Raw genomic sequence first — 144,179 nt, 5'->3', positions numbered from 1 at the left:
CTTTAAACCATCCATCTTAGCTTCTACATAGTTCCTTAAACCATCCATCTTAGATTCTGTTTCTTTTTGTGCAAGTGACACTTGTTGCACTTGTTCTTGTAATTTTGATATATCATATAGCATTTCTTCTTCTTCTTCATGAGTCATGCTAGAGCTTTCAGGTTCCTTACTAGGTGTTTGCATTTTCTTTCCTCGGGGCATTAGTTGCCGATAATAATGCTCTATTATGCCCTTTGAATTCCTTCAAAATAAATTTTCAAACCAAGCTTAAGCAAAAATTTAAGAAAATCTACACACCTTTTTTCACTTTGTAGGAGCTCGATATTGCCTCTGATGTATCTCTGTACTTTCCGATCATCTAGTTCTGAATTTGTGACCTGCAGTAGCCCTTTGTGTCCTCTTTCCAATGCCACAAGTCTGACCCAAATTGGATTCTCCAAGGAAGAGTTATGTGAAATCTCCCACAGTGACTTGATTATAGACTAGTTCAGTAGAGCGAACTTGTATGACATGCCTCGAGTCACTGTTTCGACCTTTGGATCTGAAAAATGCATACAAGAAACCAAAGTCCGTCCTCTTTCTGTACCTTCTTACGAAATTTAAATCCGATCCCCAGAGAGAAAGTTATGACGATTTTTCCCAGGTCACCTGTTTGGAATGTAATTCAGGAGTCTGCAAAAATACCAACTTCCTCAGATCATATCTCCATAAATATAGCGCGAAAAGCTATGAACTTCGGACCCAAGGTTTAGCGCAATTTCTTCTCAAATGGGTTTTTTTTGCAACTTCTGAAACATCGCAGAAAAAAAGTTATAGTGAAAATGCCACGATGACCTGTTTGGAGCAGCGAAACCCTAGAATCCAAAGCTCTGATACCAAATGTTATGAAACCAGCTCAAGAAAAGATAGAAAAGATAGATCAACGCCTTAGAATTCAGCCTCTTCGAGGGGGAAACCTCCTTTACATTACATAAATGAACAATTCTTGGATGATTCAAATGACAAAACCTCCTTTCTATATATAGGAGTCTAAGGAGTCACAATATAATCCAGCCAACCTAACAATAATAATATAAAGCCACAAAAATAACAATAGAGGGATTCTATGGGGCACAGTAATAACAATATGGGGGCAATAGGGGCATAACAATATTAATAAGGGGTATAATTACAATAGTAATGGGGTAATCACTAGTATTATAGGGACCCAACAGATACCCTACACATCCTCAAATAGCATCGGATGCCAGATGATTACCCAATCATTCCATTCTTTCTTCCCAGGTGAAGACAAGAATGTTGTGTCTATCTCTCCCTCTTAACTAGGGAGGATATGTCCATTCCTATAAAGGAATGTACCCAAGTTCCCTCTGACTAGGAACTTTCCCAAGCTCCCTCTCAATTAGGGACTTGGTAGAGCTCCCTCGTAACTAGGGACTCTCTTTTTCATCAACAGCTTCTTCTTCATGGGTCCTTCAACTGCTTGATCAATTTCCTTGATGTCATGAAATTTAGTCGAGCTTCTTCCTTGTAGGGAATTAGCCATCGATCACTTTCCTTAGTTCTTCATGTCATTCTTTTATTCATGTAAAGTGGCCTTCTTGATATGTATCTGGAACCTTCGTCATATGGCTACTTCTTCCTTATCATGTTTCTTTTAGGAATTTCCATCCTACACATGAAAGATAGTTGTACTTGTACTTACATCTCTTGTGCCAATAGCCCTGCACAAACTCATCCAGTTATTATTCAAGAAATCAAAACATAACATTAAATCAAATTGTACCTTTCGATATGGATTTCATCATGACATCTTTCTGTAGGTATCAACATCCTACATACATGTTCACATGTCTCCCAAAGATATCCATAGTCAAGGGTCTCCATCTTTTTCAGACTTCCTTCAGAGTCTTCATATCTTTCTGGGAGATTCCCTAGTCAAATATTCTTGGTCTTTTGGATGTTGATCGCCTTCATCAAGGTTGCATATGTCATGATCTATTCCTTCCTCACACATTCCATTCCCAGGAGCTTTCAATCAAAGTTTCTTAATTGTAGTCAACTTACTCATACTTCATATGAGGACATATTATGTTGATTTCATCCAGTGTGACCTTTATGCCTTCCCGCATCCTTTTAGAGGAGGAGATCCTTTTTCTCTTGATCATGCTTCTTAAGATAGAAGTAATGATCCATGTTACCTGCAACCATACGACATGACATTATAATGTTAAATACAAGCATACATACCTCATTTTACCTTTAGGTCATTTAGGCTTCTTCCAGAAGCTTCCTTGATTGAAAAGATATTCAATCCTTCATCTACTTCATCATACCATTATCCCATGAATTCCATAAGTTGGAGTTCCTAATGAAACACCTGCTTCCTCTCTAGATTAGTGAACCCTCTGATGAGGATTCCTTCAGAGAATCTTGAGGATCTTGTATATCCCCATTTGGAAGACGTTTCCCTTTTGTATGATGAGCCTTTTCCCAGATGACTTCATCATTTTCTTCAATGTCCAATGAGGTTCCCAAGAGTTGTATCCTTCATATTTGTCTACCATGGATTTTGTCCTCCATGATTCCCATGGTGATGTCACGAGCTCTCATTTCTAATGCTTCCATGATGCCATGATGCATATTATTATCATGGTCATATCTGTAACTAAGACTTAGGAGCTTATGATAGGACCCTTTTGTGAGGGATACCATCTCAATTATAGTAGAGATCTATTACTCCCTCTTTCCTTTGTCCCTTTCTTCAACTTCCTCCATTTTTCTAGTGATATGAGCTTTCTTTTCATAATATTTCCATAGCATTGTTCTGTCCATTTTGAGGACCCTTTCCTTTCCTTTCTGCACACATTTGAGTCCTTCAACCTTCAACAATTTTTCCATCAACTTGTCTTTCTCTCTCTATCATAGAGACCACAAATTGTCGACTAAGGTAACCTTCTTTTTCATGGACATTTGTTACCTTGTTTATTAGTTAGAACAATGATGATTATATTCTTATCATCTCTCCCATATCTCTCAATTGAGATCTTATGAATATATTCCTTCATTCTTTGATACCTTCAATCAAATCTAAGTGATATGACCTTCTTCACTACATCATCATTTCATATATCTCTTTTATGTCTCCTCTACTATTACATAGGGATGAGAGGCCCTTTGTCTGATTTTATAAAAATCCTATGAATCCCTTGATCCTTTTCCATCCATTCAAACAATGCTCGACCTTCAGAGACTTTTCCATAGACATCAATGACTTCTCTTTTCTATGAGTACTATGACAATCCTCTTTATTCCATGCAAGGACCTTTGATGACCCATCCAATCTATAGATATACTTGCAATCATGAAGTCATTTTACCAAATTCATTAATGATAATACTTACTTGACATGTGAAGATAAAAACTTCACCTTGAACATGTTGAAGATGCATTGATGCTTCCTCCGGGTGATCTTCGAGTTGATGTGATTTTATTATAGATCCTTGCTTGAGTTGAACAACTGAAATCATTTTTCAAAGATCTCTTTTGAGACCCTCTTGCACTATCCAGCACCAAGCACAAAAAATGCTCCAGACTATAAGTTATTGAGACCACTGTGGTATAACAGAGATTGTAGTGACACCAAATTTGTGGCTAGCATTGTGGTTATTTCAAGACTGGATAGAGAGACTGAATTAGCACCAAAAACTGCCTTCTCTTCTTTTGACTGTGATTACTTAATCATATTGTGGCACTGAGATGTCAATAGCATAGCACCATCACTGTGGGTAGTATGAGACTATAAAATCATCTTCAAATAAGGATCCAAATCAGTCTTAATATAGGACTAACTTGTCTTGTTGTTGTAGGTTGTTTTCTTGATTATATAGACAAAAGCCATTGTTGTTGTAGATTGATCCTTTAATTTTGATATAGGTTTTGAAACACAAAACCCTTCAACTTTCTTTGATGCCCTTCTTGAAATATTGAATGTATATTTTCTTCCCATCCTTTGACTTCGGCACCTTAGCTCTGAAACCATGTCGAATAATCTAGGGAAATGTAGGTTAATGAGATTCTTGTAGTCATGATAACTAGTTGTGAAGTGATTTTAATTTTTCTTATTAGCATAATTCTTCACATGTTATAATTAGAGTGTGTCTTCTTAATTCATCAAATAGTTACCAAAACAAAAGGGACAAGGACACAAGATGTTGGCTTCCTTCCAGGGCCAAAACCTCTCACTCTTTGTGAGGAAAACCTGCACAAAATTCTTCTTATAGATATTCCAATTGACGAATACCAAGACCATGACCCTTGACCTATTAGGCCACTCCGAGACCAAGACACCAATCCTCTTCTTTGTCACTGCTAAGTTCATCATCATCAATGTTGCTTCACCGAGGTAATCATTATTTCATTACAGTTGCATCATTGTTTTACCTTATTCTAGATCATTTTTGCACTCTCACTGAGATCATCACCATGTCAACGAGCTCTCTATACTGAGATATGTATGTACATACCGAGATCTTCATTATGACCTTGTCTTCATTAAGATTATGACAGAGATCATGGTTGCCACTATGCTGAGATCATGACTGTGTCTAGTATGTTGAGATTGTATTATGCCAAGACTGTGACTATGCCAACAATGTATAATAGAGAGAAGTTTTCTTGTGACTGTGACTGTGTCTTGAGGAGAAGCTGAGGTGCATGAGGATGTGGAAAGGGGAGTGTATAGACCCCTTCCTTACCAGGTTTCAAGAGTTTCCTTGCAGCTTCTCTCTGTTATAAATTGTTGCTACTCCCTCTGCCTCTGACAATCTTCAATCTAGAAAATTTAGTTTCTCTGTCGACTCTCAAAGAAATAAATTTCCTTGAAAACTAACCCTCCTGGCCAAGGATCTGCACTGCCCTTGAGGGTTTTGAACTGCTGCCTCTACAGAAATTTGAATTGCCTCCTTCCTTCTGCGTTGAGCTCTCTAACTTCTAAATGCACTCTGATACAATGTGAAAATTTGAAAACCCCTGAATCCTACTGCAGCAACTGATGATATTTCTTCTATTTATTAAATTACTCTAAACAAATTACTTGCAGTTTTCTATGGAAAATATCGAAATACATACACTGTAGCCTTCACAAAATAAATACTGCGAAAGAAAAAAAAATAACGTTGAAAATTCGAAAACCCCTGAATCCTATTGCAGCAACTGATGATATTTCGTCTATTTATTAAATTACTCTAAACAAATTACTTGCAGTTTCCTATGGAAAATATTGAAATACATACATTGTAGCCTTCACAAAATAAATATTGTGAAAGAAAAAAAAATAACGATGAATAATATATGCACACACATATATACACAGTTAATTTTGGACTAAAGTCCCCGAAAAACCCAACTTGGGAAAATCAGAACAACAATTGAGGGTTTGGTTATTATGTAGTATTAAATATGAGTAAAAATTTATGGAAGCTCAAATCTAGCTTTCCATAAAGAGAAAATGATTGATAAACGTCTAGTGAGAAAAATCTCACTTCCACCGGTGATCCGACACTGACCTTAGCTCAACATGAGTTTCTCCTATCTGCCTCTGCATCACCCTACGCAGATCTACGTCACCCACCTCAGACCAACATCTATCTCACTCTGCTAATCAGTTGCTTCTATGGAAACTTGATCTTCTGGCCTCCGAGCTCCCACTCTAGCTCCTGCCTCTGGATCTCGACTTCTCCTCAGCAAATACGGATCTCCCTCTGAAGCTCTGTGTTTCCTCTCTGCACTGCGTTAGCCTCTCTGTGGAGTATGTTGTCTCTCTGCTACACTCATCGGACAGGAAAAAATTCCTTTTGGCCTTACTATCCTTGCCCCTCTCTCACTGCTTTGAAACTTTTGAATCAGCTCCGACAACACACAGCTTCTACTCTAGAGTTCGATTTCCCAACAATATTGAATTCCTTTCTCCTCACCAAGCATGTTCTCCAACCCCCGTTGAATTTCTTCTTATAATATCTCGTTGTGACTTCAATGGCCAAGATTAAAACATAAATGATGGCTAAGATTAACAAGAAATTGATCCATGTCTTCTTCTAGAAGATTCTCACCATGAATTAATTAATACCCTTTAATTAACCAGATTTCCTTAGTTTAGACTTAGGGAAAAATTTAAAAAAGTTAATTATTTTAATTTAGTCGTCTCTAAATGGAATTTCCAGAAACGATTTTTGGATTTTGGAGAATACATGTATTCTAGCCTCTCCACAAAATGGTGGGTAACAAGAAGCATGTGTCTCGCTGAGAATTCCACCTTGTATGGGATTCATGGAATGATGGTATAGTTCTTTCAATCAAGGAATTTGTTGAAGGAAGTATTGATGACCAAAAGGAAGAGATGAGGTATGTATTCTTGTATTTGATAAAATTGAGTCATGTCATATAGTTGCATATAGCATGGATAAATGCTCCACCTCATGAGCATGATCAAGAGAAAGGGATATCCTCCTTTGGAAGGATGCATAAACGCATGGTTCACCTATTGATTAGATGAAATCAACATAATAAGTCCTCATATGGAATATGAGGGGGTTGATAAAAATGAAGGAACTATGAATGTTAGTTCCTGAGAAGCAATATCTTAAGAAAGTAAGGAGAGATCGTGAAAGATGCAACTATTTTCACATAGAAAAGGAAATCAACATCTGATAACTAGACAAAATGATCGTGACATCTCCATGAAAAAGGTATGAAGACTCCAAAAAAGTATGGAAAGGAAGATAACCCTTTACATTTAATATATTTTTGGAGATGCATCAATATGAATGCAAGATGTTGATACAACAAGCAGATGTCATGATATAAGACCATCACAAAGGTAATTTTATATTCATTTTTCATTTTTGAACAATATCTGGATGGGATAATGCATGGCTACCAAAGGAAGAGTTGTAGATGTCATCTACAACTGATACTCATGTGGTGAGATGATAAAATCCTGAAGAAAACATGATGTGGAGAAGGTATTTGTATGAAGGAAAGCCAGATATGGATTAGTGAATCACTGTTCGATAAAAGAAAGGATGACATGACTGACATGATTCATGAATGAAAGTAATGGATGGTTTATGCCCTACGAATAAGTCCCAAAAATATGTAGGATCCATAACAAATAAGAAATTCATGACATCGAAAGAGGGAGTCCTACAAGCAGTTGGTTGTCCCATGATCTCCGCCTAGAGACTTGTTGGAAGCTAGTCCCTGGTTAAGGGGAAGCTTGGTCAAGTCCTTGGTTAAGAGGGAGCTTGGGTACATTCCTTTAATAGTAATGGGTACATTCCTTCATGGGAATGGGTATATCCTCCTTGGTTGAAAGGGAGAGATAGACACATCATTCTTGTCTTCACTTGGGAAGAAAGAATGGAGGATTGGGTAAGCATCTGGCATCTCATACTCTTTGAGTATGTGGTAGGGCATCCAAGATAAGAGTAGTCGTAGAGGACCATATTCTTTGAGGGCTGGGAATCCAAGATAAGAATATTCCTGGTGGAACATACTCTGAGAGAACTCGGGTGGGGTATGTTCCGAGAGAGACAATGATGATGGTGTTTATAAATCATTGGGCTTGCCAACATTGTTCTCTGATATTATGGAGAGATAGAGTCGTTAGTCAAGGCCTTTCTATGTGACAATGTTGGATGATATGATGCTAAACAGATGGGTTTCCAATTCGACTCTTCTTATGAGAATTCTTTAGATTGATAATTTCCAAGTACCCTGTATGGATTATGAATACCTCCCTGATTAAGAGGAAGCGTTGAAATATGTAACTAGGCTCAGTCTTCATAATGACATGTGTAATCATGAGTTTATATAATTAATGTAATGAGAAAAATAAATTTATTATTATTGATCTAGAGACATGGGTTTCATGCTCAAGGAAAATTTATTTTTAGGTCAAGCTCCCATTGTGAGCTCTTAGGTTTGGTCATTGAGTCATCAAGTCATTAAAAGTCATTGTCATGTATGAAAGACCCTTGTGGGCATGTTACACATTGTAAGAAAAATATTTAAGTCAAAAAGAATGAGTCAAACAAACCCTCCAAGACCTTGTCAATGTGCTACATACAAGTTGGCCTATCATAAGGACATGTCAGCCCAAAGATGATGTCAATTCGGCCTTAATGCATGGAAGAGAAGCCTATATAAAGGACTCAGCCTCACTCTAGGTCATCATTCATTCAAGCAAGCGAAGAAGGAAAAGAAGTGTGAGTTAGAAGCCTCTTGGATAAGCGAAGAAGTGAAGCAAGAAGACCGAGATATTTGGATCTGTTTTGGGCTTGAACATCTCATACATGAAAGAAATATTAGGGCTCTCTCTACTACAGGAAGACCGAATATTCCAGTGACCATAACAATCCAGTCTAGGGTGGAAAAGCAGTCATCTTAAAGGCCAAGTTGTTTAAAAGGAAGTCTCTCACCAAGAGAAGAAGAAAGGAGGATGATTTCTCCATGATCTTGGTCACACGTACAATCTAGGGTTTCTATAGTTAGGTCAAATTACAGTCAATAATTTTCAAGCTTGGAAAAGAGGGCAAAAGAGAAGTTGTTGCTACTAGAAGGCTAGTTTGACTGAGGTTGACTTTTTGGAAGAAAGGCACATCAAGGAAAGGCATTGACTTGGTCTTGGAGGGGTGTTTTGGTGAAGGTTATTGGTCTTAGAATTCATCAATTGAAGATTATATAAGAAGAATAATTTGGTGGGTTTTTCCTCTCAAGTTTTGGAGAGGTTTTGGTCCTAGTTGATAGCATATATCCTGTGTTCTTTGTCTCGTTGTTTATTATGTTTTGGTAGTTGTTTGATGAAGAGAACACACTAATAATCAAGCTAAAGAACAATATAATCAAGAGAAGTAAAAAGTATTCAAAAGTAGTCATCAAGTAAGAGAAATCACCTACTATTGTTTCCCCTAGATTTCTCAACATCCTACGCTACATCAGTCCACTCAAATGCACCTTTCTTAGACAGATTGATGAGGGGTGTTGCCAGCTGTGAAAACCACTTCACAAAATTCTTGTAATAGGTGCAAATTCCCAAAAATACATCTAGCTCGGTCACACTCCTGGGTGTAGGCATATCCAGTATGGTCCTGATCTTCTCCTAGTGCACTCGCACCCCATCCTCCCCAACCACATGGCCAAGGTACAACATCTTTGTTAGTCCAAACTCACAATTGGACACCTTGGCATATAACTACTGTTCCTTAAGAATATGAAGAACCTCCTCCAAATGCCTTAAGTTCTCCTCCTAAGCCCTGCTATAGATCGAAATCTCATCAAAGAACACCAGCACCAACCTGCGAAGCTTCTTGCGGAACACACGGTTCATGCAAGACTGGAAAGTAGTTGGGGCATTAGTTAGCCCAAAGGGCATCACCAAGAACTTGAAATGCCTATAATGGAAAAAAAAATATATGTCTTTGGGATGTTCTGCTCCCAAACTCTGACCTTGTGGTAACCCGAGCACAAATCAATCTTATAGAAGTATTTAGCTCCTCTAAGCTCATCCATCAGCTCATTTATGCGTGAGATCGGGTACTGATTCTTCAACATCTTCTTATTCAAGGCCCGATAGTCAATACGCATGTGAAGGGTCACATCCTTCTTCTTCACCGATATAACTGAAAAATTGAAGGGGCTCGATCTGGGCCTGATGTGTCCCAAGGCCAATAGCTCATGTATGGCACACTCAATCTCATCCCGATAAGCCTTGGGATGTCAGTATGGAGTGGTGATCATGTTAATTTTTGAAAATGCAATCAAATTCCACCTTGGACAGATTAAATGACTGAGATAATGATTGCATTAGATTCCTCTTTTCGAGAGGACCAAAATTGACCTAAACATCACCGAATTTGGTCAAGTAGAAGTTGAGTTATGAATTATTTTATTCATATATGTATTATGGAATGGGTCAGCCCTAACCACGTGTAACTTCTTGGGTCAGCCTTAACCCCAAGTGGACCCACAAGAAATCCTATAAATATAAGAGACCTCAAACTCATTTAGACACATTCAATCAAGTTATCTTCTCTTCTCTTTTGTCTTAGTCCACACAGGTTCGACGGAAGGAGGTTGTGCAAGGGTTCAAAATCACAGACGTAAGGTTCGCTCTAAGTCAGGGTTTTCTGGTTTCTAGATGATGGCATAGAACATGAAATTTTAGTCCCTGGACGTTGGCACATAGTGGTCATGACAGTGTCCAGAGAGCCTTGGACACTGGCACAGAGTCTTGTGGGAGCATCCAAGGCTTCAGTAACAGATCTGGAGGTGTCAGTCCCTGGATGTCGGCACAGTGTGGTCCTGAGAGCGTCCAGGCTGTCCCAGACGCATGCACAGTAACTTCAAGGGAGCGACCAAGGGTTTTTTAGTATATATGATGAGTTGGTCCCTAGATGCATGCACAGAATAGTATGGGAGCGTCCGAGATGCCGCAGTCGTTGGCACACAGTTCTCAAACAGAATCCAAGGTTGCTATAGACGCTCGCACATCTCCTCCTCCTTGCAGCTCAAAGATGAGATTTTAGTGTTCTGATGATTCCTCTCATTGTTCAACAGCGTTCGGAACAGTGATAGAAGTATGCGGAAATTGACTTTAGTTTGTGACAGAACATTATAGACATCAGTATGAGGGTTTTAATTTCAAGCATGATTAGATCTGTTTCATGATATCATATATATTTTGTTGCATAGATAAAGTTATGGATCATTGTACTCCCTTTTGCTACATCATTTGATGATGATCTAAGAAGAATAAGATTTGAAAGGTTTTTCCCCATAGTGGGTTTTGCCCTAGTCTTGGACCAATCCTGGTGTCTCTATGTGTTTGCATGCTTTTCTTATATTATTCCTTTTATGTTCTGTTACATTGATGATGATGATGTTGTTGTTATTTCTATATAATTGCATATGTTTATGCCTAATGGTCTGGATATTAATAATGTAATGATGATATGGGGTGAACTTAATGTATTAATGATGAAATGTAATTATCAAAGCAAAGAACAATGTAGCCCTATGGAAAATTAACATGGAATCAGAGCTGGGCTAAAGAAAAGACATGGAGATCACCCTACCTTTGATGGAAGCAAGAAGAGGATGGTGGAGACCTAAAAGAATTATAGGGTTTGAAGAAAACCATAAGAAAAATGATCATTAGGGTTTGATGGATTCTATGAGGTTAGGGTTGGAGAGAAACCCCTGGTTTATGGAAATGATATGAGATATGAAACCTAGTATGGTCAATGTTAAGATGCTCAAGCACTTGTGGGAGATTTTATGAAGCCCTAGATGGGATAATCCCTAGCGAACCTAGTTGGATACTTGAAGGAAACATTGGTATGTGGACCATGGACATTGATGGATCTTGAAGATTGGTTCAAGAAGGATAGGATCACCTCTCATTGAAGATAAGTATTTCTTGACTTATGATGCTTCTTACTTGTTAGACTTATAGATCTGATGATTATGTCTATTGCTTGTACTTCTTGCATATGTATTTGATTATATGGATGTTTCTAACCTCCTTGATGAAATTTGATGACTAGATCCTTCTTGAGTATATTTTGAGATGTACATTTGGAAAGAGATAAAAAGGTACTTGACGAAAAGACGACAAAAGTGCTTCGATGGGACTATGTCTAATGAGAAGGTGCACATGTATTTGAATACCACAAGGTATGCATGATATGTTGTGTTTCGGCTATTGACTCGATAAGCCCTAAGGTATGATGAGAATGTCTCTCTTTTTTATGGCTCATACATGCATATGAAAGCGACTAGGATCTATGTTTCCTATGATGAAATGATGCACCTGGTATTGGACATTTTGATCTTCTTGAATTCTATAAGGCTATCTAATGTTGATACATTGATACATTTGATGTTTGGCTAACATCGATGATCTATCTATTGAATATATTGATCCTAGAAATAAGGCTAACACCTTGATTCTAGTAATTGATACTCTTGATATTTGTCGTGATATATTTCATATAGAAGGATATCTCATTGGCTCCAATACATGAGTCTGTTGATAATGCTTGTGATAAGCTTGATAAAGCATATGGAAAGAGAGGTTGACACTCTTGTTGTTTTGGTAAAGTTTTATTGAATGACCTAACTTGATCTTATTGGTCATGAGGAGCATGGTAACCTTGATGTGAGAAGAATAAGTGTAAGATCGACAAGTAGATCTCTTACTAACTATGGTCATGTCTTGACAGCATATGGTTAAATTGAAGGTCCTAACTTGATGGAGTGACTTGATAGAAAGTGATATTGTGTTCATAATCTTTGAGATATGATGTTGCATCTATCTGTTGCTTTGACTCTAACCTTTGATGAAATATTGATGTCATGATGTTGATAGCCATGATAGATATATGTTTATGATCTAACAGATCTGATGTTGCTTGACTCTAGTAGAGACGGGTTGATGACATAAATGAAGATGAATGATGTAGATCCAAATTCAGAGGAAGAATCTCTTCTCAAGACTCTTACTCATATTCCGATTTGCATTCTATGTTGCTGAAGCATGATTTATGTGCAACAAACAGTATTGATCTGCAGAAGAGTCTCAGATCTGAAGCCCATACAAAAATTAGGGTTTATGCTCCAGACGCAATCATAGATCTGGGAGATCTCGTCCCTAGACGAATGAGTGCTAAGGCATAGACAATGTCTAGGCAACTAAATTCGCTCCCATGCTAACCTGAAGGGAGCGTCCAGGGGTTTGATTGTTGTTGACCATCATCCGAAGTTGTCAGAACTCTGAAGAAAGATGTTTTTGACATATCCTGCCACTGTAATCTAATTTTTGAAAGTTGTTGGGTTAAATTGTTGATCACATTAAAATGAAGTATTGTGCATCAAATAGTCACCTAGAAGATGTCAGTCCCACAGATGTGTGGCAGATAATCGTAAGATTTGGAAAGCAGGAAAATGTTGAATTATTTCCATATCACGAACATACATATTGAACTTGTGTTTGCAGGTGACTGGGAAATACATATAGATATTTCACTATGTTTGTACTACAAGAGGTTGGCATGATTTGGCATATTGATATAGATGAATAGTGTTTTATCATGATGCTTTATAATAACTTTGAATTGATGAGTGACATATGCTTTGACTATAGATCTCTCTTCGATAGCAAATTTGGATTTGACCTGATATCTAATGATCTGATTTGACGATTATTGATTTGTCTTGATATCGATGCGATGTGGGCATGAAGACTTATGTATTCGGAAAATTATTTTGTATTGGCCTCTTTTCTCCTAGCACAATGGTTGAGGTAATGATAGTTGTGATTCAACATGAAAATGGAACCTGCATGAATCATCCTTGGTGTATGCATTTGCACTTAGTGAAAAAAATGACTTGTATTATGATTATGAGAATAACTTGATGAAGTATCAGATTTATATTGCATGGTTGAATACAACTTGTTGGCATGATAATAAATGAATTCATGACTTAATATGAGCTTTCCCTGTCTCCTGGTTGAAAGTATTGATACTGTGATAATGATGACTTTGATAATGGTCATGATCTGACTTCGAAACTCTGATAAGATGACTTTGTTGATATGATGATACAAAAATGATTTATGTAAGGTTGATTATGATGGTTTAGCAAGCCATTATGCTTAGAGCATTGCAATCCAAATATGTCTATATTTGACAGTTATCCAATGAAGTCAGGATGATGAGTTCCTAATATTGATTATGGTTTTGATTTTATATCTTGATGATCTACTCTTGACAAGTGATGAGCCTCTGAAGATCTAAATCAAACGAAAATGGCTTCTGAAGCTCGAAATGATGTATCATGGCATGATGAATCGATATCTGGAATTTGGGAAAGAAATTCCATATTGCAAACCTATTGGAAAATGTTTTTGAATAATGAAAATGCAAACCCTTGGATACTACAATTTGAAGTTCAAAGATGTTATTGAACTTGACATGGCTTCCGACAATTGTTTATGCTCCATTTTGAACATCCATCTGTATATATGATGTGCATAGAACCTGAATAATTCAAGATTGAGCTGCTTCACTCACTTAGAGTTTCCACCGAACATGCTTTGAAATATCTACATGAGGTGTTCTATTTTGAGAATGAGATATTTCTTCTATGATATGTGTATGCATAGATATATTACTGATATTTAAGATTATTATTGATAAGAACATTTGGATGTTGCTTTAGTATGAGATTTTCCATGATATCTTGGATGAGAGATCCATAGTATGATTTAGGATGAGTACGATGTTGCTAGCATGACTAGTTGTGAGGCAGAATGAAGAAGCTTCGTAGAGAGTTGTCTGAGCATGATCTAGATATGAAATGGATACATTGTGATGATATAGAATCCCATATCCACATATATATATATATAGTTGGGACCGATATACTCTCATATATTTAGACAATGCAATTGATCGAAACATGCTTAGGTTTTTGGTTAGCATCTCCTTGAGAGGAAGGATGATTATGGTATCCTTTTTTTATTTATATGTTTATTTATGATTTGGAATGATATCTGATTTTATGTTCTGTATGAACAGGAAAAATTTGCTATTGAGACAAGTTGATACCAGATATGAGTATGATGATAGCAGTGTTGATCGAGGACACTAAGCCAACTCTTCCCCACTGTTTGAGCTCCCAGGATGAGGAATTGAGGGAGAAGGGCTCCTGAGGTTGACAGAACTCTGGAAAATAGGGCACAACCTCTATCTATTACCCATAGGGTTGAGGGTACTACTCCCCTGACTGGTCTTTGCAGAGTATACCCCAATTGGCATCATACCCATAAGCAGGCCATCTTGTCGAGAATACCACTCCTCGTTTTGCCAACGAGTTGAGAGTGTACTTGGGGTGTACAATCCAATTCGATTATGATGTAGGTGTTCTACCACATGACTATTCAGGATCATCAATGGGAAGATCAATAGGCAATAGGATTAGGTTGAGAGTTACTCCCCTTTTGAGGTTTCGGGTTGAGGGTAAGCTCCCCGATGAAAATCCAGGGTCGAGGTTGCACTCCCCTGTGTGATGAGTTATCCTATTTCTCAGTATGGGTGGAAGCTATTGCTCCCCAATGTGGTTCCAAGTTGAGATGTGCTCCATGATGATATGCTCTCTGATGGTGATTGATGATGATCCGAGTAGTAGCCCATTGGCATAGATTCCAGGTAGAAGCCTAATGGATAGAGGGTGTTATCTTGAGCTCCCCTCCAATAACAAATTCTTCTTCTTCTAGGTCTGAGAATGTTCAGCATACGAGCAGGAACAATCAAGAGATAAGCAGGAATAAGCAAAGGATAGATCGAGATGTACAATGATGAATTCTGATGATGGACATGGCACGTTTACTACATGAAATAGATGATCCATGATGATACGTGGTGACACTTGAAGATTCCATAATGGCATATTGATAGATGGACAGATATTGGCAGGTGGAATTCTCCCTAGTTGAGAGGGAGTGTTAATTTTTTCAATTACGGTCAAATTCAAACTTGGATAGCTTAAATGGCTGAGATAATGATTTCATTAGATTCCTCTTTTCTAGAGGACCAAAATCGACCTAAATATCACCCAATTTGGTCAAGCATAAGTTGAGTTATGAATTATTTTATTCATACATGTATTATGGAATGGGTTGGCCCTAACCACATGTGTAACTGTTTGGGTCAGCCTTAACCCCAAGTGGACCCTCAGGAAAGCCTATAAATAGAAGAGAACTCAAGCTCATTTGGACACATTCGATAAAGATATCTTCTCTTCTCTTTTGTCTTAGTTCACATAGGTTCGACGGAAGGAGTTCGCGTAAGGGTCTGAAATCACAGGCGTAAGGTTCACTCTGAGTTAGGGTTTTCTAGTTTCTGGACACTAGCACAGAACAAGACATTTTAGCCCCTGGATGCTGGCACACAGTGGTCATGACAGAGTCTAGAGAGGTTTTGGACGCTGGCATAGAGGCTTATGGGAGCGTCCAGGGCTTCAGAAGAAGATCTGGATGTGTCGGTCCCTAGACGTTGGCACAGTGTGGTCTTGAGAGCATCCCGGGAGCACGCACAGTAACTTCAAGGGAGCAACCAAGCGTTTTTTAGTAGATCTGATTAGTTGGTCCCTGGATGCATGCACATAATGGTATGGGAGCGTTCGGGTTGCCACAATCGCTGGCATGCAGTTCTTAGAGAGCGTCCAAGGTTGCTATAGATGCTCGCACAACTCCTCCTCCCTGCGTCTGAAGCTCAAAGATGAGATTTCAGTATTTTGATGATTTTGTCCAGTGTTCAGCAGTGTTCGCATAGTGATAGCAGTATACAGTAGTTGAGTTCAATTTGTGATATCACATTAGAGCCCTACCTCATCAAGTGGGGGTGGTGCACCTCCTCCTCCACTACCTCCAATGGTCTACAACTCACCGCCTCCTACATCATCCTTTTGCTCTACATCATCCTCTGGCTCGTTGTCAGAAAATGCCTCTATATAATGGGCCTTGCCCTTAGTACACCTATCCCTGGGTTCCCATGGCTCCTAGCAAGTGAATCACAGCTTCCTCCTATGAAGGTCTCTCATGGTCTCATCATCCAGCTTCCCACACCCCTAAACATCTCTCTACAGTGGGGTTCTAGTGTCTTTAGCCCTCCATGGGAAAGGAGCTCATGGTGGAACTGTTGCCCTAGTCCTAGGAATTGCATCTTGCAAATCCTATGTGTGATTCACTGCCTCTTATAGAGTAGTGGGCTTGCTTGCCCTCATTATCCCACGTAAGGGTTAAACCAAACCCTCCATAAATTTGTAAACCCTCCTAGCCTCTGATAAATTTGGCACCATCACAGACACCCTCAATAACTCTACTATGTAATGCTCAAGGTTTCATGTCTGCTTGAGTTGGGTCATCTCTCTGAAGTGTGCCGCTAGATCCCTCCTGTCAAAACGTTCCATAACCCTCCGTGTGAAGTACTCGTAAGAGGTCACGTTGGCATGCCCTAGTGTGGCCAACCCATGGAACCACTAATTGTGTGCCTCCCCCTCCAAGTGAAAGGTAGTCATTTTAATGGCTCCCACCTTTGTCATCTGGGTAAGTTGAAAATATGTATCTAACTTCTCCACCCACGCTCTAGTCGTGCACTTGGATGAGTCATCAAATGTGAGGAGATACATCTTCCCAATGTTACGTTGTTATTCTGAGTTTTGTGTGCCTGAACCTCTTACACCCTTGCCCTTCTCATTATGTTTGAGCTGGCAGAAGTCTTGGAAACTCAATGTAGCTCGAAACTCCTCCCCCGTTGACTGCCATTCCTAGAATACTCTCCCATGGGAATCTCATCTTTCCCAGACTACTCACCAGCTCCTTAAGGTAAGAACATGGGAAATGTGGTTCTGGTTGGCCCACTGAAATTGTGTGGGTGAGTCAAAGGAGAATGGTGGTCCTACTGATGGGAAGCCCCTAAGGTCTCCACGAAAAAGAAATTTGGGTGGACACTCTCGTCATAGTTCTGCCACTTAATCTCCTCCAGCATTTCTTTCTGCCCCGTTGCTAGGTCATTCAAAGCCTTCAAGAGGTTATTGAGTGTTGCATCTTCTTTGCTCATTGGTTCCACCATGCTTGTTTCCACTACCTCCTATTCTGGGGTCTCATAATCAAGTGTGATCTCCAACTCCCTCTCTCGACTTTTGTATTTATGCCTCTTGTAGGTAATGTTATGTTTTTCTTCTGTGGTCATAGAAGATTTTCGCCACAGTTGAGCCAAGACCGTTGCTCTGATACCACTATAATATTCCTACTAGGAAATTAATAGTGATAATCAAGCAAAATCACAATATGCAACACAAAATCCAAACATGCAATTAGACAACCACAAATTTCCCAAAATCTACGCCAAGCTGAGCCATTTTATTATCAAATCAAGGAGAGTACAATATATGTATGGAGTATGTGCACCTGTGCTTGCTAAAGCAAGCTACACAAGTCACGGGTGAGAAAAATGGGTTGCCTGGACGCTAAGAAGTACTTCTCCTTCAACCCCTACACTAGCCCAGAAATTTTGTTGCTGCTAGTTGGAAAGGCACTGGGGTTTGACCCCTCTAGAATGCTCAGAAAATTTTGTAAAATTGGTTGTAGGCTCTCCTCATAAAACCCACAAAGACCCAGAAAGGGTTGGGTCTCGTTCCAACCTCCAAGGAAAGCCACAAATAATGTGATTCCCTCCTCCAACTATCTATTTGCACCACCTGTGAATCTACTACCAAAAGGGCCTCCAAAATACTGAGAAATCCCTCCAAATTTCCCCTTATGACTCTTGGAAATTCTCAGCCTCAAGCACTCGATCAAGCCTCCCACAACAACTTCGCTCCTCAAGGGACTATGCAGGCCAAGCCAATCCACCTCTGCGCATGCCTAGAAAAAGAGAAATTTGACCTGAGAAAAGGCCACCAAGTTAGCACTCCAAACCACTGCAAATCTGCTATAAAACACCATGGAAGTGTGCTCCTTAAAACTTGGTACCAGGTTTGCATTGAAGATATTTCTCGCCAAGAGTGTGTGTGCCAATCTGCACCCATTCTGCTTTGAGAATGGCTCGAATTCCACTGTAAAATCTCCCAAAACAGCTCCAAAGTGTAGTAATAACTCCCCTAGGGTGACACTCAAAGTCCATCAAAGATGGAGGTGAGATCTCCCCTTGGAAATCTCGTGTACTCAACAATACTATGTAGACTTGGCTCAACATCTCAAGCATACAATAGAGTTCAATTGTCAAATAATCAAAAAAACCCAAAATGATGCATTCTCCTATTATTTATCATTGAGCTCCTTCTCTCTCCATGTGGGTCCCATACATCGACCCCCCTCTTGTCTCTCTCTCCCCACAAGTGTGTGTTTCTCCAAGGGGTGTGTATTCCTCTTTGGGTGGCCCCCGCGATCCACTATGATTTCGATTTGTCTACCTATTTCCTATATTGGAGCCTCCCTTAGCGCAAAATTGCAAAGTGGGGTCCTCCTAACCCACTTTTCCTAAGTCGATCATAGAAAAACTCAAAATTGTGCAAAATCTTAGAAAAATTGCTAAGTAGGAACATCACAGTGTAAAACATAGGAGATCTCCAAAACCCATAAATCATTTCTGGAAATTCCACCTAGAGATAGCTCAATTAAATTAATTGACCATCATTTAAATTTTCCCTGAGTCTAACTTAGGAAAACTAGTTAATTAATAGGAATTAATTTAGAAAGGTGAGAATTCTCTAGAAACTCACAGGGATCAACTTACAGATGATTTCAGCCATCAAATAAGATTTAATCTTGGTCATTGAATTCTGAACTGGAGATTATAAGAGGAGGTCGGTGGGGTTGATGGAGAACACACTTGGAGAGCGAATTCCTTGACAGAGGTTGACTTTCCCAGTTGCAGTGATTTAGTAGAAAGAACTTCGAGCCAAAGAGGGGACACAGAGACAGTGAATCCGGAGGAGCATTTTCAGTTCCGGAGAGGCAAAAGCAAGTGACAAAAGTATTCCACCTGAGGCTGCGTAGTGTCTACGCGGAAGCTTCAGCAAAGCAGATCGATTTAGCTGGAGAGGAAGTCGATTCAGCTTCCAGAGGTCGAGAAAGTCTTCTAGGGTCCGGAGAGTCACTTCCAACAATAGAGATAGGTAGGACGGCCTAATCAGAGGCAGAACAGAGCCACATGTGTGAGGGTTTGCAGAGCATTGGCATAGAAGGGCATGTGTTACAAATATAATTTATATAAAATAAAATAAATACAATTAAATGTAAATGATAAATAATCAAAGTAATGATTATTTTAATAGTCATTCGTTAAATGAAAAGGCGTGTCTAAAAGACATGCCTAGAAGCACTTGCTTAGGTATATAACTAGGCCTCATTGTAACATTCAATCATCTGTTGTACAATTCATCTTATTAATAAAATATTATCTACAATACATTTGTGTATTTTACATTTAAGCACAAACAACTCTAAGTTGTGTCGCTATATATATAAACTCTAACAAATAACTTATTATAAAGTTCTTTATATAAACAATTATATTTTATCTTTATTAAATTATAAAGTTATACTATAAAAAAAGTATAAAGTTACTTTAATAATAATAATAATTACAAAATAATAAATAATAAATCGAGAGTGTATTGGATAAAGCCAATAGTACCGCTTATATATGTTGGAATGACGTGGACAAGGTGAAAAAAAAAATCATCAATTAAGCTTTGAGGACAAAGCTTTCAGAAGAGAAGAGTAATGTTACAAATATAATTTATATAAAATAAAATAAATAGAAATAAATGTAAATAATAAATAATCAAAGTGATGATTATTTTAATAGTCCTTAGTTAAATGAAAATGTGTGTCTAAAAGACATGCCCAAAATCACATGCTTAGATATATAAGCGGGCCTCGTAGTAACATTCAATCATCCCATGTACAATTAATCTTATTAATAAAATAATATCTACAATACATTTGTGTATTTTACATTTAAGCACAAAAAACTCTAAGTTTTGTCGCTACATCCTACGCAAGCTTTGGACAGCGAGTTTCTAAGGCAGCTTGTTGTGGGATTGTATAAGAGAGAGGGTAATTTTGCTTAGTTGATTTTTATCAGTATTTCTCTCATATTGGATTGCTAGTTTCAGCATCCAAATTGTACTGATAATTTCACTGCTGCATAATAATAAAGCCCTTAGTTGTTGCACCGGTTTTCCCACATTTGGTTTTTCTAGGGATAATTGCCCAAAAATAATTGTCATTTTTATGTGTGTGTGTAGCATATTTCTCAGTTTCCAGTATTTTATTTCTGCAGGTTTTTTATGGTGAAAATTTGCAATGTGATTTATTTGATATTTTTCGTAGAAGATAAACTGGATAATTAATTTACAGTTAGAAGAATAAATTTTCAGTTGCTACAATTAGACTTGTAAATTTCACATGGTATCAGAGCACAATTAATAGACAGGAGGCTCAGAGATGAAGAGGGAGAATTTTATGACTCAGAGGGAGTAGCAGCACAAATTTCCCAAGGGTTGCGCAGTGCCTAACCAAGTAGTGTGAATTGTTGGACAAGGGGTCGAATTTCCAGTTCCAAAGTGTAGGAAGGGTCAATTTGTCTAGGAAGTGATTTCAGCAGGGAGTAGATGAGCAGTGTAGCATTTTCGCAAAGCAGGTTTCTTGTCTACACGCAGTAACTTTTTGTAGTAGTTTGGAATAGTAGAATCAGTGTTGGGTGGAAGAGAAATCGCACACACAAAGGAAGCTTCTCTCAAAGGGTTTCTAGTTTCAGAAAACCAAAATTTCTAGTTGTAGCAGTCAGTAGAAACAAGCATATTTTCTCACTCCATGAAGGAGTGTGAGTAGCAGTGCTAGCAGTGGAGTAGGTGAAAGAGGGAAATTTCCATCCCAGGTCGAGTTTTTGAAGTAATGGCTCCAACAAGACTCCGAGATCAAAACAAATTAGAGGGTGCATCAAACTATTGCATTTGGAAGGCCTGGATGGTATTCCTGCTAGATGAGTATGATCTGAAGATGTGTGTAAAAAGAATTGAAGTTGTACCTACAAATGTTGATCAGTTAGCAAATTACAATAAGGAAATGGCCAAGGTGAAAGCAATTGATTCTCGATGGTGTTCGAGATCATATCGTCTCACACATTGCGACCGAGAATACAGCCAAGGAAATGTGGGATGCTATTTTCTCACTATATCAAAATCCTTTCAAGCAGCAGAAGATGTTACTGGAGGTAAAGTAAAGGAATGTTTGAATGCAAAAGGGTGAAGGCATCAATCTGTATCTCACCAGAATTCAAGATATTTGGGATGAGCTTCCAGTCATAGGAGAATCGTCCCAAGCTACATAACTTGTGCATTTGGCCCTAAATAGTGTCACCAAGGAATGGGAGACCTTCGTCAGGGCATTCTAGGACAAGATCAATTGCCTAAGTGGGACCAGATGTGGGCAGATCTCACACAAGAGGAGATGAGGCAAGCTCTAATAAAGAGCTCCATCAGCGGCGGTAGCAGCAAAGGATCGACGGGTGTGAAGGAGGAAGAAAATGTGGCCCTTGCATCAATAGGGACATCAAAAGGGAAAACAAAAGGTCTCAGTCACGGAAAAGGCTTGCAGGGAGAGAAGAAAAATAAGATGGATCTGTTAAAGATAAAGTGCTTCAGGTGTGGTGAGTTCGGTCACTATAGTATTCAGTGTCCTCATAGGAAGAAGGAAAAGAAGGAGAAGTAGGAGCAAGCAGTAGCTTCGACAAAGATAAATCAATTGTCTTCTAGGTTGGAGGAACAATTTGCCTTTTATGCAGTTATATCTCTAGGAGAAAGGTGGGGAGACATCGAGTTATAGACTCCAGAGTTGTGCAGAGCTAGGCAGGGTCCATAGAGGAGTAGCAGTTGCAATCTACTCCTCACATGGATCATTATCCTTGCTACAGGGGCCCACATCATTCAGTAACAAGAGGATCAGTGTCCGTAGATATAGTCAGTTCCAAAGTGATTGTTGCAAACTAGTTGCACTGAGATGCTGAGGAGCACAAAATAGTGTTGATAGCAATGCAACAGGCACAATGCAAAGTCAACAACAACGTATATTTCCTAGTGGATAGTGCAGAGGCTAGTAGTAGTCAGAGACTCAGGAGACAGTTGCAGCACAAAGACAAAGTTGATTCAGATACTTCTTAGTTGAAGTAGTTGTAGCAGCAGCAATAATGAGAGGGAGTGTTAGTTGGGTTGCAGTGCAGATGCAAAGTTGGCAACAGTACAAGATCTACAGTGCAGTGTTAGCAATAGCACAGATGCAACATGTTTCAGCTACAATAGGTTGCAGATGAATCAGAATTAGCTTAGTAGTTGATGGACATTGGCAAGCAGCTACAGTGGTCAGACATCAGCAACATGTATGGGAGGATGATGTAGAGATGCAGTGTTGTAGCAATGCAGCACTAGAGAACACCTTCCTTGCTAAGAGGGAGTGTTAGTTTTTGTAGCATCAGATGGTGATCTAGTCTCAAACTTTTTAGAGAGGCTGAAACATAAGAGATCTCCAAAAGCCATAAATCGTTTTTGAAAATTCCACCTAGAGATAGCTCAATTAAATTAATTGACCATCATTTAAATTTTTCCTAAGTCTAACTTAGGAAAATTGGTTAATTAATAAGAATTAATTGAGAAAGGTGAGAATTCACTAGAAACTCACATGGATCAACTTAGAGATGATCTCAACAAGGTGAGAATTCACTAGAAACTCACATGGAGAGACTTAGAGATGATCTCATCCATCGATTAAGATTTAATCTTGGTCGTTGAAGTCTCAACTGGAGATTATATGAGGAGGTCGATGGGGTTGGAGGAGAATACACTTGGAGAGCGAATTCCTTAGCGGAGGCTAACTTTCCCAGCTGTAGTGATTCAATAGAGAGAACTTCGAGCCAAAGAGGGGGCGCTGAAATAGTGAGTTTGGAGGAGGATTTCGAGTTTCGGAGAGGCAGTGGCAAGTGACAAAATTTTTCCACTTGAGGTTGTGCAGGGTCTGCACAGAAGCTTCAATAGAGCATATCAATTTAGTTAGAGATGAAGTTGATTCAACATTCAAAGGTCGGGAAAGTCTTCTAGAGATTTGGAGAGTCACTTCCAACAGCAGAGACATGCATGACGACTATCAAAGGTAGAACATAGCCACACATGTGAGGTCCTATGCAACATTTGCGCAAAAGGCCCTGCACAAGGTTTGCACGTCAGCTTCTGAAGCAGCTCGTTGCAGGATTGGACAAGAGAGAGAGTAATTTCCCTCAGTTGATGTTTGCTAGCATTTCTCTTAGATCAGATTACTAATTTCAACATCCAAATTGTACTCATAATTTCATTATCGCATAATAATGAAACCCTTAGTTGTTGCACCAATTTTCCCACATTATGTTTTTCCAAGAGCAATTGTCCCAAAATAATTGTCATTTTTATGTGTGCACTACCATATTTCTTAGTTTCCAACATTTTATTTCCGCGGAATTTTTTATGGTGAAAAATTGCAGTGTGATTTATTCGAGACTTGTAAATTTTCACAGTTTCGGCATAGATGTCACAAATTTTTGGATTAAACACTAGTTGCTTAATATTTTTATGGATTTTCGAGATAAATGGGCTTTTGGTAGGGCTTCTAGGATAATATCATGTAGACTCGCTAATGACATATTTTCAATATGTAGTTTATTCAAATCAAGATATTCACGAACAAGATCTGGAATTCTTCCAATTATAGATGCAAGATAGTGCCTTAGATATGCAACATTGTCTAGGTTAGGAATCTAGTAAAAAAGATTCTGCATTGTGCAATAAAATTCTGGAAGTTGTTCTATGTTGCACAATCATTGACACATATATAGCTAAGCAAAATGATCTATTAGTGGAGTCATCAAACCATAAAATTCTTTGGATAAGGCTTTAGATAGTTCTATAAGCCTCTCCGACTCCACTATACCAATTTTATCATCATGTTTCAATCTATCCCGCCACATTTTGACAACTCTTGTAGAAGCCCATGTGATTCTTAAGGCAAATTCTTTCCAGGAAACATGATTTTTGTATTGGGCCTTCTTTGTTAAAGCCTGTGCATTCAATTTTTTAATAATCATAAGAACCTCATCCTTTGATTTGCAATTTAGATTAATCATTGGCGCAGCATCGTAGCTTTCTTTGCTCCAAACAGGATAATTTTATGTATTCAAAGGATCAAAAGAAACTTTCTTTTAATCATATCCATTTTTGCCAAGCAGACTCAAAGGGTTCTTAGCCTTTATCTTGACCAGAGGTTCTTGGAATTTTAATATCAAAATTTTCAAAGCCATTATGCTCTCTTTTCCTTGAAGATTCACCTTCCTCATGCTTCACTCCAAACTCCGGATAATGGAGTTTGAAAGTTTGTCTTTCAAATTCCGAAAAATCTATAGGAGAACTAGGCTTAAACAATGTAAAAAGGGATTTCTTGAGATTTGTAAGAGCTTCCAAAATAATTTCCAAATTTCCATTTATATCTTTTGATACCTTTTCTTGTTGACTATTGATAGCAAGAATTAAAGGATGGAATTATGTTGAATGCTCTTTTATTTTGATGACATCTTGAGACATATCATCAATATTTTGCATTAAGCAAATAGACTGATAATTATTATAATTTTGAAGCTTGCTCAAATCAGATGGCTCACTATCTTATGGTCTTCTATAATGCAAGCAATCAAATTTTGACAACCCACGTACACAACGTAGAAAGTAGAAAATGTGGCTAAGGTATCAAAAATATATGTTCGTCTAAAGGTTGACATGTTTATCATTAAAATACAATGATAACACTATAAGTTAAGAGAGCTTACTAATTATTTTATTTATATGACGAGTGCTAGAGTTCATCATAGATTTGACTTAAAGCAGTAATAATAATGTATGATTATAATAAACCATGGTTGGTTCAATTAAACACTAGGATAAAAAGAAACATAAGGAAAATAGTAAGAAATGCTATAACATAGGTAAATTTTAAGATTGTCACTTAAATCATATAATGCAACTATATCGAATTAACATGGATTTTTAATAAGAATTTTGATGGGAAATTTTATGGTTTTAAGAAAGATGTTGATTTATAAAATGAAATCAATATTTCATTACATAATTTGTATTAGAAAATTTTAAATTGTATTGCATCTAGAGATGTATTTTCCAGCAAAGTTAAGATGTGTCTCACTTAAAATAAATAAATATTCTCTAAATAGAAAAGCAATGCCAGCCATAATAAAAAGCAAAAATGAATATGCATATTTATTTAGTTTTAATTAAAAGTATTATAAAACATCAATAATCTCAATCTCCTAGATTTGTTGTTGATCACATCAACCAACTTTAAAAAGAGATAGAGTAATTAAAAATATATATAAAGAAAAGGTGTAAGATGTTTAAACCTTTTACTTTTCAAAAATATTTCAACTCAAGATTTAAATAAACTACTTGAATATCTAAGTGAACTAATTTAAGTTGATATGAAATTCATATATATTTGGAAAAAAAATATTAAATAAAATATTCAATGTCTAAAGAAAAACAGTAATTGAATTACAAAATAAAATTAAAAAATATCAAGTATTTCATAATGAGTATAATAAGAGGAGGATGTGTCATTCATTCAATTCTTAATATAAAATTAAGATGTGCCATTTCAAAAGATTTATAATAATAAAAAATTTCAATGTGGATCATCAATAAAATATTTTAATATGCAAGATTAAGTAATATTCACATATACATGAAATATATTAATAAAAAAAAACCATTTTAACCTGGACAATGTAGTCCATAGATAAAATGTCTCAATACACATGCTATATAAACTATTTTAATGACAATTATGTATATATATATAATTGAAAAAAAATATGTTTTTATAGTTAGTAGTCTATTTTTCATTTTGTTCTTTTTTTTAGGTATATTTTTTTGTCAATTTTCCCTAAAACTCCACAAAGGTTTTTTCAACTTACATATTTATGTTATTTACTCTATATAACATTCAAAAATACATCTTAAACAATGAAAAATTATATATATAGAGAGAGAAAAAAAAAAGAGACTCGACACCTGTAAAGATTTAATCCTCTTAATACATGCTAAATATGAGCTTAAGATAGATCTACACTGATTGTACATATTGTAAAATTATGTAACGATTTCTTGAAAATAAAATGTAATATTACATATATATTGCTTAAAATATTAAAATAAAGTCATAATTAAAAAAAATTACAATACTAAAAATAAAACATACAATGAATACATTAAACATAGATATATCCTGAAAACCTATGGTCAAAAAACACTAGAAGAAAATATTGAGCCTACTTTGCTTTTTTTCTTTTTAAATAAAAAATACAAAATACAAAACAAAAAATTGTCTCAAAGAACAAACATGATAGCTGCGAAAAGTTGCAATAGCTTTTTTTTTTTTTTTCCTTTCCTTCCTTTCCTATTCATAGTTTTTAACATGTCTCAAGAAATTTTGCATACCCGAACTCTTAATTTTGCCTCAATAACCATCTGGAAATTTTGCATACGCGAACTCTTAATTAAAATTAAGGTTTTGGGTGATTGAGAATTTTATTGAAAATCCACACATGATTAAATCTACAAGTTTGATTAATGCATAACAGACCTTACAAGTTGACGTTTCATTATGAACTAACCAAGTAAGATCTTTCAAAATGTACTTTTCTAAAAATTGGCTTTTCAATTAGGACCAAAGGGATGACCAAGACCTAACTATGTTGACCATTGGGTTTTCAATTAGGACCAAAGGGATGACCAAGACCTAACTATGTTGACCAGGACACGAGAGCTATGCTAGGATTTGAAAATATGTGAGAAAGAATTTGGACTGCTTTTCACCATATGTAAGTGTCGTTTGAATGAGGTGGAAAGGTTGAACAACCACCAATTGATTAGAAGCACATGGTGCTGGATGACGCTGAGCTTGGTGTTTAAATGGTACGAATAGGCTCTTTAAAGCAACCTTTAGATATGGAGAGTAGCAGCCAAGGCTCCATAAAGGTAAGATGGATGATTACTAGGAGAGAGCATTATATTTTCAATTTAATTTGATTTTAACATGTCAAGAATTGTCTACGGGGTCTGGGTTTTGGATAAAGTTTTCTGGGTTTTGGATAAAGTTTTTGCATAGACGATGATTGGGTGTTATGTTAAGGATTTTTTTTAAATGTGAATCACTGGTTCAATTCCCTGTTCCAATCCGGGAACAATCTGGGGTGATATAAGTGATATATTAAACATGATAAAGATATAGTCCAAAAAAACCTCAGATACAAATGATACAAATGATACAAACTCAGATGGAAATTGATCGATGTATGTTCTCAAGAAAAGCTTCTGAAAATTGGATGGTCTCGTGAGCTATAGAATTCTGCATAGTTCCTAAACTAAGGCACTGAATATTGCCACTCTCAAACACCAGTGCACCTTAAGCTGCATGCCGACGTCTTAAACAGTCATTGGAGAACTTCTCCAGAAGTAATTGTCACTACACAGATTGATTAGATAATGCATACCCAGAGTCGATAATAAATATAACTTCAGACGTTTGCCAGGAACCAAATGAACGCAACGTGAGAAATTCTTCTTATGCAGCCAGTGGAAATGGTAGTTCCCATGAATAAGTAATGCATGTACAAAACCTCGCTAGTTAAAGGACCCGAAAATGCCGTTCTATAAACTTTTCAGCAGAGAAGGGGTACTTCATCCTAATAAACCCCATCAAACATTTTCTATATGAAAAATCTGTCCATTGTCCGTCCTTTCTTCTAATAAACAAGCAACGGCTGGAATTATATTTTGGGTGCCTGCCCACCTGTAAACAGAAATATTATAAAAATATTACAAGCTAATCACCTTCAATGTCTCTACATTACCTTTGAAGAGTGTCTTATTTTACTATTAAACTGCGAGGAAAACAAAAAAATGAAACATATTTGAAATTCATAACCGTTTTCTTTTACTCAATCCAGCATATAGGATTAAATGCACGGTAAATAGGTGCTCGAATGACCTAATTACAAACGTATTTATCAAGCTTTTAATATTGGACACCATTATGCCTATGAAATGAAACCGTATAACAAAGACGGCAAAAGAACATGAATCCAGAGAAAGAGGTAGCCATATCCTCTGCTATACTAAAAGTATGGACATAATCCACACTGAAGGAAGCACCATAGTCCTGCGACTAAAGCATATTTCTGCATGCTTCAAGAAATTTTGAGATCTCAGTTATAAGGAATGACTTCAGCCTTTTGTGGTCTAAATCATTCCAATGAAGAAAAATCTTCATATTTGTCTAGGAAATTCCCTTTAAGGTCCCAATTTAGTAATATGGTCATCATTCATGGCCTAAAACATTAAAAACACATCGTAGCAGAAATAAGAAGAATTTAACATGAAATAAGAAAGCTAAAATATAGAACCTTAAATCTCCTTTTGTAACTTCCATGTTAACTGTTGGATACCAGCAGCCAAAAGTCCTCTGCAAGCATGAAAAGCCTTGAATTCCCACCCCCTAAAGCCCCAAATCGGTATACCAAAATGTTCGAATTTCTTTTATGTATCTACCCCTGATCTTGAGATGCTTCGTCCCAATGGAATTAAGACATAACAGTAAATAAAGTTATCTTATTGCAGTAGAATATTGAAGCGATGTGCTTATGATGGTAACATGTTTGTCCAATTGCCACTGGTTTACTGATGCTGGGGATTAAATTGGCTCGAACTGCATGTTTACCAAGTGATTTTGGGTTTGCTGTGTGTAACATTTTTTCCCTAATGCATTTAGCATACACCTTTCATGAGGGAGCTAAAACGGACGATGTTGCGACAAGAGGAAGAGGCGCCAATATATACACAAACTGCAAAATGCACTAATAAACGATTGACGAATAAATTGAAAAAAATATGAAAGAGACTGGTCCATTCAAAGGAGAGGAAGATATAAATCAATAGATCAGAGTTAAGAAAAGGACAACATAATAAAGAGATACAGAAAATAAGTGTGAGAAATAATGAAAATGAGAATAGAAGGGAAATTTAAAACATATGCAGAGAAGACCAAGGAAATTATCCTTAAAAAACACTAGAAATAATAAAAAGTTAGAATACGGTGGGTACCTGCTAATGAAAGAACGTGAGCCAAAATAAAAACACAAAGAAATGGGAAAGGCGAAGACTAGGGACAAAATTATTCTAAAAATATATAAATATAAACAATAATAAGCAAATAAATCAGACAACAGGATGATCACAATGGGGAATGACACAGAGAGGTGTTAATATTTGTAACTTTGTAGCATCACGCAGGTACTTTTGCATAGGTCTTGTCTAGATGTGTAGAAGTCGCCTAATTGACCTTTAACCATAGCAATTATCGCATAGGTCTTGTCTAGATGTGTAGAAGTCGCCTAATTGACTTTTAACCATAGCAATTATTTTAATTAAAAGAATTATCAAAGTAATTTTTTTCCAAGAAAAGATGAGTTAATCTAGTGAAATGTAAAGGTTATTTACACTAATGAATTAAATGAATTTTTACCGTTGATCTCAAGTGATGTTGAAATACAATCTCAACCATCAATCACTATGGAGAATAAGGTTGTGGATTCGGTCAATAACTCAAACTTATGAAAGGAATAATAGACTAAGGAAGAAGACACATCTTTGAGCACATGACACGTTGAGAGTGACATCTCAGGGATTGAGTGAAGGACTTTCATCCAAGTGTTCAGGATTAAAGGAAGAGTGTAAGGGGATGCAAGGGAGGGATCTAGACCATCCAGCAAATCGAAGGATAGGTCAAGGGTTTGATCAGCTGGATCATTTCTAGGTTTATTGTTGTATTTGTCTTTTTACTCGAAGGGCCATTATCCCAAGAAAGGAGCCCTTGTATGCTGCAAATTATCAATGTTAATGAAATAATAGATATTGAAGGGTAGAAATCTTGTCTGCATGTGTATGAGATGGGTGTTTTAATTTGCTTCCATTGTTATCCATACTTTATATGTTAAAATCTCATTCATGTTTATTATTTAGCAGATCTGCATCTGGTAGGAAATAACTAACCAAGTTGTTGGGGTTAGAAAATTAACATGGTGTCAGAGCTCAGCCTCTAAGAAACCAATCTCTGAAGAATTACAAAAAGGAGCCAGATTTGATAGTAGGCAGAGACACACAGACTTCAAGGCCATACAAGCAGAGTTGTATGTGGTCAAGTGAGGGAGCAGCCGCTAAATGAGACCGGACATGCAAGTTACAACAGATGAGGTCAATTGTACACGGGCCAGCCGTCAGCAAGACGTTGGGGCATTCACCATACACAGGAAAATGATAGTCAAACAAGATGACAACACGTAGATGTGGTAGGAGAAAAAGTTAAAATAAATTCAATAATAAAAAAGGAACCATCTGTAGAGCCACTAGCTAACAATTAGAAAAAGTACGTAGAGACAAGGCAGTGGAGTGTGACAAACAAGGCCGCCAAAGGAAAGAGACAGCCACCACAAGAAAAAAGGGCCACTGATAGCCGCTGCAGGGTTCTTGAGCCAACAACCGGGCCGTCGCAGACTCGCAAAAGGTCAAAACAACCACCAAGATAGCATGTTGCAAAGGGGTAGATCATGGGGTGTTTGCAAGATTAAGCCACTAGCAAAGGAGGTGTCATGGGTTCACACAGGAAACAAACATTTGATCCACTATGTTGTCGCTCAAATTGTACAGGCACTATGACAACAACTCAGGTCAGGGGATGTCACTCTGATCCCCGACATCTTTGTTCTAGTTGTCTCCCAACCGCAGGTTATGGGGGATAGTCCCTATGGAAATGTGAAGATAAAAGACAACTTGGCAACCAACAAGTCCGAGAGACACGATTGAATGGCCTAGCTACTCGGTTAATTTTAGCAAGACTTAAAGATTCAATTAGACCTGAATGTGAGACCAATGCCTTATGGAGTAAACTTCTTGCTTGTTATTAATTAGATGCCAAGTAACTGGATGAACAATCGTTGCCTAGATGTTTCACTAACCTAGATGAAGTGCAAGTCCTACAAGCTAGGTGAAATGCAAAATCTTAGTTGATTTTAAGTTAGATACCTATTCTAAATGTAAAATTTCTCTTAATTGTTTTGGAACTAGTCTCTCAAGTAGGTTGTAGGATGGAAGCCAACGGGAAGCAAGCAAGGGCTTGATTAACAATAACTCCCCATGTGTTCCAACCAATGTTGCGAAAATCGCGATCGGGATTAAATCGGCGAGGGTCTGAAATCGGAAAAAAAAAATCCTAAAAATCGGGATAAATCGGTAAAAATCAGCAAAATTTTAAAAAAAATACAAAAATCAAGATTTTTTTAAAAAATCGCGATTTTTCAAAATGAAAAAATCACTGGTTTAATTGGCCGATTTAATCATTTCAGCGAAAAAAATTGCAATTTTCGCAACACTGGTTCCAACCACTTGATGCCTCTGGCACTGCAGAGACTGTGGCTCTGACGATTGTAATATCACCAGGTTAACCACTAAAGAGGTGCTAAACCCCTAAAGGTAAATTGAAAAAAGGTGGCCCTAAATGTCTATCAACCAAGCTTATGCTTGAAGGTAAGTTATTAATGCAAATAGACTTAGAATGCAATGCAAGATGGATTGAGTGATTCTTAAGGTAAGATTGGTTAAATGTTTTTTAAGTACTTAGTTATGATTTGACTCCAAGTTATATCAACAAGTACTTATCAATAAGATACAATCTTAACCACAAGAAAGTGCCAAACATGAACAAGAGATCCTTTCAAGTACTCAAGATAAAATTATCCTCCACAAGATATTAACCAATACCAATGATAGCAATTAAGGGAACTTAGAGCACTTGTCCACTTAACAATTAACCAATGATTTTCAATACAAGATGCCAGTAACAATTACTCAAGATGTTCCAATGATGATTCCTTGAAACAATTAGAAACCTTTCAAGATATTTAGACAAGGTAAATGCCAATATGCCAAGGATTCAAAACAACCACAAACCAATGATGGCAAAAGAGAAAAAGAGCTATTATCCAATGATTCCTTTTGAGATTAGCAATGTTCTTTAGACAATTAGATGCTCAACACAATAATGCCAATTAGATTTCTCAATGCCAATAACTTAAGGGAACAAGTAGATCAAGATGCCCAAAGAAACTTGAACCATTCAACACAATGTGATTTGAGATTAGAGTGCTTTAGTGAGTGAATTTATTAGATGTGATTCAACCAACTCACAACAACAAATGTGTTAGATTCCAAATGCTAGCAACCTTCTTCACAATAACTCATAAAATCATGAAAACAAGTAACAATTATTATCAAGAGTGTAAGCAAGGAAATTACTTATGTTACTTATGTCCCCATGTTTCCCAAATGAGCAACAAGTGAATGTTATGATATCAGTAGCATTACTTATTATTATCCTTATGCCAAGTGTGTCAACAATCCCAGGTTACTTGCTTCCTTGAAAATACTCTAAATGAAGAATTAGACCATGAAAGGACAATTATATCACTATTACGATCAGTTTTCAGCAAGTATATGAGAGTCAATTATTTTTCATGAATTAAGCCAAATTATGAGTGTCCAATTGATGCAGTAAATTCCTTAATATCATAGGCAATTCATGTATGATTATTATGGCACTTAAATGAAAGTTTTCACCACTGCTAAGAGAGATAGGACTGTTGTAGATAAATAGTGAGATGAGTAAAGGTTAGAGGGACAAACCAAAGGCCCTAGGCCTTGGAGAAATTGTCAAACTTGTCCACACTTTTTCCAAGATTTGGATCACCTGCAAACACCACAATTTGCGCCAAATACCTCTGCAAAACACACCAATATTCAGTCCTAAAATCGAATTTTTACCACAGAGACAAAATGAGGGGAAAATAGTGAAGATGAAAGAGAGACAAACCCTAAAAGGCTAGACGTTAGGGATGCCAAGGCCAAGAGGGGTCACGGCCAAAGGCAACAGGCGTAATAGGCATGTCGTTAGGCAAGGGAAGGCCCACAAGGACTACGGCCTAAGGGAAAAGGCCTTGGAGGCCTGCCACAAGCCCTTAACAATTGCGGCTTGGGAGAAGAGGGAGAAAAGGAGAGCGGGAGGAGAAGGAAGAGGGAGCCGAGGGCAGACGGAGGGATAAGGAGGGAGGCCGAGGAGGAAAAGGGTTGAGCAGAGGGGAGGAAAGGCCTTTTCAGGCTTGTGACAAAGGAGAAGAGGAGAGGCCAAGGGCCTTAGGCCTTACAACTAGGCCTAAAAAGGCCAAAAAATGCCATGGAAAGGGTCACAAGGGCAGGTCGAGGCCTTTAGACGCATGCGCTAGCCTTGGGAGGCTAGAAAAGCCTGACGCAAAGGCCCTAAGGGGGACGCTGGGCCTAGAGGCCCTAAAAATTTTCAAACCCTCGCCAAAATTTGAATTTGCTTAGATCTTCAACTTCACTGCAAAATTCTTCAATAGCTAGCCCTGAAAAAATTCTAGAGACTAGATCTTACCATCAAGGGCCTAGATCTAGCTCAAAACCCCAGCAGATCTCTTTGAATCACTTGGATCTAACCTGCACAAATGAAAATACAAGTGCCCAAAACCCCAAACCCCAGCTACAAACAACGATTAGAAAAATAAAATAAAATTTATTTACAAAAATTATTTTGCAACAAATAATTTACAAATTATACAAATGTACAAATGCTTTAAAGAGTTTTGAAAAATAATTTTTTTTAAATAAAATTTTGACAATGGTTAGATGTATTTCAAAAGATAGATATTCAACCACAGCCTTAGTGAAGTAAGAAAATCACATAAAATATTCAAGATCCAAACAAGGTCATCCCGTGCCCACAGTATATGAACTTGGATCCCAAGAGCCGAGGAACCTGCAAACTCTATATATTTTCTTAAGAAAAAATCGTTAGAACATAAATGAATCGGATCACCTAAGGTAAGTCTAAAACTTACCAATAGAATGTTCCTATCATCTACAAATGAAATAATGATACCATACCTAGTATAGGAAAGCACATACCTAACACAGATCAATGAGACAAAGACACCATGAACTATACCCCAAAGTCTTTTATTATGAGATTCAAACGCTCCCAGCAGAATAGTGGCTTCACACCAGCGTTTACAAAATTATATATGCTCAAAGATCATCATGATCAAATAGAAGCAAGATGTCTTCTATTTATAGAGAAATTCCTCCAAATGGAAAATAACAGCTAGTTGGCTTGATCCCCATCAAAATAATCTCGAGCGTTCATAAATCATTGATCAACTTTTAATCTCGGCCAACGAAAATACTTATTTTTGAGAAATTTTCGAATTTCTCATAAAACCATTTTTTATTAATTCAAAAATAATTATTTTGAACTAATTTCCTCACAAATTTGACTTCGACTTAACCACCAAGGTCCAAAGATCCAAATTTTCTTGAAATTTTCAATATTTCCTTTGTGGGGGACCTCCAAAAATTATCTTCTTCTAGACCCACGAATTTTTCCACTTAGAAAAAACTATTTCTCTAACATTTTAATTTTGACTCTAAATTAATTAACTTTCTGACTTAGGATTTAATTTTATTTTGGCCAGAAAAAAATAATTAATTGACTCATGAGGGGATTAAATATGTTTTCCACCCTCAAATATTTTAGTCATAATGTGTAAGTATGAGGGACCATGCACTAAAATATTTTTTACGTAAGAATTTACAAATTCAACCCTCAAAGGGGGATACCGATTCTTTATAGACCCTCATAAAACATACCCAAATTTGCGACACAATATGATTTAGTAGACCAAATGATTTGTAATAAATTAATTTAGCCAATTAGCTTAAATTATTCTCAAATCACTTTTATAATAGACTCGACTAAAACACTAGGATTCACCTAAGACTTTGTTAATAAATTCCACCCTAGCTTTGGGGTGAGGCTGGAGGGAAAAACGCTGTCGATTATTCGTGTTTAGAAACACAGATAATCAATGAGACGAAAAACCTCCTAGGATGAAATTCATCGCCAAAATAATAGGCTTACGTAGGTTGTTACATAAATACACAGTCTTACTAGCATCATTTACATTACAAACTTGCATAATGGGTTTACAATGACATAAGAATTGTTGATTGATGATTCTGAACTTTGAAAAGATTCCTTCGAGCTTTCAGATCCCGCTTCCTTGGAATGTTGAAAAAATGGGTGCAACATTTGGCTCCATATGGGGACACGTTGCTTCAATGAAGCAATGTGAGGATCCATAATCTTGTATCCAAGAAAACGGAAGTCCATCAAATAGAGATCCATTTAAAAATCGAAATCATCATGCATACATAGAATATCTACTAGAATAGAAAAAATATAATCTAACAAACTGAAATGAAAGAACATATAACTTAAATGCGTGAAATAAAACTAGCTAATAATATAAATAAAGAGGAGTAGGGTTAGAGATACTATACAAAAGATTCCCAATGGCATCAGATGTTATCTCTGTGGCACAAACTAAAACATTTTCTCGTTGATAGGTAGATTAATAAGTTGCTTATCAGATGTCCCTCGTTGAAACTTGACCCTATTTGGCTAACGAAGCGTGTGATCGTTGTGGTGCATATCTTTGTCAATTTGAAACCTTCTTTTTTTTGCTCAAAAGATAGGATGGCAGAGGAGACGAGGAAAAGTTATAAACTGGTTGAATGAATGTTGCCTCATACAGCGATGGATGATCCTATGGTACAACTTCTTCGCCATTTTCCAGTTTCTTTGGAACTTCGACATGGTATCTTCTTTCTACTTCCCTGTATAACCTAACCATACCACCTGTTGCTGCAGGAATAGTGGCATAAGATAAATCCATCTGAATACATCCCCCTAGATCAGCTGCAAACTTTCGTGAGAGGAACATCCTCCATACATCTGGTACATCAATGATAGCTATGTCCATGGTGATGATTTTGTATAGATAATTAGCTAAGGAAACCTGTAAGTCTTTGACCACACCAAGGACTTAAATAATTTTTGAATTCGTAGAACAAATGTTGTGATAAGGCCAAGAAATCCTTAGGTTCAATTGATCGATAACCTTCTTAGTCATAACATTTCTTGAAGCACCAGAATCCGGCATACAATTATGAAGCAAATGGTCATTAATATCCAAGGTCAGGAAGAGAGGTTGATGATCCTCATTAGTCATGTAGCAATTTAGATCCTTTAACTTGATTTCTTCGTCTTTAGAGTATGTGTCAATATTTTCCTATGGAGCAATGCCTAAAGCTTTGAAGAATGAAGCTCTTTGTGACAATATCTTCAAAAGTTCCAAGACTGGGACTGACATCTTAATACTATTAATCCATGCCGCCCAATCAACTTTTAAACCCAGCTTGTATCTTTCGGATGCAACTTGTTTATTCTGACTTTGTTCTTTACCTTTCCTTTGATAAGTATAACCCTTACTTCTAGCAATTTCCAAAATTTGTTCCTGAGATGGCTTTTCACCGTATGCCTGATGATGGAATCCTTTTCGTCACTGAAGTTATTAATAGCAAAGGATGAAGAAATCATGTCTACACAGTGACTTTCCTTAGAAGCATCTTGACTCACATTATTTATCTATTGACTTTTTCCCTCTTCTAAGATTTTTCTAGCAAAAGCACATGCACATTCTTCATGGAAACTTTCGCAATGTCTGCAAAAAGGGATAGGTTGATCAACAACATTAGCAGACTCAAGTGGGGTAGGAGGCCTTTGATCATTAGGAGAGTTCCTCCTTGGCCAAGGATTGTTGTTGCCTCTGTTATTATTATTATTTCTAGGTTGCACATTCTGCACTTGATTTCTTTCCATTTGAATCATCCTAGACTACATGTCACTTATTTGTTGTAGAGCCTTGAAATTTTTAACAAGATATAGCTATCCCAAATATAAGAATTTATCAATTCGCAGTTGAGTGCATACATGATGTTAAGTACCTACCTGGCTGAAGATGCTTCTGATTTGCTCTAGTTCCCACTCCCGTTACCAAAAGACCAAAAACCTCCCAGCCAAGCTAGGTACAGTCTCAGTACCCAGCCCCAAAATACTTCAAATTCGAAGTATTTTGGCCCCCGTGCCCAAAAGTCTCAAGAACAACTGCTCAAGCTCCATTAATCTCTGTATCTTCCTCTTATTAGTTCCTCCTCTGCCTCCCTCTGTCTCCCCGAATCCCCCTTTCTACAATACCCTTCCTCCTTTTATGCCCTCAGAAACTCCTCCACTGCTTCCCCTTTCTTTATTAGTTTTAATTTGATAAGTTCATAAGTTGTAGAGTCGGTCACCGCCTTCTCCCTTTCCAATTTGCTGACCATGCACTCTTATTTATACAATATCTCCTTTATCATAATGTTAGGTTTCACTTTTGTTTAAATCGAATTATTTTCATAGTATTATGGTTTTATATATTCTTCTCTTTATTACATTCACTATTTAATATATATATATATATATATATATATACACTTTCCTTTGATTTTATAGAATATGTTGTTTCTTTTGTAGAATAATATGTATATTATAACTCTTTTGTACATAATACTTTTGTGTATAGTTCCTTTGTATGTAGTAGGGTACATACTTCCTTTGTTGTGAGTTCACTATACTGCATTTATCTTTAATTTTATATAGTAGAACTATATATGTGTATTATGGTGGTAATATGTATATCATATACCCTACTATATTCTTATAAGTTAGGTATTCATTTCAATAGTTAATTCATTATATACTAGTGCAGTGCAAGGGATGCATGCATATGTAGCTATCATATGCATGTCTCGTGTGCATGCTAATATCTCTATGTCCCTATTAATTTAAGATGGGTCCTTACATACACCCCTCTTTTAGAAAACTTCGTCCCCAAGTTAGGGTATATAAAGTATTAGTTATTATTTATCGATAAATATAATCATGTAAGGGTTATGTTTTATAATTGGATTTTCGTTTAATGTGAGAACACTTTAAAATTTATATTTTGGAAACTTATAGTTTTTTTTTTTTTTTTACAACTTCAATATTCATGCTTTGTCCTAGCCGGGTGCCCAAGCTATTCTAAAATCATCCTATCCTTCCTAATCTCTTCCGCTCCCATCCCATCCTTCCTCTACTGGAGTATGCCATGGCTTCAGCTATACTGATCCGTGTCGACTACATTGACTTGATTTCTCAGTAGGCATCCGGCAGTCATCATCACACATCTAGGGGAGCGTGGCTCGCACAATCCTCCCATGACTCTAGGCTTTGGAGGATAAACGGTGAGTAACACCTCCACCCCTCCCTGTAGGACCAGAGTTATCACCCTATCATGGAATCTTATTGAGCCTCAATTGTACTTAAAACTTTTGTCATCATGTGGTCATTTTGGTAACGATGTTATCTGCAACATAAACACTTGTCCATACATTATCAAATAAACAATTTCAGTATAATTCATACATGTTATCTACAATATAACATACTTGGCCATATTCAGCTCATGTCATTAGCTTTCATATTAACCTGTAATTATTCTTTTATTTCTAGCTCATTAATCATATCCATATGCATCAATGAGACAAATTTAAAAATATCTTAATTCATAACATAATTCATAATTTAGATTTTATAGCAAGTTTCATGTTGGTATTTATATCCTAACAATGCTAATTAAATTAAGGCTATAGAGCATTTGAAAAACGAATCCATCCAAGCAAAATATACAAATACAAGAGACTAATAATAATTAAAAGAATAATATCAAAATAATCAAGAAAGTACTTATCTCTAGAGAATATGTCAACTCCCTTTCGTTCAACTCATCAAGGAGTTAATCTCGTCCATATTATCATCATCAGGAAGTCCACATCATCAAGGAATTCACAACATCAAGGAGTCCATATCATCGACAAGAAATCCTTATCGACCTTGTCCACATCATTCAAAAATACAAGATACTTATCTTTTGAGCTCCTTCTTAATCTTTAGATTTCTTGCATCCAACCATCAAAATGTCAAATCTTCTAGGAGCTAGGGTTTCTTTTTAAGCGGAAGCAATTAATTCCTAAGCCCTATGCTTTTATATCCAACCCCTAGAGTTTGCAAATTGATAATTCTTCAAGATTGGTCTAGAGTGTACCAACTCTAGACATTCATTCTTGTATCCAACAGTCCTAGGGATTTTTTTTGAACCATTGGGTTTTACTTATCAAACCCTTGCTAGGGTTTTCAAAACAATCCAAGACTTTCAGTCTTTTAATATCTCAAATAGGAATAGATGGCATCAATGATCTTTGATCTTTATTCTGAGGGGATATGGCCCTTTTTGTAATAGTAGTGACTTCAAACCATTTTTTTATTTTTTTTTAGAAGACATGACTTCACAAATTCCACAACAACAGATGATAGTTTCAACATTCAGTTTTACACAACTATGTGAAGGCTTCTCATTTTAAGATATATACCAGACTTCCAACTTTGACCATTTCTCAATGTCTTTTAAAGACTTTATGGTTATGTGTCTCAGACTTGTAGCTAGCTTACTGTGGCAGACTTAAACATCTTGCAACTTTTGTCCTTCCATAGAAATAACACAGGGACTTGGCCTTTCTCTTCATTGAAGTCGAGATTCTTGACAGTGATGTTCTTCTTTCAGAATAGGTCATTTATTATTCACTTACATCTCAAACCTTGAGGATTATTCATATTTGTGTCTACAATAACATATAGAAGTCTTTCATTAAGATCTAAGATTATCAAGGATTAATACAACCTCAATGTTTATCAAATCTGTGGAACCTCAATGTTCATCAAATCTGTGGACCAATCCTTCCTCCACAATAGAGTCTTGACATCAGATATACCTTTGAGAGAATTCAGTTCCCATATTTGGTTCAATCTTAGTATTGACCATCCATAGTTCTTCAAATATCTTTACAGCTCGAAACATAAGCCTCTTCCTCATTCCATTGGTCGGCTCCTTGCAGTGCATCCAGAAGATTTAGTAGATATATCAATCCATGACATAATATCTCTCAAAGTTCTCAAAGAATGATTAGGTTCTTTACTGAGTCTTGATCATGAGAGTGTAGCTCAAAGATGGCTCATATCTTGACTTCATAACATAGATATGAAGGCAATTTTTGAACTTCAGAGAAATTTAAATAACAAAGTCTCATTCATAACAGCTTCAATCCTCAGTTTCCTTTGTATAGAAACAAGTTTCCTTCTTCTCATCAATGTCACAGAGGTATGGAGGCAAAGCCAACACTAGAAATACAAGCCTCAAATGGTATGCCTTCTTCTTTGTATGATGATATGCAGAAATAAAGTGACCTTAATTCCTTTGTTGTCATCAAAAACTTCACTTACTTCGTATTATAAACTCAGATGAGTATGCCTTAGTCCTTCTCCCATGCTCGGTCTTCACATCAGAGGACTAACAGTAATGACTACTAGACAAGTGATAAATCTCAGCTTCCACAGACCTGATCAAGCTCGGAATAGAGGTTTCAGACTAGGCAACTAGGTCTCGTCCTAGGTTCTTCCTCTATTAAGCAAAGATTTAAAGGTTGTCCTCTATTTTAGAACAGGTAAAATACGATTTGATCAAATGCTTTCAGAGATTTAACTGTGTCTTGCACACCAGCTCGGCCATTTCTTGCGTAATGAATCACCAATGAAAGACTGTTTCCTTTCTTGAATATCCTTCCAATATTCCCAGGACCATTTCTATTACCAACATTATCCAATTCCAAATTCAGTTTCCCAGCTTGTAGCCTAACAGGGATAATCACTGATGCACCATGCTGCAAAGGAAGAGCTGACTATTTCATACCCAATAGAAATTACGTTTTCCCGTTGCTTCCCAAAAAGTGAAATATTTGCCTCCACCACAAGAACAGCATTTGCAAGACTTATCTGGATATCCCAGATCTCTCCTTTATATAACATTATTGATCCATCTCCTCCAACCACATAAGGAATCAAGAGTGGCAATTATGGCACTACCGATATATTTGGATTGGGAACGTTTCTTAACTTGGGTAATTCAAAACTTCGAAAAGGATCAACCAAGACAAGACCTTGTCCTACTCCAAGTAAAATATCATCAACATCTCTAAAAGATGTTCAGTTATTACACTAAAACAATGAACAATGCATCCTTCAACTGTCTATGGACCAACAGAGGTGGAAATCCCAGACAATGATATTATTTGGGATGTATTGGGTAGAAGAGTCACACTCATAGGAAATGCCTCAAAATTCTCAGAATTAACAGAAAGATATATGCTTTCAATTGACAACTCAAATGTGCATGGGTTTGCTAGCTCCACTAATACTTGAATAGGTTCGTCGGCTATCAAGATAATTTCCAGCTTCTTGTCATCACTAGTATCTCCTTTGCTAAATCCTTTCACTACAATAGTTGAGGTTGAAATTGGAGGATACTCTTCACAAGCTTGACCTCTTTTTCTGACCAAGGCTATTTAATTGCTAACTTGGTTTTGGGACCTCTGTTCACTTTATGTAAACCTTCTTCCCACAATTTTTTTTAATGCGTAGAATACCAGCCTGACAATGCTGACCTAAACTGTACTGCTATACTGGCCATGTAATTTGCCAGAAGAGTGAATATTTTTCTGAAAGTTCTGTCAACATGTCACTGCATTGGAGTTTGTGTTGAAATGTGGTTTTCTTAAAGATGACAGTAATTGTATTGCATAAGAAGTTTTATTTTTATTTTTTGTTGAGAATCATGAGAATCAAATAGAAAAATGAAAAAATACAAGTTCGTACAATAAAATGCAATGAATCCTATCATTTGTGCATATTACAAACTGAATATATCACATGTTTGTGAAAAATTCACGTGTTATTTATGTTGGGACGAATTCCTACAAATGATAAATCAATACAGTGTAATTATCCAACTAATATTTTTTTTTGAATTCAAATGTAACCTTATCTTAACAGACTTAATAGATCCGAGAGTTTGAACATAGCTCTGATACCAAAATGTAGAGCCCTGAAATTTTTAACAAGATATAACTATCCCAAATATAAGAATTTATCAATTTGCAGTTGAGTACTGACCTGATGTTAAGTACCTACCTCGCTGAAGATGCTTCTGATTTGCTCCAGTTCCTACTCCCATTACCAAAAGACCAAAAACCTCCCAGCCAAGCTAGGTACAGTCTCAGTGCCCAGCACCAAAATACTTCAAATTCGAAGTATTTTGGCCCCCATGCCCAAAAGTCTCAAGAACAACTGCTCAAGCTCCATTAATCTCTGTATCTTCCTCTTATTAGTTCCTCCTTTGCCTCCCTCTGTCTCCCCGAATCCCCCTTTCTACAATAACCTTCCTCCTTTTATGCCCTCAGAAACTCCTCCATCGCTTCCCCTTTCGTTTTTTGTTTTAATTTGATAAGTTCATAAGTTGTAGAGTCGGTCATTGCCTTCTCCCTTTCCAATTGCTAACCATGCACTCTTATTTATACAATATCTCCTTTATCATAATGTTAGGTTTCACTTTTGTTTAAATCGATTTTCATAGTATTACGGTTTTATATATTCTTCTCTTTATTACAAACACTATTTAATATATATATATACTTTCCTTTGATTTTATAGAATATGTTGTTTCTTTTGTAGAATAATATGTATATTATAACTCTTTTGTACATAATACTTTTGTGTATAGTTCCTTTGTATGTAGTAGGGTACATACTTCCTTTGTTGTGAGTTCACTATACTACATTTATCTTTAATTTTATATAGTACAATTATATATGTGTATTATGGTGGTAATACGTATATCATATACCCTACTATATTCTTATAAGTTAGGTATTCATTTCAATAGTTAATTAGTTATATACTAGTGCAGTGCAGGCGATGCATGCATATGTAGCTATCATATGCATGTCTCGTGTGCATGCTAATATCTCTATGTCCCTATTAATTTAAAATGGGTCCTTACATTTGTCTAGCATTCTCAATTCTCATTTCTTTAATTATTTGAGTTAATTCTTTGATTGAGTCACGCTCTTCTTCCTTAATTCCTTTTCCTTTACTCTTGACTAGACCTCTTTCAAAACCACGAATCTCTGACTTACCCAAAACTTTCTTATCCTTTTCTAATTCTTTAGCAAAATTATGAGCAGTGGCTAAAGTAACAGGCTTGGCATGTCTTATCTCATATTGAATGTCAACATTGAAGGCTTCAAGATATTGTTCTAATACTATTTTATTAGGAGGCTTGTAGTCTTGAGTCATATCCTTTAAAAGACCATTAAATCTTTGATTAAACTCCTCAACTGTTTCATTTTCTCTTTTCTTAATGGAATTAAGCTCTTTGACCAAATATTTTCCTTCTCTTTTGTCCCCAAATTTATCTTTGAATGCATCAATGAGGGCTTGCAAAGAATCAAAAGAATTATCCGGCTTGTCCTGAAACCAATCCAATGCGGCTTCTTCCAATTAAAGGACAAAAAATTTCATTCCAACATCTTCATGATTGCATAAGCATATCTTTGTATAAAAGTTTTGAATTTTTTTATGTGATCGATAACATTGACTGCATTGTTCCCATGGAAAGTCAAAAGCTTGTGCATGGTAGAACCCTCTGGAAGATCATGAGGATACCCTTGAATGTTGGCAAAGCTGCGAGGACTGAAGTAATCAGCCATGAAGTATTGATTTATAGGATTAGGGAATAGCAAATGGATATTAGGGAGAGCTTCCTGTCCGAGAAATATTAAATGCTTTCTAGAAAATAATTTGTTTAACCGAGCTCTTAGAACCTTTTTAGGATTGAGAGCAAGGTTAACCAAGCTATCAAGATTCCTTCTAGAGTAAGCTCTTGTGAATGGATGAATAAGAGGAGTCGCCACCCAAACAAGAAACCAACCAAAATGTCCAGGTGCTAAAGGTGCGGATAGAAGAGATGAAAAGACTAGTGAGAAAACAAAGGATAAGGTATGAAAAGATGAAGAATGATGAAAGATGAAAAGATGAAGAATGATGAAAGATGAAAAGATTTAGAAATTGTCATTGAGGTGCCGAGAATAAGGTATCCCCGGCAACGGAGCCACAAAATGTTGTGGCGTTGGCGAGATTGTGAAAATTTGGTTAATCCCAAATCTTATTATAGCAACTAATATTATTTCTTCTATTTGTTAATTTAATTAAGCAAATTACTTGTTGTGTGCTACGGAAAATATTGAAACAAATACACTGCAACCTTCACAAAACAAATATTGTGAAGAAATAAAAAAGATGGAAGAAATAGATGCACAAACACAAAATACACCATTATTTTTTGACTAAGTCCCCGGAAAAACCCAACACGGGAAAACCGGTGTAACAGTTGAGGGTTTTAATATTATGCAGTAGTAAATCTGAGTACAAGACTATGGATGCTCAAATCTAGCAATCCATATAGAGAAATGAATGACAATAAATCTAGTGAGAAAAATCTCAATCCCACAGGCGATCTGACACTAACCTTGGCTCAAGTTGAGCTACTCTTTGCTGCATCTACGCAATCATCACTAGGTCAGCGTATGCAGTATTGTGTCCCACAACTCGGAACTGCTTTCCCTCTCGCTATCTGATCAGCTGCTATCTGGAAGATGGATCCTCCTGGCCTCTAAACTCTCTCTCTGGCTTCTGGCACTGAATCACTGCTTCTCCCCAGCAAAATACAGAATCCCCTCTGGAGCATCGTGTTGCCTCTGTGTGGCTCTGCACTGCCTCTCTGTGGCACTTATTGCCTCTCTGCACCGCACTCACCGGAACTGGAAAACTTTCTCCGACCTTACTATCACTGCTTTGAGCTCACTAGCTCTCTCTCAGGCAACTCAACACTGCTACACTGGAAATCAATCTGCCAGTGAAATCGAACTGTTGATGTGTGTTCTCCAAGCCCCATCAAGTTTCTTCTTATAATCTCTAGTTGAGACATCAACAACCATGATTAAAACTTAGTTGATGGCTAAGATTAACTAGAACTCGATCCAAGTCTTTTTCTAGAAGATTTTCACCATGACTTAAATAATACCCTTTAATTAACCATATTTCCTAAGTTTAGACTTAGGAAATATTAAAAAACTGATTAATTATTTTAATTATGTCGTCTCTAGGTGGAGTTTCCAGAAACGATTTATGGGTTTTGGAGAATACATGAATTCTAGCCTCTCCACAAAATTTTGTGGCTAGAACACCTCTGATGCTACAAAAGCTAACACTCCCTCTTAGCGAGGAATGTGGTCTAGCGCTGCAACCTACTAAAGCAACACCCTATCTCTGCATCACCTCCTGTCAGGTTGTCGATGTCTTACTGTTGCTGCCCACTCACTACTACTCAACTCTTATATACGTTGCATCTGTGTTGTTGTTGGCCCTACTGAACTGCATCCGCACTGCAACTCCCTCTCCATCTGTTGTTGCTGCAACTGCAACAATTGAAAATCATCCAAAATATTGAATCAACTATGATCAGTGTAATGCTTTTGTCACCCAAGTCTCTGACTGCTGCTAGTATCCGTGTTGTCATTGAGGCATCTACGTTGCTACTGACTCTGCACTGTGCCAACTGCATTGTTGCCAACTCCGCACTGCACTTCCCAGCATCTAACATGCAACTAGACTCTGCATCTGTCACTATGGCATCTGACTGCATCCACTGCCACTGATCCATCTTGCTACTGAAATATTGTGGGCTCCTGTAGCAAGGTTCTAATTCAAGAGGTGGAACTCCTCAAGAATCCTGCCCATCTAGCACGTTGGAGTCTCATACTCCTCCTCCTCCTGGATCTGGTACCTCACTATCTCTTTTTGAGCCTAGTCCCTAGCTAGGACTCTTCTTTTCATTGTAACTCGCACTTCCTCCGGCAACTGGAAGTCGATCTATTGCCTAGATATGCATTCTGGCTAACTCGCACGGTCTCCTCTAGCAATCTTGTACGGTCATCCCTGCAAAGCTACAAAATCTATGAGACTCAAAATTGGAGAAAATAAACTCGAAAATCTCCCTCTTTCTCGTTGCTCGGCTATTGGATCTGCTACTCGCACTCCCTTCTGGAGTGAGAAGATTTGCTCACAACTACTGCCAATCTACAATTGAAAAAATTAGATCTCTAAAACTCGAGATCCCCTGAGAGAAATTTTCCCTCTGGTGTGTGTGCTCTTCCTCCACCCGACGCTAGCTCTACTCTAGCAACTGCTACAAAACTACTGCGTCTAGCTAGAGATCTGCTCTGCAAAACTACTGGGTTGCTCCCTCTGCCTCTGGAATCCCTCAATCTGGAGAGATCAATTTTTTGTGTCCCTCACTCAGAAAAATTGAATCTCCTCAAGAAACTCAACTTCTCGACAAAGTAACTGTGCTGCCCTCTAGGGTTTCGATCTGCTGCCCACACTGAACAATGAAGTTCCTTATTTCTTGGCTAGTGAGCTATCTGACTGATCATCTGTGCTCTAATACCATGTGAAAATTCAGCTAATCCTGAATCCTATTGCAGTAACTGATGTTATTTCTTCTATTGGTTAATTTAATTAAACAAATTATTTGTTGTGTGCTACGGAAAATATCGAAACAAATACACTGCAACCTTCACAAAACAAATATTGCGAATAAATAAAAACGTTGGAAGAAATAGATGCACACACACAAAATACACCGTTATTTTTGGACTAACTCCCTAGAAAAACCCAACTCAGGAAAACCAGTGCAGCAGGTGAGGGTTTTAATATTATGCAGTAGTAAATTTGAGTACAAGACTATGGATGCTCAAATCTAGCAATCCATACAGAGAAATCACTGACAATAAATCTAGTGAGAAAAATCTCACTCCCACAAGCGATCAACACTGACCTTGGCTCAAGTTGAGCTGCTCTTTGCTGCCTCTGCGCAATCACTGCGTCAGCCTACGCAATACTGCGTCCTCACAACTCAAAATTGCTTATCCTCTCGCAATCTAATCAACTGTTGTCTGGAAAATGTATCCTCCTGGCCTCTGGACTCTTCTCTCTGGCTTTGGCATTGAATCATTGCTTCTCCCTAGCAATATACGAAATCCCCTCTGAAGCACTACGTTGCCTCTCTGCAGTGCACTCACCAGAACTAGAAAAATTTATTCCGACCTTACCATCCCTGCCCCTCTCACTACTTCGAGCTCACTAGCTCTCACTCCGGCAACTCAACGATGCTACTCTGGAAATCAATCTACTAGTGAAATCGAATTGTTGGTGTGTGTTCTCCAAGCCCCATCAAGTTTCTTCTTATAATCTCTTGTTGAGACGTCAACGGCCATGATTAAAACTTAATCGATGGCTAAGATTAACTAGAACTCAATCCAAGTCTTTTTCTAGAAGATTCTCACCGTGACTTAATTAATACCCTTTAATTAATCATATTTCCAAGTTTAGACTTAGGAAATATTAAAAAACTAACTAATTATTTTAATTAAGTCGTTTCTAGGTGGAATTTCCATATACGATTTTTGTGTTTTGGAGAATACATGTATTCTAGTCTCTCCACCAAATTTCGTGACTAGAACACATGTGATGCGACAAAAACTAACAGGGATAAGGAAGATGAAACTAGTTAGGAGATTAAGAAGAGCGATGATAATTGTCGTAACGCAAAGCCCAATAAATTGGTCCCTGACAACAACACCAATAAATGTTGTCGTTCAGATTGTACAAGCACTGCGACAACGACTCAGGTCGAGGGTTGTCACCTTGATCACTGACCTCTCCGTTCTAATTGTCTCCCAACAACAAGCTATGGGGGGTAGTCCATATGGAAATGTGAAGATAAAGGACAAGTTGGCAACCAACAAGTCCGGGAGACATGATTGAATGGCCTAGCTACTTGGTTAATTTTAGAAAGACTTAAAGATTCAATTAGACTTGAATGTGAGACCAGTGCCTTATGGAGTCAACTTCTTGCTTGCTATTAATTAGATGCCAAGTAACCGAATGAACAATCGTTGCTTGGATGCTTCACTAACCTAGATGAAGTGCAATTCCTACAAGCTGGGTGAAATGCAAAATCTTAGTTGATTTTAAGTTATATGCTTATTCTAAATGTAACCTTCCTCTTAACTATTTTGGAACTAGTCTCTAAAGTAGGTTGTGGAATGGTAGCCAACAGGACGCAAGCAAGGGCTTGATTAAAAATACCTCCCCCTGTGTTCCAACCACCCAATGCCTCCGAGCTGCAAACACTGTGGCTTTGACGATTGCAATATCACCGTGTTAACCACTAAAGAGGTGCTAAACCCCTAAAGCTAAATTGAGAAAGGGTGGCCCTAAATGTCTATCAACAAAGCTTATGCTTGGAGGTAAGTTATTAATGCAACTAGACTTAGAATGCAATGCAAGATGGATTGAGTGATTCTTAAGGTAAGATTGGTTAAATATTTTTTAAGTACTTAGTTATGATTTGACTCCAAGTTATATCAACAAGTACTTATCAATAAGATACAATCTTAACCACAAGAAAATGTCAATTTAACAAGTGCCAAACATGAACAAGAGATCCTTTCAAGTACTCAAGATAAAATTATCCTCCTCAAGATATTAACCAATACCAACTATAGCAATTAAGGAAACTTAGAGCACTTATCCACTTAACAATTAACCAATGATTTTCAATACAAGATGCCAGTAACAATTACTCAAGATGTTCCAATGATGATTCCTTGAATCAATTAGAAACCTTTCAAGATATTTAGACCAGGTAAATAACAATATGCCAAGGATTCAAAACAACCACAAACCAATGATGGTGAAAGAGAAGAGCTATTATCCAATGATTCCTTTTGAGATTAGCAGTGTTCTTTAGACAAATAGATGTTCAACACAATAATGCCAATTAGATTTCTCAATGTCAATAGCTTAAGGGAACAAGTAGATCAAGATGCCCAAAGAAACTTGAACCATTCAACACAATGTGATTTGAGATTAGAGTGCTGGAATTTATTAGATGTGATTCAACCAACTCACAACAACGTGTTATATTCCAAAGACTAGCAACCTTCTATTGAAGAATGTAACTAGTGTCGGTCTTCATAATTGTACTTGAGTCATGATGTAATATATTTGTCAGAGGATATTTTTTATTACTATTTAAATTGACTTATTAAAGCATGGGTTTCATGCTTGGGTCAATGATCCATAGGTCATAGCACCCATTGTGTGCTTTAAGATTTTTCTTATTAAGTCAAAATCATTATTTTGTGTCAAGAATCTCCTCCACCAAATCAGCGCCTTCTCATACAAATGATAGCTACCTATCCTTCAAATCAGCCTCCAAACAATTAATGAAAGGAGAACAAGTCGGCCTCTAAACAAGTTGACAAGTCAGCTCCTATGAATTACTCATGTCGGCCTATTAAAGGACACCCAAACCACTATATATACCCCAGTGAAGTCGACCAAACTGAGGTGCAGAAAAACAAGTTCGGATAGACTGCAGGAGCGAAGAAAAAGGTGCAAAGAAGTTCGGTCCTTGGATTACCTTCTAGATAGAAAAGTGCTGGAGCATAAAGATGAAGTTCTTCACAAGTATAAAAACCAAAATCCTCATGTAATTCTGAGGCACATTACAGGGGCCAAAAATTTAAAGTTGCAGAAGTTGCAGAGAAGCAGAAGACAAGAATATGTTTGACAGGCTGGCTTGGTGGATGGGATAAGTCTATGTCTTTGGTCTACGGTTAGGAATGTCTCACTGTGATTGAATCTACTGAAGGAAGAGTTCTTGACTGGGTTTTCCCCTACCTAGGGGTTTTGCCCTAGCTGAGTGCCTATATCTTGTGTTCTCTTGTGTTTTTGTGCTTTGGCAATTGTCTTGATGAAAATAATATAATAACTAATAAGAAGAAGAAATACCTAATCACAAGAAATTGTCAAGTAATAGACAAATCAAATTAATAAGAAGCCCTATCAGGTTTGCCCTAGATTTCTCAGCATGGTATCAGAGAGAGGTTCATTTGCATAAAGGGCAGGAAGGAGATCACAAAGGCTACTAATCAAGACAAAGAAGTCTGGTAGGGCTACCGAGCTACTAAAACTGGTATAGCAGAAATCTGGGCACTACAATAAGCTCTAACCACTGTAATGGGATCACAAACATATATGTAAAAAGCAAAGGCCTAAAAGACTTGTTTAAAGAGGACCGAAAAGGATAATTAATCAGCCCAAAGCAGGCCGAGTCCATCAAGCCTAGGATCGAAGTCCTGGGCATATTAAACAAAAACTGAAATCATCATTTAAAGAAGTCTGAAATATGGTGCTATCTCAGAGATCCGAATTTCTGGGTGCTTTCTGTAATCAAGGAATAACCTTTATGACCAAACAAGCTAAGTGTTTATAGAACTGGTTGGAAGATTCACCTTATCACTATAAAAAAAAAAATTAAAAAAACGAGTCTCCTTAGACCTGGGCTATAAGAAAAGAAGACAAGTCTCCAAATTCTGGGCACAGATTACAGTGACTAGACCGCATGATTATACCTGGATAGCAAAGAAGTATTGGAAGGATAGGAGCATTGTTTTGGAAGGCCAAAAGGGTAAAGAAGACAGCTCAGTCAAGGCCGAGATCTTTGAGGAAAACAAGGTTTGCACATAACGTATAAGGTCTGATTTAACCTCAAGTCATCTAAAAAATCTGCAAATTCTATCTACAGTCAAGGGACCTAAATTCATTCTTGAGCAACCTACTTTCAAGACCGAGTTCCTTGATCAAAGTCCTGGGCATAGATATTATGGGATCCGAACTAACATTGCACCTCAGAAATCTGAATTCTCTGCACATTGGTGAATGACCAAATTCACAGTACATTCTGAAGGAACCGAGACTTTGAGCATAAGTGTGCATCTGAAAAAGAAGCCAAAAACCTGTCACTGCAGTTAATCTACAATCCTATACAGTGGAAATAATAGTAATCTATAGCAACTCTTCTTTGGAAGGTCTACAGTCAACAAAACAATCTCTATTATGAGGATCTAACCAAAGGACAATAGAAATCATTAAAAAGGCAACCAGAATTCAAGAACAGAAGCAGAAGGATAAGTCTATATAAAAGACTAGTGGAGAACCTACAGGCCTGTCGCAGAAGAACAGTAGCATATTGTATTTTGTTCCTGAAACAACAGCATTGGAAGAAGCAGCTCGAAGGTAGAATATCTCAAGTAAGTAATAATATTATGATTTAGTTTTCTAGCAAATGTGTATGCAGATTGAAAGGAAAACAATAATCAATCATAAAAAGACAAAGGTATGGAATCCTAAGGGACATATCAAGAATGGTGACTTATTAACAAATGAAGATGCTATCATATTTAAGAGGGAGCCCTTTTCATTAAGAAAACTACCAGGTTTGTAAAAAGTAACTCAAGGTATGTATAAAAATTTATAATTCTTCTTCATATTACAAGTTGGGATCATTGTAAAATTTGTAACTAACTTTTTCATGTCTAGGATTTTATATCATAATGATCCTTGTTAGGGTGATTAATCATAAGATTGAATCTACCCTCGCGATATTAGTTGATCATTCTTGTGTAACCCTAACTCTTAGGGTTCACTATAAAACCCTAACCTCTTGCTGCTAAGGGTATGTCATTATTGATTATGAAACCCTAGTCTACATAGGGTTGTTGATGAAATATAGAATTCATATTAAGTTTTGGTATTGTTATAAAAACCCTAGTTCTTTAAGGTTTGAAGCCCTAGATATTTAGGGTCTAGTAAGTTAGGGTTTATGAGCAAAACCCTTATATTATCTATAGTAAGATCCTAGGAATGAAGCCCTAGGTGTATGTTCGCTCGTCTGATCGAAACCTTAGCCTGGTCAAAATTGTTGTATGTCTAACTTTAATGTAATGAAGCCCTAGTAGAGATTGATATTGTAGGATATGATGATATTGTTTTCGATATGATTTAGTCTAAGATTTGCATCAAACCTTACTAAAGCCTAACATTGTTGAAACATTAGATGCATAATAGGATTGTTATTTGATTGAATTACTGATATTTAAGGCTAGGGTTTGCAATAATTATAGAAGAGACTTTCTCATATCTTTGGAAGTAATATTGAGGCCCTAGATAGAATGAGACTGGTCTAAGTTACTTTATGGTGTAGTCTAGGGTTTGTAACAAAACCCTAGCAAAGAAGTTGAAGTTTAGAAGTATATGTCTCCTAACTAGGTTTAGGTATTTGATGTCTAAAGTATTTGATTGTTTTGATGGTTCCATTATATTGACATAACTTTGATACTATTAACTTCATGCTTCTATATATATTTGGTTGTACTTGCTATTAAAATTTTGCAGGTACACATGATGTCCATATGAGCATGATCATGATGACCTTGATGAAGGAATGAAAGGTTGAAGCTTCTCTAATGTCATAGAAGAAGAAAGTAGTGGATCTCACTAAGTTAAGAGGGATCCTAGATAGAAGAAAAGAGTATATCTCCCCAGTTGAGAGGGAGGGCATATTATGACAATGAATACTTTGAAATAAGCAAAAGTACTATCGATAAATGTTCATGATTCATGGAGTTGCAAACAAAAGACTTGAGAAGTACTGAGGCTACATTCGGTGCTGCTGAAGAAGTGGTAGAAGAAAGCTTCAAACAAGATGTATTTGAATAACTCGATGATGATACAAACAACATCCAAATGAATGAGGACCCCGATGGTTTGTGTTTACCTATATGTTTAAGAGTTTATTATTGATTGGGGTTATTGTACAGGTAAATCTCTCCACGAAGAAAGATGATCACTTGTGAAGCATGCTTGGATAAATGGATATATCTAGTGTATTAGGAGAGTCGAAGCATCTAATGGCAAATGCTTGTGAGGACATCTGGCCGGCCTATGTGTGTTTGATGTCCTAATCCCGAAGAGGGAGGGTGGCATTTGTCTTGGAGCTTTGACCTTGGATACACACCCAGATCCCTGAGTTGATGGTTAGTAAGCCTGATGGTACCTAGACTGACTGAAAACTTTAGTCCATTTTCGTCTCACCCAGATAGATAAGTCAGGTCAAGTATCTAATCCGTAGCACTGAGTGTGCTAAAACTCTTCGCAGTTCATTTCGAGATCTTCCATGTACCTCTATATACATGTAATTATGAATACCTCCATAGTGAAGAGGGATTGTTGAAGAATGTAACTAGTGTCAGTCTTCATAATTGTACTTGACTCATGATGCGATATATTTGTCAGAAGATATTTTTATTATTATTTAAGTTGACTTATTAAAGCATGGGTTTCATGCTTGGGTCAATGATTCATACGTCATAGCACCCATTGTGTGGTTTAGGATTTTTCTTATTAAGTCAAAGTCATTATTTTGTGTCAAAGAATCTCCTCCACCAAGTCAGCTCCTTCTCATACAACTGATAGCCACCTATCCTATGAATTACTCATGTCGACCTATTAAAGGACACTCAAACCACTATATATACCCCAGTGAAGTCAACCAAACCAGGGTTGCGAGGGAGGGCTCCCCCCCCCCTCGAATCCGCTCCCAAATTGCACTCCGATCAGGAGCGGATGGGGAGCGACCTCGGGAGAGTGCTCCCGAATTTGCTCCCTGCGAAAGCGCGCTCCCTTAAAAAAAATTATCCTCCTTGTTTTTAAAAGAGCAATTTAGGGAGCGAAAAATTAAAGGACGCTCCCAATTGCTCCCTCCTTTAATTTTCGCTCCGCAAGGAGAGAATTCGGGAGCGAGCTCCTGAGGTCACTCCCCATCCGCTCCCGAGCGGAGCGCAATTCAGGAATAGATTCAAGGGGGGGTGGGGGGCGCTCCCCCGCAGTGCTCCCGACAGCTCCCTCCTTTAATTTTTCACTCCCGTCGGCAAAAAAGTCGCGCGGCAGATGGAGATGGAAGGGGAGGAGAAAAGTTAAAGGCCCTCCTCCCCTCCCATTATTCATCATTTTCCTTTGTGAGAGAGCAAGAGAGAGCTTGGAGCTTGAGTTGAGGAGGGAGACCGGAGCTTGGGATTGAAGACCAAAGAGGTAGGATCTACACTCTAATCTAGCATTTGTGTTTTTTATATGTTCATTAATAAATGAAAATGTTCTCTTCTCTCTTTCCCATTCCCATTCCTCCATTTTATTGCAGGCAAAACTGTTAAAATTGGCAACTAGGGCCAAACTCCATGTGGGTCATCTTATTAATGGCAGCTGATATTTTTCTTGGATCCCTCTCATCGAGAGGTGTAGGATTGATCTAAAGATCATCTGATTCCGATAAGTATTCATGGAGATATGAATTTATTTGTGTTATGGGCAATTCGTCAAGGTCAGCCAGCAACCAAATATACCCCACTTGTGCTCAATGTTTTAGTATAAATAAAGGTGCCTTGAACAATTTGATAACACACTCTCATCTCTCTTGATCTTTTCTCTCCACTTGTTTGGGTTGTCCTTTCTCAAAGAGGACGTAGAGGAAAGGGTCTTCTTAGAGAGCCCTAGACGCAGTCAACTAAAGAACCCTAGCCGCAATCTTATGAGGAGATCCATTAGAGGAGACCTATACGTAGCTCAAAGAAACCCATATTCGTTGTCAAGAGGGAGACATATTCACAACTCAAGGAGGAAGCCTAGCCACTGTCCAAACAGGGAGATCTAGCCACAGTAAAGGAGGCCTATGCACAGCTGAAGGAGAAGCCCTAATGTGTTGTCCTAAAAGTGCCCTAGCCGCAGGTAAAAGGTGCCTTAATCTTAGGCCCTAATCTGTTGTAAAGAGAGCTCCTAAACACAGCTAAAGGGAGTCCCTAATCCGCAGTCATAAAGGAGACTAGAATATTGTCAAGGGTGGTCCTACTTGCTGTCAAGAAAGCTCCAATACGCAGCAAACAGGTAGCCCTAATTTGCTGTCCCAAGAGGCCCTAAATCTGTTGTCCTAAGAAGCTCTATATTCGCAATCAAAGAAGCCTAAAGCCACTATCAATGGAGCCCTAATACTCAGCCATGTAAAGACCCTAAGACGCAGCACAGGTAGCCTTAGAACGCAACAAGAAAGTGTCTTAAAGGTACAGGAATGGGCAGTGTGTTTGCTGTAGGTGTCTGTGTGATAAAGGAATATTGAAGGGCTGAAGAGGAGGTTGTGTATCTTGCTAGAAGGCTGAGGATAGAGGGAGCCGCTTGAGAGCTCATGAAGGATGGAACGGTCCTTTAGAAAGGCTGCCTCATACCTGTACTAAGGGCTATATAATGTTGTTGTAATAAGAGATGGACAGTGCCATTGTCAAAGGTTAGATGTATTGCATTGAGGACCAGTGAACTAAGCAAGGAGCAAAGTGGTGATGTAATCATCTTGGAGAACCAGTTGAAGAATGAAGACTAAGGAGCTACACATCTAAATACAGCAGTTATATGTAGCATGACAGTTAGTGGACAGTATGCACAGCAACATGTAATGATTGCAGCATAGTGATGATTGTATGTATAGCAGCAAGTATAGGTACAACTGTTGCATAGTGGAAGCAGTGTGTACAGCAACATGTATGGGTACAACCATGACTGGTTGCATTTCCATGACAAGAGCAGCTCAATGAATGGGTGCAGCATGATGACGAGATGCAGCACGATGGAGAATCAGTTGAAGCAGCTTGTCTTCAATTGATCTCATGTATCATCTTCTTAGAGATGATCTATGCTCTTATCTAGATAAGTCAAAGTGTTGACTTCTGTTGTAAATGTACTATCTCTCTCTCTCTGCTGAACTATTGAAGAACATATAAGAAGAATTGATCAAGGGTTTCCCCACATTGGGGTTTGTCCCTGGCTAGAGCCACATCTTGTGTCCTCTTATCTTGGCTTGTCTTCTGCGATTTATGTTTATGTTATATCTGCAGTTTACTCTAATGTTGATGTGATTGCTAATCTGGAAAGATATGTGAAAATTGAAATAAATTGCTCTAAGCATAGAACATACCTAAAATTAACATGGTATCGGAGCTGAGGTGAAGACAAATCCCAAGCAAGAGTGAAAGAGCAATCACCGAAGATAGTTGGAAAAGGACAAAAGGATCAGTGGATTCCTTATCCCTCTTCAAATTCACCAAGGGTGGAATCGAAGCAGAGAATATTATCAAAATAGCGCAGTGGAAGCTTCTGATGGCCTACCTAAAGATCACTTCATTGGTAAGTCTGGATCTAAGGGTGGAAGGAAAGGCAGATGCCTTGGTTGCAATAAGTTCACCCATTATGCGAAGGAGTGTCCGAATGGCTGGGACACATCACTTGATGATGATAACAATCATTCCAAGGACATCTTCAATGGTCAGAGGAATGACAGGTAATGCAGGTCATCAAGGAAACGGCTGACTCTTCAGAGAAAGCAAGGAACCCCAGGTATGAAGAATCAAATGTTGTTTCTCATAAGATAAAGAAGCGTTGTCTTGTATTGGCCCTCTCCTTCAGATTCTTTGGGAATCTAGCTTATCAATTATAGTGCTTCAAGGCACTTCATCAGATAGAAGGGTGCTCTCTCTAATTTGGTAGAGATGGAAACAATCATGGGATTATACTTGGAGCCGATGCCACCTCTCCCGGAAAGGGTGTAGGGAATGTTACCCCGCAATTGAATGAGGGTAACTCGATTCATTTACAGGGATCATGATATATCTTATCTATAACCCCTGAGATCTACTTTATGAGGCCCTAACTGATGTGAGTCAGATGGTGACTCGGATACCTAAATTCAAGAAAAGCATGAAGGTACATGTCTGAGATGTACCGAAGGAAAATTTTACAAGGGGACCATTCCCCTCATGTAGTAGGTCCACAGGTTTGGAACTACCCGAGGGGTTTGAGATTCATGATTGGGAATCTCATGTATAAAGGCGGAAGAAAGACCTCTATGGCTTGAAGTAAAACACCCCGGGCCTAATATGAGAGGATTGATAGCTGTCTGATGAAGCTGAGATTCACTAAAAGTGAAGCTGATCCAAACCATTATTTGAAGGTTGTGGATGATAGAACTCTCATACCAGCACCTTCTGAGAAACGACCTATTTCTGACAGGTGCAGACCCTCTAACTTGCAGAAGTAAGAGGGAGTTGGATTCCAAATATGGAATGGTAAACTGCAAGCCCGTGACTACCTCGAGGATCTTAAACTTTCAGAAGTTATATGGTGGTGATGCCAGACCAGATTTGGGAAATGCCTCTGAGTTTCATAAACTCATCTACATTGATGTTCTTGGTGAACTTTCGTCCGTATATATGCTTTGCAGTTAGCATATTGAGCTCATATTTGGTTGAGCCTCACTAGATTGGTGCCAAGAATCTTCTGAGATATCTTCAGGGCACAATCTCTCATGGATTGAGATACACTGCCGGAAATATGAAGCTGCATGATTATTTGAATGCTGACTGGGTAGGCAGTGTGGAGGATCACTAGAGCACTTCTCAGTGCTGGTTCTCTTTGGGTTCTGCTTTGATATCATGGATGAGCAGGAAGCAGAAGTCGGTTGCTATAAGCACCGCCGAGACCAAATAATAGCTACGAGTATGATCTCGTATGAAGCTGCCTAGTTGTGAAAGCTCTTCAGTGAGTTGTTTGTACACGTGATGAATACCACTGTGATTCTTTGTGACAACCAGAGGGGAATTCGATTATTGAGGAATCACGTGTTCGATGATTGCTCCAGCAAATAGACATTAGATACTACCATATCTGGGATATGATAAGTCAATGAGCGAGGAGGCTCCATCGCATTGAGACTGGTGTACATGTTGCAAACACTTTGTCAAAGCCCCGGGGAAAGGTCAAATCTGTGATTTTCCCGAACAACTTGGATTCATTGAGAGACCTTCGTATAAGGGTCCTGCATGTTGCATGCATTGAGCTCTGGGAGCTCCGGGGGGCTTGGGGTACTTACTGGAGTGACATACGAACACAGGGCGACTCACCCTCCCCTGGTGGTGCGCTATGTACAGGGTGACAAGTTCAACCTTTCCCTGTGATACCTCGTGGTGACTATGGAACAGGATGATTAGTTCTCATGTGGACCAGGATGATTAGTTCTCCCGTGGCAACTATGGAACAGGATGATTAGTTCTCCTATGGGCCGGGATGATTAGTTCTCCCGTGGCAACTATGGAACAGGATGATTAGTTCTCCTGTGGGCCGGAATGATTAGTTCTCCCGTGGCAACTATGGGACAGGATGATTCGTTCTCCTGTGGGCAGGATGATTAGTTCTCTTGTCGAGGAATCCTACCCATGCAGTCTGGGACTCATGGGAAGTACCTCTTATATAATCAATGAGCAGGGAAATGGGGTTAGGGACCATAGTAGTACTATCGATGGACACATCGTTGTATCTACCGTACTCCCTATGCTAGGATGACCTACATTGATCTAAGATCAATGAAACTGATCTGGGATCAGTATGAGTGGTTTGAGACACTCTCTTGTGATATTGATCTGGGATCAATGAAACTAACTTCAGGTCAGTAGAGAATGGTATGAGACAATCTAATAAGGGCTGTATAATGCTGCTGTAATAAGAGATCGACAGTGCCATTGTCAAAGGTTAGAAGTATTGCATTGAGGATCAGTCAGCTAAGCAAGGAACAGAGTGGTGGTGTAATCATCTTGGAGAACCAGTTGAAGAATGAAGACTGAGGAGCTACGCATCTAGATGCAGCAGTTATATGCAACATGACAGTTAGTGGACAGTATGCACAGCAACATGTAATGATTGCAGCATAGTGATGACAGTATGTACAACAGCAAGTATAGGTACAACTGTTGCATAGTGGAAGCAGTGTGTACAACAGCATGTATGGGTACAACCATGACTGGTTGCATTTCCGTGACAAGAGCAGCTCAGTGAATGGGTGCAACATGATGACGAGATGCAGCACAATGGAGAATCAGTTGAAGCAACTTGTCTTCAACTGATCTCATGTATCATCTTCTTAGAGATGACCTATGCTCTTATCTAGATAAGTCAAAGTGTTGACTTCTGTTGTAAATGTACTATCTCTCTCTCTCTCTCTCTCTCTCTCTCTGTTGAACTATTGAAGAACATATAAGAAGAATTGATCAAGGGTTTCCCCACACTGGGGTTTGTCCCTGGCTAGTGCCACATCTTGTGTCCTCTTGTCTTGGCTTGTCTTCTGCGATTTATGTTTATGTTCTATCTGCAGTTTACTCTAATGTTGATGTGATTGCTAATTTGGAAATATTTGTGAAAATTGAAATAAATTGCTCTAAGCATAGAACATACCTAAAATTAACATGGTATCGGAGCTGAGGTGAAGACAAATCCCAAGCAAGAGTGAAAGAGCAATCACCGAAGACAGTTGGAAAAGGACAAAAGGATCAGCGGATTCCTTATCCCTCTTCAAATTCACCAAGGGTGAAATCAAAGCAGAGAATATTATTAGAATAGTGCAGCGGAAGCTTCTGATGATCTACCTAAAGATCACTTCATTGGTAAGTCCGGATCTAAGGGTGGAAGGAAAGGCAGATGCCTTGGTTGCAATAAGTTCGCCCATTATGTGAAGGAGTGTCTGAATGGCTGGGACACATCACTTGATGATAATAACAATCATTCCAGGGACATCTTCAATGGTCAGAGGAATGACAGGTAATGCAGGTCATCAAGGAAACGGCTGACTCTTCAGAGAATGCAAGGAACCCCAGGTATGAAGAATCAAATGTTGTTTCTCATAAAATAAAGAAGCGCTATCTTGTATTGGCCCTCTCCTTCAGATTCTTTGGGAATCTGGCTTATTGATTATAGTGCTTCAAGGCACTTCACCAAATAGAAGAGTGCTCTCTCTAATTTGGTAGAGATGGAAACAATCGTGGGATTATACTTGGAGCCGATGCCACCTATCCCGGAAAGGGTGTAGGGAATGTTACCCCGCAATTGAATGAGGGTAACTCGATTCATTTATAGAATCTCTTTTATGTACCTGATCACAAGAAGAACTTGATGTCCATTTCGGCAATGGAAGTCAAAGGTTACAAGGTGGCATTCATCGATGGAAAGGTACATGTTTGAAAATGAAATATTCAAAGATGCTTTTACTCATGGGTTCAGTGTTGGTAATTTGTGTCAAGTTGCAGGATGGTTCATTGGGGATCATGACATATCTCATCTATAACACCTAAGATCTACTTTATGAGGCCCTAACCAATGTGAGTCAGATGGTGACTCGAATACCTGAATTCAAGAAAAGCATGACGGTACATGTCTGAGATGTACCGAATGAAAATCTTACAAGGGGACCATTCCCCTCATGTAGCAGGTCCAAAGGTTTGGAACAACCGGAGGGGTTTGAGATTCATGATTGGGAATCTCATGTATACAGGTGGAAGAAATACCTCTATGGCTTGAAGTAAAACACCCCGGGCCTAATATGAGAGAATTGATAGCTATCTGATGAAGTTGAGATTCACTAAAAGTGAAGCCGATCCAAACAATTATTTGAAGGTTGTGGATGATAGAACTCTCATACCAGCACCTTCTGAGAAACGACCTATTTCTGACAGTTGCAGACCCTCTAACTTGCAGGAGTAAGAGGGAGTTGGATTCCAGATATGGAATGGTAAACTGCAAGCCCGTGACTACCTCAAGGATCTTAAACTTTCAGAAGTTATATGGTGGTGATGCCAGACCACATTTGGGAAATGCCTCTGAGTTTCATAAACCCATCTGCATTGATGTTCTTGGTAAAATTATGTCCGTATATATGCTTTGCAGTTAGCATAGTGAGCTCATATTTGGTTGATCCTCACTAGATTGGTGCCAAGAATCTTCTGAGATATCTTCAGGGCACAATCTCTCATGGATTGAGATACACTATCGAAAATATGAAGTTGCATGATTATTCGAACGCTGACTGGGAAGTTAGTGTGGAGGATCACTAGAGCACTTCTCAGTGTTGGTTCTCTTTGGGTTCTGCTTCGATATCATGGATGAGCAAGAAGCAAAAGTCGGTTGCTATAAGCACTGTCGAGGCCGAATACATAGCTACGAGTATGATCTCGTATGAAGCTGCCTGGTTGTGGAAGCTCTTCAGTGAGCTGTTTGTACACATGATGAATACCATTGTGATTCTTTGTGACAACCAGGGGGAATTCGATTATTGAGGAATCTTGTGTTCGATGATTGCTCTAGCATATAGACATCAAATACTACCTTATCTGGGATATGGTAAGTCAATGAGCGAGGAAGCTCCATCGCATTGAGACTGATGTATAGGTTGCAGACACTTTGTCAAAGCCCCAGGGAAAGGTCAAATCTGTGATTTTCCCAAATGACTTGGAGTCGTTGAGAGACCTTCGTATAAGGGTCCTGCATGTTGCATGCATTGAGCTCTGGGAGCTCTGGGGGGCTTGGGGTACTTACTGGAGCGACATACGACCACAGGGCGACTCACCCTCCCCTAGTGGTGCGCTATGTACAGGGTGACAGGTTCAACCTTTCCCTATGATACCTCGTGGCGACTATGGAACATGATGATTAGTTCTCCTATGGGCCGGGATGATTAGTTCTCCCGTGGCAACTATGGAACAGGATGATTAGTTCTCCTATGGGTCGGGATGATTAGTTCTCCCATGGCAACTATGGAACAGGATGATTAGTTCTCCTGTGGGCCAGGATGATTAGTTCTCCTGTGGCAACTGTGGGACAGGATGATTCGTTCTCCTATGGGCAGGATGATTAGTTCTCCTATCGAGGCATCCTACCCATGCAGTCTGGGACTCATGGGAAGTACCTCTCATCTGATCAATGAGCAGGGAAATGGGGTTAGGGACCATAGTAGTATTATCGATGGACGCATCGTTGTATCTACCATACTCCGTATGCTAGGATGACCTCCATTGATATGGGATCAATGAAACTAATCTGGGATCAGTATGAGTGGTTTGAGACACTCTCTTGTGATATTGATCTGGGATCAATGAAACTGACTTCGGGTCAGTAGAGAATGGTATGAGACATTCTCGATCAATTCTTCTTCTTCATGGTTCAGCAGAGCAGAGTAGAGCAAAGCAGAGCAGTGCAGGGCACTGATGGTAGAGATAGTATTGTCGGACATATGGATCAGTGGATGGAGTTCTCCCTAGTTGAGAGGGAGTGTTAAAATTGGCAACTAGGGCCAAACTCCATGTGGGTCATCTTATTAATGGCAGCTGATATTTTTCTTGGATCCCTCTCATCGAGAGGTGTAGGATTGATCTAAAGATCATTCGATTCCGATAAGTATTCATGGAGATATGAATTTATTTGTGTTATGGGCAATTCGTCAAGGTCGGCCAGCAACCAAATATACCCCACTTGTGCTCAACGTTTTAGTATAAATAAAGGTGCCTTGAATCATTTGATAACACACTCTCATCTCTCTTGATCTCTCCTCTCCACTTGTTTGGGTTGTCCTCTCTCAAAGAGGACGTAGTGGAAAGGGTCTTTTTAGAGATCCCTAGACGCAGTCAACTAAAGAGCCCTAGCCGCAGTCTTATGAGGAGATCCATTCGCAGGTTAGAGGAGACCTATACGCAACTCAAAGAAACCCCTATTCATTGTCAAGAGGGAGACATATTCGCAGCTCAAGGAGGAAGCCTAGCCACTGTCCAAACAAGGAGATCTAGCCACAGTAAAGGAGGCCTATGCACAGCTGAAGGAGAAGCCCTAATGTGCTGTCCTAAAAGTGCCCTAGCCGCAGGTCAAAGGTGCCTTAATCTTAGGCCCTAATCCGCTATAAAGAGAGCTCCTAAACACAGCTAAAGGGAGTCCCTAATCCGCAGTCATAAAGGAGACTAGAACATTGTCAAGGGTGGTCCTACTTGCTGTCAAGAAAGCTCCAATACGCAGCAAACAGGTAGCCCTAATTCGTTGTCCCAAGAGGCCCTAAATCCGTTGTCCTAAGAAGCTCTATATTTGCAATCAAAGAAGCCTAAAGCCACTATCAATGGAGCCCTAATACTCAGCCATGTAAAGACCCTAAGACGCAGCACAGGTAGCCTTAGAACGCAGCAAGAAAGTGTCTTAAAGGTACAGGAATGGACAGTGTGTTTGTTGTAGGTGTTTGTGTAATAAAGGAAGACTGAAGGGCTGAAGAGGAGGTTGTGTATCCTACTAGAAGGCTGAGGATAGAGGGAGCTATTTGAGAGCTCATAAAGGATGGAATGGTCCTCCAGAAAGGTTGCCTCAGCCCTGTACTAAGGGTTGTATAATGTTGCTGTAATAAGAGATGGACAGTGCCATTGTCAAAGGTTAGAAGTATTGCATTGAGGATCAATCAGCTAAGCAAGGAGCAGAGTGGTGGTGTAATCATCTTGGAGAACCAGTTGAAAAATGAAGACTGAGGAGCTATTCATCTAGATGCAGCAGTTATATGTAGCATGACAGTTAGTGGACAGTATGAACAACAACATGTAATGATTGCAGCATAGTGATGACAATATGTACAGCAGCAAGTATAGGTACAATTGTTGCATAGTGGAAGCAATGTGTACAGCAGCATGTATGGGTACAACCATGATTGGTTGCATTTTCTTGACAAGAGCAGCTCAGTGAATGGGTGCAGCATGATGATGAGATGCAGCACAATGGAGAATCAGTTGAAACAGCTTGTCTTCAATTGATCTCATGTATCATCTTCTTAGAGATGATCTATGCTCTTATCTAGATAAGTCAAAGTGTTGACTTCTGTTGTAAATGTACTATCTCTCTCTCTCTCTCTCTGTTGAACTATCGAAGAACATATAAGAAGAATTGATCAAGGGTTTCCCCACATTGGGGTTTGTCCATAGCTAGCGCCACATCTTGTGTCCTCTTGTCTTGGCTTGTCTTCTACGATTTATGTTTATGTTCTATCTGCAATTTACTCTAATGTTGATGTGAATGTTAATCTGGAAAGATTTGTGAGCATACAACATACCTAAAATTAACAAAAAAACTTCAAACATCATGGCTATATGGCTTGGCATTCTCTTGTTGTTGGTTCCTTTTTTGTTATGATGGTGATGGAGAGTAGAAGGAGGGTTGATCATGATGAAGAGGATGAAGAAGTGGGTTTTAGTGGATTTGATGAAAACCCAAAAGAGGAGTACCTTAGTGAGGTGGAAGAGGAGAGTGGAGATGAGGGCACAAAAACCAAACTAAACCAAACCCCATTGTGGAAATATGTTTCTAGGCCTGAGCCTGAAGGAGGGAAAGGTGGTGGAACCACTAAATTTACATGCCTCCATTGCAAAAACACTTACACAGGTTCATACACCTATGCCAGAAGGCACCTCTATGGGAAAAGGCCATGGGATGGAGATAAACAAATAGGAATAAGAGCTTGTGTAAGTGTGTCAACAACACAAAGAGCCAAATACATAAGGGGAGAGGAGGAAGCCCAATACAATCTAAAAGATCAATGGGTGTCTTTGAACATAGCCCACAATCACATGCACAAAGAAATTCATCGGCATCCTCCCATGGCAGTGGATATGGAGGCACAGGGACAAACATCTCTTTAAGGTGTAGAACCATATCAGGTTTCCTTGACGAAGGGTGTAGGAATGATGTGGATTCAAAAATTTACCTGTTTCTCTATGCATGTGGGATACCATCCAATGTTCTTCGCTCACCTTATTGGCATGAAATGGTTTCTGCCATTAATAATGCCCCCAAAGGATACAAGAGCCTTGGGTATGACGAATCTAGAACCGTGGGACTTGATCATGAAAAAGCAAAAATAGCACATTATTTGACTAAATGACAAATTCTTGGAATGAGCATGGGCTGTCCATTGTATCTTATGGATGGACAAATGTAAAAGGCAAGCCATTGATAAGTGTTATTGTTGTGTCTGTTAATGGTGCAATCTTCCTTTCAGCATATGATTATTCAAAAAAGTTCAAGACTGCCATCAACATTACAGAACCATTACTTGAAACAATTGAACGCATTGGGCCATACAATGTCATCCAAGTCATCACTGATAACGCTGCTAATTGTAAGGCAGTGGGAGCAATTATTGAGGATAGATACTCTAACATATTTTGGTATGGGTGTTTGGTTCACACTAAACCTTTTGGTGCATGATATTATTAAGAACAAAAACCATCAATACAAATGGATTGGTGATTTGTACAAGAGAGGCAGAAAAATGATAATATTTATTACAAAGCATAGCAATACCCATGGGATTTTCCGCAATCACTCAAGATTGGAGTTTTTGAAGATTGTGAAGACTAAATTTGCTAGCTATTACCCCACCTTTAGGTGCCTTTTGAAGGTATGAGAGTCATTGGCTAGCATGGTATCAAGTCAACACTGGCAAGTAATAAAGGACATGGAACAGGTGGAGGAGACCGCTGTTGATGGTCTATTTTGGGCATGTGTGAGGGAGTTTTGCAATTCACCAAGCCCATTTATAGTATGATTCGTTTTGCAAATATAGAAAAACCAGTGATTGGGGTGGTGTATGACTAAATGGATAGCATGTTGGGGCAAATAAAAGATATTGTTTAGGAAAATGATCCCAACTTGTATACAATGATTCACAATTGTGTGTATGCACAGTGGAATAAACTTAATGTTCCACTACATGCCTTGGCATATATCCTTATGCCAAATTACTACTCTCCATCTTGGTTGGGCCAACCTGCACCTAGGGATGGGGTTAAGATCAAACCCCATATAGATCCAGAGGTATCTAAAGGATATATGGCAGCATTAGACAAGTTGGTCCCTGACAAGGAGGAGAGTGCTAATCTGAGTCTTGAATTAGGCAGATACTTTAGTTGCACTGGTTCCTTTGGTTCTTTGCATACAATGGAAGATAAAGATAGATTTGATGCTCTGGGAAGCATATGTCAGCATGGGAATTTTTCCAAAATTGGCAAAAAAAGTTCTCTCACAGGTTATAAATACTTCTTTTGCAGAGAGGTGTTGGAGCACCTACAGCTTCATCCATAATGTGAGAAGAAACAGACTCAATGAAAACCGGGCAGAAAGCTTGGTTTATGTGCACTACAACTTGAGGTTGTTGAGTCATTATTGTGATCGGGCTTATGAGGATACATCATATAAAATTTGGAACAACAACCCAGAGGACGATAATTTGGAGGATGGCACTATACATCTAGAAGAATTGGAAGAAGAACTTTTGAGAGATGATGATGAAGCAACAACAGCCATGCCACCCCCACCATCCAGTAATGGTGCTCGAGTTCCAACAATTGTTCCTTTGTTGTCACCGCCTCCATCTACATCCTCACATTGAGGGCATGTGCCTTCTGGTTCTGGTCATGCAACTATGCAGGAGGAGACTCCTAGAAGACCACCACGACCTACTCAGAAATTAGACATTTCTTGTGGCAAGAAGAAGCAATAGATGATAGATTTACTTGTCTTTTCTAGTTTCTAGTAGTTTTTATATCTGTTGACTCTTTCATATTTATTATGATATTTTTTGTAAACAATATATGATAATTTAAGTTTGAAGCTTGAAGTTGGCAATTATAACTCATTTGGTAATGAATTATGAATATGATGCTTTGTGAAAGTTGAAGGTTGTTTCATTTCATTTCATTTTATAACCTTTCATTTCATGTTAGAATTTTTATATAATTTTGGTAATCAATGATGATAAATGTTATGTATTGAGTTTTGAACGCTTGAAACTTTAAGATTGATGAATCATGAGACTTGATATGTTGTATGTTACTAACTTGTGGACATGGTTGATGAAGATTATAACTTCTAGATGATTGATGTTATATGGTTCAATCTATGTTTTTATGCTTTTTATATCTAATTCATCATTCTACATGCTTTTGTTGACATATATGCATCAAAATATATAAAAATGTATATTATATAAAACTTCACTCCTGAATCGGGAGCTTTTGAAAATGTCGCTTCCCACTCCCGCATCTGTTGCATGAGAACACCAACAATCTCTTGGTACCGCAGACCTGTTACCTACACATATTAAAGACCAAGCACACAGGGCAGCATGCTTTTTTGTTGTCTTATGATCACCCATGCTTAGTATTAGGTCGTAAAAACCAAAAAGAAATTAAAATGCAAATTTAATCTAGATGCAACTAATCTATCATGAGAATATCATATGATGTTAGTTCTAATGAGAAAATGAGCATGCAATGCATCCTACCCTAACATGCATACAACAAAGTTAAAGTATAACCATAAATTCAGTGCAACCAATCCATCATCAATTCAATATGCACATGCCTGCCTATATGACTACTTAAGTAACAAATCCCAATGTGAATGCAGAGACAATCACATGGAGGATGAAGTGGGTGGGAGGTGGGAAAATATGATTTCCATGGGGGTAGGAGGAAGCAGTAGGAGAAGGAAAATAATTCAATCCAGAAGTGTGGGGATTTCCCTCTAAGTACACAATGGTGGAATGAATGATCACCTTTAAGAACTCCCTATCACAATCACTGCTCATAATATTATGCTTCGGAAGGTCATGATGGGAAGAGAGAGGAGACTCAGGACATGGAAGGGGACAACATTTTGGATGCTCAATGGAGTGATTGTATTCACAACCCTGAGGGTATAACGGGGGAAGGAGGGATGCATCTAGTGGATGGTTCTTCCTCAACATCATACCTAGGGAGATGAGAGGGCCCATGGTCATTGGAGATCATACGGAAAGGGGTGAGGTAATCACTTGTGGAAGACTCAAGATGATGAAGGAGAGGAAAGGCAAAGGGGATGGTGAAGTCTTACTTGGATTCTTTGTGGTCCCGCAACTTGATAATGCCCCTAAAATAAAATAATGTGCATGATAACAAAAAGGTGACAAGCCCACCAAATAGCACAATAACATAAGAATAAGCCTCTCTAGAGGGTTGAATGATCAACATAGTGAGTCGTTGGGCCTTTGAGGAGGCCTAATGAAGTCCAAGGGGTGCCATGATGTAGAACTGGACTCCAAACATAGTAAATAAGGGGTTCGCCCCTTGTTTTTCAAGCAAGAACTTGTTATGCTCCCAAGTGAGTGTGGGTGCACAAGGACATCCTCATGGGTCTCCAAATGGATCGAAAATGCCTGTAGGCCATCTGTAAGGGCTGGGATGATGACATAGCCCTCCCTCTGCAGCGAGAGACATCCTCTGGACCTTGGAACATCTGCCAAGTTTATGGTACATATGTGGATTCGACTGGGCAAGGAGAACCAGGTGCATCATCGTCATCCAAAAGGTAGAACACAAGCAATCAACAAGTGGTGTTGGGGATCTATGAAGTACACTCTACTATGGTAGAGTCCAATAGCTCTCAACGCTCACCCTACAAGTGCCAATGTGGCCCTCTAGAGGGCTAAGACCCCATATAGGGAGACCAAACCCCAAATGGAGACCCACCTGCAATCCTGCATAAGATCCAATGCTTTCCCTTTTCCTCCAATACAACCAAACATCAAAATAATCAAGTAAAAGAGCTTACAAGTCATGGAAACAATCCAGCACTTCATGATTGCATGCCCTTCCATAGTGGGCTTTGGCATATAAAAATGTCTCTAAGCTCAATAGGGCGTTAATCAAGGATCCTATTAGGTGGTTTCAACCTTTAAAGGGGGTGACATGTCCATGGTACATCCCTAAAGTGGTAGGTGGAAAATGATATAGTAATGGAATGGAAGGGGGATCAGGGGAATCATCCAGACCACGTGTCATGGTGGAAGGGTAGCTATAATAGGGGAAGCTCACGCCTGGGTATATGAGTGTAGGAGGGAGCAAATCATGGTACATGAGTTACCCTGACCTTCGTTTTTCCACCCTTCTTCATATACCTTCTACCTTTGATTGATTTTTCTTCATAATTTCTCGGGGCTCCAGAGGATGAGAGCATGATGTGTAGTATATAATAGTGGAAACCCCCTTAAGGTGGGGCAGTTCATTGCCCACCAGGGGTTGGGACAATCATGGATTCTTTAATGATGGAAAGGGCTCATCTAGGGCCCATAGGAACCAAGGTGATTGTAATATTCCTAATTAGCCATGGCTAATTGGAATATTCGATTTTGCTCAATTTTGCCTTCTATAGTTATTTATAAATAGAAAGGTGAGGAAAGGGGGACATAACTCACTTTTTGAATAAAGTCACTCCCTAGTAGCACAACGTTGTAACTTAAAAAGGGAGCCAAGGGGGCCAAAGAACCACGTAGAGAACAGGGCCCACGTAGACACTTGGAGGGACTGTGCAGATGGAGAGGAGCACGTGGCAAGAGAGAGGCTACGTTGGAGGAGGCGGGCCTTAGGGTTTTGAGAGAGGCCAACGCTATAAAGGAGAGAGGAGCCTCCTCATTTTGGCATTCGATTATGTTGCATTTGAGCTAGTCACTTCGGCTTAGAGCACGCTAGCTGTTTAGCCTGTCTGCAGCACTGTTTAGTGCATCGAGTGTCTCCATTCGGAGATCTCACCCTTAGCCCCGGGGGACTTTGAGTACCTGCTCGGGCAAGGTAGTTTCATTAGTCTTTTGCAGGAGGATCGATTTTTTGGAGTTGAGGAGGAGCTGAGCATTTTTTATGACTGCGCAGTCTTGAGAGAAGAGGACGCAGTCTCTTTGGGTAGGAGCTCCGGAATGGGTTTATGTGGAGGATTTGAGCTTGGAGGCTGAGCAAGGGATCAGCCCTTGCATATTGGAGGATTTTGGTAGAGTCTCGGGCAGAGTTTTGGAAGATTCTCTTCAGTGGCAGCGCAGAGCCTTGAGGAATAGCGTAGATCCTCAAGGGTGTGATTTTTGGGGGTCAGCTATTTTGGAAAAGCTTTCTAGGCTTTTCTAGGTTTATTGAGCAGAGGCTGATTCCAGAGTTTCAGCATTTTCTGAGGAGGGGAACAGGCCCAAATCCTCACTTGATTCCAGCAGTAGCAGCAGCATAACAGTTCTCCGGTAGCTTGGACGCAGTTCAAAGAGAGGCCATTTCCTTACCCTTCTAAGTGTATTTCTTCACTTGCTTTGTGCAAGTCGAGGTGCTATCTTTCTGATCACCTCTTGTACTCTGTCCATTACTCAGTATAATAAAATGGCTTAGCATTTCTCTCTGCATTTCTTGAGTATCTGCTTATATTCCATGTATACATTATTGTATGTTGCACTACTGTTATTTTTATCTCTTTGAGATTCCCAGCTACTATACCACTTGTGTGTTTTTCTCCTATACTCTTAGACAGAGTCTAAAAAGGGCCAGGTAGCCTCCAGATCTCGTCCTCTTTTCAAAAGCGACATATCTGGTAAACGCCCTCCCAGTCCATCTCTAGTTGGAGTTTGCTTGTGTTTGAGGGATATCCCTGAAAAGGGATATTACAGTGGTATCAGAGCATAGATCTGGCTCAGCCTGTGGAGCTAGCAGTCTATGACACCGAGGGAGAAGCCCTACATCTGTTACAGAGATAGGAAATACAGAGATATTGAGCGTGGGTTGGAGAACACCTACGAAGAGGGAAACTATGTTCGGGTGGTGGACACAGAACAGGAGGAGCCTGTGGTGGACGCATATCAGGAGGATCTGATGGCAGATGAGGACGGGGAGATTTGCGGATATGCTCCTCAAATCAGTACAAGATCTGTCGAGGCAGATCGAGGTGATGGGGCAGAGATTCACGGCGATGGAGGCTAGACAGCGTGAGAACCCACGGGTTTTCCAGGTTGGTGAGGGATCGGGTACATCCCACCATTTCCCAAAGCAGGGTGCCACTCAGCGTGATACTACTCAGCAGATGGCCTCACATGCCCCTACACGCTCTACCATGGCCACTTTCCTAGGAGCAGACACGGGAGCCGGAGCCCAGCAAGAGGCAGAGCCCGGTCATATGGGCAATTATTTTGTAGAGTACCAGGCCTATGGGCAGGAGTTTAGGGATGCTCTCTCATTCAGAGACTTTGTTGAGCTCCGGCGGGATAGTAGACCCCGCGATCATCACAGAGGATACCGACATTATCATGATGGAGACACCCACTGCACAGCTAGTAGATTCCACTTGCCTATGTTTGATGGTTCATCAAACAGTTCGGCAAAGTCTTGGGTGGAGAAGCTGGACATCTATTTCCAACTTAACCAGATGTCGAAGACAGAGGCCATCAAGGTGGCGACATTACATTTGGATGGCGAGGCCCAGGACTGGTGGTTCCATGGATTGGTTACACTCTGACACTCCACAGTGACGACATATGCCGAGTTCACTAGGAGATTGATAGAGAGGTTTGACCGGAGGGATCCGGAACAGCACTTTGTTGAGCTGACGAGGCTCAAACAGACCAGGAGCCCAGAGACCTACATTGCAGACTTCTTGAGGGTTTCAGTGATGGTGCCAGATCTATCCGCAGCACGGAGGATCTACATGTTTGTTGAGGGGTTAACAGAGCCACTTCGGGGTCTAGTCAGATCCACTAGACCAGCCACACTCCAGGATGCTATTAGTAGGACCCGGGTGTTAGGCCCCTATACTACTAGTGTAACCCCTTATTGTTATTAGTATAACCCACTTATTATATTGATGTACCCATGTAGTGCCCATATTGTTACTATTGTGCCCCATAGAAGCCCACTATTGTTATTATTGTGCCCTTACATTATTATTGTTATGTCGGCTCTGATTATGTTATGACCCCTTAGACTCCTATATATAGAAAGGAGGTCTTTTCATTTGTATCATCCAAGAATTATTCATTTATGTAATGTAAAGGAGGTTGCCCCCTCGAAGAGGCTGAATTCTAAGGCGTTGATCTATCTTTTCTATCTTTTCTTGAGCTGGTTTCATAACATTTGGTATCAGAGCTTTGGATTCTAGGGTTTCGCTGCTCCAAACAGGTCATCGTGGCATTTTTGCTATAACTTTTTTTCTGTGACGTTTCAGAAGTTGCAAAAAAAAAACCCATTTGAGAAGAAATCGCGCTGAACCTTGGGTCCGAATTTTAGAGCTTTTCGCACGATATTGTCAGATATATGATCTAAGGAAGTTGGTCTTTTTGCAAACTCCTGAATTACATTCAAAACAGGTGACCTGGGGAAAATCGTCATAACTTTCTCTCCGAGGATCAGATTGAAATTTCGTAAGAAGGTATAGAAAGAGGACGGACTGTAGTTTCTTGTATGCATTTTTTAGATCCATAGGTCGAAAAATTGACACGTGGTACTTCATACAAGTTCGCTCTTCTGGAAAAGTCTATAATCAGGTCATCTTGGGAGATTGTGCATAACTTTTTTTTCGAGAATCCAATTTGGATCAAACTGGTAGCATTGGAAAGAGGACACAGAGGGCTACTACAAGTAGCAATTTTAGAACTTAAAAATCCACAAGTACAGAGTTATAGTCGTTTCAAGTTTGAGCTCCTAAAATCAAGAAAAAAGCAAGATAAGGAAGTTTGATGGCAAGGATCCGGTAAATTGGATACTTCAGATGGATCAATATTTTGATATACATGGTGTACAATTGTTACAAAAGGTATGTATTGCATCTTCATATTTAGAACCAGATCAATTTTTATGGTACAAAGGGCTTTGTTCTCGTAAAAAACTTGTTACGTGGTCAATTTTCACGGAGGAAATGATAGCACATTATGAAGATACAAAGAGCAACACCTTCTTTAGAGCAACACCACAACAATTGGAAAAAGTAAAAGGGCTTTGTGAGATAGTGGAAAGCAAAATTATGGAAACCAGGAAGTGTACCCCTCACAACTATAAAGATGGAAGTGTTATTTCTCCTAGCCTTCCACAACCTACAAGAGTTACACCACAACAATTGGAAGAAAAAAGAGAAAAAGGGCTTTTTTACAATTATGATAGCAAATGCACTAAAGGTCATAAGTGTCCTGAGAAGAAATTATTTTACATAGAATATGAAGAGGAGGAAGAAAAGGATCAAGAAACAACAAAAGAAGAAGATATACGCCAGGACCCCACCCCAGAGAAAGAAGAAATGAATCAGACCATATCTTGTAAAACATTGGCAAGAATTACCACTCCTCAAACTCTCAAGATAGAAAGACATATCAAGAAGAAAAAGGTGCAAGAAGTGAAAGATCACATCAAGAAAGAAGAAAGGAATCCAACCATATCTTGTAATTCATTGTTTGAAATTACCACTCCTCAAACTATCAAGATAGAAGGACATATAAAGAAGAAAAATGTTCAAGAAGTGAAAGATCACATCGAGCATCAAGAAATAAATCCGACCATATCTTGTAAAGGATTGAAAGAAATTACCACTCCTCAAACTCTAGAGATAGAAGGACATATCAAGAAGAAAAATGTTCAAGCAGTGAAAGATCACATCGAGCATCAACAACAAGTTCTCCAACTTTTAAAGGATAATGCCACTTCGGTGCAAAATCAAACGAAACAACAGACACTTAAAAAATGGCGACCTTACCGAATGGGAAGACTCTTCAAGGATGAGGATGTGGAAGCATCGTTTTGTGCTATTTATATTATCCAACCAGATTGGATAAACGAAGCAAGGGATGAATGGAAGAAGGACGAAGAAGTATGGCCACTTATTCAAAAGTTGCAAAAGATCCCAATTCAAACAATATTGCCAGAAATTAAAGAGGAAGGAAAAATCATATTGAAACCTGGAGCAGTCACAGAAACAAGAACCCAACAGCTACGAAATTGATCAATTTCAGAGTATCTCATCAAGTGGAAGAACTTACCCGCTGAATATTCCACATGGGAGGACAAGAATTTTATACATAAGCATCAAGAACTACTCAAGCATTGAGGACAACGCTTTTTGAAGGAGAGGGGCATGTTAGGCCCCTATACTACTAGTGTAACCCCTTATTGTTATTAGTATAACCCACTTATTATATTGATGTACCCATGTAGTGCCCATATTGTTACTATTGTGCCCCATAGAAGCCCACTATTGTTATTATTGTGCCCTTACATTATTATTGTTATGTCGGCTTTGATTATGTTATGACCCCTTAGACTCCTATATATAGAAAGGAGGTCTTTTCATTTGTATCATCCAAGAATTATTCATTTATGTAATGTAAAGGAGGTTGCCCCCTCGAAGAGGCTGAATTCTAAGGCGTTGATCTATCTTTTCTATCTTTTCTTGAGCTGGTTTCATAACACCGGGACTTACAAGATGCCTTACCCAAGACCCGGACACCTTACCCCGAGAGACAGGCTTTCCAGCCTAAGGGGAAGGATGTGAGGATTCCGCCTCCAAAGGGGAATCCAGGACGAGCACAGATTGATGATGATGCTAGGAGGGAGCTGAAGAAGAAGCGGTTGTGCTTTATCTGTCAAGAGCCATGGGCACTGAGACATAGATGTGCTGCTGGCAAAGCACATTTTATTGAGGTCTTCTCCGAGAGCAGCGGGGAAGAGGATGAGGAGGATGATGTGGAGGCAGGAGATAGTCATGCCACGCAGGATCCTTTGCCACCTCCACCACCACCAGTAGGTGGTGCAGCTTTTGCACCTACCAGAGGGGCCCTTGCAGTGTTGCGAGGAGTTCCCAAGTATTTGACGCTACGCGTACAGGGGACAGTATGTGGCCAACGAGTATCAGTTTTGGTTGACAATGGGGCAACCCACAACTTCATCGATGCACAGATGGTTGAGTGGAGAGGTATACAGACAGAGAGCTTCAATGGATTTTCAATTTTGGTCCCAGGAGATCAGACCATGGTGTGTGCTCGTTATGTCCCAGAGTTATCAGTGATGATGGGCACCTACACACTGACTGACCACTTTTTCGTGGTCAATATTCCGAACACCAACATGATACTAGGTGTTCAGTGGCTTATCACTCTAGGGAAGGTCACGACAGATTGGAAGGCCCTAGAGATGGAGTGGGATGATGAGAAGATGGGGAGGCATGAGAATATATGGGGACAGCACACATATCCGCCTCAGACTGTTTCGGCTCATCGGATGGAGGCAGTCTTCCGGAAGGGAGACGTAGAGTGGGCAGTGGAGCTGCGTGCATCAGAGGCAGGGACTACAGGGCAGACGGTGCACCCAGAGATACAGTCCATCCTTGACCAGTATGCCACAGTGTTTGGGGAGATTTTGCTGGGACAGCCACCGAACCGGGGGTTTGAGCACACCATTGAGCTTGAGCAGGGCATACAGGCAGTGATTACTACCCCCTATAGGCATCCCAAGGCCTATCGGGATGAGATTGAGCAGGCCATTCAGGAGTTGCTGGCTCTTGGGCACATTCGGCCGAGCACGAGTCCTTTTGCTTCTTTCGTGGTGTTGGTGAAGAAGAAGGACGGCACATTGAGGATGTGCATTGACTACAGGGCCCTGAACAAGAAGACACTGAAGAACAGGTACCCCATACCCAAGATCGATGAGTTGATGGATGAGTTGAGAGGAGCACGGTTCTTCTCAAAGATTGATTTGAGATCTGGGTACCATCAGATTCGTGTGAGGGAGCAGGACATTCCCAAGACCGCCTTCAGGTGTCACTATGGGCACTTTGAGTTTTTGGTGATGCCCTTCGGGCCAACCAACGCCCCAACTACATTCCAGTCCTGCATGAATCGCATCTTCCACAGTCACTTAAGGAAGTTTGTGTTGGTGTTCTTTGATGATATCCTCATTTACAGCAGGACTTGGGATGAGCATCTCCTGCACATTGAGACAGTGTTGCGTATCTTGGAGGAGCAGCAGTTCTATGCCAAGCTCTCCAAGTGTGAGTTTGGGTTGACGGAGATGTTGTACTTAGGACACATCATAGGGGTGGACGGAGTGAGAGTCCACAAGGAGAAGATCAGGGCCATCAGAGATTGGCCGGAGCTGAGGAACGTGACAGAACTTCGGGGATTCATTGGCATTTGTACTTACTACTGGAAGTTCGTCAAGAGTTTCTCACAGCTTGCTGCACCCCTGATAGATTTGACAAGGAAGGGGGCATTCAGTTGGTCGGATACAGCGCAACGAGCCTTTGACAGGCTCAAGGAAGTTATGAGTAGCTGCCCAGTGCTTGCATTGCCGGATTTTACGCAGCCATTTGTTTTGGAGTGTGATGCGTCAGGAGAGGGGATCGACGCAGTGTTGATGCAGGGAGGTCACCCTATAGCCTTTGAGAGCCGGAAGCTCCTTCCGCACGAGAGGTTGTATTCTATATACGACAAGGAGATGCTGGCCATTATGCATGCATTGGCCAAGTTCCGGCAGTATTTAGTGGGTAACAGATTCAGGGTGAGGACTGATCACAACAACCTCAAGTTCTTTTTGGAGCAGAAACAGCTACAGGAGAGGCAGCAAAAGTGGATCAGTAAGATCCAAGCATATGACTTTGACATTGAGTATGTCAAGGGTAAGAACAACGTGGTAGCAGATGCCCTTTCACGTAGACCAGCCACGTTGTCTCTTATGAGCTTGGACACAGACTAGAGGGCTCGACTCTTAGTAGAGTACTCCAAGGACAGATTTGCATGTGAGGTTCTAGATGGGCAGGTGGCAGATGATAGGTACAGGGTGGTCGATGAGATCATCTACTACAGGGACCGGATCTTCTTGACTGAGGGATCTCAGCTCAAGAAGAAGATACTTCAGGCATCACATGATTCACCATTGGCCAGCCATCAGGGGTTTACCAAAACCTACAGGGCCATTAGAGAGAGGTTCTCATGGAAGGGCCTCAAGGAGGACGTACTCCAGCATATCTGAGAGTGCGATATTTGCCAGAGGAACAAGGGGGAGATGAGCCATCCCGCAGGATTGTTGCAGCCTCTTCCCATTCCGGAGGGGAAATGGGAGTGTATTTCAATGGACTTCATCACAAGGTTGCCCATGGTACAGGGCAAGGATTGTATCTTTGTCGTCGTTGATCGACTGACAAAGTACACACATTTTTTCGCCATATCCGCACACTACACAGCATCGTAGGTGGTTGAGCTATTCTTCAGAGAGGTCTTCAGGCTGCATGGTCTCCCTAAGACCATCACTAGTGACAGGGACCGCTGTTTCATGGGCAAGTTTTGGCAGGAGCTTTTCCGGTTGGTGGGGACGAAGTTGACACCGAGCACCAGTTATCACCCACAGATGGACAGGCAGACAGAGATAGTTAACAAGTCGATGGAGGGCTACTTGCGTAACTATGTCAGTGGGCAGCAGCGAGCATGGCTGAAGTTGCTGCATCTGGGGGAGTACTGCTACAACACTACACATCACATGTCCATTGGTATGTCACCATTCTATGCTTTGTATGGATATCAACCCTTATCTTTTGCTGACGTGATGTTTGGTGCTAACAAGGCTCCGAGATCCAAGAGTTGGATCCAAGAGAGTCAGGATATTCTCCGAGCTCTCAAGGATAATATGGCTACAGCACAGAACCAGCAGAAGCTATATGCTAATAGGGGTCGGGTGGAGAGACAGTTTGAGGTAGAGTACTTGGTCTACCTACGGTTACAGCCATACCGACAGTCGTCACTAAAGCAGAAGGGGGCTGAGAAGCTCAAGCCCCGCTTTTATGGGCCATACAGGGTGATACGCAGGATTGGACAGGTTACATATGAGTTGGAGTTGCCCCAAGGCAGCAAGATTCATAACGTTTTTCATGTATCATGCCTGAAGAAGGCATTGGGGAAGCAGGTGACAGTGATAGATGAGCTACCACCCATGGATGACGAGGGGCATTTGGTGTTGTAGCCAGAGGCTATTATTGATACTAGGGAGAGGCAGTTGCGGAGCAGGACGGTCCGAGAATTCTTGGTGAGGTGGAAGAATTTACCGGATGAGGATGCCACTTGGGAGAGAGAAAATTTTGCAGCATCCATCACTTCAGTTGCTTGAAGACAAGCAACATTTTGCCGGGGGAGACTGTAATATTCCTAATTAGCCATGGCTAATTGGAATATTCGATTTTGCTCAATTTTTCCTTCTATAGTTATTTATAAAGAAAAAGGTGAGGAAAGGGGGACATAACTCACTTTTTGAATAAAGTCACTCCCTAGTAGCACAATGTTGTAACTTAAAAAGGGAGCCAAGGGGGCCAAAGGACCACGTAGAGAAGGGGGCCCACGTAGACACTTGGAGGGACTGTGCAGATGGAGAGGAGCACGTGGCAAGAGAGAGGCTACGTTGGAGGAGGTGGGCCTTAGGGTTTTGAGAGAGGCCAATGCTATAAAGGAGAGAGGAGCCTCCTCATTTTGGCATTCGATTATGTTGCATTTGAGCTAGTCACTTCGACTTAGAGCACGTTGGCTGTTTAGCCTGTCTACAGCATTGTATAGTGCATCGAGTGTCTCCGTTCGAAGATCTCACCCTTAGCCCCGGGGGACTTCGAGTGCCTGCTCGGGCAAGGTAGTTTCATTAGTCTTTTGCAGGAGGATCGATTTTTTGGAGTTGAGGAGGAGCTGAGCATTTTTTATGACTGCGCAGTCTTGAGAGAGGAGGACCCAGTCTCTTTGGGTAGGAGCTCCGAAATGGATTTATGTGTAGGATTTGAGCTTGGAGGCTAAGCAAGGGATCAGCCCTTGCGTATTGGAGGATTTTGGCAGAGTCTCGGGCAGAGTTTTGGAGGATTCTCTTCAGTGGCAATGCAAAGCCTTGAGGAATAGTGTAGATCCTCAAGGGGGTGATGTTCAGGGGTCAGCTATTTTGGAAAAGCTTTCTGGGCTTTTCTAGGTTTATTGAGCAGAGGCTGATTCCAGAGTTTCAACATTTTCTGAGGAGGGGAACAGCCCCGAATCCTCACTTGATTCCAGCAGAAGCAGTAGCACAACAGTTCTCCAGCAGCTTGGATGCAGTTCAGAGAGAGGCCATTTCCTTACCATTCTGAGTGTATTTCTTCACTTGCTTTGTGCAAGTCGAGGTGCTATCTTTCTGATCACCTCTTGTACTCTGTCCATTACTCAGTATAATAAAATGGCTTAGCATTTCTCTCTACATTTCTTGAGTATCTGCTTATATTCCATGTATACATTATTGTATGTTGCACTACTGTTATTTTTATCTCTTTGAGCTTCCCAGCTACTATACCACTTGTGTGTTTTTCTCCTATACTTTTAGATAGAGTCTAAAAAGGGCATGGTAGCCTCCAAATCTCGTCCTCTTTTCAGAGGTGATATATCTGGTAAACGCCCTCCCAGTCCATCTCTGCTTGGAGTTTGCTTATGTTTGAGGGATATCCCTGAAAAGGGATATTACAGTGATGGCCATGGATATAGGGTAGAGTTTGTGTTTGGCTTTTGCCCACGTGCTAAATTTGTATGTCCCTACCATCTTTTGCATTTTGTGGTACATTTCCTCTTGAGAGGGGCCAAATTATGCTTCTGGGGCATCATTCCAGGCCCGAACCAAGGTGTGGAAAGGGGAGGGGGAAGTTAACCCTATGTGGACCCAGTGGACACATGTGGACCTAGATGGGAAAATAGATGAATGGGGCTAGAATGAGTGGTGGGGACGATGTATATGGTGTCAGGAAGCGGAAACACGCAATCAAAATCAAGATTTCCTATGTCGTGCCAACCCCAAAGCAAGTGGCCATTAAAGGAGATCCCACAGAACTAGGATACAAGGTTAACCACAGAATTGAGCAATGGAGACAAGAATACAAATCTAGCCCACTCTTTCTGCTGAACCCCCCACCAATCCATGCCCAAAATTGCTCATGACAAGTAAGAAAAATTACTCAACTATACCAATGAAAAGCCATACCTTCAGGGTCAGGTGACCCACCTTCAAACATACAATCATAACAAGTGGGCGAGGGACCACATGGTTGGCTCAAGTGGCGGAGATAATGGCACATCGAGCTATCTGGTGGCTGCAAGGGGCTGCTAACTATTAGTTGAAGACCATCTAGGAGAAAAAAAAATTCTCCTATATATGTTACCCACAAGTGGTGGGTAACAAGGACAATGCACAAGTCCAAGAAAGATGAGAAAACAAGGATGAATTAAACATGTGAGGATCAATGTGCAAGGTTGAGGGCTCAAACCCAAGGGTAGGGTTGAGTGCTCAACCCTAGGGTTAGGTCTAACATAGGGTCAAGGGCTCACACCCAATCTCAAGGTCAGTGTGCATGAAAGAGGGGAAGGAGAACGTGCATGTATGAGAAAATACTTCTTCGAGAATTTGATTCAAATATCACGTTCTTGAGTCAAAAGAGAAACATCAAACAAACATTTTAGGAAGTGACATAAAAAATGACAAGCCAAAAGTTTGTTGAAAATTTAGACATACCATAATAGCATCAACACCACAACCAATCTTATCTTGCGAAGATGGATGATGTGGAAGTAGCTTTTCAACTACTTTCTTCTCATCTTCAGGTGTTAATTTATCACCATCTTTATACCTGCCATCAGAGACAAACCCAACTATTGAATATGTCAAAGACATTAACATAAAGGTAAGATATAAATCTTGATAACTAAATATGTAGCACACATTATCTTGAATGCACTTACAAAATTGGTAATATAGCAAATTTAACTTGAATATATTAATCAAACGAGGAGATTGTCCTAAAACACTGAAACAAATCATTTGTTGCACATGAAACTTTTAACATATATTCTTAAGCATCTAGAATGAAAAACATAATTAAAACGCATTTATAACATTTGTAAATTTGCAAACTTAATATTACTCATTTGAACCATTACAAGGATATAATTCTAACTGCAAAAAGGTTCAATAAAATATACAACTTTATTCAAATGATATGCTTTACGGAAAAACCCCAACAAAGATAACGATAAATATTTTACAGACAAAACATAAATTAGATCAAGATAGATCCATACATGAAGAGCCTACAGATTATTAGATTATTTAAATTGGTCCCTGTTACCCACCAAAAAGGGTAATCCTATAGGAGAAAACCTTTTCTCCTATCTTCGACAGCCAGCTAGCCAGCTAGCCAACAGCCCTACACATTGCTCAAGGATGATGATATGCTACATTCTTCCACCATTTGCATCTGGTCATGCACCTCTCACCATATGGCATTCTTCTTGAATGAAGGTGGGCTGCCACTTGTTGGGCTATCTAATTATTACTCAATAAACCTTTTATTTGTCAATCTGGTTCGTAAGCTTATGATCTGTAAACACAATATGTGCAGGCAAAGGGATGAATTCTAAGTTACCCTAGTCACTTGCAAAGTGAAGAAACTTTTCTATAATCTATTCAAATCAAAGAAAACTACTTCAAAGAAGAAACCTCAGACAGACTTACTCGTTCACAAAACTTACATTGAGCACAACCAGGATTCAAGAGCTTTCTATATCATGTCACAAATTATTTAACTTGTAGATCAACCTAGTCTTATCTTTAAATGTTGGTCAGCAAATGTTTAGGCTATCTGTGCATGGAAGAAACTAAAATGCAAAGGAACACATCACTTTCAAAAACCAATGATTAGTCCTCTGTTCAAAATCTCCTTACAGGCTCAATATGTAATCATTCACTTAATTCATTCATGTGTTCTTGTCATCAAAAGGAAGGCTAGACTTAGATACCAGAGAATTCTAAGTGCTACTTGTAATCAAATAAGACATAGTACTGTAATGTAAAATTAGATATCGTTGAAACAGAGTATTTAAAGAGCACAATGAAATTGGCTATCAGTCCTTGTGGACCTGATCTTACAAAGGCACAAAGTACAGCTTCTCTATGTATGCTTCTATACTAGTAAAAAGTGATTAATCCAGATCCCAAATAACAAGTATAACAATCACAATTCATGCTAATCAAAGTGGGGCTAGAAAAATAATTAAAGGAACAGCATATTACTTATGTGAAACTCAAATCTGTTTGCTCAAGAACAAAACAAGTAAATATTGCAAGCGATCTAAGCACACAGAGTTGTTATAGTGATCAAATGCACTATAATGAGTCAACTGGAATGATTTATACACTATAGAGAAGTGAAACCATAACTTAGCACTACAACTAAACTAAGTAAAAAAAATACAAGGTCGCTTCACATTCCCAACTAGAACATGAAGCGACCTTGGCCCTTCCCAACTAGGCATCAAACTATCTACTTACAAGCATAAGAAAATAATCGCAACAATACCATTAATCAAAAACTCAAATTTATATTACAAAAAGGTCTCTTCATATTATAGCAATATCACCAATCTACACATATCACATTACAGCAGTGTTATCAGAACCGAACCGGTCATCGAACCGGAAAACCTTGTGGACCGAGAACCAGACAGACCAGATCGTCACCGGGAACCAAAAAAAAAAAAAACTGGAAAAGAAAGGTTTACCAAAAACACATAAAATATTCATATTTTAAAGAAAAAACAGATATATTCATATGCATCCATATGAATCCAAACCATTTATACACAAATATGCAAAATTTCTCATTTATATAGCAAGTAATAGTGCATATAACCAAAAAAGCACTTAGTGCAAAACATCATTGAACCAAAAATGCTACAAACATCAACAAGCAGGCTTTAAAAGGCTTTTATAGTCCAAAATAACAACAAGATAGATCATAGTATTATACTACAGCCTACAATACTACAAGCTATAGCTATAGCAAATCAATGATCAAATCATCACTCATCATCAAAATCATCATCCAATTCATGATCATCCTCTTCATCCTCATTTGATGAATGAGTAGCATCCAAGTTTGCAATGGGATTATGGCTTGATTCCCCTGGCCCTGAAGCTGCTACTAGTGCTTCTGATATATTTGCCTCTACATCCTTTGGAGGTGGGTCCAAGTCCAACCAAGAAAGGTCTTCATTGCCAAATGTTGGTGCTTGACTCTCCACAACCCATTCTGATGTTGGATCAAAGTCATCCAAAACAATGTTGCTTGATTCAGGGGTTTTATTCAGCAATTAGTTGCACCTCAACCTAAAGTTGTACTGAACAAAAACCATGCCATTCAACCTATTTTGCTCCAAATGGTTCCTCTTCTTAGTGTGCATACGCTCAAGCACACTCCAATTCTGCTCACACCCTGAGGCATTACATGTCTGACTCAAAATTCAAATTGCAAATTTTTGCAATTGAGGGCATTAGCAAATGAATTTGAAACTTGAAACTTGGGCTCAACAATTGCAAAATTCAAATTGAAATGAGTAAATTATTAATATAAGAATTTGCAAATTTTGACAGTTCTTACCTGGGGGACTCTTTGCTCTATTTCTTATAGCCATAGAAATTCCAAAGGTACCAATACTCTCACTGAAATTCAAGAGCTTGTTATGAATTTGATCTTGAGTCTTGGAATCTAGGACCATGCGCTCAATGCATTTATACAATCCCCCTAAAACCTCCCCATTAGCCTCAAAATTTGTAGTGTAATGGTACCTTCAAAATTCAGAAAACAAAAACATATTCATCAAGTCAACAAAATTAAAAGTTAAAACTTATAAGCAATGAGCATTGAAATCCAAAATTACATGCCTTGGATTTAAGTAGTCTGGCTGCATGTAAAGGTCTATGGAGTTGTTTGTTCCATCTTTCACCAATGATTCTCCATAGAGGAATGTACTTTTGTATTTTATCCCCATATGTTGCCTTTATTTGTTCCTTGGCCTGATCCATGGCCTCATAAACAAAACCCATGGCAGGTTTATCACTATCCACAATCCGCAAAACTCTGACAAGAGGCTCACTAAATAGCACAATCGCCTCTACCTTTGACCAAAATCTTTTGTCAAATACTTGGTGAATCATATGTTTCCCTTCAGCCTTTTTGCTCCACTGAGATGAATTCCATTCATCACGTGAAAACAGCTTCCTCAAGTTCGATTTTCGTTGAACAATGGATTGCAACAAAAGGAAGTTGGTTGGAAATCGTGTGATGGCTGATCGAACAAGCTCTTTACCCCCCATGTGCTTTCTCATAAGATTCAAAACCCATGAGTGGTTGTAGATGTACCTGGTTATGGATTTTGCATCTTCCACACACTTCTTCACCCACTCAATTTTGCCCATTTCCTCAAGCATGAGGTCCAAACAATGGGCTGCACATGAAGACCACCAAATGGTAGGGTATTTTTCCTCCAATATCTTTCCCGTTGCAGCATAGTTAGAGGCATTATCTGTGATAACTTATACAACATTTTCAATCCCTACTTCCATAACTACTTCATCCAAAAGACGAAATAGCAATTGTGCATCCTTTACTTGATCAGATGCATCAATAGATTTGATAAACATAGTACATTTTGGACAAGCAATTAAGAAATTCAGTATGGTGCGAGATCTACCATCAGTCCATCCATCAAACATAATTGTGCATCATGTTTTGATCCATGATTGTTTGAACTCTGTAAGGTACTCTTGTATTCTTTGGACCTCATTTGGTAAAAGTGGCCCCTTGATATCATGAAAGTTAGGGTCTTTAAAGCCTTACTCCACATGAAGTTATAGCATCAATCATGGGTTGTTAATTTGCATAATTAGTAGCATTAAAAGGTATGTTTTCATCATACCACCATCTAGTAATGCATTCATATGCAACCTCCTTCTCTATCTTCTTCCATTTAGCATCAAGTGTTGGTTGAGAACCAAGGTTGGTGCGGGATACAAAGGAGGAGTCAATCCCTTTACGGGTTGTTGTCCTCTTCAAGTTAAAATCACTTGGACTACCCTCTCCAACTCTAGCAAGAAAACTAGAGGAATCTTCAAAACTGGGCACATATTCTTCAAAATCAGGGTCACTAAGCATAGCATCATCCTTTTGACTTTTGTCTATATCCTTCTTAATTCTTTTGTTTTTCCCCTTTTCTTCATTGTAGGTTTCAATTAAACCTTGCATCCCTTCTTTAAGATCATCAGAAACATTTTCACAAAGTTTTACCTACCCTCTCCAATGTGCTAGGTGTTTTTTAATTCTATGGATCCACCCACCCTTAACTTTTTTCCCACAATATTTGTAGACATTTATCCCTTGTTCATTTAAATGGCAGTGAACCCAAGCTGGATCATTCTTGTTTTGGGGGGCCATGAAGAAGAAATGAAAAATCTGCATAGAAAACCCCAGGGTTTTTAGAATTCTATGACATTTTTTTAGAGAAAAATAAAAGAGTAGAGGCAATGAAATACCTGAAGAAGATCTGTAAATTTTGAGAAAAGAAGAAGCTCCAACCAATCTGAAAATAAACTCTTCAATCAGCTCCAAAATCTCCCTCAAAAATTTTCCAACGAAATCCCTCAAAATAACCTTGCAAATTTCAATAATTGTTGAAAAAAAATAGAAGAAAATAACGGCCACAATTTTTTTCCAACAAAAAATTACAAATCTGAATTCTGCATAAAAACACTAGGGTTTTAAAATTTTTAGGGAAAAAAAGAATAGATTTTTGAAGAAAAATAGAACATTAATGGTTGAAAAAAATACCTTGAATTTCCCTCTTAATTTTCTAAAGAAAATCAGCTATGGAGCAGCCCCTACAAATCTGCATAAAAACACTGGGGTTTTTATTTTTTTGAGATTAAAAAAAAATGATTTTTGGAGAAAAATGGAACAAAAAAAAAATGGCAAAAATTTCCTTGATTTACCCTCTAAATTTTTTTGGAGAAAATCAACTCCAAAATCCTCTGAAATCAGCTATGTAGCAGCCCCAAAAAAATAAAAAATAAAACCTTCCACCAACTCCAAAAACCACTGAAGAAAACCCAAAGATCTCTAGGGGAAAAAATCTTTGAAGTACCTCGAAAATTTGCCAACCCAACAACTCTCCAAGACTCCAATCAGCTCTTCAAATATGCAAAAAATCTCCCTCAGAACAACCCTACAAAAAACTCTTTGAATTCTCCTCACCGAACTCAGCTCAAGAATTGCAAGAGACTCGAATGAATAGTGTGAGTGAAATAGAGGGGGTGGGGGTGTTTAAATAGCTTTAGGGGGGCTAGAGTATCGTTAGAAACTAGAAAAAATATAAATAAAAAACCCCCGCATTTTTTTAATGCCTGAGACGCGCGGCCCCAGACCGGCGGAACCGATCTCTGAACCTGTTCGGATCAATTTTTCCCCCAAAACAATCAGACCAGCCAGTTCCAATAACATTGCATTACAACAATAACTCGCACAAGTGGTTTTACATTGTTTTTTCAATAACTGTGACAACACTAACAACAACCCTATTCTCCTTCGTCGCCCCCAATTTATATCACAAAGTGAGTACAAACATGGAAGAGAGCAGCTATAGGGATTATCCCAGTCCCTTTGTTCCCGTGAAACAAAGTATCAGGATTAGACAAGACAACTAATCGAATCGGCCCTCTCTGAACCCATCTAATCATATAGACAAACTTAGAATGGCACTAGAGACACTCTACAACGTGAAGGACAGTCTCATTAACAGCGTGCACACAAGGAACCTTAACCAAGATTGATCTCATGCTCGCTTGAAGAATCTTAGCTGCGAACCAAGGCAGAGACTCCATATCACCAGCTCAATCTTTGAAACACATGTGACTGTTTTTCATTTAGGCAAAGCGCATATCTGCCAACCATTGGATTCGAGTACCATACATAACCTTAAGGTGCTAAATTTAGACTAAACAATTCATCATTAGAAAGATTAGTATACAAAGTTACAAACCCACCTTAACCTTCTAAAGACTTTAGGAAATGGAATAAAATAAGCAAGAATTACTTCTGGATGCTTGCTAAAGGGATTTAGGCTTAAAGATGTAGAAATCTAGGGTAATATAGGTTATGTCATCTGGTTCGAATTTGAATTCAAGTTCGACAACTTTGAAGTTTGATCAAATTCGACAAGAAAATAAATTTGTTAATTTTAGGCAACAATGGTATGTTCTATGCTTTAGAGCAATTTTACTTCAATTTCTTTATTAGCCCAGTATCAATATTCAGATTAGCAATCACATCAACATGATAGTTAAATGCAAATGGAACATAAACATAAACAGTAGAAAACAAGCCAAGATAAGAGGACACAAGATGTGGCACCAGCCAAGGACAAACCCCAATGTGTGGAAACCCTTGATCAAATCTTCTTTTAGTCTTCAATAGTTCAGTAGAGAGAGATAGTACAATTTACAACTCTGATAATTTGTAACAGTAGCAAAAGAGCCCTAACCAAAAAAGTCAACGCTAGTCAACACGGCAAATTTGACCCTCTGGAAATCGGTCAACTTCAATCAACTTCAGCCTCCAAACAGCAAGATAAAACAACCCTCAAAATAGTCAAATTCAACCCAGTCAAAATCTGGTCAAATAGCCCACCTACGATCAGCCCTAGCTGCAGCCAAAATTCAACGTTTAGCCTTGATTTCTATGCCCAGAAATGCGGCCTGCCTAAATAGAGATAACCCTCACAAAAACGCAGTCAAAGGAGGTAAACGCATGCTGGTCAACACTTGGTCAAACTGTCCAGAAATTCAGTCTCCTGAAATTTTGACCTCCTGAAATTTGCTCTCCTGAAATTTCGGCCTCCTAAATTTCGCTCTCCTGAAATTTCGAACATGTGGAGAGAGAGAGAAGTGTGAAGATGAGTGTGTCCAAATGAGGCTAAGTCACCTTCTATTTATATGCAACGTTGAGGATGAATAGACGTGACTGTTGGGCTTCTGAGCCTACATAAGTTTGTTGGCCGACCTTGACAATTTGACCATAATCAAAATAAATTCATAACTTCATTTGTACATGCCAGAATTGGATGATGTTTAAATCAATCCTACACCTCTCAGAGAGAGGAATCCAAAAAAAAATATCAGTTGTCATAAATAAGATGACCCATGTGGAGTTTGGCCCTAGTTGCCAATTTTAACACTCCCTCTCAACTAGGGAGAACTCCATCTGCTAATCCATCTGCCAATCTGTACTATCTCTGCCATCAATGCACTGCTCTTCTCTGTTGAACTATGAAGAAGAAGAAGTGATCGAGAATGTATCATACCATTCTCTATTGACCCAAAGTCAGTCCCAATCAAAGGAGAGTGTGTCATACCACTCTTACTGACCCAAAGTCAATTCCAATTGATCCCAAAGGCTGGAACACCCCACCCGAATATCAGTAGGGGATAGGGCTTATCTTATCATCTCGTAGCTTAAGCGATAGGTCTTATCAGCCCATAAATATCAGTACAGGACGAGGTAGCAGCCCATAAGCACTAGGGCATATCCCCCTCTATAGAGAGAAGCGATAGGGATACCTTAAGGCAATGATAACTGGCTATCAACTATGACTCCCGGCTATGATTGGCAGCAATGACCGGCACTCCCTTCCTAGCGTGAATGAACGAAGGAAGGGCATTAAGGTCATTACAGCTATATGAAGGGCTAATAGAAAGTAATAAAAAAAATAAAAAAAAGGGGGGGGAGGGGAGGACCTGAGGATTTACTGAGTTGGCTGCTATTCCATCCAAGATCTCGGTCCGGGAGTGCCGGTGGTTATCCACCTCGGATCCTCTCTTCTCGAGAATCCATACATCCCTTATCAGTGTATGGATGGCTATCTCTCGGGCACAGGTTGAAGTTCAGCCTAGATGTGGAAAATAGAGCATAAATAAAGGAGCGCCGCAGGCTTTATGCGTTCGTTCGGAGAAACAAATATCGCTCATCCTAGAATAGGGAGTACGGTAGTACGCAATACGTCCATCGGTAGTACTATGGTCCCTATCCTCATTTCCCTACTCATTGGCCAGATGAAAGGTACTTCCCATGAGTCTTAGACTGCATGGATAAAATGTCTCAGCAGGAGAAGGATGAACCACTCATCATACCTGCATGTTACCAAGGGTATTGTAAGGGAAGGCTGAACCACTCACCATGTACACAACAAACCACTAGGGGAAGGTTGAACCACTCACCCTATGGTTGTTCATCGCTCCAAGAAGTACCCCAAGCCCCCCGGAGCTCCCAGAGCTCAATGTTCATCTCATACAGGACCCTCATAAGAGGGTCTCTCCATGACTCCAAGTCGTTCTCGGAAGGCCAAGAACTTGACCTTCCCCAGGGGCTTTGTCAAAATATCGGCGACCTGCTCATCAGTCCCAATGTGATGGAGCCTTATTGCTCCTCGTTGTACCATATCCCAAATAAAGTGGTATTTGATATCTATATGCTTGGAGCGATCATGAAACACAGGATTCTCTGATAATCGAATCCCACTCTGGTTGTCGCAGAGGATCACGGTGGTATCCAGCACATGTCCAAACAGCGCACTGAAGAGCTTCCTCAACCAGACAGCTTCAGAGGAGGCCATACTAGCAACTACGTATTCGGCCTCGACGGCGCTCAAGGCAACTGATTTCTGCTTCCTGCTCATCCAGGATATCGAAGCAGAACCCAAAGAAAAACAGCATCCATAAGTGCTCTTGCGATCCACCACACTATCAGCCAAATCAGCATCAGAATAACCATGCAGCCTCACATCTCCGACAATGTATCTCAATCCATGAGTGACTGTGCCCCGAAGATATCTGAGAAGATTCTTGGCACCAATCCAATGAATATGATGAGGCTCAACCATATATTGGCTCAATGTGTTAACTGTAAAACATATGGCCGGACAGGAGTTCACCAAGAACATCAGTGCCCCTATGAGTTGACGATACTCAAAAGCATTTCCCAATTAAGGTCCAGCAACACTACCACATAACTTCTTAAAGTTAAGTTCCATCAGAGTAGTCACAAGCTTGCAGTCCACCATCCCAAATCTTTCCAATATCTTCACATCATATTTTCCTTGAGAAAAGAAAATTTCACTTGGCTTTTGCCAAACCTCCAACCCTAGGAAATAGTTGCATTGGTCCTAGGTCCATCTCAAATTCAAAAGCCAACTCCCTATTACATTTGTGAATGAGAGAGTTTACACCTGTCAGAAAGAGGTCGTCGACATAAAGTACTAGAATGAGAGGGTTTGCACCTGTCAGAAAGAGGTCATCGACATAAAGTACCAGAATGAGAGGTTTATCATTTTCAATCTTAAAGTAAAGGTTCGGATCGGCTTCACTTCTAGCGAATCCCAACTTCATCAAATAGTTATCGATCTTCTCATGCCAAGCCCGAGGTGCTTGCTTCAATCCATAGAGAGCTTTCTTCAACCTGCATACATAAGATTCTCGATCATGAACCTCAAACCCCTCGGGATGTTCCACATATACTTCCTCTTTGATTGAACCATGCAAGAAAGCGATCTTGACATCCATCTGATGTAGGCTCCATCCCTGCGAGGCAGCAAGGGCTATCATCGAGCAGATGGTGGTGTATCAGGGAACAGTGCAAATATCTCATCGTAATCTACACCTTCCTTTTGAGAGAAGCCTCGAGCAACAAAGCGAGCCTTGAACTTTTTTGCACTTCCATCAGCTCCATGCTTGATTTTGTAGAGCCACTTAAAGGTGACAACCGATTTGTCCTAGGGTCTAGGGACCACATCCCAGACATCATTCTTCATAATTGACTTGTATTCTTCATTCATAGCATCCTTCCATACTTGATGCTTCACAGCTTCTTCGAATGATAAAGGCTCATTTTGAATGATAGTGCTCATCGCGGTCAAATATCCTTGATACCTGTTCGGCTTCTTGCTTTCACGGAAAGTCTCCCTTGTTGCAATGTGTCTCTCGGCATCTTCAAGAGTCTCCCTAAGCCATGAGGGTCTCCTTTTGGAGGAGGAGGGCTCATGAGGAGGACCATCAATAGGATCCATAGGTTCATCAACATCAGGCATCATTTTGTCTTTTGCACCCTGATTTCCAATGTCAGCTTCTTTTTCCTTCCTTAGGATAGGAAGGTTGTTTATCTTCCTGATGGCCATATCTTTGTCGAAGGTGACATCATGATTTATCTCAACTTCCTTTTGACCAACCACATAAATTCTATATCCCTTAGAATTATCACTATAGCCCACAAAGATTCATTTCTTCCCAAATGCACCCAATTTGCTTCTTTTCTCTTTCGGCACATGAATATATACGGGACTTCTAAAAATTCTAAAATGAGAGACATTGGGTTTCTTACCAGTGAACATTTCTTCGAGAGTCTTGAAATCCAATGCTTGATGAGGGCATCGGTTTTGAAAATACACAGCGGTATTTGTAGCTTCAGCCCATAGGAATTTCGAAAGGCCTTAATCACGAAGCATGGCACGAACTGCTTCTACAATAGAGCAATTCTTCCTTTCAACCACACCATTCTACTCAAGAGTGTATAGAATTGTAGTCTCCCTCTTAATGTCAGCTTCTCTGCAATAATCTTAGAATTCATTGGATTCGTATTCGGTCCCATTATCAGTCCTCAATATCTTGATTTTCTTCTCGGATTAGTTTTCGATCAAGGATTTGAAGTGTCAAAACCAGGTGAACACTTCATCCTTCTTCTTCAAGAAATAGATCTAGGTCTTGCGAGAATAATCATCCGTAAAGGTGAGATAATATAAGTATCCTCCTAAAGAGTTTACAGGCATCATACCAGATATGACGGAGTGGATCAATTGCAATATATCTGTGGTCTTGCTATTACATGAGGGGAATGGTCCCCTTGTAAGTTTCCCTTTGGCACATCCCAGACATACATCTTCATGCTCTACTTTGAACTTAAGCATACCTGTCACCATCTATCTCACATCGTGTAGGACCTTATAATGAAGATGGGCAAACATCCGGTGCCATAATTCAGATTGTAGAGATGTGTCGCAAGACATGGCTCCCAATGGACTTCCTCAAACTTGATACAAAGTGTCAACGCTGAACCCAAGAATTAAAGCATCTTTAAAATTTATTTTCCAAACACGTACCTTTCCATAGATGAATGCCACCTTGAATCCTTTGTCCTCCATGGCTGAAATGGACACTAGGTTCTTCTTGAGATCAAGTACATATAGTACTTCTTGCAAATGAATAGCGTTACCTTGATTCAATTGAAGGGTAACATTCCCTACTCCCTTCACGAGATAGGTGGCATCATCTCCAAGGATGATCTCCAAGTTTGTCTCCTTTTCTATCAAATTAGAGAGGGCTTCCTTGTATCCGGTGAAGTGCCTTGAGGCACCACTATCAATCAGCCAATTTCCCAACATGTCTGGAGGAGAGGCAGTGGAGAGGGTTAAGATAAGATAGTATTATTTTTGCTTATTGTTAACAACATTTGATTCTTCATACCTGGAGTTCCTTGATTTCTTGGAGGGTCGACCATTTCCTTGATGTCCTGCATTCCTTTTTCCGTTGGCATTGGACCTACCATTCCTTTGATCGTTGTTGTTGAAGTTTCCCCAGAATGATTGTGATCATCATCATGCGATGTGTCCCTTCTATTTGGACACTCCCTTGCATAGTGGCCAAACTTATTGCAAACAAAGCACTTGCCCTTCCTTCCTCCCTTAGATCCAGTGTTTCCATGGAAATGACCTTTAGACCCTGCATTATTTCTCCTTTTGGCATGAGCGGAGAATGCAGTGGGGTTGCTCTATTAGAAGTCATTTCTTGCTCCACCATTCTTGTTTCTTCTTGAATACATCTCGACATCAATTCTTTAAACCCTGGAATTCGATCATTGTTGAGGACGGTGGTTCTAAATACATACCACTCAAGTGGGAGTCCTCCAAGGGTGGTGAGAGTAAGTTCCCTGGCAAGAATGACTTCTCCAATTGAGAGTAGATCATTCTTGATCTCAGTAATCTTCAAAAAATAGGATTGAATATCCTCGTCCTTGCCCTTCTTAATATCCTTCAACTTATTCTTGAGAAATAGAATTTGATTAGCGTTACTAACCTTGAACATGTCGACCAACCTATCATAGATCTCCTTGGAGGTCTTCAATTCGAAGATGTAGGCCACTAGATGCTTGTCAATGGAATCCCTGATAATATTCTTCGCTTTGACTTCAGCCCTATTATACTTGGTCTTCACAGCAGTCGATGCATTTGAAGGAGATTCAGGGATTTTACCCTGCACATGTCCATCACTTATTTTTCTTCCAAGGTCAAATCAAGAGACATCTTCCATCTATGATAGTCAGATTTATCATGGAGCTTGTCTTCAGCCGATAAGTAGGATGAGGAACCCATTGAACCTTTTGTCCTTGTCCAGATGTCTTTGGTGATTCTTTTTCACTCTTGCTTGGGCTTTGTCTTCACCTCACCTCTGATACCATGTTAATTTTAGGAAACAATAGTATGTTCTATGCTTTAGAGCAATTTTACTTCAATTTCTTTATTAGCCCAGTATCAATATTCAGATTAGCAATCACATCAACATGATAGTAAAATGCAGATAGAACATAAACATAAACAATGGAAGCCAAGCCAAAGACAAGAGGACACAAGATGTGGCACCAGCCAGGGACAAACCCCAATGTGGGGAAACCCTTGATCAAATCTTCTTTTAGTCTTCAATAGTTCAGCAGAGAGAGAGTACAATTTGTAAATATGATCATTTATAACAGCAGCAAAAGAGCCCTAACCAGAAAAGTCAACGCTAGTCAACAGGGCAAATTTGACCCTCAGCAAATCGATCAACTTCAATCAACTTCGACCTCCAATCAGCAAGATAAAACAACTCTCAAAACAGTGAAATTCAGCCCAATCAAAGTTTGGTCAAACAGCCCACCTGCGGTCAACCCTAGTTGCAGTGGACGTTGGTCAACAGTCAACATTTAGCCTCAATTTTTGTGCCCAAAAATGTGCACTACCCAAACAGAGATAGCCCTCACAAAAACGTAGTCAAAGGAGGTCAACACATGCTAGTCAACACTTGGTCAAACTGTCCAGAAATTTGGTCTCCTGAAATTTCGGCCTCCTAAAATTTCGCTCTCCTGAAATTTCAGACGTGTGGAGAGAGAGAGAGGCCCAGAAATCCGTACCCAATCAATGAGGAGAGAGAGAAAGAGGTGTGAAGATGAGTGTGTCCAAATGAGGCTAAGTCACCTTCTATTTATATGCAACGTTGAGGATGAATAGACGTGATTGTTGGGCTTTTGAGACTACATAAGTTTGTTGGCCGACCTTGACAATTTGACCGTAATCAAAATAAATTCATAGCTTCATTTGTACATGTCAGAATCAGATGATCTTTAGATCAATACTACACCTCTCGGAGAGAGGAATCCAAGAAAAATATCAATTGTCATAAATAAGATGACCCATGTGGAGTTTGGCCCTAGTTGCCAATTTTAACAAAATTGTAATAAAATTTGGCATTAAATTCGATATACTAAAAAAAATTAAAAAGTGTATAATAAATAAATGTAAAAATGAAAATATATGTCACTGAACACATGTATACAAGGAACGAGGCATTTACCTCAACAGGGAGTTTTAGAACTGAACTAGTGCTAGCCACTTATCTCACCTAGAAGTTTTAGACCTAAATTAATGCTAGTCAAGATTGAGAATCACTTCAAAAATCATTACTCAAAATGTGGTGACAAACCCTTCTTAAATGGTTTTAAGTTTGATAGTAATCAACTTCAAACTTTAGTGGCGTTGGAAGCTTAGAGTTCAAAATAGCTTGCATGGAGTCGCGGACACTGAAACCCTAGACGATGGAGCTTGGAGGAGGAAAAATTAAAAAATACACTCTCTCACAGCATCCTCAGTTGTAATGAACATTGAAAACCATGGGTGCCATCAAAACCCTTATCTCTTCACCATTCCCTTATCCCTCTTGGACAACCACGTGTGGAGAGGGAAGACAAGTTTGACCGAACTTTGAATTGCTTCGACTGAGTTGTTTGACCTAAGATTTGACCGTAGTCTGTTTAGCGTTTATTGAAGGTTTGACCAACCATCAATTGACTACAAGAAGGTCGCACGTGCAAGTTAATCGCATGTTTGTTGACCATTGACCACAGGGCCGAAGTTGACTGCAAAGTTAGACTCTTTAACTAGGGTTGACTGAGTTGGTTTGATTGGTTTTGACCAGTGTCATTTTGTTGTTTGACTAGGTTTGACTAGTATATTGGCACAAACTTTGTTGATTTGTAAACCTTGCTAAAGAATAATTTCTCCTAAATAAAAGTTGTTGGATTTTCTCCCAAGGTTGGGTTTTCTAGGGTAAAATATTGTCTCTATTGTGCATGGTTGTCTTTTTATGATCTTTATTGTTTTTGTTGTATTTACTATTGAGATTTTCTGAAGTGTAATTACTCAATGATAATAGTGGCATAAAATAACGGTTGGAAATCATTAGGAAGTAATTATCTAAAGGAAAAATGTATTCTACTGTACATCTTGTGGAAATTCAACATCTTTCAGTTCTATTGTATGCTCGAATCCCCTGTCTGGAGGTCTACCTAGTGGGATTTCTCTTAATACCTTCTGATGCTTGCTTAATAGTGCTTGAATGTCTACTGGGTATTGCCTACCATTATCTAAGAGCTTCTACTTTGTTACCATGCATTGTGCAGCCCATTTTATGTCAACATGTCGAATTATACCTTCCATAGTTTTGGTTGTGACCACTCTCGAAGCATCATCGGTCCCTCTCAATAGCACCTATTGTCTAGCTAGTGTGACGAACTCCATCTCCATAGTGCGATAATTATTCCAGTGTTTTCCTATGGAAATGAGCCATTAGATTCCCAACACCACATTGGTATCAACTAATCCCACCACATGGAAGTCATGATTGGTGTGATTCCCCATTCTTAGCTCCATTTGAGGGACATTCCTTAAACATGCCATTCTATGTTCTCCAACTACCTCAATTGGACAAAGAGGGGCAATTGGTCCTAATTCCAAAGAGATAATAGACACCAAGGAAAGGAAATTAAGGAGCAAGACTATCAAGGAATATTTAGTCAAATGGAACGGCCTACCTATTGAAGAAGCCACTTGGGAAGGCGAACTGGTATTGCAGCATCCCAATTTGTAGTTGCTTGAGGACAAGCAAAAGGGAAGGGATGATTGTGACGTCCCTTTCCAATCCATAGCAATAGGGAGATGACTTAAAAACCTATTTGATCCTCGTAGGTTATTGTTAAGAAAAAAGGGGGTCGACCAACTAATTATCATATATTGATTTAATAATTAAATGAAAGGTGGTAAGTCACTTTAGAAAATAAAGTGACCCATGGTATTGATAACCACCCATGGTATTTTGAGGAGGAAAAAAGTTATAAAATAAGGCGAAGGATTGAGGAAATGTATGTGAGAATTGATTGTGAATTTACTTGGAGCTTAAGTAGCTTATTGAGCGAGGGGAAACCTTTGTGCAATTCCCGGCTTCGATGTTGAAACTATACACCCTAGCTGGTGGCGATTAGCTTCGATGGTTAAAAGAGCATTACTACCCTCCCTTCCCGAGATTGCTTGTCCCTAGGCAATCCGAACATGTGTGTCAATTCCGAGATCCCAAATGAATTTGAAGAATCCCTGATTCCCTGCTGCATCTATAAAATATAGTGAACCCTGATCACTTTGTCAAACTTTGTCACATGGTGCAGTAATCCACTGGGATCCCATTGCCAGATTGGAATTCCATCATGCCTCCACTACACTACTCTAATGATAATTGGAATACTAATATAGTCATCTTGTAGAAGCAAATTCAATATTGGGCTCCTGCTTCCTCATACCAGCCATCCATCCCACTCTTATGTGTCATCAATTCATCTATATGTGGGTTGGAAAACCACTCATGTGGACTTATGGTGTTGCAAGCCTTGTCTATGTATTGTTGAAGAGGGTTTCTCCACAACTCAAAAGTGGATTTCTGTTGTTGCCTCCTTAGCACTTCTAAATGTCCCTCAAATTTGGCAAGGCTAGCAATTGTCCTCGCATTCCTAGAGCCATAGGCCTTAAGCTTGTGATCTTGCTATAATATGGACTCCTTAAGCATCTTGATTTTCTCCTTTGTTCAAAAAGGCCTTTTGTAAGATATTTGATTCTTTCCTTAGTCTCTTCAGAAATAGAGTTGGGAATCTTTTCATCAAGACTGTAACACTTCTCATTTGAGTATGCCCTTCTAAGAACTAATGCAAATGCCTCCTGGGCTACTTCAATTTCAAGCGTACAAGGAATGCCCATTCTACGAACCTTAGAAGGTGACGCCTCAATTTCATTCAAAGGATGGGTTTTAGTTGCAGCTCTATCGCTTTTGGAAGCATTTTTTTCTATACTAAAAACCCCACAAGATGGCAGGAAAAACAATTTTGATACCACTGAAATATCCCTTTTATTAATTTATAATTTTCCTACCAAAAGTTTCTTCAAAAAATTGCTAGAAATAACTTTGCTGAAATTTTTATAAATTCCAACAATAAATTGGGAAACCATGATTCACAAAATTTTGTAGAAAAATACCAAAGCCAAAAACCCAACCAACTTTTATTAAAATACTCAGAAAGATTTACATTAAATTATTTGCCAAAACTTGGTAGATTGTCCCCTAGAAGACAATTCAGCCCACTCATAGTGATGCAAGTTGCTACAAATTTATTTCTCTGAACTTCTAGAAACTACTGTGATTTTATCCTCCTTCCTCCGTTAAGGGACAATGAAGAACCTGAAGTGGTTCTCCCTCTTGACTAGCTAGGATGGATGTTTTAGCACCAAAACTAATCACCACCAACTAGGGTGGATAGTTTCACCACCGAAATTGGGATCTCCACAAGGGTTTCCCCTCACACAGTAAGCTACTAGAGCTCCTGAAACAATTATCAAAATCAATAACCAATGCATGATCAAGGAGTGATCTTCAATCTCCTTTTATAACATTTTCTTCCTTGACCGAATCAATACATCAATAAAATATTCTCTTCTTTTACCATATCAACACATTGGTTAAATAATAAAATAATATAAAATAATTTATCTTTAATTATTCACTTTCATTTTATAATTTTGTTTTTCTTCTTAAGTGATACTGAACAATTAAATCAATATCCCTCTCCGGAAAGGGACATTGCACTAGCCTAGATTAAGAGAAAGCATTCTTGTGGTGACAATGGGAAATATTCCTAAGTGAATCTAAGGTTGCACTTCATTCAAGGACTTGAATATCTTTGAGTCCAGGTCTGGGAGGTAACAAATTGGTGTGATTTCAAAGGACAAAGTCCAATTCCCAAGGTTCAATAGATTGGTTGTAATTTGATGAGGGCACTTAAGTGAAGATCTTATTCTCATCTAAAGACTCCACGAAGGAGTGAAGCCCTTTTCTAAGAGATATAAAGTGAACTTGTCATTCGTAGAGGTGAGGGAATCCAATAGATTTGAAAGCATTTTAAGACTCACCTAGTAACTCCACTCCTATGGAAATGAAATGTGATAATTATATGTTTTTCAAATTTCATATCAATGTATCATATTGAAGATTTGAAGTAAAGAAGTATGGCATTCTTAGAAGAATGACAGGTGAAATTATAGTTCGATCCATTAGATTTCTCAAATATCCGGAGGTATCCTAATCAATTCATTGATCTAGTTTGGGACAAGCACATTCCAAAGTTTCCTAAACATATCGATTCTATTCCACTACATATTACATCTTTCAATTAATTCAATTCAATATTTAACATTATTCATGAGCATGTCATGATGAAAACATGTGTTTGTTCCTTGGATAATGAAGTATTGGAGTGGTTTTATGATTGTATTTCAAAGGAGATATCTTGACTTGCAGGTTTGATCATGAAATTTTGCAAGTGTTGGGATGATATCTTTAGTTGCAAGTTTGATCATACAATTTTACAAGTGTTGGGATGTTGGTTATGAAGAAAAAGAAGAATTCATTGAACACTATACATTCCATCTTGTTCTAGAAAAAATATCCTATGATGATGATGTGTGGGTTTGCTTACCACCAAGCTCAAACTCTTGGACAATTAACACATAACATGCCCTAGAGGGTTATTGAATTTCCTTATCTCTTGTACTAAAGGCACCATGTTTCATAAATTTGTGGATGCATTGAATCCAAGTTAAGAGTGCCCAATCATTGTATGACCTACTTGATTAGATTGTGATGTAGGCATAGATGGAATGTTCACCACTCTCTTCGTAATTCGTTTATGTAGCCCATCGTTTAGACATGATGCTAGAGGGCACAAGAAAGCTTGAAAGGGTGAAATATCTTAGGCCATAGTTCTGAACAAGTAGGCCATTGGAGCAAGATGTGGGGGTTGTTTACTCCATTTTTGAATAGCTAATTCATTGGAAATTTTTTCTCACTTAGGCTATTGTATAACGTTAAACATGTCACGTGTTGAATTTTCTACAACTATGCACAGTAGAAATTGATCTTCTAATATGATAATTACTTTACAATGATTTCCAATTAGGTTATATTATGTCACATATACCATTAAGCAATTATACACATAAAATCTCAACAGTAATGCAATGAAAATAGTAGGATCATAAAGAAACAACCATGCATAATAGAGACAACAAAATTTACACTGGGAAAACCCAACCTTGGGAAAAACCCAGCAACTTTTCTTCTATGTAGAAATTGTTCTTCAGCGATATTTACAATTCGAAAATATTCTAGAAATCTGTGCTAAAATCCAAGTCCTAGAGACCAATCAAACCTAGTCGAAATTCCATATCAGCCAACGCTGGTCAAACCCTAAAAATAGTTACTTTTAGTCAAATTTTGACCTGGTCAACCTATCTCTTGCGGTCAACTTCGGACCATTGGTTAACCCCTGTGGTCAAACCTACAGTCAAACTATCCTTTATTGTGTTCAAACTCGACCTCTTTTCTACAGTCAAAATCAGCCTATAATTGTGGACAAGTCAACCAAAAATCTAGGCCAAGTACAGCCAATCAACTTGATCAAACAGCAAGTCAATGGTCAACTCTAGTCAAACTTCAAATATGGTCAAATTTGGTCAATTCATTCTCTAATTTGCTGCTCTGTAGTTGCTTCAGAAGATATGTTGTTGTTGTGTGAGGTCAAAATGAGGTAGCATTTGTGTATTTATATTTGTTAAATGGGTGGGTTTTGACCAAGAGTTACACCCATTCATTTGTGGGGCCAACTTGACACTCATTTGTGGGGTCGGCTTAACACTTTGGGGCCTACATGAAGCCCAAAATTATAAATTTTAATTTTCCATTTTTATAATTTTCCTTGGTCGACTTGGGAGGCCTTTTGGCATGCAGGAATACCTCCCGATGCTACACAAATAATCAACTCTTAGTGAGGGAGATATTCTCTACAACAAATTTCCCTTGTTGAAATTTCTCCTTCCTTAAGAAAAGTTCATGAGCTAGTCATGTTGATGCATGTCTATAAAATAACTCCATCATGGAGTGGGCAATGTAACTCTCTCATATGTACACAAGCGTCCACAGCTTTTGACCAAAGTCCTTTATGGCTCCTTAGGCAAATGTATCAATCTCCTCTAGTCATGACCTAGCCAAGTCCTTCTAGCATCCAAGTTCTTCTAGTTTCTTAGGAGAGAATTTTCCTTTAGACCATTCACGGTTTTGGTCAAAGTCCTTTATGACCTAGCTGGCTTTAAAGGTGAATTACATCTATCACCTTGGGTCGACATAGCCAAGTCCTTCTAGCTTCTAAGGAAAAGATATGTCCAATCCTATAATTTCCCTAGGACATTCACCTCTTCTCGACCTAACCAAGTCCTTCTAGCTTCAGAGGTGAATGTATCCTACAATTTGCCCCCATAATTTACCTTGGGCCATTCATCTTTCTAGTCAAAGTCCTTTATGACATAGCCAAGTCCTTCTAGCTTTAAAGGTGAATGTATTCATCTCCTCTTGATCAAAGTCCTTTATGACCCAGCCAAAGTCCTTTATGGCTTTAGGAGATGGTTAGCCCAATCCTGCAAAGACCTCATCATTCCCTTCCAATGAGGGACACATTCAGCATCATACTAAGCTCGTATTTGTCCACAAATCTACTTAATTGTGGATATGTGTTAAAATTGGCAACTAGGGCCAAACTCCATGTGGGTCATCTTATTTATGGCAGCTGATATTTTTCTTGGATTCCTCTCGTCGAGAGGTGTAGGATTGATCTAAAGATCATCCGATTCCGACATGTATTCATGGAGATATGAATTTATTTGTGTTATGTGACAATTCGTCAAGGTCGGCCAGCAACCAAATTACCCCCATCTATCCTCAACATTTTATTATAAATAGAAGAGGTCTTCAAGTCATTTTGCACACACACCTCTTGTGATCTCTCTCTTCATTTTGTTTGGGTTTTGATGAAAGAGAGATCTAGAGGGAGTGCCCTAGCCACAGTCATGGAGAGATCTCTACGCTGCCCTAAATTACAGTGATGAGACATCTAGACGCGGGACCTATAGACGCAATCATGGAGGAGTCTTATCACAATGAAGAGAGGCTCCTACACTGTCCTAAAGGAAGCACTTCTACGCAACAAGGAGAAGCTTTAAGGGAGCCTCTATACGTTGCCAAAGGAAGCTCCAAAAGAGCCCTAGCCGTAGTCCTAATGGGAGGATACTAGTCTTACCCTAGACGCAGATAATGAAGAGACTTAGCTGCAGTTAAGGGTGCCCTAGCGGCAGCATTTAAGGGTGCCCTAAGCCGCAGCGAATGAGGGTTTGTATGCAGCAAGAGGAGGTACTTATACGCAGTAAAAGGGGAGGCCTTAATCCGCAACCAAGAGGAGCATCTAGCCACTATCCCAATCATAGTGAAGGAGGCCTAAAAGGAGGTTCATATCCGCAGTCCTAAGTGCCCTAACCGCAGGCCTGATTTGCTGCTCTTGAAGTGCCCTCATCCGCTGTCCAATCAAGGAGCAGTCTGGCCGCAGAGAAAGGAGGATTGATCAGTGGTGAAACATACCATATACACTGTAATGAGGAGGCCCTAAATCAATAGTTAAAGGTGGACCTAATCGTTGTTCAAAGAGGCCCCTATATGTTGTATAGAGAAGGCCCAACCGAGACCTAAAGTACCCTAATCCCAGCAAGTTGTCAACGTGAAAGTGGCATGATTTGCGCATCTCTTTTATGACAGTACAAGGTTGGTTTCTTCTTGCAAGAGGACAGAGTTAGAGGAGCATAGTATCAGACCTGTTGGGGTGTTATGAAAGGGACAAGCATAATGAATATGTTGCCTGAAGACTGTGTGTTAGGCCATAGGCCATAACATCGCAGTCAAGCATTTCGTATGGGTGTACGAGGGCCTATATATGCCCAGATCTTCAGCATAATCTAGGAGTTGCCTTGTAAGATAATACTACTGAGATCTCAGACTATTTTGATGACTATTGGAGGGTTGTATGATGTTGCTGTAATATGAGATGGACAGAACTATTGTCATGGGTTAGTATTATTGCGTTGAGAATTAGTCAGTTAGCAAGGTGCAGCATGGTAATGGAATCACCTTGGCGATTCAGTTGAAGAATGAGGACTGATAAGTATGCCTTCACCTGAGTTCAGAACTGCAGTCCTTGTCATCAGATCTACAACCTCATTGTGTCATCTTCATGGTGAAAATATCTGATGTCTAATCTCTTATTTTGGCAAGTCAAAGTGTTGACTTCAAATGTCTTTGTACTATCTCTCTCTCTGCTGAACTATTGAAGAATATAAGAAGAATTGATCAAGGGTTTCCCCACATTGGGGTTTGTCCTTGGTTGGTGCCACATCTTGTGTCCTCTTGTGTTGGCTTGTCTTCTGATTTTTAAGTTTATGTTCTATTTGCACTTTACTATCATGTTGATGTGATTGCTAATCTGAATATTGTCATCGGGCTAATATGAAAAATTGAATTAAATTGCGCTAAGCATAGAACATACCTAAATTTAACAATATGTATTGGAAATCTGTTGCTTCTCTTTGCATCATGTCTCAGATGAAGTGACCCGACCATGACCTTAAGCGTTTGAAGCCTCACTACTTCATGACTTGTGATATTGCAAATACTCACTTCACCTCATTAGACATATCTCAAATCGCATCCAATTGTACAACATAGGTACCACATGATTTGTTGTTACCCACTATATATGCCTCGGCTCAACCGTAAGCTAGTTCAAGGTATTTATTACAAAGTGCATATATGGTCTATTGTTAACCAAGTACATCATGAATCCAAGCAAATGCTTGTACATCGTGGGATTCACCAAATTTGAACCTCCAATCCCAAGAAATAGTGTATCTACCAAAATCCTTCATTTCAATCTCTGAGGCCAAAATCCCTCTGACAATGAAGCAGGTCTTCTTGTGGTAGTCTTGGTTGCTCCCTCTATCATGGAAGTAAATACTCCTACCATTGTTGCTCCTTCTGTCACGCAAGCAAGTCCTTCTGCTAAGGTCTACTCTGGGAAAATACATTGCTCCTAGAGACCTGTCTCTATGCATCTAGTCTGACAATATCAATCCCATGATATCTTTTTGGAAGGTTGCTCCTTCCACTTTACCTGAGTATCAGCTCCCTTGGAACAGGAAGCTCTTCCTATTGTCAAACATGATCCTGGATGTTAATCTGTACAATTTCTTCTAAACATTCTTAAGAATATGACCATCTGTGACAGGAGCAAAAATCTTCTCGTAGTCCACTCTCTCTTACTAGGAGAACCCTCTTGTCACAACCTTGCCTTGTACTTCTTGATGTTACCACCTATGTAATGGCAGTGTTCGCAATGGACCTATTTTTTTTCATAAACCTCATTCAGGAGGTCATGGAAAAGAAAATTCATAATGAAAGTAAAAAAGAAATATCAAGGCCATATAAAAAAAAATGAAAGGACAAGAGGCTAACTAAATAAAAATAATAATAATCAAGGGAGAAAGATATGAATTACTTATCTTTTGATTAAATTGTTGAGAGTTGTATGGAATTGTTGGCTCCCTCTTGATCCTTGCCTCTTGCAAAAATCAATGAAGTCCATTTGCAATCTCATCAAGCTTGAATTCCTTGTCTTCTTCTGAGGTGGATGCTCATCCCCATCCTCAACATTAGTTGTTGAAACTTGATGCATGTTGCTTTCCTTTTTCTGCAAAGAGCTAGGGTTTCTTCATCCTGTGGATTCATTGAGTTATCTAGCCATACCAAAGGCCCAACAGCGAGCTAGCATCAATACCAATTCATCCTCATGCTATCACACCAAATCCACTTGCATCCAACACTCTAGGTCTTGCTCTAGGGATTTATCTCACAAACCCTAGGACATTTTTATCCAAGGTTTCAATACAAGCCATAACTTCCAAGTCTTCTAGGGTTTACAAACCCTAAGTCTTCCAACTCTTATACCATACAACCATAAAGATTGCAAAGAGAGGCACATACTTTAATACAAGAGTTATGATAGGCTCTTTTCTTGCTTTATAAAAGTAGGTGAAAGAGCCTTTCTCCTCAGCTCCCTCTGGCTCTTCCTTGGTGGACAAATCAGAGAGATGTACTTAATTAAATTCCATATAATCAAGTTAGCCATATCTAACATGAAGAATAAACAAGGGTTTGATTACATGTCAAATGTAGGATTTTGCTTGTCATCACACCACATGTCATGCTTGAAAAGAAGTTCCATACTATAGAATGTCTAAAGCATAATCTCAAAATTCAGGTCATTCCACAAAAATGGATTATCCCTAGACTGGAATTAGACCATTGATCAATTTCAGGTAGCTGTCCTTATTTTTTATAGTATCAATTCAACAAAAGATTCATACCTCAAATTAATTTGTAGGAAGTCTGGTCATGCTTGTCAAACTTTCTGCCACCTTAGAATACCTCCTTGGCTCCTGAGTTCTGCCCTTGGAGGTGCCATGCAACCAACCTTAATCAACCCTTCAAATGCCCTTAAAATGCATCACAAGAGGTCCTCAAACTGCCCTCTAAACAAGCCCTTAATGATCTCTGTAATCTGGCCTAGACATCCATCAAAATTCAGCCTTCCTTCTGCTGTCAATTTGCCACCTCCTGTGCCCTAAACAAGCTTTTTGGCTGCCTTAAAAACTCGGTCCAAACAGGCCTCTGGAGGGCCGAAATTTTTGGCTCAGACCAGGCATCATTCTTCTTCTACTTGGCTTCTCCTAAACTCAGCCTCTTCAAGATATTTCAATGGTTGTTCCTTTATCAAGGCTCTGATACCACGTTGAATTTTATACAACAATGCACAGTAGAAACTGATTTTCTGATCTGGTAATTACATTCCAATGATTTCCAATCAAGTTATCTTGTGATATATTATTAAGCAACTATACACAGAAAATCTCAACAGTAATGCAATGAAAACAGTAGGATCATAAAGGGACAGTCATGCATAATAGAGACAACAAAATTTACCCTAGGAAAACCCAACCTTGGGAAAAACCCAGCAACAATTCTTCTAAGGAGAAATTGTTCTTCAGCAATATTTACAATTCAAACATATTCTAGAAATCTATGCTAAAATCCAAGTCCAAAATACCAATCAAACCTGGTCAAAATTCCAATTTAGTCAACATTGGTCAAACCCCAAAATAGTTACTTCTGGTCAACTTTCAGCCTGGTCAACCTATCTCTTGTGGTCAACTTCAGACCTGCAGTCAAACCCATGGTCAAACCTACAGTCAAACTGCCCTTTACTGCGGTCAAACTCAGGCTCTTTTCTGCGGTCAAAGCCAGCCATAAATCTCAGTCAAATACAGCCAGTCAACTTGATCAAACATCAGGTCAATGGTCAACTCTATTCAAACTTCAAATATGGTCATACTTGGTCAATTCATCCTCTAATCTGCTCCTCTCTACAGCTGCTTCGGAAGATATGTTGTTTTGTGAGGTCAAAATGAGGTAGTCTCTGTGTATTTATATTTGTCAAATGGGTGGGTCTTGACTAAAAGTCACACCCACTCATTTGTGGGGCCGACTTGACACTTTTGGGCATACATGAAGCCCGACAATATAAATTTTAATTTTCCATTTTCATAATTTTCCTTGGGTGAATTGGGAGGCCTTTTTGGCATGTGGGAATACCTCCCAATGCTACACAAAAAATCAACATCCCAAAGGCTAATTGAATTTCCTTATCTCTTGTACTAAATGCACCAAGTTTCATAAATTTGTGGAAGCATCTAATACAAGTAAAGAGTGCCCAATCACTATGTGACCTAGTTGATTTGGTTGTGATGTAGGAAGAGATGGAATGTGCAGCATACTCTTCATCAATCCGTTTATGTAGCCCAGGCTGATTGAATTTCCTTCTCTTGTACTAAAATCACCATGTTTCATAAATTTGTGGATGCATCTAATCTCACTGTCTGACCTGGTTGATTTGATTTTGATGTAGGCAGAGACGGAATGTGCACCACACTCTTCGTCAATCCATTTATGTAGCCCAGGCTAATTGAATTTCCTTATCTCTTGTACTAAAGGCACCATGTTTTGAAGAGCCAACTCATTCAAGGTTTACAATGCAGTACTGTTAATGAGAGAATTTTTAAATTTTTGGCATGCTAATGAGCTTAACAATAAGCGTAATCACACCACAGCCAATCCATCATGAATCAACAATCCATCATTTCATTATAGGAGGCAACATTCCCTTGTGGTTGCCCTCATTAGCATAAGAATTATATATATTAGAACTATATATGTGGTCCTGGACTACTTCTATCAACCAATGTGAAATAATATTTTTCTGAATAAAAAGGTATTTATGTTCAAACACAAACACTCCAGGACACACAACAAACAATTGGAAGGAACCAAGAGAGCAGATACCATCAACCTAGAAACCCCAACGTTGGAATTCTACCGTTAAAGAAATTAAAAAATCCCATGAAAATGCAAAACATTTGCAGAAGTTTGTCAATAAGGCTTCGCATTAATTCTCATCCATCACACCATTTTATAGTCTATTCCGCACATTCTCCCACCATGAAGAAATATTACTGCTAAACGGCTAAATTCAGCGGAGCAGAGGAGGTGCTGTGGGCTTGCCTCTTAGAATGGAGGATGTTCTTGACAAAGCGCGTGATGGGAAGAATCTCTCGGCGAATTTCGGCTCCTCTTCGCTTCCATTGGTCGGGACCATCTTCTTCTACGCTTCTACCTTCTTCCTGCGACTCGTTGGCCCTCTCGGCTCCTTCTTCTTCCGGGATGTAACCGAGACGCCACAACTCAGACAGAGAGAGATGCTGCGGCATAGCCTGATCGATTGCATTGCTGGAAGCTTTGGTCCTGAGTTGGGATCCTATGCTACTGCTTCTTCTGAACTTCCAAGAATGAGGCCATGGCGAGAATAGCTGAAGAAAGCCGGGGCATGCAGGGTATTTGGTACGAATAGGAAGCCGGGTTATGAGAGTCCTGAGAGCCATGAAGTAAGAGAAAAATTTCCGCCTGCTTTTTCTTAGTTCGAAGTATTGTCATACAAAACCAAAAGAAGAGGACGTGTTGTTTGAAAGGGAAAATTGGAGTTAATTTTTGACAATTTAAAATGCGGTAAAATTATTGGTGTATTTTTTAATATGGTTATAAGAGTTTTGTTTAATTTTTTTTTTTTTTTTTTTTTTTTTCTTCAAAAGGTGGAAAAACCTATCAAACTCAGTTTGTCAAACCAACAATGAGGACAGCCATCTCTGGCTGCTATCCGTGAATGTTAGTTTAACACATCACTGTTATCAAGGAAAACCACGCCACCTGAAATAACCCGCTGGTGGTCCGTAAGGGAGCAGGCTTTCACTCCTGCCAGATGCCTCTGGGTCTTGGGCCGTTAACCTGTTTCCTTACGTCCGAGGAAGACGAGCTCTTAGCCAAGCAGAAGCAGTTTTAGGGCATACTCCAGGCCCAATTTTTGTTTAATTTTTATTGGAATGGAGTTAAATATTAGGCAAAATTGGAGTTAATTTTTGACAGTTTAAAATGCGGTAAAATTATTGATGTATTTTTTAATATGGTTATAAGAATTTTGTTTAATTTTTATTGGAATGGAGTTAAATATTAGTATAATAGATGTTAATAGACATCAATATATTATAAGCATTAAAATATTTATTTTATGATACATTTTATGTTGTTAAGATTTATATATATATATTTTGTAAATTTGAAATTATATTGTTTCAAAATGTTTTTATACAATATTAGATATTATTGTTTATGTTATGTTTGATCATAGTTGATTATGGACAATAGTTTAGATGTTTCAAAATGTTAACAATTATCACTATGAAGTTCATAACAACTTATATAAATTGGACTACAATAAGTAAAAGAAAAGCATCAAGTGGTTAAAGAGGACATAAGAATTAGATGAAGTAATTAAGGACGGATCTAGATCGCTAATTCATGTTGGTGTTGGAGGCTTCAGACCACATTAGAGATGGCGTTCTACGTGAGCAATCCAAGCATCCAAACTAGCAAGACAAGAGCATTAGGATCATAAAGCACCAAGAGAAGTGGTGGCGTCTAATAAGATTGTCACTTGATCTCATTGGCCAGCAGAACGACTTGACATGAGTTTGTTTGATCTTTAAATAGATTACATTGGAGATGAATACCATGGGAAAAAGCATGGGTTGTCATATACCTGGAGCCTGAAAAACCACCAGTAACTTGACCAAGTCAAGTTTACTTGAACCACCCTAACAATCCCCCCTTAAACTTGACTTAGGGAGATTAATCTAGTCCTAACCATTTTCGTTTGAAGTCCATATAAAAAATAAAAAATAAAATGTCTACCGAATTACATGGGTAACTAGTCGTTGTATCAGCTAGTTATCTAGAACACCTTTTCACGTATATGGTTCAGCAACCATCTAACCTGAGATATCGCATTCCGCCCCTCAAGCCAGGATACCAATACACCTACCACCTTAGTACCTCTCCATGTGGTCTATTCCACAACTTGATGACTTCATGTGCCACTACACTACATGTATTCCTAAGCAAACTCTTAAGGCCTTATAACACTGCATTCTCTCGTGCGACATGTTTACCTGAACATCAGGTCTTACAACCTCCTAAGGAAATGCCTTGGACCAAAACCCTTAGGGTGTTCACACATTGTACACCAAGTACTTCACTAAATATCAGCACCATTTACTCTATGTTTGTTCTATTCATCCATGTGACCACTCTCTCAACTTCTTTATCTTGTTTGATCCATACCTCGACTTGGCTTTGCAATACAACCTATACTCATAGCTTTTGTCATTCTCGTTTATCTTGTCTACCATAGCCACACAATGCTTTCCTGGTAGCTTCTCTATTGCATCACTGGTTTGCGTCTGCATCATGATCTTCACGATCCTTGGGTTCTCCTCAATCCATGCATTAACCTCGCTCTCGTATATCTAAACATCGCAATGGCTCATTCTTAGGTCATAATTTCATCTTCTTTTTTCAATTGCACCATTTCTCAGTGCCTTTTTCAAGCCTCCTCATGGATCATTCTATCTTGCTCTTATTTTTTTGTACTTTCCAGACACTTCTATTGCATGCTCACTTGCCTTTCCATTACTTGCTTTATCTCTACAGCTAGGTACTCCATTCAATACATGCACCACTGCCTAGCTACATTGCATAATTCCCTTGCTCACTTGCACAGAGGTGACCAACTCTTCCTCAATCCCTAATCAATCTATTATTATTGTTCACAACCTTTGGGGGTGCACTTGTATTTAATCAACCTGAAACAACAATGGTTCCTTTTTCTTCATCATCGCTCACCCCTCTACATTGCATCAACACAGTTTATACCTTCGCAGTGTTGTCCTTGGTTCTGATATATATACCACCCATGTTCAACTTCGCGTGGTAACGCATTGAATGTATTCTTAAGAGCATTTTGGCCAACAAAAAGTGTCTTTCGACGTATTCATCAACAAAAAGTGTACATAGAGGCCAATATTTCTTGGAGATCCAAAATTCTTGTTACTCAGTTAAGGACTAATTCTCATCAACTCCATTGTGAAACCACTGTGAAACAGGACACTCGAAAAGGCCAAAAGAAGTGTGGGAGGAAAGAGTATGTATTTTTTGTTCTTTCAGAAAAGTGGAAACAGAAAAGCATTTCATTTTAGAATGTGAGGTCTTCAAAGACAACAGGGAAAGTTATGCAAATATTTTGGCAACTAGCTATTGGGATAATCTATTTAGCGAATGGTTTATCGAGAAGCTGGGATCGTTTATTGTGCAGCTTCATAGGAAAAGGGTTGAATACATCAACTAGATGAAGAAGCAATTTGTCCCATATGCTATCTTTAGCCTTGTGGACATTAAAATAATTTTATTTCATTCTTTTCACCTGCAATCATTAGTCAAATCACTGTTGCAGTTGCCACTTTCCACTTCTATGAGGGTTTTTATTCAAAACAAGCATGCACGCTTTACACAAATAATAAAAAAACAAGATCATGTTAACACTAATTATTCTCCTAGCTCCCATTCAAACACCATACTTATAGCAACATCGCATTCAATGATTGTGTTGCTTTCTTTGGTCTTCTCATTGCCTCTTTAAGCAATTTGTAGGTCACTCCATTACGCACTCAACACTTCATGGATGAACATGTTCACACCACAAGCCTCCATTCTTTGTGCAAGGAATCCACTATAAGTACTGCACGCTCCTTTATTCTGTCATTGCCATGAGAACTCGACGACACAACCTTTGCCTTATCTGCTTCTTTTCACGTGACTTGGAAGTCAAATCTCAATTTAGTTTCCTCTTATATCCATAGGTTTAGAGACTTTCACCACCTCCTTTGACTCACTTAGCACGTGTGGATTGACTCTTATCTGCAACTTCAAAAATTACAACTCTTTGGTAACTCAACAGTGCAACATCTCTATTGCACACAAATTTCTAGCGAATCAAGTCCAAAAGGGCTCATATTTTAGACTTGATGCACATCTCATGTTCATAAATTTTCTCCTTCTTGATTATCATGATCGGTTGTGATCTTTACCCATTGATGGTTACTTTGGCCCTTCTCACCATCACTTCATTATAGATTCTCATCGTATTATTGTGACACTGCACCTTATGCCAAATCACCACTACATCAGATCAACTTCTTCCAAAGACCACTCCATAGACCATCACATTGCTTATCTCAAGAATGTTTCCATTACTTTTGGCTCTGATACCAAATGTTAGGATAATAGAGCACTGAGAGAAGTGGTGGTATCTAATGAGATTGTTGCTTGATCCCACTGGCTAGCAGGACGAATTAACGTGAGTTTGGTCGGTGTTTAAATAGGCTACATCATAGATGAATACCATTGGAAAAACCATGAGTTTTCATATAACTGGAGCTTGAAAACCACCGATAACTTGATCGTGTCAAGTTACCTAAACCACCCTAACAAGGAGCATTGGTCACGTTGACCACATTGGATTTCCTTCAAGAAATATATTATATCATTGTGATCTTCATGTTTCTCCTTCAAGACCCTACCCAAGAGTGCCTTCATCTGCAATTGGAGGGTAATGGAATTCAAGTATTGGCTCCATCCTCCCCTAGTATGTCTAGGATCACGAACACAATTGGCTACTTCATCTTGAATTTTTGAATCTAAGCAAGGTTTTTTATCATCAGTGGTCAAGGCTTCAAGCTGAGGAATTTCCTCTTGAATTTACAGAGTGGAGGAGTGAAAAATGGCTACTACATCTTGAACTTGGGTTTGGGCTCACAATCAACCATGAGGACCTCTTCCACAAAACCCTTAGTGGTAGCGCATCCTTTGTCGGGGCATGTTGCACCATGTTGCTAGGGACCAAGATAAAAATATCATCTAGAGAACCCAAAAACCAAGAGGATTGTCATTTAGAAAGCCAAATATAGGCAAATCCTAGAGAGAAATGAATTGTTAGGGAAGTTTGTGACGACTTATAGTGAAATGGAGCAACTGAGGGGAGGAAAAAAGAAGGATTTCGAGCAAGGTCCAATAATCATCGAGAGTCAACAAGGCCAAAACTAGCACTTTCCCACATTGTGTTATGAGCACTACATACTAGCAACCATGAAACATAAGTTAAACCAATAAAGAAGTTGTCAAAGTAGAAGGAATTAAACATAGGAAAAGCTACCCAATGTTGGTTGCCCCTTGCAACACTGCACGTCATGTTGTAGTTGGTTAGTTGTTTCTTCTATGTTGCACTCCCCCTTGCTTTGGCTTCCTTTGATCACCCCTCCTCTTTTACACCCCTCCTCTCTTGTTGCCTCTCACACCCGCGGTGACTGAGCACACCACTCATGGTTCAGGTTGGGGGAGGAGCCCCAGACGCCTCCAATCTCGATAATCACGAGTCAGTTGCCATAGCCTCTAACTCGCACCACTCAGAACCCTCAGCGCATGTTGCCCATTCTAGACCACTAAATGACAAATCTGCAAATGCAGTTATGCAGGAAACCCTTGGACAACCTCGAACTAGAACAAAGGACCATGAGCACTTGCAAAACCAAATCATAAAAGATTCACAGGTTGTACATTCCCCCAGTAAGACTGAATAACAACATTCAATACATGCAGGACCATGCACTAATCAACAAATTCATCGAAATCCGCCCTACTGAAAAAACCCTCCTCCAATGAATTTCCCTCAAGCGGAAGCCCAAGTCTCACTATGATGTTAAACTAGGCTCCAGGGGTTTCTTCTCTAGCATCTTCACCCACCAAGATGACCTCAAGTCAGTCCTGGAAGGTCGGCCCTTACTTCCTCAAATTTGTAGGGATCTACATCTAACAATGGACTCCCCACTTCATCCCAGAGAAGGAGGATTTTTCTTGGGCATCGGATCCCTACTCCCTCCCCTATGAATACTGGGACCTTGAAACCCTCCACGACATAGAGAACAACCTAGGCAAGTTTGTCTACCTCTCAGAACAAACCCACAAAGGAATTTATGTTTCATACTCGCAATCTACAATCCTCTCATCTAGGCCTATACATGTGTACCTTTTAAATGAGCCAAGACAACTTTCAACTCTCCCTTAAATATCTCTTATGGCATTAGATTATTATTTCTTTAGTAACAAAGCTAGGGAAATAAGGTGTAAGCTTCAAGAATTCAAAATTTTTAATTATATCTAACTCCTTATAGATAGTTTGGAAGCAACCCACTCCCAAAGTAGATAAACTTGGAAAAAAAATTATTAGCCACCTAGCTCGATCATGAAGCTTCCAAATTGATTTTATCCTTTTGTGGTAGTTTTCAAAGCTATGAAAAACTTCATGCTTTCATCACCTTTCTCAAGCCACACAACTCTACTCTCCCTCTGACACTTGGCCTCCCTTTACTCCAAATGTATTTTCCTCCTCATTTCCAAAATCTTGAATTGGCCCATCTCCTGCACATTGACGACACCCACATCTTGAAAATGCAACAAGATGATGGAGCTTAGTGAAAAGAAGTCGCCTTCACTAAGTGGGCCCGGAGGCTATTTTTAGTGCAAAGTCTATTTTTAGACATATGGATCATGGTCTATGAGTTGCAAGATGCTATTTGTGGATGATTGGTCATGTTGGTAAAAATATATGGACTTCTATTTTTAGACATATGGGCGGAGTCTATTTTTAGACTGCCAGTCTAAAAATAGAACAGTCGAATATTATTAGCTCTTAATAATATTTGGACTATAAACATTATCTTATCCTCTTGTAGCACTTCAGTTCGAGCTACAGATGTGGCACATGCAACTGCCAGAAGGAAATACACTTTTCTTATGGGTTAGTTGAGCTATTGCATGATGGACTTCAGTTAGAACTCAAGTGATTGAGTTTGGTGGAGTTGATTGAGGAGTTGATGGAGTTGTGTTCAGTTTGACTTGGTTGAACTAGTTGTATTTAGTCTAACTGCCAAATACACTAGTGATGAGTGATGTGAATTAATTATTAATTAATTCACTAATTATTAACTCATAAATCAACTAAAGAATACATCAATTAACTCAGTGCATGGACAGTTCAGTGGAGACAAGCGTTAGAGGTGGGTAAAAGAGTGAGACTGCTATCAGTTGTGACTACAGCTGTGCATGAGATTTTCACAATCATTGATTGAGATTTCCAATGAGGATTGCGTAGTACAAGCCAAAGGAAAATGAACTTGGATCATTCCCATTCTCACATTGGATTGCGCAGTAGAGGCAGGCAAACAGTGGAGGAGATTTGAACCTGTGACTTGATTTAGATCTGAGCTAGTTTGTGTGTAACAGGTGGAGATAGTACTGAGTACTTGTGAGGAGTATTGTACTGTGTATTGTTACATGTTCTCTATCAATATAATATACAGATAGTTGGGGGTTTTCAGCTGTATGCTTTCCCCAGTACATACTGTGTTGATATGTGTGATTGATGTTTCAATGTGCACATGTGAATGTTATGTATTATGCATGCATTCCGCAAATAGTGTATAATCAGGATAATCTCTGTGAATAAGTGTTATATTATTCAAAATTTCTACATGGTATCAGAGCAAAGTTGATCATCAGATCTATTATTCAGAAAGTGATTACATTTTATTTCTTTAAGCAGAGTTTGTAATCGGGCCAAGTAGCCTCTGGATTCATCCTTCTTTTGGAAGGTGAGATATCCGGTGAATGCCCATATAGTCAATCTCTGTACAAGAAATACTTTGTCCTCACGAATTTTAGATCAGAAGTGGTTGAGTTTTGAGCTGGTGGAATTCGAATTTGCAGCAGTGTCTTCTTGGTGTCAAAGTTGAAATGTCTTTCAACGGATTGTGATTGGAGTATGCCCTTGAAGGCAGCTCGAATTATATTGCATGGAAATACAGGATGGAGGCGGTGTTAGATGACAATGTGTTGAAGGAGTTCATAGATGTTGAGGTCCCAAAGCCTACTGATGCTGTTTACGTTGAGGCTTGGCAAAAGAAGACAGCAAAGTGTCGAAGGATTCTGTTGGAGGGCGTGAAGGATCACATTGTATCCAGCCTGCATGGAAAGGCTTCTCCATACTTGATGTGGAAAGCATTGATAGATTTATTCCAAAGCAAGAGCGACCAGAGGAAGTTGGTGCTCAAGGATAAACTCATAAACATTAAGTGTGAGAATGGAGACAGTATGCCCAAGTATCTCACGAAGTTCACCCAATGTCGGGATGAGCTGGGAAGTGTGGGGGTGACTGTCGATGATGAGGACTTGGTGAGCTTGGCTCTCCTTGGTCTTCCGAAGAGTTGGCATTCCTATCAGGACTCTGTCAATGGTCGGGAGAAATTGCCAATATGGGAGAGACTTTGGTGAGATCTTGTGCAAGAGGAGATCAGGCGGAATACCAGGGACGAATCTTCATCAAAGGCATCTTATGAAGAAAATTGTGCTTTGGCTGCCAAAGCAAAGAAGGGGAAGGAGAAGGGTTCTCTTTCCAAATCCAGTTCTTCCAATGATGGGAAGAAGGTTGACAAATCGAAAGTGCGATGCTTTCGTTGTCATGAGGTGGGCAATTATGCTACAAATTGTCCACGGAGGAAATCCAAGAAGGGATTCGGGGAAGGATCTGAAGGTGAGCCACTTGCTTCACAGTTTGAGTTGGATTTCACACTCTTTGCATGCATGGTTTCATCCATGGTGGGAAGTGGTTGGTTTCTTGATAGTGGAGCTTCTTTCCACATGGCCGGTGACAAGAGTTTGTTCAGTATTTTGGAGGAGAAAGATCTCCAGATACTCATAGCGATGGGTAATGATGAGAAGTATAGTGTCTCAGGTGTAGGCACGATTATTTTTCAGAGAGAGCATGGAGCTCGCCTTACCTTGACCGATGTCAAGTATGTACCAGGACTGAAGAGAAACTTGGTGTCGATCACGATGCTGGAAGACAGAGGCTATGATGTAGTCTTCAGTAAGGGAAAGGTTTTCCTTGGACACATCATCACTAGACAGGTGAAGTAGATTGGTTCACGGGTCAAGAACCTGTATGCTCTTGAAGTTCAAGATGCATGCAAAGCCTTAAGCAGCGAGGCAAATGATGGAGACTTGGTGGTTGAGAGGGAGCGTATATTGCCTTTCAACATGCAGAGCCAGAAGAAGTCTCAGACGACTGTGGAGGAGCCACGATTGGTGCAGCAAGTTCAGGAGGTTGTGGAGCAGCCACAACAAGGGAAGCTGAGAGGAGATCGAGTAGAGACATCTACTCATGCAGAGACCTCCAGTAGGGGGAAACTTCGAGCCAAGTGGGCGGAGGGATCACATGCAGCCATACCTCTAGGTAGGAGGTGGGGCGATATAGAGTGATCGTCCTAAGGAGGAGGGGCAGGATCCTTGAGGTACCCAACCTCTTGGATGAGACCTTGCTACGGGAGCCCCGATGTGGAGTAGCAGGAACTGACTGATTGGGTAGACACAGATGCGGATGGAGCGACAGAGAGAGCAACAGTGTAGGGAATCCCAAGACAACGCATAGCTAGCAGGCTGCAGCAATGCGAGAGGCATAAGTGTTTTGCACAATGCTAGGTGGCACAGAGAAGTGTGTAATGGTGCGAGATGCATGGAGATGTTGTAGTAGCACAGATGTCAGAGAGGGAGCACTTGTCAGCAGCAGGTAGAGCTTTAACATCAGAGTATGTTCCTAGCCCAACAAAGTGGTCAATTGGGAGTGTTTTTGTTCCAAGTGTTGTTGGAGCAAATGGACCCGACAAATGTGTTGCATGCAGAAAATTCCAGAGTTGCAGGATAGGGGTTGCAGATAATCCATATCTTGTTGAGAGGGAGTGTTGAAAATGCAACAAGATGATGGAGCTTAGTGAAAAGAAATCGCCTTCACTAAGTGGGCCCGCAGGCTATTTTTGGTGCAAAGTCTATTTTTAGACATATGGATCATGGTCTTTGAGTTGCAGGATGCTATTTGTGGATGATTGGTCATGTTGGTAAAAATAGATGGACTTCTATTTTTAGACATATGGGTGGAGTCTATTTTTAGACTGCCAGTGTAAAAATAGAACAGTCGAATATTATTAGCTCTTAATAATATTTGGACTATAAACATGATCTTATCCTCTTGCAGCACTTCAGTTCGAGCTACGGATGTGGCACATGCAACTACCAGAAGGAAATACGCTTTTCTTACAGGTTAGTTGAGCTATTGCATGATGAACTTCAGTTAGAACTCAAGTGATTGAGTTTGGTGGAGTTGATTGAGGAGTTGATGGAGTTGTGTTCAGTTTGACTTGGTTGAACTAGTTGTATTTAGTCTAACTGCCAAATACACTAGTGATGAGTGATGTGAATTAATTATTAATTAATTCACTAATTATTAACTCATAAATCAACTAAAGAATACATCAGTTAACTCAATGCATGGACAGTTCAGTGGAGACAAGTGTTAGAGGTGGGTGAAAGAGTGAGACTGCTATCAGTTGTGACTATAGTTGTGCATGAGATTTGCACAATCATTGATTGAGATTGCCAATGAGGATTGCGCAGTACAAGCCAAAGGAAAACGAGCTTGGATCATTCCCATTCTCACATTGGATTGCGCAGTAGAGGCAGGCAAACAGTGGAGGAGATTTGAACCTGTGACTTGATTCAGATCTGAGCTAGTTTGTGTGTTACAAGTGGAGATAGTACTGAGTACTTGTGAGGAGTATTGTACTATGTATTGTCACATGTTCTCTATCAATATAATATACAGATAGTTGGGGGTTTTCAGCTGTATGCTTTCCCTAGTACATACTGTGTTGATATGTGTGATTGATGTTTCAATGTGCGCATGCGAATGTTTTAATTCTGCAAATTGATGATCAACGTAGAGGAGGTTATGTATTATGCATGCATTCCGCAAATAGTGTATAATCAGGATAATCTCTGTGAATAAGTGTTATATTATTCAAAATTTCTACAAAGGAGCTTAGTGAAAAGGAGTCGCCTTCACTAAGTGTGCCCGCAGGCTATTTTTGGCGCAAAGTCTATTTTTAGACATATGGATCATGGTCTATGAGTTGCAGGATGCTATTTGTGGATGATTGGTCATGTTGGTAAAAATAGATGGACTTCTATTTTTACACTGCCAGTCTAAAAATAGAACAGTCGAATATTATTAGCTCTTAATAATATTTGGACTATAAACATTATCTTATCCTCTTGCAGCACTTCAATTTGAGCTACGAATGTGGCACATGCAACTGCCAGAAGGAAATACGATTTTCTTACAGGTCAGTTGAGCTATTGCCTGATGGACTTCAGTTAGAACTCAAGTGATTGAGTTTGGTGGAGTTGATTGAGGAGTTGATGGAGTTGTGTTCAGTTTGACTTAGTTGAACTAGTTGTATTTAGTCTAACTGCCAAATACACTAGTGATGAGTGATGTGAATTAATTATTAATTAATTCACTAATTATTAACTCATAAATCAACTAAAGAATACATCAGTTAACTCAGTGCATGGACAGTTCAGTGGAGACATGTGTTAGAGGTGGAGACTACTATCAGTTGTGACTATAACTGTGCATGAGATTTGCACAATCAATGATGGAGATTGTCAATGAGGATTGCGCAGTACAAGCAAAGGAAAACGAGCTTGGATCATTCCTATTCTCACATTGGATTGCGCAGTAGAGGCAGGCAAACAGTGGAGGAGATTTGAACCTGTGACTTGATTCAGATCTGAGCTAGTTTGTGTGTAACAGGTGGAGATAGTACTGAGTACTTGTGAGGAGTATTGTACTATGTATTGTTACATGTTCTCTATCATTATAATATACAGATAGTTTGGGGTTTTCAGCTGTATGCTTTCCCCAATACATACCGTGTTGATATGTGTGATTGATGTTTCAATGTGCACATGCGAATGTTTTAATTCTGCAAATTGATGATCAACATAGAGGAGGTTATGTATTATGCATGCATTCCGCAAATAGTGTATAATCAGGATAATCTCTGTGAATAAGTGTTATATTATTCAAAATTTCTACAACAAATGTGCATCTACATGGACATATCACGTTCCCTACTAGAGGTCATAGCCCTAGAATCTGAAGACAAGCACTGACCCCAAATGTTGGATTATGAACATGTGTCATTTAGATGTAGAAAATGGCACCAGAATGACCACGTGTTCAGGGATTTCCACCTCGACGATCGCAATTCTGACATCAACACCACCAATGATTTGAACTTAAACTATAGATATAACCATAAATACATATATGCAGCAGAAATAACACTTCATTTCATTAATATCAAATACTGAAATATGCTTACAAACATAATGGAAATAAACTAGCTCAGCCAATGCTATCTTATCTCTGAGAAGAGATGTGGCGGCTACATGCCTCTGAACTGTGTTACAGTGAGGCTCAAAGGCCTATTTATTGTTGAGAAACAATGGAAAATCCTAAACATCTAAAAAACTAACCCTAGGAGATGAAGAGCCAAAAATGTGGGCCCTGTTTGGTTAAATTGGTACATTAACTTCCCGGGGTCATAACTTTGGTATACGATCTCTGTTTGGCTATAATAATTCCTCGTTTCGAAGATCTCAAAGAGGAGGCTAAAAAAAATCTAATAAATTGGTCTATGACTTTTCAGGTCTCTCCATTTTCCCTAAAAACATCTTTTAGTCCCTCAAAACAGCTCTGAAATTTTAGGACCTGAAAAATTGCCAAAAACAGTAAGTTGTGCTACAATTAAGGAAATTGAAAAGAAACAATGGTGGGGGTCCAAATGGAATAGGCGGGTGGCCACCAATATGCACCTAGATCAACCAATCCAATGGATGGAGATGGCTTCACCAAAGTCCCCACCAAGCAAAGGCACACGAAGAAAAAGTGCTAGCCCACAACCTAGCCAACCTTCTTCCAACAACAGCTTCAAAGTGCTTGAAAACCTCATGGAAGACAACATTAACAATACCGTAGGACAAGCAACAGAAAGACCCAGCATGAAGGAAGAGCTGCATGCAGCCCCATAAAAAGGAAAATGCTTAGAGCCCATGGACAACCCAAACCCAAAAGACTTGCAACCTCAGAAAGAAGACACTCCTATGACAAAAGATGAGGACTTCGCTGATCTAGGTGGTCTCGACCTGATAGCCATGGAAGAAATTTGTTGCCAGAATGCAACCAACTTGATTCTTGACAAACAAATCCATCTCCTCACAGCGACTCTTCAAAAAGAGAGAAAAAATGCAACTTAGAGTGCAAACCGTCACCAACAAGGATGTGCAATAAAAGTGGCAAGGACTTTAAGAAATGAGGGAGGAAATCCACGCTACAAAGGTTGGACACCCTAGGGTGCAAACTAGTGGAATCTAGCCAATACAAGCAAATCTCAGAGACCTACTCCACCCAACCAAGCCTCTCCTCATGAAGATCATCTCATGGAATATTAGGGGCTTGAAAAACCCCTCAAAGCATCATCTTCTTCGTAGGAAGATCCAACAGGAACTTCCTACCATCTTTCTCATCTAAGAAACTAAATGCTCCAACACATATTTTGCAAGCACAATCTCCAAGATCTGGAGACATGTGAAAGGCTTAGCCGTGGATGCAGAAGGAGCTTCTGGAGGCCTCGATATTGCTTGGAACCTTACCATTATAGGTATGGAATCCCTTTCTCTCCATTTTGTTGTTCTTTCCTTATCTTTCCACCTTTTAGGGACCAACCTCTGAGGAACCATATCCAATATCTATGGGCCCCAGGCCCCTTCCAGAAAACAAGCAATGTTAGAACACCTAACCTCCCTGGAGAACCATCTCAACCCTTCCAAATAGGGGGAAACTTCAATATTACTACCTCTCTTCAAGAGAAAAAGGAGGGAGTAGACAACTAGATCAATAATTTGAGCTACTCTCAACCTTCATTGAGGACTCCAACCTGGTTGACATCAAAACCACCAATGGCCTCTATACCTGGAACAACAAAAGAAGAAGACAAGCTAAAATCTCTTCCCACCTTGACAAATTCCTGGTCATCGAGTATATCTTGGTCCTAGGACATGGGCTCTTTGCCGTTATTCTCCCCTCCTCTAGCTTTGGTCACTAGCCCATTGCCCTCTCTTGGCAAACCCTAAGAAAACCCATGAGGAAACCCTCCATATTTGAGCAGTTCTGGCTCACTGACCCTAACCTCATCTCCAAAATAGAAGGCTGGTGGAGGGGATGATCCATTACTGGGGCTCCAAAACGTTTTTCTTTTAGCAGAAACTCAAACAAGTTGAGCTCTGCATTCGGAAATGGAACAAGGAGGATTTTGGGAACATCTTTCAAGAGAAAGAAGCTCTTGAAAAGGCCACGACTTCCCTTCAACAAGAAATCATTCTCCATGGTCTCTCCAAAGCCGCCAACATTCAAGAATCTCACCTCTCCCAACAACTAGAGGAACGATATAAGCAGGAAGAAATCTACTAGAAACAAAAATCTAGAATCCACTGGCTCAAAGAAGGAGAGTGCAACACCTCCTTCTTCCACAAATCTACTATCTAGCATAGAGCCGGTAATAGGATCTCTCTCCTCAGAATGGAAACATGCAATATAGTGGAAATTCAAGAGGAGATTGAGCAAGAGTTGGTAAACCACTTTTCCAGCATGCTCCAAGAGCGTCCTATCAATGAAGAGAAGCAATCTCTCAAATTACTTCCAACATCCCTCATCTAGTCACCGATGATCACAATGCTGCTCTCATGAGACCTATCACAGAAGCTCAAATCCAAGAAGCCCTCTCTCAAATGGCAGACAATAAGGCTTCAGGACCAAATGGCTTCACAATATCCTTCTTTAAGAGTTGTTGGCACTTCCTTGGCAATGAAGTCCATGACATTGTGGAAGAATCCAGAACCACCAGATCTATTCTCCAGGCCTTCAATGCCATCTTCCTCACCCTCATCCTTAAGTAGGACAATGAGACTTTTCTAGGTAAGTACAAACCTATAGTCTTGTGCAATGTCATCTACAAAATTACATCCAAAATCATAGCCAACAAGCTCAAACCCCTCCTTCCCCTCCTTCCCCTCCTCATCTCCCCCGAGCAGTTTGGCTATATTGAAGGGAGGCAAATCCTTGATGGCATCATTCTCACCTATGAGCTCATCCATTCTATCAAATCCCTCAAGAAACCTGGCATGTTGCTAAAATTGGACGTGTCTAAAGCTTTCAATAAACTAAGTTGGGATTACATTGAAAGCACCCTTCGATCTTACAGATTCTGCACTCAATGGACACAATGGGTCATGTCACTCATCACTACCCCCTTCTTCTCCATTCTTGTCAATGGTTCCCCCTCTAACAACTTCCTCCCATCTAGAGGCATCAGACAAGGAGACCCCCTCTCCCCATTTCTCTTCAACCTCATGGAAAAAGGCATGGGATGCCTCACTGTCCACAATGATTCCACCCACACCCACCAACAATTTGTTGATGATAAGCTCCTCATGAACCACCCTTTGGTACAGGAAGTCATGGAAATCAAAGTTGTTCTCAACCTCTTCTCCGTGGCTTCAGGCACTGATATCAACCTTGACAAATCCCAAATCTTCTTCTTTAGTACCCACACTATCACCTAGAGTAACATCCAGCACATCCTTAGCTTCTCCATTGCCTCCCTTCCTTCCAAATACCTTGGAGCCCCCTCACAGACTCCACTGTCAAGCACTCCCCATGGCAGGACCTATTAAACATGCTTTCCTTAAAACTCAATTATTGGACCCACAAAGCCCTCAATTTAGCCAACCGACTCATTCTTCTCAAATATGTCCTTCAAGCCATGCCTCTCTACCTGTTTTTGGTTCTAGATGCCCCCAAATGGGTCTTCAAAGCCATCATGAAAATTGGACGCTCCTTATTTTGGAGAGGAGTTGATCTCATGCACAAATGATCACTGGTCAAATGGGATATCTTGTGCCTTCCTAAGGTTTTTGGTGGGTTGGGAATCCGAGATCCTGAAAAGGTCAAGGGGGCCAAGATTTGGTGGAAGTGAATTAAACACAAATAGGAACCGTGGGCAAAGCTCTAACATTCCAAATATGCAGGCGATCTGCCACATCAAGAATTGATTCGATTATCTCACGCCTCCTTAGACTCTCTAATTTGGCAGTTGGCCAATCAAAATAGACACTTGATACAGTCAAAAATTGTTGGGAAGTTTGAGATGGACGCTTGGTGGACTATTGGAACGACTCTCAGCAACAAAAACCAAGCATAAACTCTATCCCCCCACCCCTCTCACCCAGGCTTATGCCCTCAGTACAGGTCGCCTCTCCATCTCTCAATTCTGGACAAATCTTGATGATCCAAATGGTTGTAATTAGGCCCAAAACATACTATGCCTACAGGAAGAAAATGATCATACTCGTTCCCTCCTGTAACAAGAACTGGCCAAAAGAATAATAGAACAAAAAGATGGCAATGATGTTCTCCGGTGGGGATATCAAAACTCAGGAAGATTCTCTGTTAAAGAAGCTTACAACCTTCTCACCTAGCCTGATCTCCCTGTACAAGACCCCTTCTGGACCAAGATTTGGAGCCTAAACACAATAAAAACTTTCCTATGGCTCTTATCCAGACACGAAGTCCTCACAGGGACAACCTGATCAGAATAGGCTTTCATGGGCCCTCCTGGTGCGTTCTTTATGGTGAAAAACAAGAAACCTTGGACCATCTTTTTCTCTTTTTTCCATTTACCAAAAACTTGCAGCATGAACTTGAGCAAGTTTCCTCGGATCCATTGTGGAAAGTGACCACATAGCCAAATCCTTTAAACATAGGCTAGCCTCCCCCTCCATCAATCCCATCCTAACCTACATTTGGATTGTGGCTCCTCTCTTTTTGGCCTAGGAAATTTGGAAATAACGCAATGAATGAATCTTTAATAACATATGTAAACCTCCGGAGGGAGTCTGGCTTCTCATGCATAAGCACCTGGAGGAATATACTGCTCTCATCAACTGGACTGCCCAGGATTTTCTTGCCCCTCCATCTGAAAAGGAAATTCTCAATTGGTGGAACCTTAAACCCCCAACCTTTCCTTCACTACCCTCCCCCACCCACCTCTAGCCTCCCCCTCCTCTTGGAGTCCCCCTCCCTGCCTCTATTACAAACTCAACTTTGATGGAGCCTCTCAGGGTAATTCAGGTGAAGTTGGCTCTAGAGGAGTCCTAAGAGATATTTTAGGACAAGTTGTTGGAATCTATAGGGATCACATTAGATTTGAGAGAAACAACATGGCCAAGATTAAGGCACTCATTGAAGGAATTCAAAAATCTCAAAGCAATAATCTCCTTCCTCTCATAGTTGAAGGAGACTCCCAAGTTATAATCAAAATGGTTAGTTGAATCATTAACGACTCTCTTCCTACCAAGCAGATCCCTGCTTGGCGCATCGGCTATCATGTTCAACATCTGGCTCATATTTTATCCCACCAGGAAGCCATCATCTTCTCTCATGTTAAACGAAAATCTAATGCACTTGTTGACTTTCTAGCCAACAAAGGCATTGAAGATCATCTACCTCTGACATGTTGGCCTCCCACCTTTGAGGCCCTCCCAGACTGATTCCCTCAATGCCTACAATTGAAACAGTGAGACCTCTGCCCCGTAAATCTAGGTGACTAGAGGTCGATTTCCTTAGCAAAATGACGACATCAAGCACATGGAGTGCATCCTTCATCACATGGCAGACACCCGTCCTCATTATTGCACTCGTCCCATCCCCTTGGAATGTGGAACACACCTTATCAACCACGACATTATATATTGTAGTTGTCTAGCATCTCAATTATTCCTTCTCTAGTTACCTGCTTCCATGCTCCACGCTGCTCCTTCTGACCTTAACCATATGCCTCCCAACCCATGCAACTCAATCATGAACAATGACAAAGGGCAATGGCATCGCCCAGGTTGGGGAAAATGTCGTGGACGACCCCCAACCACCCTAGATGACACCTCCATTGCCATCTTGCTTGACCACAACATTCCTGAGCACATCCACAGAAAGGTAGTGGTTATGAAAGAAGAGGAGACCCGCAGGGGACGCTTGTCCTTTTGGGCTCTCCGTAAGATCTTGGCCCAGCATTTGAAGGACAAGGAAGAGGGAAAATCTAAGGCTACCAATTGGATTGTGGAGCTCTCCGCGCATGTTATCCATTCGTCCTCCTTGCTGAAAAGATTGGCCAAAGACCTCTGCATTGTCTACCCTCCCAACGTCCCTTCCACTAATATATCTCCCTCACACTCCCCTCCTTCCAGCTCATCCCCTCCCCCCTCGCAAATCTCCTCCTTCTCTCATTGCGCCCCTCGTTTCCCCGTCGACGAATGATGCTCCCCCTTTCTCCCCCCCCCTCGACCCAGTCCATATGGGTGTTACATTTAAAGGAGCTCTCGGTAGCCCCCATCCCTATGCAGGCTTGAGGCAACACCCAGGTTCACAGAGGCCCCAGCTCGGCAATGATGTGCCACGTGCTATCTACTGAAGACATGAGCAACATAAGGTCGGTTTCTTCTCCTTTGTTTTGGTTGATGGCTTGCAAAATAATCTTGTTTTGGCTCAGTGACCACCAATGCGACAACACCCTTCCTGTTCGACCTAAGAGCGCCAAGTTTGGGACTGAGGAGCTCCTAGTCTCGTTGGATTTCGCCACTATCCCTATTCCTTAGTCAACTGTCCAGGCGCCGCGAGGCTTAGCCCTCCTTTTAAACTCAAATGGCTACATTTTTTTGCTAAATTCTCTGGAAAATGTAAACTTCGGTTTCCCCTCTTAAGGGCAGAGATCTTCTGATCATTCACTTTGGTTTCCTCGCACTAAGGCAGAGATAGACCTCATAGTTGTACATGATGTATATTTTGTTTAGTTAATATAATTTAGAAATGCTTGCTTACAAAAAAAAATGTCGGTTGGTCCTCCGAGCATGAACCTACATCATCATGGGAGCGAATTCATGGTTGTTGCATCCCTCCCCTACAATTGTTGCCACAAACGCCCAAGAGAGTGCCACCACTTTATCCTTTGTATTCTCCCCTCAATATTGCTCAACAACCAACATGTGCTTTGGAGATACACGTACCCAAAAGCTAAGCCTCTAGGAATTCCCGTGTATCTCGAGCCATGGCCATGGAGATAAGTCGTCTTCCACACCATAATGGAAACCCACAATTTGCCACACAACCTTGACTCTTCGTAGCCAGATACGAGCCCCACATTGCCTGTTGCATAGATGAATTATCCCACCTGTGACAGGGAATGTCACAAACATAGAAAAAAGATATGGGAGCAAGGTCTGCCAAACCAAAGCACTCGAACATAGAGTAGTATGTCATGAGATTGAAAGGTAGTAATTGTTGTTTGCATGTGTGAATGCATGGAGTAGGTTCACCACATCAACCCTCCCCCCTTCTTAAATGCGATGGGAGATGGCTAGGTGGCGTGCTCCCCCCGCCACCCTCCTCCATTGTCCCAAATTCCAACACCCCAATTAGGGAAAAGAAACATAAAAATTAACTAAATTATAACTTATTATTATTATTTATAAAAAGAACTAATATATGAGTTAAACCTTTTTATATTTTAGAAAAGCTTGGAACAAATGGAGATTCACCTCATATAATAAGCTTTATTACAATACCGCATGCCCAAAAAACCATAACTCATTTTATATCACACTTAAATTAATAGATTTACTTAAAATGACAGAAAAAACATAACTATTTAATATTATTAATAATTAAATTAAAATTTTAGAAATTTTATTAAATAAATATATCAATATAATAAAATAATTTTACCAAAAATTTATCTATAATAGAAATTTTATAACAATAAAAATTATTTTTTTCACGTTAAATTAATCATTATTTGTAAATAAATTATTATCTATATAAACATTTTAATTATTATTTTTATAATATTATGAATCAAATTTCATAAAACTTATTATTAAATATAAAGAGGAAAAATTATAATAATTTAAATTAAAGAAATATTTGTTTATCTTTTTATTCTATATATATAAACACAAAAATCATATAAAAAAATTAAAAAAATAAATAATAATAATAATAATAACAACAACACTATCTCAATAACTATCTACATAAATATCTCATATTAACACTATCTCAATAACTATCTACATAAATATCTCATATTAACACAATAATTACAACATATTAAAATTTTCATATTGCAAACCAAACTTCAATAATTAATCTAAAATATATATGAAAAAATTATTTGAAAATGTCATATATAACCGTGTCTAAGTATTATTATTCTTTATACACAATTAGACAATTAGATGTGTCCTATCATTATTATTTTTCTTTACACAAAAGTGTGTCCCATCGTCATGGTTATTATTCACACATCGGACTAGAATATTTACACTTATAAAGGGGAACTCACATGACATAATAATGAATAACAAGCACTTATTGTCTCACTCGTCTAGGAGGATTACGCATTCGGTCACATGACATAATAATGAATAACTAGCACTTATTGTCTCACTCGTCTAGCAGGATTACGCATTCGGTCTGCAGTTGATGTCAAATATATTAAATATTTTCCAGTTTCCTAAAGTATAATTTTAAAAGTTATTTTTTTTTTTTTAATTTTTGTTATTGGTTTTATTTATATTTATGTGTTATATTATTGCATATTTATTTTAACATGTTATTAGCCAGGGTCTAGTTTAACCAGCCATGATTCATGTCACAGATTGTTTAATTTTTTTTTCTCTAATATAATTAGTTTCCTTCTTTCACTTCTTATTTCGTAATGATGACTTCTGCTAGTTTACAGTAGTCGTACTACAATCACAATCACGTCATTGTAGTGAACTTGCTACTTTACAATACTGTAATCACAGTGACCCCGTTGTACTGAACTTGCGGGAAAAATAAGCATAAAATAGATACCTATGACTCACCTCCCGAAAAATTTGCTTCAATTTGCTTCACGGATTTCTTCAAAGGAATAACCAGATGAATGAGCTGCCTTTCTTGTTGTTCATCTTCAAGATACATGGGTTGCTTTTTTTAGCTTGTTTATGTTTATTTTCTTACCAAGAACTTAACAAGGCCGCATAGTTAGTGTTCCTTGCCGCTCAGTTTAATTATTGAATTTTGAAATGTGAAAAAATGTTGTTCATTACTTAGAAATTTACAACGCATCAATCATGTTTATAATAGCTAAAAAATAGCCAACAATAACAAGAAGATAAATGTGTGAGGTGGATAAGATTAGTACTTAAACTTAAAAGTCTCAATGTTATCTTGCATTGGAATTTTGCCAACTAAAACTGCAAACAAAAAATATATATATTGTCTCTCATCAATTTATTTTTTATACAATATTACAATTGCACAAATACATCTGAATATGCTAAAAATAAACATCACAAATATATCTGCATCTAGTAACTTTGCGACACCAAATCCAACCTTTCTGGCCTTGCATCAACCGGCAATAGCCATCGTTAAGGAAGGTGGGCATATAGATTTGAAGGCATGACCATATTGCCTTCATTCATCAATCTATAATAGGGGTGAACCATTCGAATGCTAAATCATGAATTTCCATACTTGTGTTTGTGTTTGGTTGACATCAAAGTGACAATGTACAGATCATTAAAATATGGTGAACTAACCTATACAAATGTAATCATTTCAAAATAACAGTTGAACCAATTACATTTAAAATAATTAAATTTACATACTATGAAAAAATAAAAAATAAAACCAATTTGTAATGTTAAACCATGGAAAAGTTGTAATTTTTTTTGGTCAAGTGCACTCATTTACATTAATAAATTTGTTTAGAAATGCTATCCATAAATGGAGAAACATCCATTGAATTTCTCAACAAGATTTTCTTTTAAAAAATGAATAAATAAATAAATCATATAACACCATATTAATATATATAAAATGTTAAAAATAATTTAAATAAAATGATAATATATAAGTTGTAAGTGAATTATTTTTAAAACTGTAAACAAAATGATAATATATATAAGAAATTATTATTTTTTTAATTTTTTTTTTAAGATAAATATTTAAATTAAATATTATTTATTTAAATGTAATTATTATTTATATTAATAAATTTTAATACATTTAATTAAATTTGATTAATTACAATAAAATAGGAATAATATTTTTGTATGAAAAATATTTTATTATAGAAAAATATTATATAATATTAAGACATATAATAATATAGAAAATTAAATGGATAAATGAATATTTTATTAGAAAAATAATATTATATATGAATGTATGTTTTGAAAAACAAAATATTTAAATAAATTTTTTTTAATATTAAGTTAATTTAAGTATTATTTAAATAGTGACTGGTCTATGCTTTGGTTACTTCAATATATTTCCTACAGACAGGAAGCCTGAACCTGAGTATTTAATGAATTAAGAAACTATTCCATCCAACTTTCGCTCGCACTATTCATCAATTTTTATGAAGATTTAGTTTTCAATCCTTAAAAATGGATTTTTGCTTCTTTACACAAGTTTTAAAAGTAAAAAATAAATAACAAATTATGATAAATTTCATTTTTAATCTATAATATTAAAAAATATTGTAACTGATTTATAACATATATTTGAAAAATTACGTTGAAAAATAAAATTATAAAATTTTATCATTACTTCGATATCTGTCAAAACTATGAAAAGAGGAAAGTTGGTGTCTCGTCATTTCAATTGACACGATTTTTTAATTTGCGATATTCAATGGACCAATTTTTTTATCGGACAATTTTCCACAGACAGTGAATGGAACATGAAAGTCCACACCGGCGTTGTTGTTAAAATACTACATCCATATGGAAACTACATTGAACATCTGGCCGCCATGCAAAGCAGGTGCTATTGATTCATGGCAACACACATTTCACACTGTAAACATTCCAGGTAACCCCAGCTTTAAAATGGTCTCTGTTTTTTCTTATATTTTCCCCTTTTGCCCATACTTTCATCTCTCAGAAGCGTTTTCTGCATGGATGGCTTCATTGTGGGCTTTGCAGTGCTATATGTTCCATCATATATTGAACCTTCATCCTTCTGAGGCGGTGTTTGATTGGTTTGCAGTTAATGGAGGTGGTGATTTGGAAGATAGAGACGGACAACCCACAACCTTTATGACTCATGGTGAAATTGGCTAGTTGCAGTGGTTTTTGTTAAGCCTTCACCGCTAGCAGGTACAGCCTCAACCTCAACCCTACACACAATATTTATTATTCTTGGTGAAATTGGCGAGTACAGTACGAAAGTCATAGGTTGCCATAGCTGAGGTTGTTAGTGTTCGTCAATATTTTCTTAGCTTTTAAATTCATGTCTGTTTCATTTGGTATTGTTATTGGAAAGGGGAGGTGTATTGGATTTAGGTTATATAAAATTAACCTTAAGCTTTCAAAATTAAATGGGTATGGCAGGGCAGATGATACATTGAGTTATTCTTGCCTTTTAAATTCATGTCTCTTTTAATTTGTGCCCTGTGGTAAGTTTGAAAAGTAATTAAGTTGATTTAGGTTATTTAAAACCATTTAAATTTAAAATTTAAAATATATATAGATATAATAAGGTAAAGGTCACTTTAACAAGCTCAATGTTAGTTTGGCAATATGTTTTCCCACTTTGAAGAAGTAGATTTGATTATTCGGTTTTTCAGCATTCAAGGTTTTCTTCTTTGAAATCAGTACTGTTTTTCTTGTTTTTTCGGTCAATTCTATTTTTTTTCTCCCTTTCCTCATAAATTCATCTCTGACAAGCCTTCTTCAGCCTATGTATGGCTTCGCTTTGCACTGCTCTATGTTCCATTCCATAAAGAATCTGGAGGCCTTATTTGTTTGGTTTTGGCTGGTGCGGTTAATTGCAGTGGTTCTTAGTTGGTACAACGTAAAATCTTCATCGGTAGCAAAGTACAGCCTCAACTCAGCCCTACGTGCTTCATTGCAGGTACGGACAATTCCGTGACCCGTAATCTTTTCCCAGAATAATTTTTAGTATTTTATTTAAAAAAATAGAATAAACCAAAACACTGCAATTATTTTATATCTCAATACATTATAAAAAGTATTATATATTTACATAGATATATCAACAATTTCAACATGGAAAACAATAATTTATTGAAAGCAAATTTCAAACCGGAATAAATCATTTCATCAATCAAGTTGTGAGCATGTTTGGCACGATACATGTTTCAATGTATGTAATGTAGCATATGAATATTACAAGTTCAAGCTACTTGCCTTAATATCAGTAAAGCACAAACTTTATAACCTTGATTCTTTAGTGAGCGTTAACTCTTTCAGTTTGATTCATTCATGGATCCATTTTATTTTGTTGGGTTATTGTGTGTACTTTGTTACTTGGATGCGCGTGGGGATCATTCCGGCATTGCTTGTTTGCTCGTACTTTTAACCATCTTAATAATGCGTTTCACCATGCTCCATCCTTGGTATTATTTTCCTAACCTAAAAGTAAAATTGATGATGTAGATCAATAAATCGGGATGGAGTCGTGGCTTAGAACAACATAACAATAGGTCAACGACACTCTACAACGATTGACAAGCGTACGCTTCACTAGACAGGTGTTTCCATTAACAATAGGTCAATGACACTCTGCAATGATTGACAAGCGTAAGCTTCACTAGACAGGTGTTTCCATTCGTGCATGCGAAGCTCGCCTGCTCCTCCCAATCTGCCACGATGCTCACAAATGCAAGGATGTGGTGCCTCCAAATCCATGTTGGTACTCCCCTCCCCTAGTTTATTTGTACTGTATCACATTCAATCACAGCAAAGTCAGAAATTTGGATGAGCCAAGTTCACAAATAATATAACAGAAGCAGTCACAAATGTACGGGCATGTTGTTTCTGAAGTCTTTTGTCTTTAGAGGTTGCCTTGGATTTTTTTGCAGTGAATTTTCACTTTGATTTTGAGGATTTGTCCCTGACTTCATTGCTTCCTATATGTTGGGCCGATTCTTGTTTCTCAATGAATTATTATATTGTGTGCCAGGTGTGTAATTAAACAAATTATCAACGATCAGCATGAATGCCCAAGAGCAGAGACCCGGTCTTGAGGGACAATCCGGGCCCATCTCCATTGGAGAGGTACTGCGCAATAACTATATCTATTCATATTTGAACGTTTCAGATTTGAGTATCAATGAGATTTAATATTTTCAGATTTGGGTGTTCATTCTACCGAATGGATTTGTTTGCTTCTCCTGTCCTCACTCACACACGTAATAAATTTGGCTTATATTTTCTGCATGGATGTTGACATTCATTGTATTGGAATCGTAGGCCTAATATCCGACTCCATGGTATAATATTTTTAGGTTCTTTTATTTCTTCAGTGGTCGAAATCTTGAAACCCCACTGAAATCTTGAAACCTCGGTTGAAAATATGCGGCTCTTGTGAATCATGCCTGGGTTCTAGTCGTGGGCGCGCATTGAATGTGGGTTTAAGCCCAAATCTAGAGACTCATCACCGTGAAAGCCCAAATCTATACGGTAAAACCCAGCTGCACGATGACGACGTACAACACTCTGGAACAAATTCTATAGCAGTTGTACTACGACGGCTGAAACAATGATGGCGGAATAAGAGTCAAGTGGCTTGAACCAATCAAATTGTTAAAAAAATAAACTAAAAATATTAAAAAAACACAATTTTATTTTGCTTACAAAGTTAACTTTATAAATGGCTTTTTAATTTTTAGTGAATTGAGATTTAATGTCACAATCAAACGTAGTTTGAATGCGTTATTACACTATTGTGGCAGGTAACAAAAAATAAACTAAAAATATTAAAAAACACAATTTTATTTTGCTTACAAAGTTAACTTCATAAATGGCTTTTTAATTTTTAGTGAATTGAGATTTAATGTCACAATCAAACGTAGTTTGAATGCGTTATTACACTATTGTGGCAGGGAATAATAACTTTAAGAAGAAAGTACACATTTTTTTAATGTTTTTTCTAGTTATATTGTGTAATTTTTGAATGTTTTCTCGAAAACACATAATTAGGGGCAATTTTTGAATGTTCACTCCAAAACACATCGAGTAATTTTTGAATATTTACTTCAAAAACAGGTCAGCGAATATGTTAATGACTAAAGATAATGTTACGTATTTTTTCTCTCTTTGTTGCTAAATTTTTTTTCCTTATTTATTTTTAAAAAATTGAAAACAAATATATCTACATCATTTGCAAACTTATATATGCAAAAGAACATATGAAGGTTTAAAAAATAAATGTTTGAAAACAAATATTAATTTTAAAAACTTTTTAATCATTTCACGTTCTACCCATTTTTTTTTTCTAGGTTAAGACTAAACTAAGTACCCACGGGGAATTGAACCAGTGACCTATCGCAAGGAGTGCCTTAACAGCGCACCCATTCACCGTCAATCCAAAGCCCCGTGGGCGTTCTACCCATTATTATAAATTAAAATTCTTAAATTCTTAGCTAAAAGATACGGTAATTTTAATTTTAACCACAAGTTTAAGAGCTGTCTTCGAGGTTGATTTTAGTTAACTCCATTTAAAGGACTGAAAAATATCTAATTCAATATCATGCATAGTACGTTTTGGTTCGAATGACCTCTATGAAAAGCTATTACATGAGAAGACTTATAACATTCAACTTTTGTATCTCTAATTACATGGATTGGAAGAAATCCGGATTCTCTTGGTGCAATTTTCAAGTTGAAAAGAAACAAAGGGAAACAAAGATAATAAGAAAACGAGAGTACAACAAACTATGAAGAATGGATTAATGGAAAATTTATGGATTATTGTAATTAACGTAATATTTTGATTGTTGTAATTAACGTAATATTGCTTGTTACATTGTTTATAGACATTGGATCTAATTCTAATCAATTTTAAGATCATTGATGAGATGCTCGTTACATTGTTTATAGACATTGGATCTAATTCTAAGTGTTTTCAAGATAATTAATGAGACTGTATAATACATAAGGTGGACAAAAAAAATTAACAAAATCCTAATTTCTGAGGATTAAATTTCCCAAAAAGTGTATTGGTTTAAAATTAATTGAGCAAGACTCATACAAGTTAGAAGAGCATCATTTTTTACAAGAGCATTTATTAACAACATCTTTTGGAAAAAATCACATGAGAATTATTCTTATCGGTGTGTTTCGAACCAGCCAGTGTGGTTCATCTTCATGATAAAAAAAAAAATGTTCTTATTGCAGTATACAATGGTCTATTCGCTGAAAATATGTGAAATTTATAAAACAACTAAAATTAATCTAATCTCCATCGAAGAAACCAATATACCAAATATATATTTATTTTAAATTATATATAAATTTATTAAAAAAGTAAATATTGTTTATCGGATTGGTCTCTCATCTTGAACAAAGTTTCTTAGTTTATTATTTTTTATTTTAATTTAGTTATATTTAAACTAAGCGGCAAGGAGTAGCTACTATGTAGCACTTGTCTAAATCCAAAGAAAATGAATAAATTTAATTTAATTCAATTGTTTTATGAAAAACATATAATTGTGTACGTGAAAAATTTAAATACCTATCCACAACGCACTTATCAACAATTTATATTAAAACTAAAAGTGATATTAGATCCATGGAATGAACAAGTTGTTTTACCTAATATATGCACCTTTCTATTCTTATTTATTTTAAATATTATATAATACAAATTGAATATTATATGACGAGTGTTATTTTTTGGAATTTTATTGTATATATTTACAATATGTTTAATGTTTTGGATGGACTCATCACTCATCATCAGAGATAGAAGTAAATCTTAGTTGATCGGAAATATTTATAAACCCTGAACAAGTGCCAAGAACAATAACATGAATGTTGATATTAATGTTCAATTGAATTAAAATATTAAAACAATTAATAGAAATTTTGACCTCAGGAATCAAATAATAAAATATATACTTTATTTAAACCTTGTAAAACCCTGTAGTAATTACTCAGGTCTCCTAAAGATAAGATGAATCCAATGTTGGGTCCTGGTGTTTACCAAATTCGTTGTTCACGTGACAAGTCATACATTGATCAAACTCATAGGTTTTTTAAAGCTCATTTGAAGGAGCATGTAGTCGACACAACCCACAATTGGGTTTTGAAGTCAGCTTTGGCTAAAAACTCCTTCAAAACCAAACACCTCATCAACTTTGACCAGACTAAAATCATTGCACTTGAACCATTCCAGTCAACCCACCTTATGCATAAAGCTCTAGAGATAGAAAAACACCCAAATAACTTTAATAGGTAAGAGGGATACAAACTAAGTGACTCTTAGAAACCCCTTATCCACAACCTTAGTCATTAAGTAATCTTTCTTTCAATATCCCACTTGTTATCTTTCCCTTCCCCTTGGGTTGAATCTTCCTCTCCCTTGTCCTTCTCTCTTTCCCTTAGGGCTCTTCTTATAATTGCACTTCATCTCAAATTTATTTTTAATCTCAAGTTAAATCCATTTTTTTGTCATTTTGTTTTTTCTCTCCTTTTAATCATAATGTTTGTTTTATATTACTCTTGAATCAATTATCAATAATTTATCATGATATTCATAAGGCCTTAACCTCCCAATGAGAAGTTTTTCTCTTGTGAAAATATATAGATCAATTTATTAATCTTAATAATATTATTATTACATTTTCATTAAATGTTTATATCATTAATTATTAACATAACTATTTTTTGTACAGTCTAAACATACCACAATTTTGCTTGGAAAACCGTAGAAATTCCAGCATAAATTTTTAAAATTTTGGGTTACAGTTGTCAAGCTTCAAGATTTTGGGTGCCCTAGAGATTCTTGATGGTGTTGAATCCATTTCCACCATCAAAAAAATCGAGTTAAACACTCCCACAATCAAATTTCATGAAAAAAATTTCGCTGGATTCCAACAAAAAATTCGTCATTCGAGTAAAATTGTAACAATATCATTAATATTAATATTGTAGTTTCTGTCTCGATGACTAAATCCCTTTTGAATTCTTCTCCTTTAATTTTTTTTTTCGACATTGGATAAATATCTAACATGTTATACTAATAAAATAAAATTTTCAAGATATAGTTTATTTTATTATTTTATACTTTCTCATCTTTTATATTATTAATATTATACTATTAATATTAGTAATATTACCTTGGATAAATTAATTTATTTCTAATGTATAATTATCATCTGTCTCCTCTTTGACTATTAATAGATTATAATGTATAATTATCATCTGTCTCCTCTTTGACTATTAATAGATTATTATGTTATTAGATATTTTTCATTACATATTTATTAAGCGTCGAATAATTTAATTTATTCTATTTCATTAAAAATCCCATTGTCATTACGAGACCCTCTTTTATTGTTAATATAATATTATTATTAAACTGGTTTTTATGAATCCATCCCATTTTTTTACTTTTATAATTATTTCGTCTATTGATACCTCATCATTCACATTTATTTTTATTGTTTCGTCCAACCTAGAATAATTTATTATATATGTTATTATTTAATTACCTGGGTCAAAATTTCTACTAATTGTTTACATATTTTAATTCAATTGAAGGTTAATACGATCATATTACTATTGTCGGCACCTGTCCCAGGATTTATAAACATCATGACACTCTTTTTTAGTGAACTAAGATTTGCTTATATTCCCTATGATAGGTGGTGAGTCCATCCAAAATGTTGGACAATTACATTGTAAAAATCAAGAAAATGGCATTCACCATAATTACAAGTTGTAAAAACATACATATACAAATATGAATATTACATATTTATTTACATATATTATATATCATACAAATATAAGTTACAAAATAACCAATACAATTATATTTTTATTAGATATAATTATATTTTCTTTAAGGATAGAAATTTTTTCATCTCCAATTTCAAGGATTGTCACATAACTATCAAAATTTTCTCCATTATCTCCATTTTTGTTTTTGTAATCTCATCTCTATCGGGGTTGTAGGAATGGGAGGGGTGATATATTGCCCCGATGAATGTGAAGAGACTAGGTACACATGTGGACTAGGCACACTGACAAACAATAAGGTCGAATTTGTCGCATTGTGAAGGGCTTAGATCTCGCCAAGAACAAAGGTATACAGAAGCTTAAAATTTTTGGGGACTCTATGATAATATTTAGAATGCTATCTAAGTCTATTTCATCAGTTGATTCTACATTATCCCCTGTAGTGAGAAGAATAATCCTCCTTTTTGAATTTTTTTGAAGAATTATCCCTTTAACGTGTCCCAAGATCTCTTAATGGACTGGCCAACAGTTTGGCCAATCGAGGAGCAGAGCTAAGAACATGTGTATTAGAAATCAATGAAATCAACAAAGGTCACATCCCTGCGCCATAATATATGAAAATGGATCAAAGCTTGTCTAAGGTTGACGACAATATGGAACAACATCTTTAGGAATTTAATTCTCGTGTGCATAATGGGTTGGCACTAAGGATTAATGCAAGCACATTTGGAGTCCTTAAGGAAGTATGTGGTAAGCATGGATGTTCCGCTATTTTTTCCAAACTCATTTCAGCCAGATTGACAAGCATACGAAAGGCATCAAGCTCTCGTGATGCGAGTTCCCACATGATGGTATTAATATTGAAGGGATGATTGTTATTCTTCCCACAAATATCCATTAATACAATGTAGGGAATGTTTTGTAATAGCCCAGGTTAAAGTTTCATGTAATAAAGGATAATAAAGGCAAAAAGAATAAGAACAAGGTCATGAGACACGTATTCCAAGTTGAATGTTGGGCAAACAATATAGTGGGCATCATTTGTGGTTTATTAATGGTTATGGAAATTAACAAATGCATTGGCAAATTAAAAAAGACAATAATTGACATTTAATTATGGAAATAAAGGAAAATAGGAGAAAAGAAAGGTGAAGAGACACAAATCTATATGCAAAGGAAAATAGAGGGAAAATGAAGGAAAATGAAGAAAAGAGAGACAATAATGATAAAAAGACATCAAAGAAATAGTTCACAACTTTTGTCAATTTTAGCTTTGGCTTTCTTACACTCTTGCACACTTAGAACATTCTTTGAGCACTTAAGCATTCATTTGGATTTGGAGAAAGGAAAGCAAGCAAGTAGAGGAAGGACAAATGATAAGCAAAGGAAAGCAAAGGGCAAGCAAAGGAAGGTTGGATCAACAACTTCAACAAGATGATTTTATAGGTAATAGGTTGCATGTGTGATTCCCTTGTTAGGATGTGAATGCATGGTACATGCATTTGTTTATTTGGTTCATTTATTGTCATTGGCATGGTTTTTTCCTGGTTTGACAATGGGTTCAGCCTAGCCTTGCCTTGCCATTTCTTAGATAGCCATGGTGTGATGGGATTCATTCTAGTTTGAGCTTTGGATTGCAGGTAGGTTTTGGATCCAGGTGAGGTAGTTTCAGGAAAATTTCCAAGGGTTGGGGGTGGAGATGGTTATCTCTGCAAAGCCCTCGACAGGTGGGTGGAGACAAGAAAATTCCTCAAGGTATGGTGAAGGAACCTTAAGGAATCCAAGCTTGGTTTGGTTTGTGATCTCGAGACTATTTTAGGTGGGATCACGGTAGCATGAGGGTGGAGATGGTTTAACCTATGGAGTCCTTGGTTGTTTATGTCTTGGTTTATCCCATGAGATCTCACATTCATACTTGCAATATGGCACAGGGGTGATTGGCTGAAAGAGATTTGGTTCTACCCAATCTATGTTCGGGTGGTACGTGAATTCCCTAGCTTGGTTGGCTTTTGCATATGTAATGATGAGTTATTTTCGTGATGTGATTAATGAGCACAAATACTTTTTTTTTTCTTTTTATGGTAAATTATCATGGTTCCTATTTTGGTTATATGCTGGTTATAAGCATGGTTCTATGATGTGCTATAGTTATGACTCTTGTTCATGATTTTATAAGTTATTGAATGGTTGATGAATACACATGATAACAAGTGCTAGTTATCTTGAGAGTGAATTAAACCTTCTTGGTGATTCTCAGATGCAGTTCAGATCCTTATGATCAGATATGCATTCATGACCTGTAGCTTCTATGTTTACCATATGTTTGACAAAATGTCTATTATGGACTAGGCATGTCTAGGTCAAGTTCTTACTTGAGCTTTCTTTGGTTGGCTTTTTCATCATCTTATTTATGTTTCTAGAAAGTTACAGAAAGTTCTAGGTAGTGGTACGGAGGCTAGCCTGAAAAGTGGCTAAGATCTGGGAACCACTGGCACAAAACTGGAGCTTTTGGGTCATAACCACATGGAAGCAAGCCTACGAGTGTGGTTATAGCCTCACAACCACATGTAAAGAGTGTCAAGGGTACAATTGGGGTGTCAAGTTAAAGGAAAAAGGTTCTAACTCATGGATTGATCACATGGGTTGCTATTTGGATTTTGAGTGGTTTGTAGTCCCCAAGGGATGTTGAAAGGTTTCAGTTTGTAGGCCCCACTTCCATCACTGGAACTTAGAGGTTTGGTCATGTCATAGTAGTACTCATCTCATATTTACCTTGGTGAGCAGGTTAAAGTGGATAAATGTGGGAGGTGGCATTACAGATTAGCATCAAAGCTTGCACTTCAAACACTTGGACTGGATGGGCTAAATGCATGCATAACAACATGCATTAGGATGGTTATGGTTATTATGCATGTGGTTAGTGTTGCAGTTTTGTGTCATCATGCATGATGTTGATGCCATATCTAACATGTCATGTTTGTAGGAAAAAGAAGTCTAAAGATGAAGAGCAGGATAATGGGCTATAGTTCACATGACTCCCCTTATAAGTGTGATGTGAATTCCGTTGAATGGGAAACGTCAATTGAGCACCAAGGAGAAGAGTATTTTCTTGATCTAGCGGGCACATTGAGGAGTTTAAGGTGGAAATAAGAAGTTGCAAGTTGATTAGTAACGATACGATTTGGGCACAAAAAATACTTGCAAGGGCTCAAGAAAAGTAGGCAAAGGTTAATGTAGTGATTCTACAGAGTCTTTCAGAGTTACAAAAGCAAGGGTAGATGGGGATTAGTCATGGAGATAAGTAGGAGAAGAAGACTAATGGGTCATATGGTAACAGGTCTCGATCAAGATACATGTTGGACAAATATGACACAATCAGAGGTGTCATATCATTGGATACACCTGACAAGAGGACTTGTATGTATGAGTTTTATTCGAGTCCTTCTTCGAGCAGACTCGAGTTCTTCTTTGAGGAGATATCATCATCATCACCACCAACAACATAGGAGGAGTGAGTACTTGTCAGAGGAGTTCAAGAAAGTCAAGCCTCCTACTTTTGTTGGAGAGATAAAAAAATCAGAAGATGCAGAAGCATGATTGACTGGGATAAAAAGTTCTTCAGATTGCATAACTATTCAAGGAACGTGAAGGCTAAGATAGCCACCTTCAATCTCAAAGGGAAAGTAGAAATTTGGTGGGAAGATGTGAAAAAAGTCAGAGGCATTCGAGAAGAGGAGCTGATTTAGGATGAGTTAAAGAGACTCTTCTAGAAGAAATACTTGCTTGAAAGGTACAACGATGACAGGGCTAAGGAGTTATATGAGCTACATATGGGTTCTATGACAATTATGAGTACACTAGCAGGTTCCTGGTGCTATTGAGGTATGTGCCTTACCCAGAGGATGAGAAAGTAAAGATTCAAAGGTTCATCAGTGGGTTACCAACAACATTCAAAGATTGGATTGAGTTTGATGAGTCTCGGTCACTCGAGGAAGCCATCAAGAAAATGAAACATTGTTATGAGTAGTCAAAGCGTAAGGCTGAGCCTAAGTGTGATTGGGAAGGGAATGAGAAGGCTAAGGGAAAATGGCCTTAGAGGTGAGAAAGACCTCGAGATGTAGGTGAGAAAGAGAATGTGGCTCCTTACAAGAAGTTTAATGCAAAAGAGAAAGTACATGGACCTCAGCCTGGAGAGCAGCAAAATAAAGGTAGTGGAAAATGACTGTTGTAGTGTTAGATTTGTGGCAAGGACCATTGCAAGAAGGATTATCCATTTTACCAGGGTGGCAGGCCATATATTTATAGTGCTTAGGAGGCAAAAACAGTTGGGGATGTTGGTCAGAGCATTCCTTGGGTCTATGCAACACTTGATAACTGGCTAGAAAATCTTCAGGCATCCATTATTGAGATGGAAGGTAAGCTTTATGATCGATTTGTTTCCATTTTTATTGGTCTTGGATCTAATTATAGTTATGTGAGTCCTGACCTGGTGGATAAGTGTGGCTTGAGTAAAGAAGTACATGCATAATCTTGGTTTGTGTAGTTGGCTACAAGGACCAAGAAAAGAGTTCATAATTGGGTAAGATCTTGTGCACTTGAGCTTAATGGTATGCCTACATCAACACATCTAAATGTGCTTCCTTGAGGATCATATAATATGCTTTTGGGCATAGATTGTATGTGATCTGTTTTTGTATGATTAATTTTGTTGTGCTAATAACAATTACAGATTTATAAACATGTGCTTGATTCTTGCTTTTTGAGTTGAGGTTTTCGTAGTTGTTGGTGCTTACAAACAGGTAAATTTCCTTAAGTTAAACAAGACATTCATGAGCAAAATAGCTTTAAAAATGAATAATGAACAGAAAACATATACAGTACAACAAACTATCAAAGAGACATATTAACACAATGTTTTGATGAAAGAGTTCACCCCTCATGGGCTACATCTCCTTGGTCCAACTTCCATGGCGTAGGCCCCTGTATTATCTCAATGTGTCAAAAATGTTGTTTACAAAGCTCTATGGCTCTTGATACCTGCACTAATGTGTTCAAAAGGTCCAAATTAGCTAAGAACACTTCTTTCTGATCTCATTTTGGTCAAAAACTAACCAAGTTATGCTTCATTCAATTTTTCCTAGGAAACCTCCGCTAAATCTGGGGAGACTCCAGTGAAGTCTGCCAAAACTGGCAGTTTCCGCCTAGTTTGGCGCACTGCCAAATCCGCTTCCAACTTAATCCAAATTTTAAGCATGCTTAATTAATGTTTTAAACGGATTTAGTTTAAACTAAACGAGATTAGCGCTAAGCGCTTCTACTGGCTGGCCCTTGGACGTGTGGTTGAGGTCGCATGGGGTGGGGGCTGGCTCCCACCACGCTCGCCATTGGCATCAAACTATGGCATAAATGACTGTGTTGTGACCTTCCTTTCAAACGTGTTGCCTATGGTTTGTTGTTAATACATGAGAATTAGGAGGGGGAGGTCACGGGTTCAACCCCGCCCTCCCCACATCGCATTATTTTTCCATATTAATATATATGCAATCCCATAGTTTGAAACTTTGGTTTAATGTGCCATTTAATGTTTAATATGCCATTTGAAATATATAACATATATGCCATGCAGAATTTGGTTTAATTTATAATTGATATTTAATGTATATATAATCCCATAGTTTGAAACTTTGGTTTAATGTGCCATTTAATGTTTAATATGCTATTTGAAATATATAACATATATGCCATGCAGAATTTGGTTTAATTTATATATATATATATATTTGAATTCCACTCGGAGCCAACTAGGCAATTTCCCTTTCACACAACCATACTGGAGAATCCGGAGGTGACACTTATCACAGCTCCATCAGGTGAAAACTAAATAAGGTTCCCCTTGCTGACTGGACTGCCATGTCATCATTCTGTCCCATTCTGCAATTTTTTTAGCTGTTTAGGAAAACGAACAACAGGCCTTTTCTCCTTCATCCGGACTCTGTTTTCGATGAAACGAATTGTGTTGTGATCGTCTTGACGAGATGCCAATATGAGAACTTTGAATTTTGAGCTAAATACTGAGCACTTGATCATTCCTCCCCACTAGAAGCCTTTTGGACCCCAAAAGATACTATCAATTGTTCAACAAGTGAGGGTACAACTCCCTCACCTTTTCGGTCTGCAACCATTTGGCTTGAGAAGGCTTTTGTCCCTTGAGTCCCACTCTAAGGTATTCGACATCCCCTCTCTTTGAAGTTCTAGTTCTTTTGTCAAGTATGAGATCTTGTTGAAGCTCATCTAGATATTCTGGCGAGAAATCATCTATTGATGGCAGTTGAACATGCTCTCCTTGATCATCAATCAAAGGAGGCTCAAACAATCTCAAATTCTCAACATTAACAACATAGTATATTTGCATGTAAGGAGGTAAATCAAACTTGAATACATTACTACCAATATTTTCTAGAATTTTGAAAGGACCATAACCGATTGGTTTCAGATGTTTACCTACCCCTTGAAGTCTCTCTTTGCTAATATATAACCAAACTTCGTAGCCAACTTGAAATTTATGATCAATCTAGTGTTTTTCATGCCTTGCCTTGTAGTTGCTTTGACTTTTCCCAACCTGTTCTTGCGCTGTATGATGTATCAACTAAATTTGCTCTATCAACTTCCTTGCCTTATCGACGTCACTGTGACCTTCGATAGCAACATATTTCTCAAATATGAAGTCGAATGGCGATCTTGGCAAATATCCATAACATGCCTCAAATGGAAATGTGTTTGTGGAAGAATGCTTTGTCGTGTTGTATGCATGTTGTATGTAATGCAACTGTTCATCTCACAACTTGGGATGTTCGCTGCAATATCCTCTAAGAAGATGAATAACTGTTCTA

At 38.7% G+C, this 144,179-nt stretch overlaps 1 protein-coding gene across 1 annotated transcript; it reads right to left on the bottom strand.

Moving 5' to 3' along the window:
- Positions 1-28,083: 28,083 nt before the first annotated feature.
- On the bottom strand, positions 28,084-107,944 carry LOC149260987 (protein DCL homolog, chloroplastic-like). Its single transcript, XM_089380979.1, has 3 exons — positions 107,518-107,944; positions 80,926-81,040; positions 28,084-28,510 (listed from the first exon to the last, which is right to left on the bottom strand). The coding sequence occupies exons 1-3, from the start codon at positions 107,892-107,894 to the stop codon at positions 28,346-28,348; spliced, it is 657 nt and encodes a 218-aa protein (XP_089237105.1). The 5' UTR covers positions 107,895-107,944; the 3' UTR covers positions 28,084-28,345.
- Between the last annotated feature and the right edge of the window lie 36,235 nt (positions 107,945-144,179).

The sequence above is a fragment of the Pinus tabuliformis genome, chromosome 6 (genome assembly GCF_031772625.1).
Source record: "Pinus tabuliformis cultivar Carrire ecotype Pingquan chromosome 6, CPIR1, whole genome shotgun sequence".
In the NCBI taxonomy this organism is placed as follows: domain Eukaryota; kingdom Viridiplantae; phylum Streptophyta; class Pinopsida; order Pinales; family Pinaceae; genus Pinus; species Pinus tabuliformis.
The sequence above is the reverse complement of the archived record's forward strand: the minus strand, read 5'-3'. Positions and strand labels throughout refer to the sequence as shown.

Bases quoted from the DNA above. Each gene is read 5' to 3' on its own strand.
- LOC149260987 (XM_089380979.1), bottom strand. From the start codon at position 107,894: ATGGCTCTCAGGACTCTCATAACCCGGCTTCCTATTCGTACCAAATAC. The intron at 81,041-107,517 runs GCAAGCCCACAG...CTCTGATGGCAG, and splicing joins AACATCCTCCATTCTAAGAG to GTATAAAGATGGTGATAAAT. The intron at 28,511-80,925 runs GTATGTCTAAAT...TTCTGTTTACAG, and splicing joins GTGGTGTTGATGCTATTATG to GTGGGCAGGCACCCAAAATA.